The sequence below is a fragment of the Sesamum indicum genome, linkage group LG10 (genome assembly GCF_026168435.1).
Source record: "Sesamum indicum cultivar Baizhima isolate 11 linkage group LG10, ASM2616843v1, whole genome shotgun sequence".
Lineage (NCBI taxonomy): Eukaryota > Viridiplantae > Streptophyta > Magnoliopsida > Lamiales > Pedaliaceae > Sesamum > Sesamum indicum.
Genome location: NC_142666.1, coordinates 16,515,110 through 16,658,198, shown reverse-complemented (window position 1 = coordinate 16,658,198; position 143,089 = coordinate 16,515,110). Strand labels below are relative to the sequence as shown.

At 32.7% G+C, this 143,089-nt stretch overlaps 7 protein-coding genes and 2 pseudogenes across 11 annotated transcripts; 3 read left to right on the top strand and 6 right to left on the bottom strand.

The window, feature by feature from the left end:
• The first annotated feature begins 5,613 nt into the window (after positions 1-5,613).
• Positions 5,614-8,215, top strand: LOC105171927 (ABC transporter G family member 1). Its single transcript, XM_088885609.1, has one exon. The coding sequence runs from the start codon at positions 5,826-5,828 to the stop codon at positions 7,995-7,997; it is 2,172 nt and encodes a 723-aa protein (XP_088741735.1). The 5' UTR covers positions 5,614-5,825; the 3' UTR covers positions 7,998-8,215.
• A 20,610-nt stretch (positions 8,216-28,825) lies between these two features.
• MAKR4 (membrane-associated kinase regulator) lies at positions 28,826-29,985 on the top strand. Its single transcript, XM_011093412.3, has one exon. It carries the CDS (start codon positions 28,879-28,881, stop codon positions 29,866-29,868), a length of 990 nt encoding a protein of 329 aa, XP_011091714.3. The 5' UTR covers positions 28,826-28,878; the 3' UTR covers positions 29,869-29,985.
• A 4,156-nt stretch (positions 29,986-34,141) lies between these two features.
• Positions 34,142-55,348, bottom strand: LOC105171928 (uncharacterized). 2 transcript variants are annotated; one of them, XM_011093193.3, is made up of 18 exons: positions 54,850-55,348; positions 54,116-54,195; positions 53,788-53,838; positions 49,131-49,649; positions 48,788-49,045; positions 47,117-47,182; positions 46,537-46,713; positions 45,863-45,914; positions 45,504-45,785; positions 43,168-43,278; positions 41,513-41,704; positions 40,469-40,744; positions 38,805-39,425; positions 37,778-38,277; positions 37,639-37,699; positions 37,492-37,560; positions 34,914-35,421; positions 34,142-34,641 (listed from the first exon to the last, which is right to left on the bottom strand). In XM_011093193.3, the coding sequence occupies exons 1-17, from the start codon at positions 55,024-55,026 to the stop codon at positions 35,350-35,352; spliced, it is 3,564 nt and encodes a 1,187-aa protein (XP_011091495.1). In that variant the 5' UTR covers positions 55,027-55,348; the 3' UTR covers positions 34,142-34,641; positions 34,914-35,349. The 2 variants fall into 2 exon arrangements, with proteins under 2 accessions (XP_011091495.1, XP_011091496.1); XM_011093194.3 differs by having other exon boundaries at positions 34,142-34,635.
• Positions 55,349-60,442: 5,094 nt separating this feature from the next.
• LOC105171929 (exportin-4 protein) lies at positions 60,443-92,489 on the bottom strand. Of its 4 annotated transcripts, none has more exons than XM_011093197.3 (32): positions 92,280-92,489; positions 91,059-91,146; positions 90,149-90,257; positions 88,858-88,956; positions 87,040-87,082; positions 85,909-85,980; positions 85,731-85,826; positions 85,332-85,574; positions 84,243-84,426; positions 83,165-83,276; positions 83,007-83,093; positions 82,526-82,664; positions 81,618-81,714; positions 81,469-81,531; positions 81,239-81,348; positions 78,284-78,388; positions 77,394-77,467; positions 76,463-76,538; positions 73,545-73,781; positions 73,168-73,239; positions 71,553-71,624; positions 71,141-71,205; positions 70,967-71,069; positions 70,757-70,888; positions 68,385-68,528; positions 67,314-67,421; positions 66,468-66,518; positions 66,292-66,369; positions 66,102-66,215; positions 61,790-61,986; positions 61,520-61,589; positions 60,443-61,238 (listed from the first exon to the last, which is right to left on the bottom strand). In XM_011093197.3, exons 1-32 carry the CDS (start codon positions 92,373-92,375, stop codon positions 61,050-61,052), a joined length of 3,525 nt encoding a protein of 1,174 aa, XP_011091499.2. In that variant the 5' UTR covers positions 92,376-92,489; the 3' UTR covers positions 60,443-61,049. The 4 variants fall into 4 exon arrangements, with proteins under 4 accessions (XP_011091499.2, XP_020552912.1, XP_088741685.1 ...); XM_020697253.2 differs by having other exon boundaries at positions 90,149-90,347; positions 92,280-92,294; XM_088885559.1 differs by lacking the exon at positions 92,280-92,489 and having other exon boundaries at positions 88,858-88,895; positions 90,149-90,347.
• Positions 92,490-97,592: 5,103 nt separating this feature from the next.
• LOC105171930 (zinc finger protein ZAT12) lies at positions 97,593-98,251 on the top strand. Its single transcript, XM_011093199.3, has one exon. It carries the CDS (start codon positions 97,639-97,641, stop codon positions 98,161-98,163), a length of 525 nt encoding a protein of 174 aa, XP_011091501.1. The 5' UTR covers positions 97,593-97,638; the 3' UTR covers positions 98,164-98,251.
• Positions 98,252-101,721: 3,470 nt separating this feature from the next.
• On the bottom strand, positions 101,722-103,908 carry LOC105171931 (putative E3 ubiquitin-protein ligase ARI5 pseudogene; annotated as a pseudogene).
• Positions 103,909-105,171: 1,263 nt separating this feature from the next.
• LOC105171932 (hexose transporter) lies at positions 105,172-107,302 on the bottom strand. The gene is made up of 2 exons (XM_011093201.3): positions 107,073-107,302; positions 105,172-106,966 (listed from the first exon to the last, which is right to left on the bottom strand). The coding sequence occupies exons 1-2, from the start codon at positions 107,163-107,165 to the stop codon at positions 106,877-106,879; spliced, it is 183 nt and encodes a 60-aa protein (XP_011091503.2). The 5' UTR covers positions 107,166-107,302; the 3' UTR covers positions 105,172-106,876.
• An 8,509-nt stretch (positions 107,303-115,811) lies between these two features.
• LOC105171933 (uncharacterized) lies at positions 115,812-116,677 on the bottom strand. The gene has a single exon (XM_011093204.3). It carries the CDS (start codon positions 116,585-116,587, stop codon positions 115,940-115,942), a length of 648 nt encoding a protein of 215 aa, XP_011091506.1. The 5' UTR covers positions 116,588-116,677; the 3' UTR covers positions 115,812-115,939.
• An 8,245-nt stretch (positions 116,678-124,922) lies between these two features.
• Positions 124,923-128,951, bottom strand: LOC105171934 (ATP-dependent 6-phosphofructokinase 7-like; annotated as a pseudogene).
• Positions 128,952-143,089: the final 14,138 nt, after the last annotated feature.

Genomic DNA, 143,089 nt, shown 5'->3' with positions numbered 1-143,089 from the left:
GCCTATTCTGAAGGCCTTCAAAGCTAGCTTGTAGGAAGGAAGGCGTTCTCAAGAGGTTGAACTCTTTAACTTGAAAGAATTCCTCACCCGATAGGAGTCTGCATGAAGAAGGAGTTCCCCTTCATCTGGAGATTTGTTGCTTAAGGAATAGATAAGGAGGAACCTTATCCATGAATCCTGCCTTTCTCGCTGGCTATGCAGATTCCCCTCAATAGGACTCCTGTTATAGGGGAACTCCTCTATAAATAGGGAGGTACCCCTCGACATGCCTCCTCTTCCACACTCGAGAATTTCTCTTGTCGCTACTCTACTATTCTAATTTCGTGCTCTTGCATACAAACTTCTCATTTCTTTCACGATTTATCATCATAATTCATTTTTATATTTATCTATTTTTAAATCCAGGACTAATTTAAGTATTGGAGTGCTAACCCTTTGTTTTGCAGGTCCTCTTTCTCGAAAGTTTTCACTCGATTAGCCCAAATCTAACATCAAGATTCAAGAACTTTGCACCCATGCTAAAATTGCGCACATTAAGAGGAATTCTCTTTTGGAAGAGTCGTGATAATAATATATTAAGATGTGTGAAAAATCTGTGCACCCAGATAAATCATGTTTAGGTATGCCTACACATCATTCAGTTCACGTCATGAATTACTTTGTTCACTATGCAAAATCCCCTTTTTGGTTCATAAAATAATTAATTTGATCTAAGATGTGCTCAAGCTCTTAAAGTATAATAATAAGCACATAATTTATGTACATATGCAAATAAAGCTATAAATTAATTCGAAAGAAATATTCAAAATATTGTCTTAATTAAGAGTTTAAGCAGTGTGGGTTGGGCAATTTAGGTCATATTTTGGCCCAATTTGATGTTTGTGGTTTTTAGAAAATTTAGCCCAAGCCCAACCCAACAATCATAAAAATCATACTTTGCGGTCTAATTGAGCTGGAGGGTTTGGGCCGGTTTTTGCAGTCTTTAACATTGAGTCAATGACCCATACAATTATATTAGTATTCTGTGATAACTTATATTTTTGTTACAAATTATTTTGTCATAATAAATGATTTTTCTTGTATTATAATTTGCAAAATTATAAAAATGTGAGATATCCATACAATGTGTAAAAAATAAATCCTTATATATAGTTATATATTTATTATAGAAGAATACGAATAAATATAAAAAACTTACTAGTTTTTTGCGAATAAGATTGTGATAAAGTCCGTAATTTAAATTAAATTATATAAGAAACTGATTATATATCATAATCTATAAATATCAAACAAATATTATTTGAATTAAAATAAAATGATTATGAAAATAAATTATAACAAAATAATAATACCATCTACTTTCAAGTTCTTGCATTTATCAACGGAGTGAAGAATATAGAAAATTATCAATGATCAAGAATTAATTAATTAATATCATTTACATGTTCATGCCTATATATATATATATATATCACACAATGCCAATAAAACATATCTTAGTTGTTATTATTATCTCGAAGATTAGTTTATGTATTATCAAAACTTTTGTATAAACATATAAAGAATTCTAGCATATTATATTGTTGTTCTTCTTTTTTCTATGCGGTCTATATAAATATTAAATCAAACTCGATTGTTAAAATATGGTCTTTTCTTTACTAGCCCAAGGCCGACCCAACCCACCCTTAACCCATTAATTGGGGTGCTGTTCCGATTGGGCTAATCGGTTGGGGCGGTCCGACAGTATTGAAACGGCTATTTCTTCCTGCATCGTCTTCTCCACTTGTCTTCTTCTTCTCCTCCTCTTTTCTCCAACTTATGTTTACCGTTTTCCTCTACAAGATCAGCCAACCCCATTTCTAATTATTTTTCTACCAATATTCTAAAAGTAATTACAAGAAAATAATGTGGCGCCACATAAAAATTTAACAACAACAAACAAGCCGGATACTTTTCAATTTTCACCCCATCGCATATCTGAAAACCCATGAGCACGGATTAAACTCATTACTCTTCTTGCTAACGGATCACTGATAACCATTATCCAGAATATGGTCTACTAAATTTGTTTATTTTTTCTCACTTAAAACGCTTTTCTTTAAAAATTCTTATTCCTTCGTAAAAAAAACCTATAACACCACAAATATTATGAAAAACAACCACCATATCTACAAAACTTGAATTAATACCTAATCTTATTACTTGTTTTTCTCCTGTCAGTGTCATTAACTGGATTCTCATCCTTATAATTAATCTGAAAAAAACATGGCTCTAACAAAATAAAAATTTGAGGGAAACATAATAGGCATAAATTTAAATACGGCATTGATGTCACAAAATGATGGGCAGTCTCTTTTCAGCGGATTTGATTTCTATTTCAAATCACACTCTATTTTTTTAATCTATTCAATACATACATATTATATGTATGTAATTTTCTTGAAAATAAAATAAATAGCATAACTTTTTACTCAAATTACATAAATACATTATTGAAATAAAAGATGGAACAATATTTAAAATATAAACTCGACTCCCATCTCAAGTATTCTATATATCGAATTTCCTATCTCAAATTATATCGTATCTTCTATTTTAATCAATATATACGAATTATGTGTATAATTTTTTTTTCTCAAAATAAATAATATAATCATTATACAGATGAGGTTGGTATATTAATTGAAAAGAATCTACAGTAAAATTTAGAATAGTGGATTATTTATTGCATTCCAAACGTACAAACCTAATCAAGAGTTCCTATCCAATATCAAATGAGAGATGTCCACGTGTTCATGACTTCAATTTTTTCCCAAACGTGTTGTTAAGAGATTAGGAGGTGTAGGTGAGCTTTCACATCTATTCCTTTTGCACAAATTCAATTCCTATCTCCCAAATTAAGGAACACACAGCAGAGATCCAATTCACCCCCCATCCATACATTATTATAATTAATATTCACAATTTTCCCCCTATTTATTTCTTTCCAAATTTAGTAATTTCATTTCTTTTTTACAATATTTTGAATATGAATTTTCCCATCAAATTATTTTATTAGTACAATACTAGAGAAAATATAATTTTTCGTCGTGGCTAATTATCATGGTTAAAAGTGAAAAACTGTGGCAGATATTAATTAATTATGGCTGTGCGACGACTGTTAGCCATTATTTTTATAGACGATGTTAAAATATTAACCATAATTTGAAAGCAATAAAAAATATTTTCGCTATATCTAGGAATTATGACGAAATACTTTGAACATAGTCAAAATTATGATAAATTTGATTACATATCGTCGATAGTTTAATTTTTGTATTAATTTTGTTTGATCGTAATAGAAAGTACTAATTTATGATGAATAAAGTATAATAATTTATAATATCTAGAATCTTTAATAGTGAAATAAATTTGTGATGTGTATTAGCTTGTAACTATTACTCTAAAGGCCAAAATGTAATAGACAAAAAATAGAAAATTGTCAATTCATTTTTTGACAAATTAATTAAATAGTATATGAACATATTGATATATGATAAAGATTAAGTTTTAAAAATTTAATTACACTAGAAAAAAATATAATTTTTTGCTACAGTTAATTACTATAACCAAAAGAAGAAAATCATGATAAATACAAATCAACCACGACTCACAATGGTTATTAGCAATTGTTTCTGCAAGTGTGGCCAAAACATTAGCCATGGCTTAAAACATAACAAATATTTTGGCTGTGGTTAAAAATTATGATGAATATTGATTAATCATGATAAAAGATTAATTTTTTGCGGGAAAAGTATCATTTTAGTCAGCTAAGTATGTCTAATTTTAATTTTAGTTCGATAACTACGCCCATATTTGTTTAGGTCCAGTAACTTATGAAATTGTTTACTTTTAATCATTTGGCAGATTTTCGAACAATTTTATCCCTATGCAACTTTTGAATGGCAGTTTTAGTTCATATGCACTCATAGGGCTAAAATTATTCAAAAATCTGCCAGAGGACTAAAAGTAAGCAATTTCGTAAGTTACTGGATCTAAATAAAAATAGACATAGTTATCGAATTAAAATTAAAATTAGGCATACTTAACGGACTAAAAAATACTTTTTCCAATTTTTGCTTTGATTTTATTTAACCATGGTTAATAGTATCGATTTACCATAGTTTTAAGTCATTGATTATTTATAATGTTCATTTTTTTTTTGGTGTGTTAGTAATGTCAAAAAGTCAGGGACAGATTTAAAATTTTGATTTGGGTAAGTCATTATTTTTGAGGTAGATGTAGTTATCTAATTCTCGTCCAAAATTTCATATTACATTAAATTCAATAATCTTATTTATCATGTAATTAGTATATAATTAAAAAATATTAATTAATTATATATAATAAATACAATAGCAACATATACTATGATTACTGATGCACTCGTATATGACATACAATCTCTGTTTAATTATAACATAATTTAATTATATTTTGTAGGATAAATAACAACAAGTTCTCTTAAAAACTTGATATAATTATGAATAATCTCTCGTTGTTTGAAAATTTACTAATATCCCTTAATATTTGAGAGAATTATGTAATTTTTAAATGGATACTTGGGATTGTCAACGTTGCTTTTGCTATATTTATTTGAATTTTAAAAAAATATAAAAAAAATCATACTAGGGAGATGAAAAATTTTAAAAGAAAAATTGTTCACTTAGTTCACAAAAATTTTAATTTTTTATGAAACCAACAAAAATTATAATTCATAATTTATAAAAATATTTTGTTTAGTTTACCAGAAAAAATAGATGAAACCATAACAGAAACTAGCATATTGAGCTAGTTGTTGGACAATCCTTAAAAATAGGGGTATTGATAATTTATCAAACAAAAATTATAATTATGTCAAATTTTAGAAAAGCTCATTATAATTTACCTCATTTTTTAAGTTTAAAAAGAGCACTCGTCAATTATTTATGGGATAAGTACACTCCCTGGCCTTGAGATTTAGTGTAATTACATGTAGAGTTTCTGTAGTTTGAGAAATTATATTTAACACCCCCGAACTAATGTGCTCCCATCTAACAAATAAGTTTATTCATTAGTAAATATTAATTGAATTTGCTAATATTAACAAAAGAATTGAATAAAAATTGATATTTACCATCTATTGACTTATTACTGACTTATTGCAAGTCAAATAATTTATTTATGATTAAACTACCTTTATAATGATATATACCTTCTCACATGCATTAATGCGTGATGACGTATGAGGGTAATTTTGTTATAAAAAAAAATTATTTGACTTGTAATAAATCAATAATAAGTTAATTGAGGGCAAATATAGTTTTTTTTTTCCTTTTTTGTATTAACATTAACAAATTCGGTGAATTTTGACTAATAAAAAAACTTATTTGTTAGATAAAAATAAATTTTTGAAGTGCTAAATATAATTTTTCAAACAATAAATATTCTAAATGTTAATTATATCAAATATGAGGGAAAAAAAATGTAATTATCCCATTATTTATTAGTGGGACACAGAAAATGTGTTAAAAAAATCCACACAACTGTGTTTCCATATATTGCAGAAGAATCATTATTGAGTGATTAAGAAGGGCCGAGGGCGGGCCTTTTTGCTTTCTTAAACAAAACACAGATTCCCAGTTGGAATTTCGTTGTTTCTTTAATTACATTACAGATTTACAGTAGTCTGTCTATATATATTAATCCCTTTATCTTCCTCAACTCCCCACCTACTTCCAACCTGCTGCATTTCCTTCTATTATTAAAAGAGTGTTGGATATTTGCAGGAAGCATCGGTTTCATCCATGGCGAGAGTAGTAGCAGAGGATACATCGTTGCCCGTGTCACGCGCCGAAACATGCGCATCGCCAACTCTTGCCCAGCTTCTGAAATGTGTCAGCGACGTGCGGAAGGAAGTCACTGGGGACGAGACTCCAGTGCACCATGTCGTAGATGTTAGCAGCAGCAGCAGCATCGACACCAGGCCGCTTCCTTTCCTTCTTTCTTTCAGCCATCTCACTTACAGCGTGAGAGTTACCAGCAAAGTCGGTTTACCCAGCTTCTTCTGCCGACGGGCTGCTGATCCGGTTTCTGGAGAGACCCTTTCCTCAGGTACGAAAACTATACTCAGCGACATTTCCGGGGAGGCGCGTGATGGTGAAATCATGGCGGTGATGGGTGCCTCTGGCTCGGGAAAATCGACCCTCATTGATGCTCTGGCCAACCGCATGGCGAAAGGAAGCGTAAAGGGCTCCGTCAAACTCAACGGCGAGGAGTTAGAATCTCGATTACTCAAGGTTATATCTGCGTACGTAATGCAAGACGATCTTCTGTTCCCAATGCTTACTGTGGAAGAAACACTAATGTTCGCGGCGGAGTTCAGGTTGCCAAGAACCCTTTCCAAGTCCAAGAAGAAACTCAGAGTGCAAGCCCTGATCGACCAACTCGGGTTGAGAAACGCCACCAAGACTGTTATCGGGGACGAGGGCCACCGCGGTGTCTCCGGTGGAGAGAGGCGGCGGGTGTCGATCGGAATCGATATAATTCACGACCCCATCTTGTTGTTTCTGGACGAACCCACGTCGGGCCTGGATTCAACCAGTGCATACATGGTGGTGAAGGTACTGCAGAGGATTGCACAAAGTGGAAGTATAGTTATCATGTCCATACACCAACCTAGTTATCGAATTATGGGATTATTGGATCGCATGATCTTTCTGTCCCGTGGGAAGACTGTCTACAGTGGCCCTCCATCCAATTTGCCCCTCTTTTTCTCAGACTTTGGGCACCCTATCCCCGACAATGAGAATCGGACTGAGTTCACCCTGGATCTAATCCGTGAACTCGAAGGCTCATCAGGCGGGACTAAAAGCCTGGTGGAATTCAACAAATCTTGGCAGGCATTAGAGAGAGGCAATCAAATCAATTCCCCGGCAGCAAATGGCTCAAATTTGTCCCTGAAAGAAGCCATAAGTGCCAGCATTTCAAGAGGAAAGCTAGTATCGGGGGCTGCGCCCTCCAACAGCTCTACATCAATGATTCCCACATTCACAAACCCGTCATGGTTTGAATTTGCAGTATTGTCCAAAAGATCATTCACCAATTCCCGTCGGATGCCGGAGCTTTTCGGCGTGCGACTGGCCACAGTATTGGTGACTGGATTTATTTTAGCTACCATGTTTTGGAGGCTCGATAACTCGCCCAAAGGGATTCAAGAAAGGCTTGGATTCTTCGCCTTCGCTATGTCAACAACATTCTACACCTGTGCCGATGCGTTGCCAGTTTTCCTTCAAGAAAGGTACATTTTCATGAGGGAAACTGCTTATAATGCCTACAGAAGATCGTCCTATGTTTTGTCACACTCGCTAGTGTCTCTGCCAGCGCTCTTATTCCTGTCGTTGGCGTTTGCTGCCATCACCTTCTGGCCTGTGGGCCTCGATGGCAGCTTCCTCTTCTATTTCTTGATCATTTTGGCTTCTTTCTGGGCCGGGAGCTCCTTCGTGACCTTCCTCTCCGGTGTCGTGCCACACGTGATGCTTGGATACGTAATCGTGGTTGCGATTCTTGCTTACTTTTTGCTCTTCAGTGGCTTCTTTATCAACCGAGATCGTATCCCGCCGTATTGGATTTGGTTCCACTACATATCGCTGGTGAAATACCCTTACGAAGCAGTCCTGCAAAACGAGTTCACGGACCCGACAAAGTGCTTCGTGCGTGGAATTCAGATATTCGACGGGACGCCGTTGGGGGCGGTGCCGGATGCTTTGAAGCTGAAAATTCTAGAGAGCATGAGCAGCAGCTTGGGGATGAAGATAACGAGCGGAACATGCGTGATGACTGGAGCGGATATACTGAAGCAGCAGGTGGTCACTGATCTTAGCAAGTGGAGTTGTTTGTGGGTGACTCTGGCGTGGGGTTTCTTCTTCAGGTTTCTTTTCTACTTGTCACTGTTGATAGGCAGCAAGAACAAGAGATGACCAGGATTTGGCGGGAGACAGATCCTTTTCTTTTTGTCTTTTCCGAATCTACATATGATCATTGTTGATTTTTCAACTGCCATCTAAACGACTTGAACCCATGATCAAAGTCATAAGTCAAGATGCTCTTGTTAGGCCTCTTGTCGCGAAACAGTCCCTTGTGCTCTCTTTCTGTCTCTTTTTTATTTTTGGAATGAAGTGTTTTTTTTTTTTTTTTTGTCTTTTTTAGATTTTCATTTGTAGTGGTTATTCGCGACCCTTATATCAAAGCAAAAATTAAGTGGTTGTTTAATTTGTTTATACATGAAGGATCAAAGTTTTACGCTACAAAAAATTTATTTTATTGTGATGGGATGACAATAGTAAGTGTTGCATGGGTTTTTTCGTCAATTTGCAGCCGTCTTTTTGCTAATCTGCGATGGACATTTTGACAAACTTGTGTTGGATCAAATCAGTTTATGTTGGGAAAATTCCAAATTTGATAGATTTGTCGTCGCAAATACCATTGTAGTCAATGTTATCGGCTCTAGTCGGGAAACCCATCACGGTAAGTTTGCCATCCACAAATTTCGATGGGTTTTAGCCAAAGGAAGACGACTGTTGCGATTTTGGGACAATTTTTCGCACAGTATTAATACTTTTAATTTCAACGAAAAAGTGAATATTTTGTTTGGCCATCGATTAACCCTTGGTAATTTTGTTACTAAAGTAGGATAGATTTGCCAACATCTAGTAAGTCGGTCACAAATTGTAACACAAAGTCGTTGAAAGTAGTTGTAATGACTATTTGTTAATGGCTAGTGTTTTTCATAGCAAAATTATTAGAGTTCGACGGAATATAAAAAATACTGAAGGAAAATAAAATTCAAAATGCCTATCACAAAAACAATGGTAAAACCCATCTCAAAATCAAAAGTTTTGGAGGGAATCCAAAAAAATTTAAACATTTTTTACCGTGCATTTTGATGGGATTTGGGATGGAAATAAGAATTCCTGACACAAATTTTGTCTCAAATCTCATCTTTAAAATTAGAGTTATCTTTCATATATAATATCTCTATATCCGTCAACTGAATTTATAAGATGGTGTTAGTTTGCTTATGATTTTTACGTCTTTCCCACCTTTGAGGCGGATGAGTATTTGGATATCCAGAATTTGAGTTGGTCCACGATACTACTCTTTGTGTCTTTACTTGTCCTAGTCAAAGCTAAACATACGTATTTAAAATAAGATGGACTGACCACAGATGTCTGACAGACAAAAAATTTATAATCGATAACAATCTCAACAAAGCAAAACTACTTCGATGCAATCTAATATATGAGTGCAGGATTGTAGACGATAAAATAAAATTTTTCTAATAGTTGATTGTATTTTTTGATATGTAAATTAATATATTAATAATCATAACAGTTAAAATATTTAAATTATAATTATGAATTAGTTAATAATTATAAATATTAATAAATAAAATTTTAAAACTTGAAAAAGAAAATTAAGAAAAGTGGATGCCATCCACTTCATTGAAGTCAAGATGTAGATGGTATCTGCGATTTATATAATTTTTTTTGTGTAAGAAAGATATTGCATGGTGTCGATGGTATTAAATATGTTACTAATTTTAAAATTATATTTTTTTAAATTATTTAAATAAATGATTTTAAATAATTTTGGACATAGAATTACTATTAAGATTGTGGAGAGCTTGAGGGATGATATGTACTCAATCAAACTCAAATCATGAAGTGAAATCAAAGTAATTATTCAGAAGTGATCTGTTTCTCATCTTTGATTTTTTTTTTTTAATTATCAATGTATTCTTGAGTTACTCAACATAGGGTTTAAGCTAATGCAACTTGTGGTGCTTTAAAGAGAAGTGTATTGAATTTGCTAACAGTAAAGGGATTAACAACTAGATTTCAAGTCAGACTAGTTCAAAGAACCTTTCTGTGCATGTATATACTTTTTTTTTGGGGGGGATTTGTTCTAGATGCTGCTCGAGTAACAAAACTTCTTTGGCCATCCCACGAGTACCCTAGCTGCCCCACCCTCCATCCCACGATGCCGGACAAGATCTATCATAAGATCGTTTAGTTACAACAGAATGGCATACAAAGTCAACATATCTCAATGAATACACAAACTGTTGAGAACAGTTCTAAATCGGGCCCAAGACGAATTACTGTAGGGAGTTTATTGAAACCATTGAATTCGGAATATGGGAAAGTAGCTCCGAACCTATCCAATTTTTACAGTACAATGGTTGGTTGTTCGCTTCCCCATTACTTAGAAAAAATGAACCACCGATTCAGATACTAGATACTATAATTACTGCGTGGACAATTAGACATCCAACCCACGACACCGATGAGGGCAACCAGATGGGCGAAGATGAGGATCATGAGGTTGCCGCATTAAATTAGGAATTTTTATTATTATTAATATATTTCTTAATTTATTTTTTATAAATTTAATTGCATTCAATGTTAATCAAGTTAATATTATTATTAAGAAACATTAAAATTTATCTTACAAAAAAATTAAAGATTTTTGCAATGGGACTTTTGACGCATTATCCATCGCAAATTCAAAATAAAAAAATTAAAGTCTTGTCGAAATCAACTGTTATAATCTGGTCGTAAAATTGTGTCAAAGGAGACGGTCCCAAATTCGTTACACTGATGAAGGTCATTGCAATATTTTTGCCATTGCAAACTCCTTCCCAAAAGTTTCATATAAAGTAGTTGTTCTCCAGTCCTAAAATCGTTGGAAAGTCCGTCACAAATGACTTCAAAATATAGTCCCTGTAAATGACAAAACTTGCAACGGAAGTTTTAAAATTGTCCCAAATTTTTCGTCAGTTTTTTCTTTCCGTCACAAATATCCCAAATACAGTCGCAAAAATTGAACACATGTTTAGAAATTTATAAAGTCTCGCAGGTAACACTTTTTGCTTTGTAGTGTTAAGGGGTAAAAGAAAGTTTGGTTTCATATAAATTAAGAGTGTTTTAATGGAAAAAGTGCAATTTTCGTCCAGTAATTGAGAGAGCGACATTTCTAATCCTTTACAAATTGATTTTCTTGAATTAGTTCTGTAACCTTAAGATTTTCGTACTTTTAGCCATTTTTTCAGCCAATTTGATTGAAAAATTGCATGTGACTCGCATATGATCCAATTAAATTAGATATTCAAGTCGAAAAAGACTAAAATTACCAAAATTTAATATGACAGGAATAAATGCGAAAAGCAATTTGTGCAGTACCAAAAATGCCACCACTAACTTAAAAAAAAAATATTGCGTTATTTATAAAATATTTTTAGAAACCATTACAATATGTTTTATATAAAATATCAAATTTTATTTCAAAGATAAGTTAATTAGGAACTCCTTACTTTTTAAAATGAATTTACAAACTCCTAACCCTTATTTTGGAATTTAGAAGTTCTTCTCCAAAAAAGGCTCACTGAATACTTTATATTATCTTATAAAATTAATCATTCTGTGTATGTTGATTGATCCATTTATGTTCAATCTCACAATAATCAAGATAAAATTTTGACTTTTCAGTATACAGAGAATTAATTTGTGAAGGTAGTTGGGAAATTTCTAAGTTTAACAGTGAAAGTTTCCACGACTATCTCTAGACAGATATGGGGCTGATCAAATTGATATTCCCAAAGAGATAAATATGTTGGTTATTTGGAAAAAAATATAATTTTAGTCTCGTATAATTTTAATTAATCATATAAAATTATTTAGTAATTTGATCTTGCAATTAAAAAAAAAAGACGATTTGAAAACAATTGTAGCAAAAATTCATAAATTGATTGAAAATACCCAAGTTAGCGTGTTACGTGAACAATAAATATACGTCTTTGGCCAATTTATAAATACAGTCAAAATTATTCTCATATTGTCGTTTTCTTAATCGCAGGATCAAATTACCAAAATTGGATTCAGTAGGACTATAATTGTCACCCGTATGCTTATAAGACTCAAAATTTTTCGGATAGTAGGATACATATGTTTTTTTGAAAACAATAAAGGTGGCTACCCTTGACGTATCCCTTGGCCTGTCGAGGAAGACGCCACTCATTGAACACTGTTGTACTGTACGATTGTACTATTTATTTAATAAAAATTATATTTACCTAAAAGGTGGTTATACTACAACATGAATATATTCTAAGAAGTAATTAGTACGAATTAATATATACAAAAAAGTAATTGATTAAAAGTAATGAAAATAAAAAGAAATTAATAATAGATATGTATGTAAGAAATTATTACAGGAGGTATTTTTAGTAAGTATATTATGTTATGAATATATTGTAAAAAGTAATTAGTTAAAATAAAAGTGATTAATAGGGGGTTATGAATATTAAAATAATTAATTGGGCTAATGAATGTGAAAAGTAATTATAAGAGGTAATAAATGTGAAAAGTAATTATAAGAGGTAATAAATATGAAAGTAATTAGTAAAAGAGGATATTGCTTTGCATTCTTATCCTTAAAATTAATATACTCAAAAAATTAATTTATATTTAAAACCAAAAAATAAAAAAAATGTTAAGAGTTATTAATATTTTCATATATAATATAAATAATCTGCAATAGTATTGACAGATTATTATAAATGATTTTCCATTTTCTTTTTTTTTTTTTGACAAAATATAACATAAATAGATATAGTTGATTATTGATAAAAATCTCACAAACAACTACAGGCATAATAGGCATCTCACTCGTGCATCGGCTAAGCAGTGTTGGGCTACTACACGTACCTATGGTCCCCTTACAAAGACATCCTAATTTCTAGAGAAACTTTTGATTTGATGAGCTTAAGGTATATAGTACTCAGCTTTCCTCGTAGTTAAATTTAAAATTATATTTTATTTATATTGGTCATCTAACCATTCCAATTGTTTCTTGTCCTGCAGCAATATACAAGTGGGATTGCTCAGATGAAACGGTAAGACACTTCTTTGACTTTTGTTCCGTCAAATGGCATCGTAAATTATTCAATTGATAAGGAAAGTTATATAATTACCAAAATACCCCTATATTTTTCAGCACCTTTTTATGTATTCTATGACTGCGTGCGTGGGGCCCAGTGTGCAGGTACAACAGTGGTGGCAGCAGGCTTTTACAGAGGATGATGTGGCTCGCTTTTATTGGGGCCACGTGTCGCATACATAGAAGGTACCGTACAATTATAAATAGCCTCATTTATGATTATTCAAATACGTTTTCACCACTTCATTTTACCACCACATTTGTAATCTCACTCGATCTCATCACCATATTTTCGACCCCACTTTTCTAACTTAAGCATCGGAGGGCCATCGTCGAGGGCTACTCGGCTAGTCTCACGTTTGCTTTGTTCTCAGGATCCACTACAGGTAGTTCGAAAGAGGGATTTAGCGATCAAAAAAAATATCGACTCGACCCAGCGATCCGACCCGGAGATCCTAATTTCGCGCGATCTACATCATCAATGAAGTTAGGAAAGCGAATAGGAAGCCCAAAATGGCTGGCCGACGACGTTTGGGCTGCCTTCCTAGTGTGCTGGGCATCAAATGATTACAAAAAGATGTCAACCGAGAACATAGCCAATCGGCTGGCCAACCTTGCATCGGGTAACACCATCTACCTTAGGGGTCCTTTTAATGTCCAAACACAAGATAAAACTAATAACTAAAATTGATTTATTACAAATTTAATTATTTTAAATATTAAAATTTACGAATTTGTACCCTTTTTAAATATCAATACATGAGGCTCAGCTCAGCAGGCCGTCTCAATGAATGAAGGTATTGACTGACTGCTATAAGAAAATAATGGAAGGTGACTGGAGTGATCTGCTGATGGAGGAGGTGGCGGTAAGTTACACTTCGTTTTTTTTTTCTTAAAAGAAAAAAAAATATTTATCAACACATCATATCTTACTTATTTTCAAGAGATATATTAGAAGATGCTCGAGGAGGATGCCTCACAATCGATGCCATAGGAGGAGGGTTCCTCATTAGCTGTGGGTCGCCTCACTGGTGAAGGAAAAAACTTTGAACCGAGGCAGCCGGAGGGAGGAAGCGGGATCGAGTCTTTGGCATGGGATTTGAGGTACACACATTAGATGCCACCCACCCGTGGACCACAAACCATAGACCAGGGCGACCACTGTCTCCTTGTCGCTGCCGCTACCAGACCCTCACTTCTCAACACAAGTAGAGGAAATCAAGCTTTTGTTGGACATGATTTGAGGAGAAATAGGGATCTTGCAGCTGTTCCCTGACCTGCTAACGGTAGTCCTAACCCCACCCTCAGCTGCCGAAGCCTCAGCCTAGGAATCCACGTAGCAGGTGATGAGGATGCTACAGAACTTGAGCCCAATGACAATCGTTAGATTAAGATTTGTTTTTTTTTTAAATTAAGATTGTAAACAATACTATGTGTTTAAGTTAACTTTAATTAATTAGAATTTCTTTCGTACAAAAAAATAGTGTTTTCAGTTATAAATTTTAATATAATACAAACAAAAAAAATGTTGAACAAAATATGTATATTTTTAAAATTAGTGATGAACTCAAGATGACCTGGATTCCTCAATAGGCATCCCAAATTTATACAACTTATCAAGAATTTGGGATGACAATTTATTTTTTGAATAAAAAAAATTATGTCCCAAATATCATCTCAAAAATCATTCCAAAATATTAATATGTCCGGTTTAAAAAGTGATGACCCAACGTCGATATCAGAGGATTAAATTTTGGATGGGTTTTGTTATCTAGTCCTAGATTCTATTCCTAAATTTGGGACGGTTATAGGACGCCGTCTCAAACCGTCCAAATTATTTTTTGATAGGTCTTTTTGAGGTAGATATTTTTTCATTCCAAATTCCATCTCAATAGAAAAATGGGACAATAGACGGTCCTAAGATCCGTCCCAATAAGCCATTTTTTTTGTAGTGGTTAAATTGAAAATTTGTTATTGGTCTCATATAGCTTGCCAATATTTGTACATGTTACCCTAAAATATCTCCAAGTGGTTCCAAGTAAATCGGTGGCAAATGAGTTGGAAAATCTGCAAATAACTAATTCCCAAAATTATAGGCAGATTTGACAGGGTTTAGTCTAACTCACGTATCTCAGCCAATACTTATCAGAATCATGAACTGTTTGTTGCGATGACAGCTGACTCAAATGGCTTTCTAATGGTGTATAAAACTCAATAATTGACCTCGTATCCAACTCTTTATAAGCCTATAAATAGAGGTCTTGTGCAAGCTTCTGGTAGCATCATTCTTAACACTCATTTTCCCTCATTATTTTTTCTTGATTCTTAAGCTATTTTTAGCTTATATTTTGCACTCCACACGAATATTCATCATCCTTAATATATCTCATCATTATTCTCACTTGTTTTTCCTTTTATTTCTTCTTAAACCGATACTAATTTAAGCATCAGAGTGCTAATATTTATTTTGTAGGGTTCTTTGATAATTTTAGATTTTCTTGAAGATCCTTCGACCCTTATGGTGTGCCAAAATTTTTGGTACGCATCAGGTTTATAAATTAGAGATAATTGTATCGCTCTTTTTGAGTCTTTGTGTAATTACATATAGATCCCATGTGGTTTGAGAATTTATATTTAGTAACCCTGATGTTTGTTTTGTCTAACAAATAAATCATTCTATTGATCAAAATCCACCAAATTTGCTGACATTAGTAAAAAAGTTGAATGAAAATAGATATTTACCACAATTGATTTATTATTTATTTATTACAGGTCAATTTTTTGACCAAAATACCCTTGTAAAAAGTTAGAAAAAGATTTCTTTGACATGTAATAGGTCAGTAATAAGTCAATCGTGGATAAATATAATTTTTCATTCATTGTGTTTAAATATAAGAAAATTTAGTGAATTTTAATTAATAAAAAAATTTATTTATTAAATAAAAATAAATATCAAGAATACTAAATGTATTTATCCAAACCAATGAAAGTCTACGTATACTTATAACAAATCTCAAAAAAAAGCTGAGTAACTATCCTATATGTTACTGCCAAATCTAATGTTGCCATTTGTTATTATTTGTCACTAATGTAATATATATATTTTTCTAGTATTGAAAAAGTTTGAGTGAAAACAAAAAGGCATAAATAAATAAATAAATATATATAGCATAGATGTAACAGAAAATGATGGGCAGCAGCTTCTTAGGTAGACTATGCATGCATTGAATTGATTAATTATTTCTTTCCAGACATGCTGGACCTAATTAAGAATATGTAGCCATCCTCAAATGAGAGCTCCCCACGTGTCATGCCCTAAATTTTCTTCCAAACGTGTGGGTAAGAGATGAGAACCTCACATCACAAATTCAATCCTATCTCCCAAATTAGGCTAAACACACCCAAAGTTAGGGATAGTTGGCATCTCCCCCCATGGGGCCGGGAACAGCCTTCCGGCTTTACCTGTTACCGAACACATCCGGTTAAGGCTACCCACTTTGGTGGATCTCTTACCCAATTTTTATTTGATGATATATATCTATATCGAAAAATGGTCAAAATTTTATTAAAAAATGATCAAAGTTAGGGATGGCAATAAGTCGAGTAGGGATGTATTTTGTCAAAAATTGAAATTCCAACCACTATGAAACTTGTAGATTCGAATTTGATAAGTTTAACCCGATGAATCCGTTAGATTTGATTTAAAATTTTTTAAAATATTTCATAGATATTTTTTATATAGTAATACTATCGTACTTTTATAAATATAAAAAAAATAATATTGTTGAAAGGTTACTTTTGTAATAAATTTACGGGTAATATTTTAGATTTTAAAATATTAAAAATCTTAAAATATGTATTACTTATATAGACATGAAAATGTTTATAAACTATGTTATATCATTATTTTTAGTATATAAAATATAAATTTTATGTATTATATGTAAATATAAATAAATATTCATATATGTATAGATATACTTTATATTAATATATATAAAATATGTAAGAAATATTAAAGAATCGAGTTTTAATTGTATCCGAATCCAAAACCCCAATACCCGAAACTCACTCCCAAACTTTTTTTATACATGGGTTCAGAAACCCGTCCCAAACAAAGTGGTCCAGGTTAGGTTATCCCTAGGTAAAGCTTCAACCCCCTTGAATAATAAACACCACTTTGTTGTAATTTTGTCCACATATTTTGAGGAAAAATCTCATTTTTTGTCTCATATGTTAAGTTCGATCCAATTTTGATCGTATTCGTTACAATAGTTTTGGCTAAGAGAATCTCTTAAAGGGGAGGGACTATAAACATGTATAATGCATAAAACAAAAACCGACAACAAAGTCAATCACTATATTAAACAAGAAAAACAATACGAAATCACGTCATTTAACATAAACCCCAAATCTCAGCAGCCATAAACTAAATTTTTGAAAAAAGAACATATGGTAATGGGGTGGGGGAATTATTTGGGAGAAAAAAAAAGGGGCTTAGTATTTCCGCAAGAGGTATTTCACAGAGAAAAGAAAAATGGGAAAGAAATTAGGGCTGAATTTGTTTAATTTTTTTTACCAAATACACGGTTTGTAAGAGCATGTGAGAGGCGTGTGCCTCCTTAATTGGCAATTAACGTTTTCGTTAATTATTTGACGTAGGGACCAAAATTGAGACAAATTAAAAATATTATCTTGAAATTACGATTTTTATAGTAAATGGGACTAAAATTGAATAGGGCCGAACATATGAGACCAAAATAAAACTTTTTCTATTTTTAACATTTTGATCCTTTAAGAACTAAAACTTGTAATTTGGTACATTGTTCTTGTAAATTTTGAGATGTAAGTAGACATTTTGTCGGGAAAGTTCTAAACCAGCTGAAAATGGCATGTGCAAGCTTAAATTTGAGAACACACGTGGCTTGAATGTATTTGCTGGCCAATTTTCAAAATTCCAACAAATTGTCCTTAAATCATGAAATTTACAAAAATAAAGGACCAAATCACATTTTTCATTTTTTGAAAGATCAAAATTCCAAACACTTACAATTAAAAGATTAAAATTGATAAAGGCGAATAAACACAACACACTCTTCCCATATTTATCCGTCTTGCTGGAGACTAGCAGGGTCTTGCCTGTTGATTCCTTACTTACCAGGTCTTCAGCTTTTTTGCTGTCGGGAAAATTGTCATGCTCCATTGGCTTGAGAACCTTGAAGAGTTGTATTCACAATCTCCACTATGAACTACGAAGCTGCCCACGTAGTAGCAGATTGATGGAAGTAGGTGTAGCCACTGGGTCGAAAGCTGGATCGAGGGCATTGTCCCTGCTACGACTTGCTCTTGCAAATGGAATGGTAGAACTTGCTGCAGCAAGTAGGGAAGTATTTCCTTAAAAAGATATATTATCACCTCTGTTGTCAGAACTCGTCCTTTCTCACATCAAATCTCAAGTGCTCCCACAGACAACGTCAATGATGCGTACCGATCTTCAACCGCACCACAAGGACAGAAGGATCTTCAAGAAAATTCTAAAATTAAAGAGAGACTAACCTACAAAACAGAGGTTAACACTCCGATACTTAAGTTAGTAAGAGTGTATTGATAAGAATAAGTCGAAAACTTGAATCAAAGTGAGAAATGTAAATATAATAATAAGAGTGATATAATTCGCGTGAAGTGCAAAATGTGAACCAAAAGTAGTTTTAAATCCGAGAGAGAAATAAGAGTTTAAGTATGAGAGTAGATGTCACCAGATGACTGCATGAAATCTCTATTTGTAGGCCTTGGTGGAGCATAATCCAGAGAGTGGTTGAAGTGAATCTGGTGCCAATGGATAGATAAATGAGTGAGATTCATAACAGAAAAAGAATATTAGGATTCAGGCTAATCTTGAAAGAGTTTGAGTCTTGCCCAGCCTGTTCCAGTCTTCCGGTATTCAATTACTTGTTTGCTATCAACAAGTTTGCCACAAACGGCTAGGAGTTTGCTTGAAATATTTCAGAGTGATGGGTCCCAATGAGTTGACAATTCATATAACGCGTCTGCCTAGCCATACGATTATGTGGTTTGTTGATATTAGCTTGCCAGTTTAGTATAATGACAAATTTGTTATTAATTAATTGAGTTAGTTAAAATTTTAAAAATAAATTAAGAATTAATTATTTTGTAAATGAGTTTACAAGCTCTCCCAAAATCTTATTTTTTAAGTTCAACACTCTTTTTTCGAAAAAACTTACTGAACACTTGGAAATATCTTGTAAACGTAAATCCAATCCTAAACAATGAGAACATTTTCTACGAGACGAGAGACTTTAATATAGACTGAATAGATCCCAATGGGTAATTTTTGTTAGGAATATTATTGAAATGATTCGATAATGAAATAATGAAGTTAGTGAAAATTTTGCTGCAGCCCATTTGTGAGAGTTGGTTGGGCTCCTTTGTGTGGCATGCTTCGGATATATATGGATTTTGAGGTTAGGAGAATGTTTTTTCGTTTCTTTTATTTATTTTTTTGAAATGTTTGCTGAGTTTGAGGTTCAATCTTTGGTTTAAATTAGGGGTGGCAACATGCATGAAAATCCATGATTACAACCCAATCCATCTAGTTTTGTGTTGGGTTGAGTTTAATATTTTTTAATATGGATCCAATATAATTTTATTTAAATAAATTTAAATAGATTATGAGTAATGGGTCTTAAATTAATGAGTTCTTCATGATTAATTTTTTATTAGGTTTTTAAAGTTATTTTAGTAATATAATATAATTGATGAAAGATTTTAGTAATTATAATGATGAGTTCATTAGGGATCCTATATGGGTTGGTGACGAGTTTTAAGTAAGTTGATGATGGGTGGGTTGGCGATGGATTTTTAAGTGAATTGGTTGTGTGTCCTATATGAGTTGATAATGGGTCTTAAAGAAGTCTAACCCCATGATTTAATTAAGAAAAAATTATAACAATATTCCCCGAGGTTTGGTATAATCACGAACACCCTTCGTTGTTAAAAAAATTACTAATACCCTTGCAACTTCTATTTCCGCCCGCTGATTATCCATCCCAAATTCCAGATTGAAATTGATCCACAAGGATCCCACTTGTTACCCCTCCTAGTTAGATGTGCTGATACGTTCGTGAATCTTTACGAAACATTCAAAATTCTACCTGCAAAAATTCTGACAAAAGATGTGTTTGGGATGTCTGGAGCAAGACCATAATCTTGTAATATGATGCTTGCATGTGTTTTACTGATTAAAACAAAGAGACGTGGATCGGTTCATGAGTTTTTAACCATTTGTATATGCATCATTATTACGCTAATAATTAAGGCTCAAATGATTTTGAGACGGGACGTCGCAAAAAATTGGTGGAGTGGAGGGGATTGTGAGGTCCGTTTCCGCAGTATATGTGGTGCTGCGCAGGTATGGATTCCCGGGCAACGATCGACATAAAATCAGAAGGGGTCTACATGTTAGCTATTGAACTCAACACAAAGGTTGTAGCAGTCCCAGTTTTGTGGAATGGTGGGTCTATATGTGTGCATTGTGGCCAGCTATATATCTAGTTGTGGTATCCCTTGACGATCACTTCTTTCCATAGTTGGAAGAGATTTTGGCCCCTGGCCCTTGGGTTTTCTCAAAGCCAAAATTGATTTCTGAAAGATTTATGATATTGGAATTAAAATAAAGAATGTTTGTGTCACCAACTCTTGATATTTTGGTTGTTTATAGTGTATATACTAGCATGTATGTAGGGAAACTTTAGCCCAGATTCGACTCGGCCGAATGTGCATGAATCATATGGTAAGTGTATTATACTTATTGTATGAATTGATATATAGTCCAGAAAATTGACCAATTATCTCGATAATTGATTTGGTTCATGTGAAGATTAAAGTTCTCCAAGTACATTTTACAGATAACAAGGGTATCAGGTTAATTGCTCCGGTCTTATCGTTTTTCTGACGAGGCAATGCCCAAAAAGTTGGGCTTCGTACTAGCAGGTCCAATACAGAACAACCCGGTCACCATGTCAGCCATATCTACAGATTATAGGCCATGTCACCATAAAAGGGCGCCAGTAGAAAGGTTGTAACTAATTGGATCTGACAGATGGAAGAGATACTTAACTAGCTGCCTATATTTTAGATTGACTTGGCAAAATCTTTTGTTGGGTAACTCCAATAGCTGGATAAGTCCCATTATTAAAAAATAGTTATCCCAACCGCCTTCAACGTTTCTTGAACTCTCAAAACCTGTTCCTATAAATAGAGAATTAGGTGAATCAACACAGTAACTAAACTTACTCATACAATAAGGCTGCTAGGTTTTCTCTCCACATTTCCAACATTTTTTTTTGTTTTCACACTTTTCTACATTTGCTCACTCCATATTCGATTTGCATAGTTTATCCCATCTCAATCTCATGTTTCTACTTAAATTCCTCATTTTATTTCATCGATCTCTTACTAACTTAAGTATCAGAGTGTTTATCCCTCATTTTATAAGTTAGTCCTTTAATAATTTTAGGATTTTTCGAAAGATCATTCAATCCTAATGGTGCTACTTAGGGGTGTTCAGTTCGATTAAACCGATCGAACCAAAAAATTTGGTTCGTTTTTTTTTTAAATAAAAAATAAAAAATTAATTTTCGATTCAATTTTTTCCATCCCTATTTGGTGATTGAACCGAATTGAAAATTAAATTTATGTATGTGTGTTTATATATATATATATATATATTATTTTATTAGTCACACACGTTACACATTGTCCTATTTTGATGGTAGAACTCCAATTCAATTATCTATATGTATTATTTGGATATTAAATATTATAGGTGTACTATTAAATATGAATTTAAATTAAATGAATGGATTGTTATTGTGTTCTTTTCTTTTGATTTGAAACTTTGAATTGTATTTGAAAATATTCTTTTTATTATACATTTTATTTTTTTAGATTTTGATATTTTGGTACATGTATTTTTGAATAAAATTAAGAAAATAATATATATATATATATATATATATATATTAAAAGAATCGGGTTTTTTGATTAAAATATATAAAAAAAAACTGAACATGGTTTTTTGATTAAAATATAAAAAAAAATACATCTTACACTAAATTTTCGAAATCAAAAGTTTTTAATCTCTTGTGGAATATCTTTGAAGCAAGGTCATGCCCCTAAACAGCAGCCTGTGATTATGGGATTAATAATAGTCATTATGTATGAATTCCTACAAAGTAACAAATAATTAATCATTAATAACAAATATAATGCAATAATTATAAAATAAAATTATAAACAATCCAGAATTTAAATTATCTTACAAGATAAACTTCGGTGTAATGAAATGTGGAGTAGTTATTGAAGGGACATTATTCGATGCAGCTTCAGGTATGGATGCAGATGGTGGTGGTGGTGGTGTTGCTGATGAGTATACTACCGATAATGATGATGGTGATGGTGATGGAGCTATATGCGCATTTCTCATCCCAACATGAGAAGGGGGTAGAGTATGGGATAAAGAGAGTGTCTCTCGAGCTATAGGAGAAGGTGGAATATGTGGTGGAGTAGATGATAGTGCAACCGTATGACCCTTACCTCCCTTAGATCCTCCACGTACCATATCTATACGAACATAGTAAATAAGAAAAGATAACTTAGTTGTATTAGTTGTAACATTTATTAGTTTGATTAAAACTTTAAAATTCATAATTTCCTAAATTTAATGTTCATAGTTTGTTTAGTTCATAACTTTTAGTTAATAGTTGATGGCTTTTAAGTTGTTAGTTCATCCATTTCACCAACACATTCATCCCTTTCATCTCATCAACACAATCATCCCATTCACCTCATTAACAAACTAAACAGTATACATCCCTGTCGGCCTCCCTCCCCTTCCCCGGAAACCCTTCCATAATGTTTGGTTTTGTTTTTAACTTGTTTTTTGGTATTTTGTGGAGATAGAGAGAGAAAAACAAAGATAAATAAAAACAAGTTAGAGATAGTGTGTATGTTTGGATTTGTTTTTGGAGATAATATAAAATAAGTTGGGTATATTTGATGTTGGGTAGTGAGGAGACAAAAAGTACTGTTTATTGTCAAATCATGTCTTTTTTATATGTATTTATATATATATGTATAAAAATATATATAATTTATTCATAAATGAAGAGAGAGAAATTTTAGTTTTGTCCCTCACTCACTATTACAAAATACCTAGAAACGAGACAAAAATTGACAAAATATTGAATGCCAAACATTGCTTCGAGTTTGGGCCATCTCGGGGATGGACCAAAAACGAAGCCAAACATAATGTTCGCCTTCCCCTTCCCCTGAAACCCTCCCCTTCCCTTTTCCCATTACCGCCACTACCTTCCCCAGAAACCCTTTCGCGTCGCCACCCCCTACCCCAAAAAACCCTTTCCCATTGCCGCCCCCTTCCCTCATTGCTGCCCCCTTCACTCGACGCCGTCCATCCATCACCGTCACTGTTGTTGCCCTCCGCCTCCATCGATCGCCATTCTCCTTTCTTTCTCTCTCTTTGTGTATATCTATAATTATAATTGTAATTGTAATATATTACATATAATATATTTTGTTAAAATTTATATAAGTATATTGATATAAAAATATAATTTTAAATTCACACCATTGATCTAAATTTAAATAAAATTTGAATTATTAATCTACTAGTTAAATTTGAACTTTAGATTCAAATCAGATCCCATAGTTCTTGAATAATGTTACAAATATAATTTTATTAATTTAAAATTTAAAAAAAATAAAAAATTAAAGATAAAGCGCGTACAATTCACAAAATCGCACAAGAGGTGTAATTTATTTATTTAAATAACATAAAAAAATAAATTGATATTCATTTTTTTACATGAAGCAATTTACTCATTTAAATATCACCAACAGTGGTATGTATTTTTCCCAATTTAAAGCCATAGGTAGATATTATATAAAGGACCCACGTACACATAATCTACGGCACTCTGAGATAGTTAATTAATAGGACAGGGAAAAAAAAAACAGACAAACGTACGTGTGGACAATCAATTGAAAGTGAAAAGGGAAAATGAGGAGTAAAAGGTGTGGAAGTTCACTTCACAGTCATCCCTCCACCACCACTTGTCGGATTCTTTGATCATATTTAATATATAGAAGGGAAACGTTAACAAATCAAGATTGATTGTTGTCTTATTGTGTTAATAATTAAAAGTTTATTGAAAAAGCAATCTTGATAAAGATGGCACACGAACTCTACTACTTTTGCACAGCAAACACACAGTTGCAAAAGGAAGACAGAGACAAGACAAGACAAACTTCTCCTGAAATCCAGTAAAAGTAGGTAGGTAAAGCCTCAACTTCAGTTCTCTCTCTCTCTCTCTTTTTGGGTTTTAGTTTCCATTGTTTTTGTCTCAATATTTTTGTCTTAATTGAAGGATATAATCACAGCCCAAATTGAGCTATCAACCAAGACATAAGGGTTCTAATTTCTACGTTGGAGAGTGTATCTAAAAATAGAGAGGTGGAAGCAACTATTTTGTAGACAAATTAAGATGAGTTACCCCTTCTTGCCCCCTCCCCCAACCCAACTTCCAACCTTTCTTAAATTATAAGGGCAAAAATTAAGATGCATAGTTGATCGGGTTAGGTTAATACGATTCAGAATCATTGAACCAATAAAAAAATAGACTGGTTGTGCCCAAGTCCACTTGGGATTGGGTTGATCGTAGAAATCAATACCCGGACTAGCCCAACCTAGGTGGTCCTAGGCCAAGCTTGTTGAGCGATTTTTTTTTTTAAAGTTCATTATATATTTTTAACTATTATTTTTTTATATATAAATTTTTGTGCGATTTAAATTATTATTTATTTATTTCAAAAAATAATTATAAATTTAAGTAATTATTTATAAAAAATTTTAATATCATAAAAAAAAATTAAACAAGCACATCTGGACCTGATGCGGGCTTGGTCCGGACCTCAATAGGGCCGATCCACAGGTTGGGCCTGAGTTTAAAAATAGTTTCAATTGGGGCCAGCTTAGAGGCCTAGGATCACCCTAAAATCGGCTATAAACTGTAGTGGTTGGTTCTGGGACGAACCTTTTTGAGTTGGTCTGTGCCGGTTCTGGGCAGACCCAACCCACTGTGCACCTTGAGTCGAAGAGATTTGGTAGGCCAAGTCCAAGCGATGTCAGCCGCTAGGACTTGACTGTGCTTGTTTTCGCCTTTGCATGCGCCTTTACTTCATTAATGAAATATTTGAAAAAGGAATAATAAAACAAATATGTATAATTTCTTCAATTCTTTTATGATTTTTTCTCCCCTAAATTGATGCTTTTTAGCTGAAACAGAAAATAGGGGCAATTTCTTCTTCCAACAAGTCGTCAAATTCATGGATTCATTCAAGGGAATTATTAGGAATAATCCCTAATTTTGATTATTTAATGACCATTTGATTGTCTCTTGAATTGTATGATTTTGTAGACTTGAATTCTACTCCTTTGATATGTGTTCTTGAAGAGGAGAGTCATAGTGCAATTAAACATCTTTGATGTATCTCTTAATTATAAATTTTTAAGGGATGTTTACATCATCTATTTTTCACAACTTTATTGACTTAATTAAAAAATGTAACTCAATTAGATAGATATGATGAGTTAATATTTAGTGTCTAATCATACTCTAATTAACCATATTTTCAAACTAATTAATATGATTGCCTAATGATTTGAAAACTTTTACCTATGTGATAAAATTAAAAGCCACTTCACATTCAATAGCACAAACAAAATTTTAAATCCCACACCGTTACTTTATAAAAAAGAGTAAACTTGAAATATATATAAATCACATTTGAAGAAAGTAAAATATCAATTTCATAATAATTTGATCGATGAGGGACTAAAGTGATACGAAACGCATAGTTGAAAGGGGTAAACTTGAATTTACCCTAAAAACAATATTATTGTATGTGATATACATTTTGGTTATTTTGTTTTTTTTTATAGAAATTATCTATTATAAAATACATTAAATACTAATTCAGTCAAATATATCAATAAGTTTAGATACTTAAACTCTACCAAACACATCAACAATTTCATAAAAACAAAAAGTATAAACTACAAACCGATTAAAATAATTAAAATTGCAAAAATTATAAAGATATAAAATTAAAATACTAAAGTTAACGGACAAAAAAATTGATAAAAATGAGCCTATAAAGATAGTGCCCAATTTTAAAAGGTCAAAATACACATGCATTTTTTCAACTAAAAGGGTGAATTTGGATGGTAAAAATGATTGAAATAGCAAAAGTTATTAAAATCATGATCCAACGCTATTTTAGAAAGTTGAAGGATAAAAATGCCAAATAATCTAAATTATTGGACCAAAAATATATTTAATCCAATTACAAGCACTAAAAAAGTATATATCTTTTTTACATTATAAATAACTACAAATTAAAAAATATAATATTTATACTTACAATGATAAAAAATATAATATTTATATCTATAACGATCAAATAAAACAAAAAAAAATTAAGTTTTTAGTTTTTACCATAAATATTAATTAATATTTATTGTAATTTTAACTATGATCAAAACAAAAGTCGAAGTCGAGCTGAAAAGACAAAGAAAAAGGACTCAAAAGTCAAGATAATAAGAAAGGAGGGGGGGAGAGAGAAAGTGAGTGAAACTGTATTTTAATTGTGATTTGGGCAGAAAAGCAGGGGTGGTGATGCAAATTTGGCGACAAATAATAAGAAAAAAAGGTAAAGGTGGTGATTTTAATTTGTTTGCTTTTTCCTTTTCTAAAATGTGTATAATAAAACAGCCAAAGCAGTGGTTTCCAAAAAAGTTAGCCAAACACCAATTTTGTATATGTTTATGAATGCTTTAAGTTCTTGCCTTAATAATAATATGTTTAGTGACAAAATGGAGATTCTAACATTATTTATTTAATACAAGATTTTGGATTTGGATTCATTTTATTTTTTTGTTGGGCTGTTCTGATATATGTGTTGACATAGACTACCTCAATATTTTTAATATTTAATAAATTGAATTATATAGTTAAGGATCAATTACAGCCACCTCCACGAGGCCTGATATAATTACAAATATCTTCTCGTTGTTTGAGAAATTATGAATATCATAATAATTCTGATGACTGTCTAATACCGAGCCCATTCCGTCAACCTCTGTTAGGTTTTTGTTTCAATTTTTATGGTGAACTGACCAAAATGTTCTTCTGAATTATGAACTATAATTTTATATAACATTTTGAATTTTTTAAAATATTTTTACTAATAGTCCTTATGGATGATTTATTTTACCTACCCTCAATTTTTTCTATATTTTTTAAATATATTTTTTATTTTTTAAAAAGTTTCAATAAAGGTAGAATAGTAATTCCCACTTCACCATGTAGGTTTTTTATTTGGGAGGAGAATCCATAATTTTTTCAAACAATAAGAAGACATTCGCAATTATGCCAAATCTCAAAAGGAGGTAGCTGTAATTCATTTTATAATTAATTACTTTTAGTAAATAAAATAATTCCAAAATGTGGGATTAGTAAGTTTTTATGAAATTAAAACATTTCAAAATTCAATTAAATATTACAAAATCAATTCGTGGATGCAGACATAATATACATACATATATATATAATTAAATATTAATAAACATCCCAATTAAAGTGATTTGATTTTGCTTCCTGAAATCCTGGTTTCTTGCTGCAAAGTGTGTGATGCTACTCATCAAGTGGGGGTCACCCTCTAAACATTATTAGAATAAATACTATAATATAAGATTCAAATTGTCAACGAACAACATTACAATGGGAATATATTAACAATGATGATGCTAATAATGATAATATAAATAATACCATTTAGCATAGGTAATTAAAGAAATATCATTCAAATATATATGACCTCCCCCCCCCCCACAAAAAAAAAGTGAATTGGTTATATTAATTTAATTAATAATCCTAAAAAGTTTATGATTTTTGAGTCGGATTTTGCTTACGCTATCTTAAAAATAAGAATTTTTAATTTATGGTATAAGAAATACTTTCTTGGGATTGATCATTATTTTTCATCTATCTATAAATGCTTTAAACTAATAATCCTGAATGAACTTTTTTATGCGTTTTAAATATAATGACTAAATTGGAATTATATATGCCAAAGGATAATGTCAAGTTTATATTATTTTTTTGCTCATTATAAATTTAATATATAGAAAGGTTTTAAATTCTTATTTACATAGAAACTTTACTAAATATTTTATTTTTTTATTTTTTAAATTCAAGCACACGCATTCGTTGGCCAAAAATGCCAATGTAATATTAAGTATATATATATATATATATTAAGTAGTGTAATTTCATTTAAAGATAGCAACTAACAACATCTAATTTCTATTACTTTTTCTTAACATATTTGTATATACAATTTATTTCTTGATGTTATTATGATTAGAAAAAGGGTATTTTGCACTAATACTTTTCTTTCCACAAGTATATAGATATAATATTTTTTAATTCTGCGTATAAATTGAGTGCATTCGATTGTTAGTTCTAGACGAAGCAACAAAAAAATCTATCCTCGAAGAATTCTAACTCAAATTGAATTTGGTCGAATTTGAATCAATTATATGACAAATACACTATATTTGTCGTGTAATTATTGTACAATTTCAAAGAAAGTGATGAAACAACTTGTGGAAAAATGTTGCCCACCCCTCTTCATATAAATAATAGAGTAAACTCCTTGATACACTAGAGACACAAACCAACCAACAAAGGAGTGAGAGCAATGGATGCAAATCCCCACAGCTCTTACACAGAACCGGTGGAAGAAGAAGATTACATCAACATGGAAGTGGATTCATCACTCTCCAGCAGCATCTTCCGCCGTCACTCCTCCACCAAAGAGTTCGAGTTCCAAAGCTTTTCAAGCTCTTCCGAGAAAGACCACACCACCACTTCCCCCGCCGACGAGCTCTTCTACATGGGCAAACTCCTTCCTCTCCACCTTCCTCCCCGTCTCGAAATGGTCCACAACATACTGCAAAACTCCGCCTCTTTCCACTCCAAATCCAAACCTTTCGAAGACGACGAACCCTTCACCACTCCACTCTTCATGACTCCCACAGCCAACACCCCTTTCGAGTCCTGCAACGTCTCGCCGTCCGAATCTTGCCATGTTAGCAGAGAGCTGAGCCCGGATGAGTATTTTCTTGACTACCAGGAGAAGAAGTCCTGGACCAAGAAACTCAAGCTGATCAAACAGTCGTCGAGTTCCAGTATTGGCTCTAAGCTCAAATGGACTTATCTCAAATCATTGTTTACTAAGTCTTCTGGCTGCTCAGATGACTGCTGTGCTGCGGGCGAAAGGCCGCTTCCAAAAGCCAAGCAACATGGGAATGGCTATTCAAAAAGTGTTGAGCCTTTCGGGAAAATTAAGTACAACAAAGGCAGCAATTTCGTGGAGGAGCATCGTAGAGGAGGAAGTCATAGAAGATCGTTTTCCGGGGCCTTCAAGAGGCTTTCAAAGCCCAAGACGTCGGCCATTTCGCCCTCGAATTCCAGCTCTGAGAATTGCAATCGGCAAGCTTTTAACAGCAATAGCAGCTCCAGCTCGGAGCTTGACAACCCGATTCAGGCAGCTATTGCTCATTGTAAGAGGTCTCAGCAACAGCTTTACTCGAGACAAATTGCGAATGAACTCGGATTTTGCTCGGTTTCTGCTTCTTCCAGGGTGATTTACGATGAGCAAGAAAGACCAGGGCTTTGCAGGGGCTGAAAGATCATTGCGGATGGTCAAGTTCTTTTTCTTGTGTTTTAATGGACACCTCAGGTCGAGATTAATGTTAATGGAATGCTGATATTGAAGATAGTAATAGAAATAATTTGTTCTGCACTTGAGAAGTTTAACTATCTCTTGAAAGTATATTCTTTCTCGAGTTACATATTACCTCTCCCACTATCTGTCTCTTGTTTAATCTTTTTTTCTCTTTTTTTTTTTTTAAAAGTTAATATGAACATAAAAATTGGACCAAGTAGTCTCAATTCAGTTCCAATGGATATTCAAATTCAACAAGTTTTCATGATGTTGGAAATGGGATCAAACTTTGGAGTTATTAGGAATGTTTAATTTGCAATAACTTTTATTTTATGGTGGAAATATGTTATAGAAAACAAAGTTGAAAAGTGGTAAAAAGTTGTCGTTAAAGTGTTTGAAAAAACAACTTATATTTACAAATTTACCGTTAAATTGTAAAAGTTGATAGGAAGGTTTATAATTTTTGCCTTAAGTCAGCTTAATTTAAATGGATTAAAAACATTCTTTTCAGCAATAAGCTGATAAGTTCCAATATATTCTGGATGTCGTCGCCCCCTTTCTTGGTGTGAGCTGACACCGCGATGGTCGCCTCACCTTTTCTGGGGCATACGACACCGTCACCCCCCTTTCCAGGGATGAGGGACCGTTGTCGCCTCAAATGTTCTGGGCGCAGCCCTTGCCCCTTCTTGGTGCCGATTTTGGACTGCGAGGCTAGGGTGGTTATGCAATTTGTCCATCTTTTGTGCATGATTTAGTTCCATCATACAACTTCTGAGAAGACGATCAAAATGATAATATTTATCAAAAATAGACGAGAAATGAAAAAATAAAAAAACAATTATATGATTTTGTGAAATTTGGTAAATAGTATGCGATAGATGGCGCTGACTGCTTGCACATCTGTTTAGCTCGTGCAACCTACACACCACAAGGCACATAGACAATGCACACCGAGTTGTTCACCCCTTAAAAATTCTACTTTTTGGGGGGAAAGAAAAATAATCAAAGAGCCAACCAACCCTTTGATTCCGGTTAAATTATTATTTTCGTAAAAAAATAATTTATTTTCTCTATATTGTGTTTTAAGGAGTTAAAAATGACTTAGCAAAGAGAATGTCTCAATTTTTATTGCATTTCCACTACCAAGAGAGGGGGGGGGGGGGAGGGCGAGCTTAGAATTTTTGCGACCAATGTTGTAAAATACTGTTGCAAATTGATTTGCGATGTATGACAAAAAAAAATTTCATTGCTATAAGTAGCACTGCTATATAGCTACAATTTCATTTCTAAATTGTTTTTCATTGTTGTGCTATCAAAGTTGTTTCAATTTTGCAATGACATTCTGTTGTAAATTTTACAACAAAATATTTTACTAAAATTCGTTGCAAAATCATTTTTCGGTTACAACGACATTTGCAACGAAAGTCATTGCAACACATTTTTTTGCAATGAAATATTTCAGCTACAACCCGTTGCAAAGTTTTTACTTGCAACAATATTTGTAATTTAATTGTTCCCAAAAAAAAATCCATAATTTTGATATTAAATATTTAATAATAAAATTATATTTAAATTGCCGTTAATAATTTATAAATTCAAATATGACAACACTTAAGCAGAAATACATTTAATAAAGATAATTTAATATAATCCACAAAATAAGTGTAAAATTTTAAAGTATCTGTATTTAGAAGGGGGCATTATAACCATTTTCACAATCCTATGGCGGTGTTTGGTCGGATAGGGATATCGAATTATTATTATCGATATCCTTGCCTTTGAGCCTAGACCCAAACCCACACCTATATATGAAAATAGCATATAGAGACCCAATAATACCCATACCAAAGTTTTACCAAAATTTGTTGAATCTCTCCCTTGGTAAAAATCAGAAAACTGCCCCACGCCATCACTGGCGACCCCCGCCAGCATCGTCCTCCTTCCTTGTCACCGACGGCAGCAAACAGCGCTGGAACACGCTCCCACCTGTCCTTGAACCTTTGTGAAATAAGGCCATAGCCCTATAGTAGTCTGCAATAATATTCTTAGTGACCTTCTGAATATGAGTAAATGGCATAGGGTGTCAATGTATATGGTCTGTTATTTTATCTTTTTAGGATGACTAATGGAAATGATGATAATGTGATATCCTAATTTATATTTTTCTTTAATAGATTGATGTAGTTGGTCAAATGAATTGTAATTGTATTTTATTGGGCATCTATGTTTGGGATCCATTTTTAGGACCATGTATTTTGGGAATATGGTTTGTTACTTATTACCATATTATAAAATTATCTCAACATGATACACTCAAATACACGACTCATTTTTATATGTTGATGGAATGCGCTTAATATGGATTTGATGTAATTTTTGTTCTTGATTTTTTGAAGATGATTATTAGCTCAAATGCAAAATTCTCCATCTCATTGAAATAAAGAAAATAAAAAAAATTATTTGGATCCAAATTAAAATCGTAGAACAATACCTAACATTACCCTTATCGATGAAATAATATTGAGATTTTGAAATTAATTTTTCTTTTTATCATTTGTCTTTCTTTCTTCTTCTTTTTTCCCTTTTAATTGTTTTTTTATAACTCATTCAAAGTAATTAATTTCTATTTTTGCTTTATATTTTATTTTTTGTAATAAGTAAGATCATTTTTAATTTATCTACTTTAATTTATTTTTTGATGGAAGATGAATTATATAATACAAATAATACATTTAAGTGATTCTTTATTTTTATAATTATATACAGTTGGATATAGGTAAAAAGTGATTTATATATTTAATAAAATGTCATAATAATTTGAAAGCTATCCTCATAAATACAAAGCTTGGTAAGTAGTTGTATGTGTATAGAAAAATACCATTTTCAATGATAATCAATATAGGACGAAAAATAAAAGTTGTATTTTACGTAAAAGATTCCTTTATAATATAAAATATTTTATTTAGTTTAATATACATATACCGTGCTTGTCAAGTAACTTTTAAGCCAGCAGATTTGGGGATTCGTGCTAACATATAGGGAGCATTCGACAGTTTTGCCAGTCATCTCAAACTTAAGGCTAAACGTAAAAAGTTTGAATATGCTCAACACCCTTACACGCCACTCAGTCTAAGTCCAACTAAGGTAGAAGCTTTCATAAAAGAACTGGTGTTACACAAAGACAAAGCAAGAAATTAACAAGACTCTGAAATATTACCAATGAAAGGAGAGTGGAAAGAACCTTAGTTAAGTGCTATAATTGTCAAAACATGTGTTGCTATACCTGTGACTACACTAAACCGAGAAGATAAGGCATATTCCTAACTTCATGTTCTTTTGCTTGTTCACATGTTTTTATTGTTAATTCTCTCATTCGTTGTATTATAGACACACGTGCAACGAAGACATTGGGATTGAACACATGTAAAATTTTCATCAAGGGAAATGACGAACTGCGAGGTGGTCCTTAGAATCAGTTCATACAAGCAGTCTGACTTACAGAACGGGTAGGGTGAATGAGCCTCTCACTGAGTGCATGTGCCGTCAGCAAACTAGGAAGTGGAGTGGCTGATTTTGGCTATAACACTGATTATCCAACCAATTCTAAAGTGGCTCCCGTGTGTTGCTCTCCCAGTTCTCCATCAATTCACACACTTTCTTCACTCACATTGACGCTGGAGATGTATTAGGAGAAAGAATAAAAATTGTGGCCGCTTGAGCAGAAAAGAATTTTGGCACATGCTCGACAGCTGATGCTGACAAGCATAGGATGGAGAGAAGTGTTAGATAATAGATCATGCTAGTTTGAGATTAAAGCCCCATAGACAAAGTTCATTGGCATTAATGAAGAACCCCAAGTCGGCTCCTAGGTAGTATGGGTCGAATCACACTCAAAAGTTGCCTTTACCAACAAATTGCACAAGTTTCCAGTAGTTTGGCATATCTCAGCTCAAGGAAGCAGCTGTAATATATACCACATATCCATGTTTGATTGGAGAATCATTCGCAGAAACCAATTGGTGAACCGAGGGGAACGACGACCCAGCAGCGGCCATAAGCCAATCCCAGGTGATGTTTTTGCCAACAAGCCTAAGATTCTGAGTGTTGCCAACGCGACTCATGGATTTATCCATGCACACGGAACAAGAGCCGCCTCTCTAGCAAGAAGCTGTACACCAAATTACATGGCTCTCTCAAACTTATGATGCAATTCCAATTTCATCCACATCGTCTGTGATATAAACACAACTAGATTATAATTAATGAGCACCAACGGGAAAACCCAATTTCTTCTTTTCCTTCTCACTCATTTCTACTTCTTCACCTATTCCAACTTGTACATAACAAGGCATGACTAAAACCGCGACAAATGAAGCTAAAACCTATCACAGAAGAAACAGACCAATGCGTGTTTACGTAATGAAAGGAGAAACAAAATCTATACAGATTTGAAAAAGAAACTCTACTTGAGCACCAGTAAACACATCACCAAGACCGTCAGTAAAATATATGTACACACGGTGCTCCTATCTGAGATTCAAGCTGGGTGACCATGTTATGCATAATCTACTCTTGTGGCCAGACTGCAAATCCTGTTGACATGCACCACTAAGAGTGAGATCAAACTTTCTCTGAAGATTTTGCACTTCGGATGAATTAGGATGTCAAACCATAAATTCTCTCCAGTTCAAAGACTTATTGGTGTTCCTCACATGTAATTCCCAAAAACTGCAACTACAAGAAACAAAAAGATCAGAAGTGATCGTCAGATGAAAGAACGGTAATCTAAAACCCTCTCCAACCAATCTTTACTTCTTGCTAAATAACAATAAGTTATTTGATGTGTAAGATGTTAAGAGCTCCAGACAGGAAAACATATCCAATCATTTTGAACATGAAACTTCTTATGATGGCAACTAAACAGCGTTTATAAACAAGGGATTATATCATCAATGAACAAGCATAGAAGATTTTATGGGATTACATTGAAAAAGAAGGCAAAATACCTGAAGATGGCTTAAAAGCCGATCTTTAACGCATTTCAACATACAGAAGCAACTTTGGCTGTTCACATATGCTGCAATTTCATAGTATTCGGCAAAAGGCAAAGCTTGACTTCATTTCCATGTGGACTTTCTCAGCATTTCCTTGTAGATTGAATGTCACTCAATGCGGCCTCCACCACAATATAAGAAAGCTTAGCACAGATAGAAGACAAAATATCGCTCCAATGGTATTTTCAAGAATATCATCTCGATATTCCAATTTTGCTTAAAAGAACTAAAGATGCACTTCAGATTTCGACCAACGATATAACAGAGCATCAGCTATTCCACAGCTTAACCATTTGCCACCATAGCAAGACGTTGAACATCAGGAGTAATGAACGGAATTCTCCAATCGGCCATCAAGAAGATGGTAGCTGTTTGTGTGACAAGTGTATTATTCATTCGAGAGCTGAAGCAACCCACGCATCTGGAGGTACGGATTTTCCAATAGCTTCTCGTTGTTGCTCTATAAAAGAAGTATAAAGTATCTTAAGCACTAGATAAAAAATCATGATCATAAAATGCGCACATGGAATGCTACTGATGCTTGGTGCACAATAACACCAAAATCCCCCCCATCCCACCCCCACAAGTTTATGAATAGGCAAAATGTAGGTTTTCCAAATTTGATTTCCTTTATTACGTTCATGTTTCTAGTGTGCATACAATCCGTTTGTTCATTCTTGTTACTATATATTCAATTAATTATGATGTGATTTCCTCCTGCAATGCTTAGGGGTGACTATGTAAAGTTTATATTGTTACTGATAGGAATATGTTGTGATATCTGAAAATGTCGATACATATATGTATAGTAATTATAATTTTGATAAGAATAATATATATTGACTTTTGTATAGAACATAATTCAATTAGTTACCTCTTACTTGATTATCATACTAAATACACTATTTTAGAAACAATCCTACAAGTTAGTGCTAGTACAAGAATGCAATATCATTAGGTCTATTATCAATAACTTAGTACAGCTATATAATAGTCTTTCTGGATTAGGAATTTGGGATTGATTGTCGTCTTAAAAATCATCACAGTTGTTCTCTTTTTCATATTCCTTTCTTAGACATTTTCTTTTTTTATATTCTATCTTATAGCACGAAGTAGAAGTGCTTGAATAAGAAATTCTTATAGGATAGATGCGGGGATGATTATATCCTCACCTTATATATATCAAAAGATAAAAACCAATAAAACTACTAATATTTTCATCTTCAACTACTCTAATTCAACAACTTTACCAGAGGTATCTTGAATAGTAAAATACAAGGACCCCGCCTTCTACTGAGGGGCAAAATTAAAAATCCACTTAATTGTTTTACTGAAATCAACATTTTCCATCTAGAGGCCTAATGGCAGGGGCATCATTGTAAATGGAACAGAAGGAGTCTAAGTCTCATTTTTCAAAATTAGAGAAGGTAAGTATAATTGTGCCATTAAATTGGGGTCTAAGTGGAACTAATCCTAAATAAAACTTGTGGTAAGAAGGAAACAAAGTAGTGCTTTCAAGGAAAGAAGGAAACAAAGTAGTTCTTTCAAGGAAAGAAGGAAACCTTTCATAAGCATTCACAATGTTAAAGCATCCTATTTATTTCAACATATTCCTTCTTGCAAGGGACACAAAAGAGAGAGCAGGCCCCAATGTTTGGGAACTTGTTACTGCACTAGAGTAGAAATATCTTTGGCAAGTCTGATAGAAAAATTGACTAAATCATGATTCAGGAAACTACTTTTGCCTGGCACTAGTTGCATAAACAATTGTTGCCTGAAATTGGGCAAAACTCTGACATGTAACCTATGTTTCTTCTCTGGGATAATTACAACTACTTCCCCTTAACTCTGGTCTAATTACAGGTAGACCACCTCACATTTGGCAAGTTAACCCATCTTTCCAGACAGTAATGACCATTACGAAACCTGTTAGAGAACCTAACATTTTTCCTTTAATCTTCATAAAAATTACAACTCTCCATAAGAACCTCCTCTAAGATTTGTCAGCCCTTGTAATCTTGTCATTCCACAGTAAGACCCTACAGTTTAATGTTTCTCTAAATAATAAAGCATACGAAAAATATAGAGGTACTTAAGCCAAGCCATTGTCTCTCTTAGTTGAACATTAAGCCAAAATTAGAATGTGAAGCAAAGAAATCAAAAACTTGCTGACTGTTACTGATCAGCTGTAAAATAAATTGGTTCACCAATAGTCCAGTTAGCATGGCTCATGAGGTGAGGTCTACCTCTACTTTATACTCAGTCTGAGTCATCAAAATGGACAATAAAAGAGGAAGCATGAAACCAAGTTTTCTGTTCAGGATAATCTTTCATTCTATGTTTTGCAGCATACTCTTCAAAGCACGCTCTTATCCAAGATCCTGGAGGTGGTAAATAATGTTTTTTTCTTTTTTTTACTTTCTGGTGACAGATATATGGTTGTTTTAAACAAAAGAATTACTCACTAGCTAAAACAACATAGCCCTCGAAAAGAAACATTTATTTGATTAAACATTAAACAAGAATTCACCTGCTGAGCTCTTGAAACTAGATTATGAAGCATGCGTTGATAACTTTCCGGGTCGTCTGTCATCATTCTCTGCAAAATATAAATTTAATTAAATTTAATATATTCACATTTCACAGTTCACGTCAGTAGAAGAGATCTAATACTTGCCTTCAAAAGAAAGGTTGAAGAGTAATATGCCACTCTTGCATCTGTGTCATCCAACAATTCCCTGCCAAATATACATACAAAGTTTTAGACAACAATTGAAAATGAGCCCCTTCAACAATTGGTTTCAGCTGAAAGATACCTGAAGAATTCTTCCCCTCCAACCTCGATGAAAGCAGAAGGATCTGCTGTACATTTACCAATCAAAAGTAGAAGAAGTGTAGCTCTTATATCTGATGTGCCACCTGGAAGATTTCCTCTTCCTTTGCTACCTACAGAAACGCCCAACGCAATATTATCCGTTGCAGCCCCAGCAAGCTGGATCAAAGGCCAATAAAATAATGCAGCAGGAACACGAGCAACCAATTGCATGGGAACAATGGCTTGTCCATGAAGAAGCAACGCTGCCATGGATGCTGTATCACGAATCGGAATATGTACATTTTGCCCAAGTTTGGTGTTGGCATCTCCAGTAAAATCACCCTGGGGAACAGTCTCTGTTCGGGAGAAACTTTCTGCTCCATCTGCCTTACTCTTCCTTTCTGAATTACTAGAATCTTTTATGTGCATCGTATCTCCAAATGGTGTCACACCCGTATGCGCAACTTTCAAGCACAGTTGAGACAATAGAATATCACACATCTGCTCATGGACATCCAAGGAAAGATAAAGCATAAGAAAAATAAGTAGAGGGCATCATTTGTAATTGAAAGATCCACTCAAAGAGATGTAACTGAGGCAAGCAGCTAAGAAGAGTTCATCTCGTAGGTAATCATCTTTATCTCTTTAGTATTAGGAAATAGGAAGAGAAGCAGATCAAATCTCTTTGGCTGCTACTCCCGTCCTAACAAAAGTAAGGCCAGGATGAAGACAAAGTCGGACTGTAATGGCTAGTAGCAAAATAACAGCAGTGTTGGAATCTTCACTAGAGAGGGAACAAGAACGTAGTGTGAAAAAATATAATTGGTCTATGGTCGTGAAAAAACAAATATTAATGTTGGAATGTCCTGCCATCTCCTTCAGTTTTAGAAATCCAGATAAGGATGCATCATTAAGTAACACCAGATTGTTTCACATCCTTCATATCAACACTAAACTTTTAAATCAACAGCAACTCAAGAAGAGCAAGAACTTTAACAAATATCACAGATAATATCCAAAATGATTACCTTCAAAATATTCATCCGATCAGTTTCATTTATTTGAGCCATCAAGGATAAGGCACGGCTCATGATATCTATCACTGCATTTGCTTTCTCGAGACGACTCTTGTCATGTATTTGTGCTGCAGATTGACCACGCATTACATGCTGGACTTCATTCTCATCTAGCAAAAATTTGCACCGCATCAGCAGCCTCTCCAGAACAAACAAAAAGCCCCATCTGATACGGTTGTTTTTCGACTTGAGAAGCCCACACATTAGCCAAATTGGTAAAGGAATATCCAGAGAAGCTAAATAATCATTAACACCAGCAAGCGAAATTTTCTCCTCCAAGTTCTTAATGCTCGAGCAGAGACTCTGATCTCCTTCCCCACTGATTTCTGCAATCAGCAGATCTCCCAACCATAAATGCCCATTGTGGCGATAAGCATGTCGTTCAGAATGAAGAAGAGAATGTAAAGTGGTCCAGCATAGCTTTGCGTTCATGGCAGCAATATTTCCAGGAACTTCAATGCTTTCAATAGATTTAAATGATTTCGTCATCTGAATCATTTCAGCAAACTCTTTGTCCACATGAGTAAATGATCCTATGAGTGTGTCAAACTTCTCTACTATCTTCTCCAATAGCTGCAAGAGGACCATAATTCAAAATACAATTAAATTATGTGGGTGCACAAAATTCTTCTCCTTCATCTATGCCAGTTTGTGAGCCAATCGAGCAATAGGCCACATCACCTCTACTAGATATTATACAGGAAGGAGATCACAGAGTACATTTACCTAGAACACCGAATATCAGGTTCTAAAAGAAAGGTGCATAACTCCAAAATCCATAGAGACTATTAAAGAGCATAACTTTTGTTTTTCTAACCCAGGCTATCCCTTTAGTTAAATAACAATGTAAATCCACCTCAACAAGATATAATGTAGAGTGGAAATAAGATTTAAACAACTATGGATTTAACAAAAGCAAAGTTTGACTTAATGAAAGCACAAATGACCAACTGAAGTTGAAGATCCACAACTTTTGGACAAAACTAGCCTCTTGATCCAGTTTATGCATTAGATCAGTAAAGATGGATGTTGAAAACATGTGAGCAGTCAAACTAAATGACGTAATGAATCAAGTAAAGAACAATGTGTGTTTGCTGAAGATAAAAATTGAGAATTTGATCGCAGAAATAGGTAGAGTAAGGATTTTATAGTCCAAACTGCAAATTCCCGTGAAGGTTTTAGATGTGTTCTTGTGAGTGGTATGTGACATTTGTTGAGATGTATATTTATGCATTTCAGGAAGCCACAACATAGGAACCGCAAGGACAAACTACACAGTAAATGACTACAACAACAAACTGATATAGCAAGTGAAGTATGTAATCTCGAAATGAAATCTTGTATCTCACATGGTAATTTAATGTATCTAAATAGCCAAGATGTGAACTTTCAAACCATACACACTATAGAGGTATTGTTTCCGGACATCGTATTCTTGTTTCTCCTTTCTTTATGTTGAATTATTCCTTACCACCCATTTTGAAGGCATATCTATAACAATCAGAATATTTTCATATAAAGCTGATTATAATTGCAATCTAACCTAGTCTTTGCACACAGCAAAACAAGTCAAGCTAGAATTGTGTAGAGAAAACCAAGAATATTTGGAAATTTACCATTAAAAGCCGATCATTATTAGGATATGTGGACAATGATGTAGAAATTGATCTCCTCAATAGTTCCACGACACCTTCAACGCCCAACTTAACAGAAATATGAAGTGCTTCAGGTGCATCTGCAAGCACAAGCAAGGTAGCAATAGGTCGAACCTCATCATCACTGTACTCAGAAACTCCAGCAGCTAGACATGTCTCATTTATTTTATGCAATACATAGTCGAAAATCACCAGATATAGATTTCTCCTTTCTTCCCTTGAATTCGAAAGCACCAACTGCATTATCAAAACAAACATGCCAATTAACAATATTTTAGAGTGTACTTTGAAGGGAAAAATATTCTACATAAGACTTTTCTTGCATTTATACAAGATCACTAAATTCATCTGAAAATGCACATCCTACATCACTGTCAGGAGTTCAAACATTACGCAAGGAGATACAACTCAGATGAGTAAAGTATTGGAGCATTTTAATTTATGTCAGTTCTGAAAACACATTCCCAAAGTAATAATGAAAATCGCGATTATTTGGTAAAAGAAATCATTATCCTCATCTTAAACCATGAGCCATTATTTTCTTATTCTGAAATGTCAATTAGACCAAAAGTCAGGAGAAAGCCCTAGGTAACAATATGCGCATTATGTAAAGCCTCCTTTCAGAAGCTGTTCCACGTAAGCAAACATTTAACAATGAGAAATGAAATGAAGGCTTCTGTCTTCAGATGCATAAACTATAATTACTAAACAGATATAGCTATTCAGCCAAACTCTAAAGGATGACAAAATATCAGAATCCTTTCCAGCAGCAATTTACTGCATCATTTATGGATTTGACTTTTATGAGTGCATGCAAAGGGTAATTTCTTTGGAATAATGAAACCAAAAGAGCATAGCTAACATACCCCTAGGTGAAGGATGAAATCTTAGCTAATTATGTCAGGGAAAGTTTCAGAAGGCTGCAAATGCAGCCCATTTAATTTCTGCATCTATTGGCATAGATCTTTCTAAACACAATCTAGCTTACAGTTGATAGATCAATACCTCTCCAAATATAAAGTCAATTCCTCCGATCAGATCAACTTGTTTAATAAGAAAGAAAGGGGCAGCTGAAACAACTTTGTCAGGTCCTTCCGGCACTTGATAAAACATGTTTGTCATCATGCAGATAAGCTTGCAATGAACTATTTCTGCCCAAGAGTTTCTTCTACTAATTTGCATGAGTGCCTTAATAACCTGCGAACAAAGGAAAAGCAAGGATAAATGCTTGCCTAGAAACATTTCAAGAAAAAGAAAGTAAAGAAGAGCAAAAGGAAGTATCAGAAAACAGGTAATGGTTAGAACTAGAGAGACGATCCTGTTTTATAGTTAATAATTTTGGAAGAGAAAGACTTTATGAATGATGAAAGATATCATTATACAGATTTATAGTACTGTAATTGATCGTATTTTTAGATTTAATACTGACAAAGCATCAGCAATTTTGGGAACTTTAGCTTGGATCCCAGTATTAGCATCATGACAGTAGAGGAATAACAAGAATATTTCATAAGGATCATGTGGAAGAAAACTTTCCATTTTAGACAGTTAGCCTTTGTTTAGTATTTTGAAATTCAATAATAAATGTTATATAAACTACAAACTTATAGTAATTCAAGTACATGCATATGTATGTAATAGCTGATTTAAGTATGGGGCACCGGGCAGTTTTTCCCCAAAACCCAGATTATACTTGAGACTAGGTTAGGCCCAAAAAAATTGAATAACTAGAGCTGCATCCTCCAAACTGGATAAATTACACCCACCAGTCCCCTTGAGTTTTGACTTGATATAAATAACCTTGTTATTCATAAATTACATCTACAACCATGAGCATATTGTTTAACAAAACACAAATGGAATCAACAAAATGACAAATTCAGAGTTAGGCATCAAGTGATTCTCAGAAATAAAAGTAGTCTATAAGACAATTGACCCTTTTACCCTAACCATGTAGGACGATCTGTGTAATATTTTCAGATTACAAGGGACATTAATGAAATGTACTAAAAAGAATCTCATTTGGCACTTTTCCAGGCGTTTTTTGCATCTGAAATATATGCATACATGTACAGTATTTACATATTATAAGGGATGTAATGTGATACATAGACTTCAAAGATTGTTGGGTAAGTAATTTTTATATCATAAAAGGGGTATTCTTGCAATTGGCTAATAAGATTTTTCGATGCACCTCAACACAGATTGGTACTTTCAGGAAATCTATACATTTTTTACTCCAAATCACATAGTCTTTGCTTACCCTTTTTATTCTTTTCCCTATACCAAAATAAAATTCCTATCCAAGAACGTGTCATCATCATAGCAAGAGAACCAGTCCTTGTTTTTTTCATTTGGGTCACATCTTTTAGTTCCTAGACTAACTTATACCCTAATATTAAAGGACAAGGTGTGCTCTTGATTCCTAGAACTCTGACCTTTATTCTGTCATAGTGACCAATCTTAAATCCATCTCATCCATAAGTGTTATACGCAATTTACACATAATGGGTTTCAGCACTAACTAGAAGTAAAATTTTAGGCAGATCTGCCTCAAGCAAGGTACGGCAATCGACAGATACAGAATTCAAGTTGCATGAAGAGAACATTTGCTCAGAAACCAGCAGATGAAAACAACGCTAGGTTGTAGAAATACTCACACTTATATCAAGACCTTCTAATCTGCTACGTCGAATTTTGCCTCTATCGCAGATGAAATATAGTAAACAGCTTAAGGCAGAAGCCCAGACAGCTTCCTCTTTCTCTTCTATCTGTGAGGTAATTGTGAATTAAAGAGGAACTCTGATATAATAAAGATGAAACCAACTTACAGACATCAATCATTGACAATTAACAAGAAAAATGCCATAACCAAGCAGACAAACATTAAACTGTAACTGCACTAAACATACCATTTAGCTAAATGATGTGAACATGTTTTATTACTTTGGCGCTAAATTTGAATTGTGAATTCACTGTAACAAAACCATGAGCACACTTGCTACAAGAGCTGGAAAATCCAAAAGTTTACTGAAGGTGTTAACCAAGGATAAATGGTCGCTATCAACATAATGATGCAACATCAAATCCAAGTGGGGAAGATATATTAATAGAACATCAATTGCGACATTTTCAAGTTACAAGCTCAGTTCAAATTGATTTCAAGCCTAGAAACCTCATGTTGGAACATGAATAATTAGTATTTAGTTGTTTTCCTAGAATTTTAATTTTGGATTTGCTTATGTCATTTCAGGAATCTAGTCCAGTCGGGGGTATATTGTTGATTTGTTACATAATATTTTCAGTAATTAGGTTGAAAAGCCATATTTCTATTCCTAACAAAAGTTTAGTCCTCACTATAGTAGGAGACATCTTGACGCCTGTAAGTAAGAATGTATCTTTAAGTTTTGATATGGTAGGAAGTTTTGGCTGTGATGCCCAACAGATACTAGGAGTGTTTCTACATTTCCTTCTTGATCTTGATAGTTTCCCATTTGATTTTCTTCAAGATCTGTGTCTGCCGATAGCCAGTACTTCTACAAGATCTTTACTTTCAACCCCTATAAGGCCTTTCTTATCATTACAGGGCATTGGCCTAATTTGCCAACATTAAGAACAAGCCTTCAAGTATTCTATTCTACCTAAACCTGGGTTGGTACTTTATCAATTTGGGTGCAGAACCTAAAAACCCTACGTGTTTGGTCTTTCTTCATATGGAAGCGTAAAAATCGTCATTAAATCTCAGCTACTATGAGATTTGGACCCATGATACATCACCACTTATGGCCTTTTATATCATCCCACTTTTCCCAACCAAACCTCTCTCTCACTTTTCCCATCCATAAAATGACTTCAAATATTTCATCGCCGAGAGCCCAATGGTATATCCAGTTGTCACTAGTGAAGGATGCCTTTGGATCATAGTCCCATAAACTTAGTCTAAACTTAAGTAAACAATTTCTCAAGCAGAAGCAAAAACATGATTGATTTAGAAAATATATATGGTTGAAAACAACCCTCAACACAAGTCAATAACTATAGATTTATTTTTCCTATGTTTAATTCTTGTATTCTTTTCACATTTGTAATTAAAGAACAAATGTCTATACATCATTCTCTCAAAAACAAGTTATTGTTTTGAACAAATTAAGAAAATCTCAAAAGAATGATCATCAGAAAGGGGAAAAAACACAGCATATCAAATCGGTTGCATTTGAAAAGTTAAAACATTCTTGCTAGTTTTCTTACACAAGCCAAAAATGTGATTGGAGCAGATTCTTCCCCCCTTAAAAGAAATTGGAACACCACGGCTTACCATATCCTATGGTAATTATTCATCTAAAGGAATAGTGCCCTCCACTTAATCCACTTGTAGCATCGAGGTCCATCATATTCACAATTTCATCCTAATTTTTAACAACTGGAACCAGCAGATGTTTAGAAGTGGAACAAGAATCATTCCTGATATCTTAACACCAGTGTCTACCAAAAATCCTTGGACTACATCAGAGACTACTTCCTTGGTCCATATCTGAATCCTCCCACATCCTTTCTGAAATGCCCTCTGGAGTTCAATTTACCATCCAAGAGTCTAGTGGTTTCCAAGTGCATGGTTTGACGTCTGATTGTTAACATTATTTTCTAAGATAAAACTATAAAATGCAGATAGGGCACTCCATCAACTCATATAAATCTTCTGCCAATTCAAATTAGGACTCCCAAATACGGGTAGAGGAAATTATATTTTTTTAATACTAATAAACTGAACTATGATTGTCGGTTATAACTTCTGTTGATCCTCTGTATCTGACATCAACATAAAGTACATATAGACGTACCACCATCACCACCACCACACCGGGCCCCGAAGAAGAAAAGCCAATGAAAAGGAGACAAAACAAATATTAACCAGAAAGTCAGAAACCAAAAAACAAAATGGGAACAAAAGACTTATTCATCCAATGCTCATCTTTCCAGTCATTGACAGGATATATACCTGAACAAGATGAAGAAGAACCTCAAAAAGCATGGCCAAAATCCAGCTCTCAAACTTGTCAATAGCTGCGGAATTATCTGTTTTCTTGATTTCAGACTTTATCTTTCCATGTGAAGAAACTTGAGTTCCATTGTCAATATATGATTCCTGGGAGTACTGTTCCTCAATTGTAGTGGAGTCATCAGGTGCTGGAGGCTCCAAAAGATGTGCATGCACTCCAAGGTTAATAATTAAATCAAAAGCTCGAGCCTTTGACATCACGCTAGGAGAATTTAGCATGTCCTACAGTGTTACAGACAAAATAATAATTAGATTTAACTACATGTTTGACATAAAACCATGGGAGAAGCATGCAGCACCTCTAGCAAGGACAGAGCGAGAGGAGCAGCAATCTTTGCATCCAAAACATACCTACAAAACATATCAAAGATGATCAGTTGAAAGTTGAAAAGATCAAGTCAGACAGCTTTGCAATGCAGCCAGCTTTTGTTATGCCCTCCCCATCAGAGATTTTAAGAACCAGATTTGGTGAAGTGAATTCAGATCATTGGTGGCAAGTCAAATTGACTTCTTGTGCCAAATGAAACGAATTCAGGCGTATTATTTGGCCATGAGAAATCAAAGACTTCAAACTAAGAAAGTTGCCAACCCATCCACTAACAAAAGTACCCATCATTGGCACGAAAGAGGATTAGTGGACTAATCTTATTTAAAACAAAGTTGCAATAATTAATACTACAGCATTCACATGTAAAGCTATCTTCATCCACTTATTACCCTATTCACACCAGTCAATACTCATGACTGAATACTTGCCCTCGCTCACTCTGTCATCCCTCGTGACTGAATGCATGGGGCACCCACTCTATCAGTAGCCATGACTCAATACATGTCCTTACCCACTCTTCCTCACAAACACATGTCTGCACGTATGTATACTCCATATATTTAGACACACATATGGAGGAGTGTCGGTGTGCTGGTGTGTGATTGTAAATTCAGAAGATATAAAAAAAAATACGTCAGACCATACATGTCAATTACAAGTTTGACAAGAACGCTCACAGCCACATCCATTGATGGTCTTCCACTGTGTCTTAATTTAGACGAGACAGTCAAGTGATTGGAATTGGCAGAAGATGTTTCGGAGCAAACTGCCGCAATAACCTCGCATACCTCCACAGGGTTTAATCGCAGTGGTTGCTGTTCACTGGCACAAATCAAAAGTATTGAGGGGAAAAAGAGATTGAAACCAACTAATCCAAACAAATATACAGGGTCATTGGATGCATATGAATTAGAAGAGGATGCTGAATGTAATCATAACTCTCAAAGCAATAATAATGCAATAAGTAAGGTATTGGGCATACAAACATACAAATGACTGCAAGTGAACTCAGAGAGGAGACATAATATACAAGATCATTGGATCATATGAATTAGAAGAGGATACTGAATGTAATCATAGCTCTCAATTCTCAAACCAATAATAATGAAATCAATGAGGTATTGGCCACACAAACATACAAATGACTGCAAGTGAACTCACAGAGAGGATATATAATTATCAACAGGTAGTTGATGAATAAAGACACCTGATGAAACGTCTTTACCTGTAATGACGGTATTGAAAAAGCGGTCTTGCGCGTGGGCGAAAGGTGTTCACCGGGGAATCCTCCCTAACAAAAAAGCAGCAGCATCACACTCAGATCAATATTAATTTCTGACCAAATTCAGATAGCATATCAAGGAAAGGAGCAAAATATCTGTTAGCTGATAAGACCTATAGTAAACTTTACTTCCATGGTAAATAGATCATGGATGGACTGTAATAGACATGGTAATCTTGACAACCATAAGGAACATCTCGACCACATAAAGAAAGCTAAAAAAACATTTTGATACTACAATACATGCAAAGTTGGAAAAAGTGCAGAAATTCATTGAGGAGAGCATGCCCCCAAGCCATGGCTATAGGTTATAACAAATACAGAATTGTATTCTTACCTCCTCCAACATCAACAACTTATAATTTCAACTCCACCTGGTCCCCTCAGAAAACATGAAGTATCTACTCCATTATCAACCACCAAGCATCTTAGTATTCCATTATTTAGAGAGAGAAAAAAAAAATACAAGTGCCTTAGAACTTTAAAATTTGGTTTCCCTGTGTCATGTGTGGGGGTTGGACAATGAAGGAAATTGCCAAGTGTAGAAACCCTGGCCACAAGCCCTCCAAATCAACGGGAGAAAGCTTCTATCAGATGACCATCAAAGAGAGAGCGGGAAAACAAAAGAAAGAAAAGGACGCAGAAGATCTATGTTTGTGCATGTGGGTCGGTGGGGGGAAGCAAATTGCTTATGTCAATTGGCCAGAGAGGTTATACAAACACCATGACATTTCTCACATTTGTGAAACACCTTCATGAAGAATTAACAGAACCGTGTTCCAATTCCTTTCAGAATTGCCATCTGAAGTACTACTCAGTTCAGTTAAACAAAACATTATGATGTGCTCATAAAGTTCGGCTATATGGATTGTCTTCCCCCACTTTATTTATCATGGCTTACCTCTGAAACCATAGCAAAAATTTAAAATCCCTTCTAATTATTCACCCATGTTTTGCATTAAATTTGAACTAAAAGTTCAAACTGAACAGGAACTCCAATCATTATTGTATTAAATACATCTGACTTCCACATGTTCATATTTGCATGTACAATACATATTTATGTAGTGGCAAGTGAACGTAGGAGGACCTCAAATTTTTGAAAAGTTTGCAACAAGCATCTTGAGTTTACAGCAAAACTAAAGCCATAAACTATTTCCAGGGATCATTAAACAAGTATAGCTTTTTCCAGACAATAGCCAATCTATGAATTAAACCTTCAATAGCTTATATATGAAACAAATAGTTTTACAACTTAAGATCTAAATTCAAGAGTTCACAAATATTGACCTCACTAACATACAATAAGTGCCTCAGTTTATAATTTGTAAACTGCTTGAGCGTTAGAAGGCGAATTAACTCATATGACACTCCATAATGTTTAAAAAGATATAAATTGAGTATGAGGAAACCTAATAAAATTCACATAAGCAAATCATCATTCTGTCATTGCTTTATTAGCTAATTACTTTGGTACAAGTTTGTTATACACATCACAAGTTAAGAAGAATGCCATGCAGATTTCACAAATAAAATGTGGAAACATGTAATGTAAGTGACAAGAAAATACTTTCAAGCCACATTTGGATAAAGAAAGGATTAAGCAAGACAAACCAGATCTGATTAGCCCCTGGTTTTGAGCGTTTTAGTGCTGTTATTGCTCTCAAATGGGCAAAAGCTGAAGCTGAATTGGTAACTGTCGTCAGTAATGATGGCTGCAACAGCTGATCCAGATAAGGCATGTCTGCACTTCCAAAAACTTTCCAAGTTTCACCCTTCATTTTGGCATCCATGTCCCCAACAAGAAGAGCTGCTGCACCTACTTCTAGGAAATTATGAGCACGCATGTCTTGGATATTCAGAATGTGGTCACTGTAAGTGAGTATTTCCAGAAAGTAAGGTCAAAACACTTAAAGTGATTAATGAATAACAGTAGCTTGAAATAGAAGAATAAGACCTTTTGGGTAAGAGAAGTGATGACTGCTGGTCCCCAGACCAGCGCCATCTGAAAACATCAAGTGCTATAAACTCTAGGTTTCCGAGTTCATCAACTTCTTCAGCAATCGGAGAGTCAGAAACTGATGCAGTAGATGTGTCCTTGCTCTCCAAAGATTCTTTGCCATTTGCAGGACTTAGTTGGGAATTGAATGATTTGCTTAATAAAGATGACAATGATGGCAGCACCTGTCTTGACGCAGGTGCAGCTCCAGCAAAGGCAGCTGGTTGGAATGAGCGCTTTGGGATATATTGAGCCACTAAAGAGCGAACATAATTTAAGGATTTCACAAGTGCCCCAGATGCAAAACTTGATACAGGCAAAGGATTTACATTTTTGGATGGTACTGGATTCCCAGGTTGTTGACTTAAGGAACGTGACCATGGTGCCAATCTCCGATAAAGGCTCACATCACACTCAACAATTATACTTATGCAGAACCGATCAATCTGTAGTAATGTCTCCTCACTGGGCTTATATCTGCAACATATAAAGAGGGCTTGTAAATGAGATCATTAACCAAAGTAGATTCATTAGCACCATTCTCAAGGCTTACTTAAATTGGTCTAAAGATAGAAAATTCTATTTATCACCCTTCTGTTAGCACCATGTTAACCTTCTACTTCATTAATCATATGGGTTAACGGCATTATATGTGATGCTATCAAATCATTTATCCTCCTTTCTTCTTGGGTGCACAGGGCAAATATTATTGATTAAGAGCGAAAGAGAGAGTAGACAAATTAGGGCAAGGTAATGCCAAAACTGGGAAGATTACGAAGGTTCAAGGGATAAAGGCATAGCCCCTAAATATTGTTTTATATCCATCAAAGTAAGCCCAAAACACCCACCTTAATACAATAAAGGTAGCTATACAACCTATCACTGCTTGGATTTGATATTCAAACTATTTGCAGAACTACCACTTGTCTTCATTACATCGTCCACCCAGGTTCCACCATGGTCAATGCTTTCCACTTTCATATAATTCTGTTAACACCCATTCTAGTATCTATATCAAACCATTGTGGAACCTGCTTGGGCATTCAATTAGAAACATGAACCTAATCTCTCAAGGTCAATTCACTTTCCAATTGTGATTTCAAATATACTGTACAAAATCCTGAAACTCAGCTCATGCAGTTATTTGGACACATTCCACACCCAGACATGTGCTTAATGCACTGCGTTGTACATGGTACTAACAAAAGATATGGAGCACGGGAAAGAGAGAGTGTTCTGCAGGTGTTTTCATGACTTCCCTTGGAGTATTTCAGATAACTTTTCTTTTTTAATACTTTCAAACTCATATGCACATTATACAAGCACAAACCACCTAAATGTTTGCCAAACTGCCACTTGGGAATGGAGGGAGGCATTTCACGTTTGGGTGTGCGCACATGGCGTGGGGCATATGCCCAATAATCCCATATTTAAAATGTGCTCTTTTGGACTTGATTTCATCTGTTTTTGAAAAAAGTATGGTCCACACAACAACATTACTTTATGGATTTTAAAATGAAAGAAATTAAGCTTAAAAGAAGTTCTTACAAATCAAACGAGATTAAAGAAACCAGACACCTGGTCCCACATAACCAAAAAAAATCATGCTTCCCCTGTGTGGCAGCTACCGCCTTGCTTCCAATGATTATAAACATCAATTTATATGCTCAGCCCCAAGTTCAGTATTAACATGCCCATTAATTTCCTTATTCTTTTATAGAATCATTATGGTGTAGAATGAATGTTGATTTCACTCCTTTTTAATAAATCAGATTTTCTTTTTGCTTTAAGGAAAAGTGATCTTATTTCTGGTGGCTTTGCCATTACCATACAGTAATGGTTGAATATTTATCTTATTATGTTTGGCGCAAGGCGCACAATGGCGCCAAGGGCTCCTGGAGCCATGGCGCGCGCCTTTCGAAGGTTGGCGCAAATATAACAAATAATCTATATATTTATATAATTAGTTAAATAAGACATATAAAACAACAAATTCAACATAACAAAACTTCATATAAGTAAAAATACAGATTACAGATTTAAAAAAAATACAGATTACATAATTAAATAAATATTTTAAGAACTTTAAGTATGCTGCATGCAGTTTTGACTTTTGAGTTTCATGATTTTTGGCAAAAATCTACAATAGATATCAACATAAACATACAATAAAAAGTAATTACTTTAGAACAAAGTCATACCATTATGGTGAAGTGTGAACAGCAGCGGCAGGAGAGAAGATGCTTATAAGTTATATGGAAGAGAAGAAGAGAACTAGACAAGAACTAAGAAGATGTGTTGGCACTGGCAAAGGAAGAACCGTAGAAGAGAAGAAGAGAGAACTGAAGAGTCATGAATAATATTTCCATGCATGCAGTACTTATAATTTGCAAATTCCTTTTTTAAAATAGGGTTTACTTTTTTTTTTTTAATTTCATGGGCCTGGGCGGGCTGCAGCCCAGCCAACAGCCCGCTGCCCATGCCCCTTCACTATGGCGTGCCTGGGCAATACTGAAATAGCGCCCAGGTGCGCGCTACGGCGACGCCATGGTGAAGGCGCTCGCCATGCGCCATGGCGCGCGCCTTAGCGCGCCATTAACTACCATGACTCATCCTTGCCTTTGCTTTTCAAAACACACAAATACATATATATATATATAAATGCAGGTTTCCTCATGAGACTTTCCATATACAATATCTCGAATCTTCATCTTTATTTAATCTTAAAACACATATACACATTAAAAAAGTAGAATCACACACGTGTATGAATCATACTTTGGACATGTGTACATTTATGTATTGTGGTATATATATGTATACATCATCCAAATTGACACGTGTATCACAGTGCAAATTATCACGAACATACTGTTTCAATTTGTAAATTTTTGCTATCACTATGTTGTTTTGAATCTTCCTCATAAATAGGTGGGAATAATTATTGTTTGAAGAGGAAAAGGCATGGACTAGTGGATTTTTTTAATAAAATTCTTTCTCCATTCACCTGTTATTTCCTCTCTAATCCTCTATTTTCCTATTAAAGGCTTTTACAAAGTTGAATGACAAGCGCATCCTGGCATCACAGTTAAGCACAGATAGATAAAAGTTAACATATGATAAAGCAAAATCATATAGATTAGCAATAACTAAAAACAGCTGATCCTTGTTTGTCTGTTACTAACTAGTTCTGAATCCTCAGTCAAGCAGCTTAATCAGTCAATAGGATAGAGATTATTGAATATGGGACAAAGGCCAGCCATATGATAAATAGCTAAATAATGATCTCACATTTTGACGGTTACACTAAGAGCTAGAAGCCTACACTCTTGGCACTCTTTTACATCCATATACATCTTTGAAGGCTTGAAGAAATGGAAGCAAGGGAGGAGAAGAAATTTGAGGAATCACGACATGTGGAGCTGCAGAAATAAAAGAAGTGGAAAGGAGAGAGAGGAGGAAATGAAAGGGAGACTTTTGCAGTAGTAGAGAAAGTATGGAACAAGGAAGAAAGAAAGACCCAAAAACCAGTATGGAACAAAATAAATGAAGTATCTAGAATATTGGAAAGCAGAGAAGATAATGAGAAAAGAAAGGAAGAAATCCCACAAAAGGATCTGAAAAAGGAAAGAAATAAAAAGGAAATGAAGACCAACAGAATCTTTGATTGCATCAAAAGAGAACAGAAGCCAAAAATTAGTGGACAATGTCCAAAAATTAGATCCAACACGGTTCAATGTTCTAGCTCTTCTGTTGACTTAAAAGAGATACATGTTCTGGATATTACTTGAATTACACAAGCAGATAGGAAATACAAATAGTTATTATGCTGCAAAAGAACCTCCACTGCCTTTTCTTTTTTCCCCGAATACACCCCTGTTTTTACCCTTATATTTCCAAGAGTCCAATTTTGGTCGTTACAAAATGTAGCGGTTTTTTGCTTTTGGTATTCAAGCTTGACTCTATCTAGTAATCTGATCTGGATACAAGGAGTTCTATTGGTTATTTCGAACAATTATCTTGTCATATTTTTTTGTCCTAGTTATGGCTCTTCTTTAGGCACCGTGTTTGATAAGTGCAGGAAACTCTCTTTCCTTTCCCTTCAACTTGTAATCCTGGCTTTTTACTTTTTTCCTCTCGATTCAGAGAGTATAGTAGTGAGAACTATATTAAGGGTTTTGAAATGAAGAATAATCTTAAATGGTCTATAATTGCACAACTATTCTAAATAGAACTAAAAATAACTGCAGTCATGCCCCAGACATGTGATCGAACTTTTCAATGGTGTGTAAGCCAATATGGAATAGTCTTGGAAAACCGATAAACATTCAGATAGGCTACGAGATGTCTTTTGAACAAAGATGCCCATCCATCAACTTTTCAAATTTCATGTGTCTAATAGTGACAATTTTCACCTATTAATTTGTCCCAACAATTGTCGTAACCCAACAGTCCATATTATTGAGTACCTCTGCCCCAGTATGTAACAGATCAAGACTGCTGCCTATATACATTTTGAATGTGAAGAAACTTTTGGGTGTTGTTCAACATCATATATGCTTAATTTTGGTGCATAAAGTCTCAATCGAAAGATCTGATGATAGGAAAAGATCACCTTAAAAGATACCGCTTCAGAAGTGCCACACACCTAGCAACCACAGCAGGACTGTTTATACAACCAGATATGTCAGTTTTACATTAATAAACAAAAAAAAAGCAAACATAAAGAAAAATCATTGAGCAGAAAAGAAATAGGAAAAGAAATGCACTCTATAACACGTATAATAATACAAAGATAAATCATGGAGCAGAATAACATTAAAAAGATGGAAGAGCATCATATATGAACAACTTAACCATTTCATAACCATAGAAACCAAAATACAAGAAGAACAACATTGACACAATAAGTAGCAACACATCACCAACATGTAATAAAGTACCTCCGTTCCCTCTCTGCAAGTGTGTGTTCTAGAATCATCCCATACGCTAAGTCAATTGTAGCATGTGCTGCGAGGTAATCCTGCCATTGGGAAACAGATTTATATCATACAAGATACCCATCTTTCTCTCTCACGCTTCTGGAAAAAGATATATCAAAGGATGAATCTGAAATGTTAAAATCAAACTAAATTCATCCACTCTACTGCATAGAGGCCTCGGAAAATCAAAATTACATACTTATCGTTTATAAATCAGATTCAGCATTGGAAGAAATTAGTTATCTTCAGGCTATACTTGTTGTCATAAAGAAATGTTTATTATATCAGGTATTCAGTCAAAAATGTTCATGGAACTCCCACAAAAAAATGCCATCAGAAAAGACAAACAGAAATTAAAAAAAAATAAATTAAGTTAGAAATATGAGCAAGCTAAAAACTGAATCCAACATCTTGATCATTCAGCATTCTGTAAACCATAGGTTCCCAGGTCAAGAATTGTATCCGCAGAATCACTCACCAACTCAATTTACCTAATAAAACCCGTATAAAATTAAATACACCCGACAGAAACCCAGAAATCAGATTTAAAAATTTAAAAAAAAAAAAATAGAAAAACAAACCAAAAAAAAAAAAAAAAAAAACAGCTTAACGAGACAATAAATGCCTAGAGCCGATAATAACCAAAAGATATAAATAAAACAACAAAAATCCTAAACAATGCTGCAAATTCAAACCCGCAACGTCCTCGAAGCTTCGAGGTGCGACGGCGCTGCGGCGGACAAACAATCAGCAACAGCTCGGCGGAGCGGCTCCGGCGGCTTCTTCATAGAGGAAGATCTCAACCGGGACGCCGAGGGGGCCCCCAATTGCAACCTCGAGATCCCCGGGCTTCTGGATGGACTATACATCATGCAAAAGTACAAAATCTGTGTTTATGTGTTGTTATTTCCCTCTTTTTATATCCGTCTGTCCAATTTGTATAGCATTCGGCTTTGGATCCAAAGAGAGAGAGAGAGAAAGAGAAAGCTATTGAGTAGTGGTGGTCATACAGTTGAACGGAGGAGTTACCATTTGCGCTCGTAAGAAAGAGGGGTTGAAGATATACAGCTGGGCAGGGGCCAAAGTGAATTCGAGACAGTGTGTAATTTGTGTGTGTACATGCATTCCAATTTCCACTTCATCCCTCCTCTATTAACTCCACGCCTTGTCCCTACTTTACTCATTTTAAATCCAACTTCATTTCTATATTTTAATTGCACTTAGCATTTGGGAAAGGAACTTTGATATTTTTTTGGCATTGATCTATCCTGTTGTAATATCCAAAAATCATAGAATATTCTTAATGCTTTGTACTTAATATATGTCATTTTATTTTAATAGAAAGTTCGTTATTTTGTCTTATGATCTCATTGCTTATGTTTTGTTTTTTTTTTTTTCCTATTTAAAATGTATGAGGATTTGAACATTTAGGAAGTGGGATTTGAAAACTTTGTCAAATTAAATGATGCCTTGTTATATTATAGGACGCAGTCTAATTTACAATTTAAAAATCCATTATTTAGTCCATATTCCATCTACAAATTTGGCAACTTGTGTGGAAAAGAAAACACGTAACATTCCTTAATCCCTCACTTAGAGTTGATGATATGATCAGTATGTCAATTACGCAAGGCTCTTAATTGTCAATTGATTCAAAGTGAGTGACATATCTATTGGCCTGTCTCTAAGAACATCACTTGGGCAATAAAGATGCAAACAAGGTCTTGTTGGTCTCGATTTGTTGAATGATTTTAAAATGAAAATATTATCGTATATTGTTAGTAGAAATTTTAGCTTTTATTCTTTTATGTTTTTATTAAAGTTTCTTAATGCCTATTCAGTTGTGCTATTTGCTTTTTTTGATGTTATAGATTTTTCGTTGATTAAAATATTTAAGTTGAATGCATAATTTTGATCACGCTATATAGCAAATATGTTAATTTAAGTAAATTCGTTAATTTTTCATTTTATATTTATAAGAAAATTAGTAGCATACACTTCTCTTTTTATTATAGGGATATAGCAATTCCATGTGAACTTATGTGTTTATCTAAATTCAAATTATACTAAGTATATAGTATCCTTCATCATTCCAAGCTGCTTTTGTAGTTTTTATGTTAGGTTCGTCAGGCCTTGAGCTACATTGTGAAGTATCGAATTGGTACAAGTTAAAAAGGTAAATAAGCATATAAGTGATAAATAAATTATGAAAAGTATCAAATTCCATATCAATTGGGCTACTTATGCACCTGCACACCAACTAGTTTATGTAATGTCAGAGAATAAACTATCTTCATAATATTCAATATTACATCGAATAAGATCATTTACTATAGATTAGGAGCGACTAACTAGGCTTTTTGATCACCTATTAACTATCTTCCACTTGGCCTTAAAGTCAATTTCCCATATACTTCAAATCCATCTTCTCAAGATGTTGTGTAGCACCCCCTCCATAATTATATTTTATTTTGTAATAAATTCACATTTAACCCAATAAAATAAACTCTATCTTAACCAATATATTACATATGGATATATATACTTATGTTGTATAATTGATCATGATTTGTTGGTTATTTATTTGGATTATCTTGTTGTTTGGTGAATTTATTGTTATATGCTTGTTTGTGGTTATGGTGTAAGAAAGACAGATGAGTGATTGCATGTTGCAATACTATTTTACTATGGATTGAAATTGAATGATGAAATTGTAAATGGAATATTGTAAATTTATATAAAGACATGGTTTACTTAATTGGGGATATATTCAATAGTTTGTGCGTTGTAAATGATGAGAATGTGATTGATGTCGATGTGGTTGATGATGTGATATCTCATGAGTTGTGTGTTGTGTGATATAGAAAAAAATAGTACAAAATTAAGTACCATGATGCATAGGGTACCAAATTGTTATGGATAGCGAAAAATATCCTGTGTTGATAGCTATGCACTGTGCGGTGTATCTGTCATATTTGAAATTATATCCTGTGTTGATATTGCTACATATTGGGATGATGTGGGGATATCATGTTCAATGGGTATGTAATGTTGTATATCATATAACATTAATTGAGATGATGATAGCCAAGAAAATCATTTACTGATGTACTCCAGTTAGGGTTAGCAGGATCTTAGAAAAATAAACAATGATTTTGGATCTATTGTACTGTAAATTGATGTATGGTTGTTGTTTGGATGACTTCGTGATTTTATGGTAATTACAAGACGAATATTTGTTGGTTGATTTCATTGCATGAAGTTGGTCTTACTGCACATATGTATGTGTATATATAAGCTAATTAACTATATTTATTGAGTAGACAGTTCATTCCTTATCACATACTTTTCAGGAAATATGTCACAGTGACTAGCCGAATGGATCATAAGTTGATCATCAGTAATATTAGGTGGGTCAACAGTGATATCTTAAGTTAAGAGCTCTGGCTTTGATGTGAATTTTTTTATAAGACACGTTATAATTGAGAAGAATGTATACTAATAGTAGTATTAAAGCATAATGGCGTAAGGGGGTGCTACACTTTTCCTATCTCTCTAGTTTTCTTCCCCCAGTGTAGTGAGTTGGTAATGAATCTGATATCAAAGTCAAGTTGATTCCTTATGGATCAATCTGGCATATAGGGGAATGAACTTGTGTGGTGGAACTCAAGAAGAATGTGGAATGATTAAAGGAGGAAGTGCGTGTGAGTTTCGAGCGAGCTGAGAAATCTATTGAGGAGCAACGAGGAATGACCAATACTGACATCAAAATTTTGGACTAAATACTAATTAGTACCCAAAATAAATTAGCTAATACTTGCGTTCCAAATAAAAATCCATAATAAGTTTGGGTTTAAATGTATTTAAGACAAGTTCACATAAGTATTCATACTAAATTTGGGTTTTATGAACTTTAACAGATTGATTTAAGATAAAAGTACAAGATATTCTTTTATTTTGGATTGACTAAATTTAGCTAAAAACATATTGAAATGGGACTCGTCAATAGACTGATCCAACCAAAGCTTATAGTATTCAAGCCCAATAAAAATAAGCCCAAGTTACAAGTCAAAGTTTGCTAATACCTATAGTAAGTGGTCTTTACCTCTCAATAACTCATTCCATTTCATACAACACAAGACATAAGTAGCAATGAATCAAAAGGACTCAAGCCCAAAACCCTTTGCCACGAGAAGCTCTGTTACGGCATATGTTCCATGTCTTCATCGACATTATGTCCTTCAAGTTTTGATACCAAATTTCAAATTGACATATATTTTGTTTTACAAAAAGAAGGAGATATATATCCACATCCAAAAATACGCTTCAAGCCATTAGATCAAAGATCAGAGCAAAGTATCATGGGATTATATTTTTATGGGAATTGTATCAGTTTTTCATTTAAATCAATAAAATTCATTTTGTCCATAATTTCATTGTATCATAATTTATCTTTGCAAACCCAAATTTTTTCGTGAACAATCATAAGAATAGGGGCAACAATTCCTCAAATTGAACCCCACTGCTAACTGTGTAGGTTAATCAGGTGAAGCTGGAGATGGAATCTCATACACATCGAGCTTAGCAGATATCGCGCGCAGGTTATCAAGTGCAAATGAAATATTCATAGATTAAGTTTCCTAAGTTCTGTGCAGACTTTTGAGGTTGGGTGCATCGTGTGAACAATTCTTCAAGATTGATGATAGGGTCATTTCTCTATGAGAACCTGATGTCTGAGCTAGTGAATTTTTGAAGCAGACTAGAACTATATAAGAGTACATGAATATCAATTTGATGAGTTGCTTTATGTCAGTTGTTTCGGTGGAAGACTGAAGAATTAGAGGGCAATACTTATGAGAATGTTTAAACCTAAAGGCATGCAGGAAGCTATAAATTTTGTGTGATAACATGAACAAGCTCAAGAGCGCCACCATCATGTAGATCGTTTCATTTTGATAAACGATCTAGGAATTACAATTCTAGTAAAAAACTTAGTTTTTATATCCGACTTGGATCAATATATGTATATTTCTATCTTCAATCTGATATGAGAATCAATCAACTGCACCTTCATTCTTGGTTATTTTAGACCTTCAAACATCTCCACCATTCATGATGAAAGCATTCTTGGTTATTTTAGACCTTCAAACATCTCCACCATTCATGATGAAAACTTGTGCACTGTGAATATCCATATGAAATTTTCAGCTTTATCAGACCATGAATTGACATTAATCAGGATACTTGATAAAAACCACCACATAATGAACAATAAAAAACATATATGGAAGAGTTTTTTTTTTTTTTTGTTCATAAATCTATTTTGTTGCTTTCTTAAAAATCTCTACAATAACAAGCAAATATTTGACTAAGGTAAAAGGCTAACAAGAAATAAATATATGAGCATTTAAGAGGAAACTAAATGTGCAACAAGGGGAGAAAATCGACATTTTTCCTTCCATCCCCCTTTGTTTTTCTTTTTCTTGTCTATTTTAATGACTAAAATGAATGAATAATTCCACTCACTCCATATAATAACTGAAATTTTTAAATTTAGAATTTAAAATTTTCAATTCATAAAATTGGTGAGGAGAGGGTAAAAATACGGTTCGGGTTTGCATTAAAAAAATCTTAAATGCACGTGCATTCTATTTCTGCCTATCTTGTTTTCCAACCCTCAAGGTAAACAGTAGGCCGATTAACCCAAAATTGACACAAATCAGTCCGAAAATGTCCCGCCCAGGACCGACCCACTACTATTTATACTGAACCTTTAAGTGAACCCTAATTGGGTCCATTTTTAAGCCTGGGTTGATTGAAGCCCGAACCAAGCCCACATCAAACCCAGATTTTCTTGTTGTTTTTTTTTTAAAATGATATTGAAGTTTCTTAGAGCAATTACTTAAATTTATAAGTGTCTTATGAAATAAATAAATAATAGATTAAACCACACAAAATCTATATATAAAAAATTATATATAATGAATTTAAATAAAAAAAAAACCCAATAGACCCAATCTAAGACCAAGTGGCCCTAGCCCCTAGGCCATTAGGCTCGTCCTATCCAAGATACTGATTCCTAGGACTAGCCCGATCCGAGGCTGGCTTGGCTTGAACTAGCTCATTTTTTTTATTGATTCAATTCAGTGAGTTAAATTGGCCGAACTCGTCCTATTGTGCACCTCGCTCCCCCTCCATTGCAGTGAGTTGGTATGACTTTAGTATGTGAACTACTTTCCAGAAATAGAAAATTTTTAAAATGAACAATCTGAGAAACAAAAAGAGAGATGAAATTCAATTTTACGTTATTCCTAGAGATAAAATACTGAATTTACCGTCTAGTTTGAGGACACTATACATCATATTCAAATTTATAGATCCCATCAATAGTGTCAATATATACTTCCCTCTTAAACTTCTGCCCGAATACCAACGATTTAAATGGGAAGCAGTGACCATAAAAATGTTCCGAAACAAATAATACCTACTAAGTCCAAGAAAACAGAAAACCCTTCCCCAAAAAAGAAAAGAAATGGCATATAACTATTCTCGCACTGACGTCCGACCAGAAGCAAAAGGCTCAGGACAGCAATAGTTCCTTCATGCTAACAAGAGTTATCCTGCGTCCCGCCAACATTACATGAAGCAACCAGCCATAAAAAGGTTTTGCAGAAAACTACTTCCACATCTTGAGGTCATAGCTCTTTGTGGCCCTATAGATTTTCATCTGCTAGACGATGATATATGCAAGTTTCAGGATGAGGTTTCTAAGAACTGAACCTCCAGCTACAAGTAGGGGTTGGGAACTGGGCAGCATGAACCAACGGAGCACAGGACACTTGACTGCGAGGCAAAAAGTAACCCCCAACGAATATGCAGTTGCTGTCTGGATGTATTATACGGTGCGGAGAAATCCACGAACCTCAATGAGAAAACTAAGTAAGTTTTTTCTGAATCTCTGGTAATTCATGCGATCGAGTGTTGAAGAAAGATTATTTGAAGTTATGAGAGACTGGAATGCATTTGTTAACCGAGATCTGAAGGTTTGGTTCACCTGCCTTTCTATCAATTCATTTGCCAGGTTCTGCAAGACATGTTTATGTCAGAACTATAGAGACGAGCAGAAGAAGCACATTTTGTCAAGCATCAAGCATAGCTTAATGACAAATTTGTGTAATTATGCCAAATAGTCTACATGCAAAGTTGAGGGCAATACGAGCACAGATTATTCCTAGATGAAGAAGGGAAGCTGGAAAACTACATAAAAGTTTGCATAAGAGGGAAAGATCAACATGCTCAAGTCTGACTCCTTTCCCAAGTATAATCAAACTCTAAACTAAAGAAACACGGGATACTGTGAGCTACCTGATAAACACTCTGTTCACAAAGTATCAACGGGAGGAGTGCATCTGCTCCAGAGCTAACAAGATCAGTGCTGTAACATAAGGCAAGGCCAATATCACTTGTTGCTTCTGAGCACTAAAACAACAGTTCTATGATGTGTGTGCAATAAGACGATTCATGGAAATATCACTACTCTAGCATTAAACCAATATTATATACTTGGCTTAGCTTGATTGTATTGTGCGCACAAAGAGTTTTTATAGTTTTCTGCAAAATTTTCTTTGCATTCACCTGTAATCCTCAAAAAGTAGAAGTCGCAGTAATGAGCGAAGGAATTGGCCGAGAATGCCTTCATGAAATTTTCCATCAGCGTCCTTGTAACTGGTGGCATGTGATCCTAAACCAACTTTACCATCACCTCTATCCTTGTAGTGGTGGGATGCAAGAGCTCTTAGAGCTCTTAGGCACAAATCAACAACTTCAATGTCCTAATCAGAAGCAAGGGAAATAAAACATCTTTTCAGACATTTTAGACTGACAATTCCTTAACATCTGAAACTTGCAGTATAAAAATTTATAGTGAAAAAAAGAAAAAAGACAAGACGATGAGGTTCACACTTGTAACCCCAAAAAATTACGTAAAAACACATACAAATTAAACTTGATCTCCCACTGACATTTAAGTAACATAAGTAACAAAAGAACCAATAAACTATTGGCTTTTGAATTATTTCTTTCATTTATGCAAAATTTAAATATATTTCTTATAATGCCAATATGAAATATGCAACCTTTCAATACATCACATGTAATTCAAAAATGAATTATTATAAGTTTAAATAAATATTTAAATCTAAAATAATTAACTTAAAGTCACTTAAATATATTATCTCAGTAATATCAATTATATAATCTAAGTCTGTTGTAAGTTTTATTTTTCATTACATGTAGAGCAACTAATTTAAATTTATTTAATATATCAATTTTAATTTTTGTATATGAAACTTAATTGATATTTAAATATATATTTCAATTTGCATTCTACACGTATGATTATCTCTTGTATATATTTAAATTATTTAAATATACTATATTAACTTTTTCATTTAACTTGAAATTTAAATATATCCCACAAAATTTAAATTAAATCCTATTGAAAATTATATTTACTTAAATTCATGATTAATTATTTAAATTATATAATTCTACTAGTTTAAGTTGGTATAAGTTCCTTCTTTACTGCTATAGTTTTAGGCAGAATTCAGGTTTACGGAAAGTTTAATTCATATTTTATAAAGCCAATAATACTTAAATCTTTTACTTTCTGATTTAAGAAAGGTATTAGCATTTTTTTTTTAAAAAGTAAACCTATAGTAAATTACACTAAGCCCCTGTGTGTAACAATTGTATCCCAATCATAGAGGCATCCCACGGGGCCTCAGGCCTTGGCCCCTCTAATACAAGTTATATGTTTTTGGTAATATTTCCCCCCAACCCATAAAATACAAGTTAATCTCCATCAATAAACTAGTAGTTTACTTATTTTATTGAATTCAATACTTATACATATATATATATATATAATTTTACACATACACACACACACAGAGATATTTGTGTACACTAATTGATATCTTTATATTTCAACTTCATGTGAGCTCCAAAAATTAGTGAAATATATATATCATTAACTTTTTACATTACAAACTTCATGTTCAACCTAATCAAATTATAAATCATGTACTAATTTATTTTCTTACAAGACTAATGACAATCCCAAAAAGATTGCTCTATCAGTAATACGAATCATTAAATTTAAAAGAAGAATTATAAAAAAAAATTAAAGGCTTCCTTATTTATAAAATTTATGTTATAAATTGCACCATTCGGCCTTATTGTTATACTAGAAAGTATCATGTACAATGCACATGTAAAAACATATGTTTAGAAGTGAATATAGAATTTATTAGTTACTAAAAATATTAACTCATAATTTTATTACTATTTCTATTATTGAATCATTAGTACATAAGTATTATAAAAAAATTGATAATATTATTTTAATTGATGAGAAAACTATTTAATTGGTTATTTATAACTCACTTCTAAATTTAGTTGATAACATTAAATAAAAGATTTATTCCTTAAAATTGAAGTTTTACATTTCGTGTTTAATATTATGTTTAGTAATTTGTATTAGAACAAATTAATACATAAATAAGATATAATATATGAAAGAACCAATATAAAAATAAAATCAACGAAGTCCCATATTTTTGAATTTTTTATAAGAAATTTCAATTTAATAAAATTAATCATGTTATATTTCTAATGTCTATTTTCTATTTTTTTAATTTTATTTTGTATTTGTTATATTATTTTTGTGAATCGTTATATTTTTAATTTTACTACCATAGCTTGAATTCTTTTTTGTAAATTTATTTATGTGAAATAACTTTAAACTAATTATTTATTAAATATTTTTTTATAAAAAAATAAGCTAATTAGACATATCCATAGTGTCCATATTAATTTGTGTTGAAATGTCCTATAATTATTCTAATTATATATTACTATCAATTTCTAAAGTTTGTCAAAACATTATTTACATTCTTCACTAACTTCTAAATTTAAAATATTATTGCATAAGAAATGTTATTCTGTCCATTTTTAACTTGATGTTTTTAGTGTGATTTCTTGATCTACTAATTCGTATAAATTTAATTGGCATTATATATTTCTTATTTAATAGTATTTTATGTTTTTAAAAACTTAATCTTTCATGTGCATACAAAATTACCTAATACTGGAAATTATATAGTGAGAGATTTCATACAGATTTCAACTTAATATATAAAAATTAGTGCTTTTACTTGCGGATATTTTTTATTATTAATACTTAATTTATTTTTGTTAATCATGAGATCCTATAATTCTTTTCTGTTTTTTTGGTTATTTTGTTTTTTTTTTGGAAATGAGGCGATGATTTTGCCGACAAAATGAGTCTGATTACAGAATAAATGTAAAAACTCAAACAAACGTAAAGTAAGGCACGACTCAACAATGCCCACAGAATCAGCCAGCAGACATGAGACCTATCAACACAACAAGTAGACCACCATCCCAGGCCACCACCAACACTGATAAGCCATCCTCAACGCAGCAGCCCCATCTTCATTTTAGTTCGAATATCCGTATCATAACAACTACCACTATCCTTTGACTGTTAGGGGTGGTTATTATAAATATGCAAAAGGCAAGGAAGGTTTCTATAAACATACCCTAAATCAGGAGGTATAAATGTAATTATCCCTCTAATTTATTATTGAAAAGAGAACCACAGTAAAGATACAAAAGTTTTCTCACAATAGTAATAAACACTCAAGAGATTCTTACTATTATATATTTAATTATAAGTTGCACTTAGTAGTATTATTTTATCTCCCGTATACTATGGTAAAAATCAAAAGTACATGAAAGTATAATCTTAAAACAATTTTCTGCTACTAATATTAAAATATAATCAATTAGTAAGAAATCACCCATGTTAAATTTTTGGAAAGCATTTCCAATTTAATAAAGTTGATAATTTTTATTTAAAATTTCATGATATTTATTCTTTTCATATATATAAATAGTTTTTTAAGTTTATTATTTTATGTATTATTCCGATGCTGTCATCTCAAGTTATATTTTGTCCTAGTAAAATAAGTTCAAGTATTTAAAATATATTCTAACAAATTAATTGGGTAGACATGATTAGTCTATTTTTTTAATAGAATAAATGTATCATTATCTAAGTAGTTAAGAGGTATTAGAACTCTTAAATATTCTTCTTTTAACAGAATATTATAATTTTATAACTAATTTTTATTTATTATTATAAAGATTACTTATGTAAGGGTATGAATGTCTTTTCAGAATAAGGAACAAGCACATGAAAGATTCACACTTTTATATATAGTATAGATAGATATAGATACAGATATATAATTCATATATACAAAACTCGGCCCTTATTTAATATCTATTATTTATTATATGTCCAAATTTATTAAAGTTTAATATTTAAATATATCAAAACTAAAATTTATTGAAGTTTATAATTATCAAAACTACTGAGGCCTTTTTATTGATAAGCAAAATTAAGCCCCTCCGTCCCTGATCCAGGTTGGCTCCAAGGGCATTTACATGCTTCCTCAACATCAGTGACAGAATAGGAAAATCCTTATGTATTTTTTCCTAACGTTTGCATTTTTTATTGTTAACGGTAGGTATACTGTTGGGTGGAGGAAAATACTAAGGGAGGCCTTCGTAAGTTTGACGTTAATTGGTTATTTTCTAAAATACCCAAATATCAATGGGTTTAATGGTCAGCATGCAGGGAGATTCTGTTGCCAAAAGTGTACAACACCCCCCCCCCCCCCCGCGAAACCCAGTTTATGCCTTTATCTATATAAGCTAGTGAAGTACAATTACACATTCTGTGATACACAAATGCAATCCTATTACCTGTTATTTATATAAGTTAGTGAAGCAGAATTGATGCATTCGGATTAGGTTACACACGAATGCTTTAAATAGTTACAGGATTATTATTTACCTGATGATGAAGACCAAAATCAAGAGTTCCAAGTATGTGACTACAGGCTTCGACATTTAGCTGTGCAATTATTTCAGGATAAACCTCCAGCATATGTGACAATAGTGAGAAATACTGGCCAACAAAAAAGAAGATGATAAGTTACCATGAAAATATTAGCTCCCTCTACCCAATAAGATAAGAGCCTTACACTGTGACAAAGTTTAGGGTACTTCAGCAGGTCCATAGTTATCAGAGGTGTGACAATGTGAAGACCCGTGTATACTACCTGCAAAAGAAATGTGGCAAGAACCAATACGAAAAACGTTTGTAGAGGAGCAAAAGTAATCTTTTCCATTCTCTATACGAAATCTTGCATGAAGATACCTGAGAAATATTCGTTCCATAAGTCTCAATGGGTTCAGATGCAAAGTCAACCTGCGAAAACATCCCAATTTCAGGCTTGCAAGCATCAGAGCAAAACCAGGCACAACTATTGTACAAATGCAAGATACCATAATAATTTAGTCGAATATAAACCCCTAGTGTGCACGGCAGAAGACATATAACAATCTTAGTACTAGGTCTTTAGAGGTCTAGTGGTTGCCAAAAGACACAAGTAGGCCTTTACATGTACAAACGTAAAGAGTAGTGAAGCTACACAAGGACAATGCATTTCCAGCATATAATCCATATTTGCATGAAACAGATGCTATTGGTGATGCTACTGGATAACAAATCTCAGTGAACTGTAGAAGGAACTGGTAAGATATTGTCAACTCGTCTGGCCAGGAATCTTAATTTTATATGTAAGCACATATAACTAGTCACATTTGTAATACATCAAACCAAAATGTAACCATTAGCTAGTACTTCATTATGCATTAGTTCCCCTGTCAGGTTTACATCGAGATTGACTTGCATAACTGTAACATACTAGGCACCAATTAGATCAAATTATCACTTTTTACATGCATTAAGAAGAATCTAACACCTCACTAAATTTTCATTCCATTACATTCGATTCTTTTCAGTAGATCCCTTTCATGTTATGCAATTGGCAATGGATCTCAATACAACCACACATACTAGAGGAGAAGGCTTAAGAAAATAGAATTTAGAGAAACAGGACTTCTTAGTTGTTTCCTTAAGAAAAAGTTTAGATTTATACATTTTTGGTTAAGTTGTGTCACAGATTTGAGAGTGAACAAAAATCAGTTTTCGTTAAGTTACCAGATCCTTCGAACATAGATTCGAGAGAAGTTGTAGAAGAGCCCGTAAATCCTTATATTTCTCGGCATCTGCTTCAGAACGTAAACTATTTGAAAGGCTAACAGAAATCTGGGGAAGCAGTTAAACAGTAAGAGTTAATTCCAACGGTTATAGCAGTAAGAATAACAATCACCATAATATTAGGAGCTGCTTCTCCCCATTTGAGAGCATAATGTTTCTCTAAGATATAATGAAATAACAATTAATCAAAGCCAAGACATCACTGGTGAACCACAAGTTATATAAGATAATTTGTTTGGAAATGGTCATCATCACCAGGTGGATCCCATCAAATGCATTACAACCTCCTCAACCATTTGATCAGCAATTAGCAATTGCTTAATTGTCTGACATCATTAGTTGTCGTTCATTATCATATTGTTGTTAGTACAGTTCCCTTATGAATGAACGAACTACTATCTTATCAATAACAAAATGAACTATGGTAGGTTCTGCTGACATATTACATATGAATATTAATTTGTGATCCTATTCATTTGATATTTATTGCTTTTTAATTCCATGATACACAGAAAACAGGAACTTATCTAAGGGAAAAATTCATGGTTCCTTGGAGACAATAATTAAAGGATAACGGTAAAGGTTTCAAGCCCCAACAGATGAAACTTGAAATCACCGTTAAAGAATGCTCAGAAGAATTTGGCTAGGATTTAAATCCATAAGATCCCTCAAAACAACCATAAAAGAGTTAGTGAGTATAAATGTCTTGATATAAGTTCTCAAATCCAAATAAAACAATTGCTTATGCTTTCCATATTGCAGCTTATTAAGACCAGCGATTCCAACAATTCACTTGGCATTCATAGATAACAGTTGTATATAAACTTTAGACAAAAACTGATCATGCTGCTTCCATATGTTGCTAAAACAACCTGGCTGTATAATATGAATCTCTATGCATGATATATGAGTAGGACATCTGTTTTTGTGCACATATGCATAAAGGAATACAGACAAACATTACCATTAGTCAAGATGAAACTATAAACCTGAACTTGAGAAAAACTTTACCTTCCCAATGTTGTTAGATGAGTAAAGCTGGAGCAATCGCATACTGAAGTCAACAACAGCAGCAGTTTCTTGAGCCTCTAAGTAGATAATTTGGCCATCCACCCAATCGGTGACAAATTTGAGTAGAAGATAGACTACTACAGACTAGAACAGGGTAAAAGTTGCAGAAGAATAAGTTACTAAATTCTGACAAAAATAGATAGTGAAAGTAAAAACTTGATCAAGTATTAAAAACAATCATAACATGCCAAAAGAATTGAAGAATTAACTCCATGCACATGTTATACAACTATATATATGCATTATTCACAAGAAAAACAAAATGGGGCACCTTACTATTGGCTGTTCTAATTATTGTAACTGCATATACTTAATTATGGGTTTGATTTGTAATTATAGAAAGATCTTTGAATAGCATGGTTGTAGGAGTTTGAGATATAATAGCTTGTTTCTAGGGATTGATTATTTGGACCTAGACTTGTATAACCAAAAGTAATTTAATTATTGTTAACTGATTTCCATTTCTTATGAAAATACATTAAGTATCTCGTATTGTTATCAATCATAATGGTGCAACCAAAGTGAGCATTACAAGGCGCCCTTACAGTCCACCTCAGCTTCTCCCTCATCCCAGAAGACCCAACAAGCACACTGATAGATTCTAACTTCAAAAAGCTTATGCTAGAAGAAGCCAACACCATTTCGGTATATAGGTTTCATTATACTTTCTGAGTGATCAGGAAATTTCCAGATAATGCATCATGTTCATTCAATAGGTAGATTAACTATAATGTCTATAATTCTGGGGTTTGGTAAATCGTTGATATATACTCAATTACCTCAGGAAATGGAAAACATAAAGGCTTTGCACCCTCTCTAGACAATTTTATATATGCAACTCTCTTAAATAATATTTTTATTTTTCTAGCCAGACATCACAGCCACCAAAACTTGCACCTTCAAGTTTTTCCTGGCCTCATCATTGATTATATTTTTCTGGCCAAACCTTAAGAGATGATGCTTGTCAACATAAAGCCCCGAGACTTACACGATTGTCCATAGTCCAGCCATCAACATCAAGTGCCTAAAGTTATTTTGGATTCAGCCTTATTGCAATCTATGGAGAAGGACAAGTAAATGACACAAAGTTTGCTACCTTTGACCAAAAGAAACTCATGAGCATCTCTGGAGAAGGACATGTATCTTTGTTTTACAAGTAGTATGTGAACCACATTATAAATTAACTAGTAGGAAATAAGTGTCATGCATATCGACTAACCAAGAAGGTGATAATTTCAATTGTAAAATACATATAATTTACTAGTGCTAGACAACCATGAAAGAATCTGTTTTTTTTTTCCAAATTTTTGAATAAAAGCTGAATTCGAACTATATGTTTCCAATAAATGTATAAAAATAATTGATTGAGAAATATGAAAACAAAGAAAAAAAACAAGAAACAGATTAATAGAGCCAACGAAACAGGCCTTTTGAAGCAATTATTCATAAAAAAGAATAGAGAATACAACAAGTGAAAATCCCATATGAACAAATATATATTGGAAACATGCTAACAAAACTATTTTGAGCTAACTTATTTATAAGCCATATAGTAATGATTTTATTCATTTTTTTTTTCTAGAATAGCTCAAACTTTTTAATATGTTTATAATCATTATACATAAAAAATTAAATCAAATTTAACTATCATGCACAAATGCCCGAACACCTTACCAGAATACAAATATATATGTATACATACATATCCATATAGGATATAGCATTAAACATACTAAAATTTCAAAATTTAAAAAGCATCCAAGCGTAACAAAGAGCATCAGGTAGGCGTAAGTTCTATCTAAATTTATTCTTTTGTTTTTTAAATTTCAAACACTTCGATTGTCATGTGGAGGCCTATGAATAGATAGGGTACAAACCCCATTGAGGCCCGTCGAAATATCAAAGTATCATGGCCCCACCCATGGGTAGTCTGCTAGTAAGCAGCCCATGTCCCATGAAAATTGTATGGTATAGGGATGAGTAAGGTCCACCACCTAGAACATGTAAAAACATTGGATCTCACAGGATTTACAAGATTAGATGGTTAAGATTTAAATCTTAAGTATAAAACCTTCTTCTTCCCCCAAACTTGGAGCCTGTCTTTCCACTAGAAACACAATCTCTCTATGTTCTCTCTCCTCATTGTCCAAGATGTGTCCGATAATGCACTATGCAGTTTGCAGTGTTTTGGAATCTACATGCATAATTGGCATCAATCTTTACCATAGAATACAGTGATTGGCATGACTTTTGACTATGCTCCTAATGCCGATAGCCATAAGATTCAGGAGAAGACAATGTATTATTTTTACCTCATCTTTGTATGCTTGAAGAAAGATCAGAACAGGGTTCATAACCAAGAATCCCATCTCATAAATTGCCTTCTGTGTACGAGGTTCTGAGGCTCTGGCAACTCCACGAAGTCGCTCCAACAAGCAACTAACCTATCGGATGTCATGATAACATCAATTGTACTGTTCTGAGTATATACTACTACATTGAACGAATGCCACAAACTTTACCAACAAAATGATATCAGGCTGTTGTGCAATGGCTTTGAGATCATTCTTGCTTGAGAGTTCTACCAAAGCGGATGTCATATGGCTTGTCAGACTTTTTATATACCTACAGAAAGTTACGAAGAAAGATCAGGTCACTTTAAATCACCCTTAGAACAAAAAAAGATGTGAACTCACTGATTTGATGCCTCAGAAGTTTTCATGCCAGAAGCTGAGACAGCAAGCGTCTGAGCCAGTGAACGCTGAAACAAAAGAAAGACGTATTATAGTCTTGCAATAAGCACAAAATAAAGATGGTGGCTTGTACAACTGACAGTGAAGAAGGAAAGAGATTACCGACAAATAGAAAAAGCAAGTAAATGAAGAAAGCATAAATAACTGGGAATGAGATTTGTAGAAAATGTGAACAAAATTCTTGTGTCCATGTTCACCAATAACGCAGCAGGAAAAAAAACTAGTGCTCAGATTTTCTCTTAGTTTTCCATCTACATAACTATTGGTAAGCCATGAAAGTTAGACATAACAAATTTTCTCCGCCAATAGCTCATTTCTTATGTCACACTAAGAACATAAAACTAGAATTCAGTACCTGGTGTGCAGCATTTAAAGAGAACAAAACTCTTTCATTAGTGAAAGCAGTCGCTAAGTCACGCCATGAGTCCTGCATGGATAAAATCAGAAACTTCAATTGCCAAAATAGGAATATTTAATATGATAAGATAAAAAGTAGGCTGTAAGTATCAAAATCTGTAGTAAATTAAGTGAATATAATCGGAGCGTATTTTGTGTATGTGCATATATTTCATTGGAATACCGACCTAAGATATATAAAGATCGGATTAAGAGAAAAATACAAATCTATGATTTATCTACCAAACATAACTATATCCCTAATCAATAAAAATACAAAAACCTAAGCATCTTCTAATAAATCTTCTAGCACTTTCTCGCAAATAGGAAAAAATACATACCAACCATGCCATCTTGCTGGCAAAATCTTAGGCTGCATTTGGAACGGTGGATTTGGCTATAATTTCTTTGATTTCAAATCCACAAGTTTGACATCTCTTACTTGGATTTGAAAAGAATTTGTGCAATGATTCCAAATTCATTTGGCTAACGCTTTTAGAGCATTTCAAGAGGATTTAAAATAAGTAGATTATAGGGTCGATTCTAAATCCGTCATGATTGGACTTAAATCTATTGCATTCAATGAAGGATTTCCATTGATTTATTTTATAAATCAAATAAGTGAGGTGGATTTCAACTATGGATTTTAAATCCAAAATACACAACCAACCATCCAATGCACCCTTAAACAAATATTTGGACTCATGTTCACAAATGACATGAAAATAAACTTCAATAAGTCTCTTCCTCTCATGAAAAACTAAATTACTTATAATGGAAATAGCTGTTTGATTCTCACAATACATAGGTACAGGTTGACTGTATGCCAACCAAGTTCTCCCTACAAATATTTTAGCCACAATATTTAACTAAAATGCATCATGGCCTTGTACTTGGCTTCAGTACTTGATTTGGAAACTCTACTTCGTTTCTTCCTTTAGCAAGCACCAATTTCCCCAACATAAGTGCAACACCCAGAACTAGGATTTCCTGTCATCCTTGAATCAAATATAGTTTACATCAGAATAATCTTCTATCTTCACACTGCCATGTCGTTTGAATAGTGACTCTTTACTGGGAGTGCCCTTTATGTATTTCAAGATCCTAGGAATTGCTACCTAAAGAACAAATTATGGTTTATCCAGAGGAACAATGTGTTTCAATAATTTTCCAGCATCTTAACCCAAACAGGGACCCTTAGGTTTAACCATTTAGAATGAAAGAATGACCAGAACCCTTTTCAGTAGACCTTTGTGCCAAACTAGACTCTTCATCACTTGCACTTCTTAGAATACCTAAGCAATGTAAATGAAGCCCAAGCATAAAACGAAAAACACTAACATACTAGGAGTCTTTTGCAACTTATAGCGCCTCCTTCACTTGTGCCCTCACCATGAAACATAAAAAGAAAAAGTGACTGGTACATAAAATCTCAACTATGTCCCCTTTAAAAGAAAGTTCCAGCCTAGTCCTACAGTTTCTATACCTTTCCTTGAACCTTTGCAAAAAAAGCAAAAACATACAGCATGAGATAGCATGATTATAGTAACACGTTGCAAGGAGATGTTACTGACCAGGGTAACAAGGTGGCAAATAATATTCTTTTGTTTAACAAGTCCATGAAGCAACTGGCAACATGTGAGCGCCTGTCATGGAACAAAAAGTCATGAGGACTATAATGCGGCTTTCAACATATGATAGTTTTCTTAATTGTGCACAATAAGTCCTTAGGTCGCACTCGAACACTTTCAGACGAAAACATTCAGTGAATGCTGAAATCAAATCTCATTCAGACAGATATATCAGGCATCAATTTAAACCAGAACATTAAATACGAATGCATGTATAATTCTTCATAAACCTGAAAAGTGAATAGACAACTACAGCAGAAGCGACTACAAAGAATAAATAAATAATCTTAAAATCCAAAAACAAGCTGCAGATTTCTTACCTGCAAGTCCTTCTCCCCGGGGTAAGAAACAAGCGTACTCAAAGAGATGCGAATAATAACATCAAGCACTGCTTTTCCTTGATCATTCTCTCCAAAGAAACTAACCAATGCATTTGTGGTTTGTCCCCGAAGATGTTGGGTATTATTATAATTTTCATAACCACCTTTATTTTCCCCACTTTCTCCAGGTGGCATCAGGTAGGTAGAAGACCATCTTGCAAGGAACCACACAACTGCCTGGAATATTAAATCATATATGTTGTAATAACCATAAGAAAATTTAAAGGAGAAGTTCAAGGATGATCCTTTTGTCAAAGTAATATAATGAAAATCCAAAAAATTGTTGTCACAAGGACCGCATGTTGCATCAAATATCTTGTATATCGAAGTATTAAGTTGGACCATTGACACCTTCAACAGGCCAGGACTCTTCAATACACTGGATTGTTAAAAGGAGCAATTTGCATACAATTTACCACTATTAGCACCATTCAACAGAAGTTGAAAACATGTAAAATATCTACAAACAATTGAGATTTTGAGATATATACCAGCACCAAATCCTCACAGGGCATATAGCCTAGCCAAGTAACAAAGTTCCAACAGAAAATAATTTTCATACAAGATATACAACTACACCCCAAATTGCAGGCATATAAACATTTTATGCAAATTAAAATTTAAACATGGACACATATCAGGGGAAAAAGAAATCTCTGGTGTTGCCCTCACCGACTAAGGTGTATAACATGGTCTTGGAATTTCTTGCCATAAGTAGAAGGAATATGTTGGAGTTATCCTGTTGCATAAAATTCGTGGTCTAGTACTTGAACACATGATAGCTAATTCAAAGAGTAATCATGGAAAGAAAGTATGCAGAGAGAATCAGAAAATAAAAGGTAATGGCTGTCCTCCAAATTAATTTTAATTCATTTTTTTTGGTTTTTAGGAAATAGGTGGAGAAAAATAAAGATTGGTGTGTTTTTGGATGATATTGTATGTTTGATTTTGCTTTTTGTAGTACTAAAGGTTATATAAAGGTAGGTTGAGATATGTTTGTTTTTAATGAAACACAAGATTAATTGTAAATGCCAAATCATGTTAATAATTTTTTTATTTTTTTAATGCATTTGAAAATAGTCAGATGAATGTAGTTATATATAATAATTTAATCATATATAATTTATAATATAGCATAATTAGATCATATGCATTACTGGTTATTTTGAGCCTTAACCTTGTAACTAGCAACAAACTAAATTTGAGTATGTTACCGTGGGGGAAAAGTTTTTTCCTATTCTAATATACAATGAGGTCAGTTTTTTTGGTAAGTCACCTGTAATATGAAGAATGTGCATTTCCTACTTCTCAGAACAATATAGAAAAGCAAAATCTAAAGAAAAAGTTTTTTCATTTACCAAAAGATTCAAAATGGCTTTGTTAAGACAATAAAATAAGGTCAAGGAATTGAACAAGAGCAATTTCCACTTTGAATTGTGTGTTTTCCAAGATATGTTCCAAGAAGACATTTTTCTACAAGAAAAGATTCCAGTGACCTCATTATCCCACACTCTTCTCATTAATATACTTTACTTCAGTAATAAACTGTTCCTCCACCACCCCCCTTGAAAAGTATCCAAAATCCATTAACATGTTTTCAGATCAATAAGTTGAAGAGCCCCAAATGACTTGTTTTATTTAGAAATGGGAAAATAATTAAAATTTAGTCAATTAAGAGTCTTCTAAATTAATTAGAAAGGACTCTCCTACATCGTACAAGATAGAGCAGTCAATTCTTGTAGCCACAATCCAAGTACATGAAACTGACACAATAACATCTCCAGTAGAGAGGGCAAGTCTTGCTTTTCAAAGAATCGAAGTCATTAGTGACCCTGTCGTATGTCTTAGTAGCAATCGCCTAGACCCACAGAACTCTTTGAAGAGCCAATAAGAGAGCAGCCTGACAACAGTGTTAGTTCTTCCCACATGACGGAAACCTATAGGTTTATTTTGACTATTGACAGAAGCAAACCAGCAAAGCCATTCCCAATGACATTTAAAAGAATTGAAACATTACAAACAACAGACTCACATCTTATACAAGTTTTCAAATCCCATACATAAAAAATGCCATGTGAGATAACACAATGGCAAAACCAATTTTTTGGACTTCAGGCCCCAGTAACTCCTAATTACTTCCCTATCAACAGTGTCCGACATGGTTTCCTGTGTAATGCGCTTCACAGATCACTTCCACCAGTTGTGGCCCTACCTTAAATATCTAACATCCAACAGATCATTTTCATTCAAACACATGCTTTCCTTTGTTTTTGGTGCCTTTTCATAGTTAGCAAAAAAAGTTAGGTCCTTCAACTCGTCTTCTCCCTTGTCTGGTAACAATACATGGTGTCTCCCTACAGAAATGGTAAGCCTCAAGTAATTTTAGTTAACTCCTTATACAATAAAAGTTCCTTTCTCTCTTTGTTTCAATTTATCCTAAGCAAGCATCTAGTTTACTTGGGATAAATACCTGTAGAAAGAGGCATGACACTTGCAATCAAAATAGAATTGTCTCACATCCTATTTTTGTTATAGGACTAGCCTTCTTAATATATATGAGGGTAAAACTATAGAGATAGTAAATTCTACTGACATCTTTACACATGAAGAACTCCGATTAAGCAAACAAATAACTGCACTCCTTCAGAACCAAGTTTAAAGTTACGAGGTGCATCATGTGCAACTTTATTCGGTGATCAGAATGCTAATATACTCAGAAATCAGTTCAATAATAAGAACATGGATTGTGCCTACGTCAAAAAGAAGTTTGTAGGACTGGTGTTTTCCCTAGGACAATGGAACATATAATGCAACAAGATAATCAGGAAAGTCAACAATGAGAGAAAAATTAATAACACCTCCATGAGACGAGGACTGAAAAAATATCTTCTCAGTTCTGGATCTAAACTTTCCTCAGCAAACCTTATGATTGAACTGCACAAAAGTCCACAAGATGAGTAAATTCTATGGCGAACTGAGGAAGCACGAAACAACACATACATATATAGTTCAGAATTACCAAGGTTTCATCCTAATAGCTAATATAGAAGTTCTAAAGAGAAGACTTGAGTGTTGTTATAATTCCCAGAAAAGTAATGTATATCCCATGGTCAATTTCTTTTTTGCACTACTTTCTTCACATATTTAACTTTGATTTCAACAGATGCAACCAAGAAAGCAATTCAATTTGGAGGTGATATGGCCTCATTTTGTACACAAGAGTTCTACCATGTACCTCCTGATTTGATCAATCAAGTGATATCAGAAATCAAGGGCTATCATATCCCTCACTTCCCCATTATTTCTGAACTATGTGGATATAAATGAAAATTATTTCAGTTTACAGTTGGTGAAAATAGCTAAAAATTGGGTGAAAGACATTATTTGGTTCCATTTTGTGGTAAAAATAAATCAAAGTGACTAAGCATATTGTTGGATCTGACAAAATTATCCACAATGTTAGGCTTATGCCACGTTGACAACTCTATCTTTCTTATCTTACGATCATAAGTGAGCCAAGTGAACCAAGTTCACAAAATCTAAACAAGAAGCTTTAGTACAGGAGCCATAGTGATATATCAGAAAAATGAAAATTGAACCAGAGACATGCTTCCAGCAGCAATCTTTGGCATCATATCAAATAATGGTCAAGATTACTTGTTTGAACAATTCTCTAGTGAAATTTCACTTCTACATATCAGGGTGTTTAAAGAATGAACCAATGTCAAAATTCACAAACTCCAATCAAATAGAGTAACTTCAGTGTCAAAATTAAAGAAGGAACGGTACCCAGAAAGTACAATAACTGGGTGTTTATCCACCTCCGTAACATTACTATAATGGCTTTCAATCTCCTTTGGCACCTGCAAATATTATACCAAAGAGTAATCCTAGAAACCCAGAAATGCAGAAGCAACAGCAGGTATGCTTTAGAGAAATTGCCTATAATCCCCAGAGAGATCTGATACATTATCACGCATAAGACACTATTTTAAAAGGTGAACGCAAAGAGAAGATGTCTATAAAATGTTGAACAAAATTAAGATGATACTCAAAAGAAAAGCAAAAGAAAGGTCGAGCATTAATGTCAATAGTCAAAGAAAAATAAAATATAAATTAATAACAGGATACATGATTCTAAAGAGCAATGAGAAGAGAAAGGAAGAGAGGACAAAAAAATTCAAGAATAGAAATGATTATTGGAAAGAAATTAACCAAATAATTCCATGTGAAACTTTCAATGGATTAAAGAAAATGAGATTCCAATTTAAACATCACAGTAACCATAAACTTACGAAATGTCCTCATATAGTTCTTACAGATGATGGGTTTCAAATGGAAAAGAAATGCCAAAAAGATTTCATGCGATAGAACTTTACAAACATGGGTGCGAGGGTTTCCAAATTCTGTCATTCTGACTTTTGGATTTACGAAACTTACCTACTAATGTGCTAGTCCACAAGTGTCGCATTAAATGAAGATAAATCACGAAATGCTACATATGACTATGAGAAGATGCAACCAGAAATATACTGAAAGACAGGAGGAAGAAAAGGTCCTGTTTCATTGTTCACTACTGAAACAGCATCAAGGACTCTAATAAAATGACGAGTAGTCAACAGAATTGTTCAACATAAAGGCAACAGCAGGAGAAAGAATACAAAAGAAAATCCTATTACCAAAGGGGTTTCGCCCTGTCCTTCATCGGCCAAAACATGCCCAGTTATGAGTAAGAGAGAATAAAGTTCTTCCAAAGTTTCAGTTGGATCACTTGTGCCTCTGCCCTACATTTGCATGAAAATATGAAAGAAGAAAGCTAATAGAAGAAGTTGTTTATGGTGCACTTATTATAGTACATTAAGAAACCAGAAGTTGCAAGAGAATCACGGATCAACAAACAAGATAAATAATAATATAAAGGAAACCCATAATTGCATCTAACAAAACTAACATGGACTAGCAATGCCTTAAATCCGTCTAATAAAAACCAGCCAAGCATATATCTAAAGCCGCTATAAGATTCCAAACACGAAGGCTCTCTTTAATCAGTAATTCCTGATCATTGTCAAAAATAGGGAAAATGGCAAACTATTGAAAGAGAGTCATACGCACAAAATCACCAGAAAAGCAGGCAAACTATACAATAAGAGTCACACAACAATTTCTGGGAAAAAAGGTAGGAAACCGAAAAGAAGACTTGAGTTCTGAGGAAGGTTCTAAACATTCTATACTGCCCACTTATTCCCCTCTCTCTCTATTTAAAAAACCAGCATCAATCAACAGGAGAGAAGTTTTCTAAAGCTATTGCATCTGGCCCAAAGCTAGTTACATACCAGAACCAAGACCTCTCAGTTAAGCCACCACTCACTTCAGTCATTAATGCAAACAAGAACAGATGATTACCCTCTTTTAATATATATGAAAATAGATTAACCACAAACTTCTAACCACCTATGATTCTGTAGCTAGAACTTCAATTCCGTAAATTCAAAATCAACTCAAGTTATTGATACATGGTTATCTAGCGCACTATCCTCCACTATACACACAGCTAAATTAACCTAATCAACAAAGCTTTCAGTCAAAATTGCATCTAGCACCAAATGCTTCAAGGCATACTTTTTGGACCTTTTCTGTTTGAAGTATAGGGCTTAAAGACCAACATTTCTTGCACTTCCAGATCTATAGCACAAAAGCATAAGCACACTTCATGTTCTCATTTGATTATATGTAATTCTTCTTGAAGTTCATATCTTTTATGCTTTTTCACCACTTTTCTCTTCCAAAAATGGGTCATTAATTAGAATTTTGGAGTGACATGTTAATTTTTTTTTATTATCCTTCAGTTGATGTTCCATACATGTAAGCATTCTTATAGCCGAATTTAAAAAGTTTAAGCGTGGTGCTTTCGTCAACCCAGTGCAGCATCCTGCCTTAGTTTACAAGTTAACAATAAAATATTTTGGCAAAGATTTCTTCCTTTCTTTCCTTCCCTTTCTCCTATATGCAGGGTGTATTGCGACTAAGAAGAATTGGGGCCAAAGAGGGACGGCGAGATGTGCCAGGAATTAGTACATCAGTGCTTTACCAAGTTGGATTAGTAAGCATCAAGTCCTTCATAAAGCAATGAGAGAATAACCTGAATCAAATCAATCATCTGCAGTACATGATTAAAAGAAAAGAATACAAGTCAGAAAGGAAAAAAGATCAGAAACTTTATGACTACGAACAATTTGTTTCTCTTATGGTTTAGAGGATTTAGCTAGAGTAAGAAGAGAAAGAATCTGTTGTTCAAGGAGGAGAAGCAGCATTTGGAGCAAAGGAAAATTATTCAGCCATGGAAGATAGCAGGAGTGCTTGCATCAGAAATAGGAAATTAACAATTTCTCAAGCATTAGTTTGTTTGATGTCACCGAGATTTATTTGGAAAAAGAAGAATACAAGATTCCCAAGGACAGTGTCTATCTTAGCACTTCATTATGTGATAAAAGTGGTTCTCTAGATTGCAGCTTATACTCCTTCCAAATGGCAATGGTTATGAACATCAATTATTGCGAGGAATGCATTACTATTATTTACTTTCCCAAGATGGACGACATCCTTGTCAAGTAGACCAACTCAGATTTCGATTTAAAAAAGTCTTCAGTTTAAGGGAGTTTTTGCAAGGCTTTTGCTCTTCAAGAAGTGCTAATTATAGAGAAAGTTGGAAATTGTAGTAGAATCAAAAGTTAAAAGAGTGATTGTAAATAGTGAAAAATAGATAAAAGCTAAACTGCGAGTATTTTGGGGAAAAAAAATATTTTTAAAAAGAATTTAATCGATAAAACACTATTATCCCTATGTCTTAACATGATACAATTTTTGCTCAACATTTGTACTTGTCATTTGTCAATATAATTGTTTTTCTTCAAAAGAAATGCTTTAATTAGTAAATTTCATATTTAACAAGAACAAAACATGTCATTCATATTATTAAATAAATATCAAATATTAATAGAGAAACTCAATATTTAATTAAATAACACTTCCACTAACTAATATGATTGTTCATGATGCACTATAATTAAATTTGCATGGCTATACCACAAAATTTACTTTCTCATTAATTAATCACAAATTCGTTCATCTTTTTCCATGATGTAGGAATAATACAAATGATCTATCACATAATATATACAAATTCCAAAGTACTAAAATTATTTAAATCTTAGTAGTGTTAAGTAATTCAAATTATTTGAAGAACTCAATGTCAACTTTAGATATATACAAAGAATAACTTAAAAAATGGTACATTTGGATTAAGATTATTATAATAAGGGTAAATTGAATTTATTTAGAAAAAAAAGTCAAAACAACTAGAAGCACCCTTTAAGATGCATTTAGCTTTTAGCTCAAAAGTATTCTTTTCTTTAGAAGTAATAGCAGTCTCCCATACCCTCAAGACTGAATTTCTAAAGTTAAAAGCTGCCAAGTGCTTCTATAAGCTATCGCAAACACTTCCTGAACAGAGATGTATATAACTGGAAATTTAGAGGAACAAGTCATGAACAGTGATCAAAGCAAGATGGAACTGTGAAGTTAATCGCATCGATCACATAGCAAAAATGACGAGCTAATATAAAGTAATAAGTTACCTGATGAAGCCTCATGATACGCTCTGAGAAAAGTTCCTTGAGAAGAGGGATTGTGGCCCCTACAGCTGCCCGAGCAATAAGGGCATAAGAACTCAACCTCTCATCCATGGCTACAAAGGAACACCGAGTATAACAAAAAGACAGATAAGCAATTCCAGAAAAGATTGAAGTCGCAATATCTATTATGTTAATATGAAAACTTCATCAAATTGACTCGATCAGCGAGATACCAGCAATGGAAGCCTGAAGGTAATCATATTCATCCTCATCATTGAAGGCTGATGCAGATGCAGCTATTCAGAAAACAATGCTAAATATAAGCACAGTATATAGCTGAAAGTGAGAAATAATATGAGTGACATAGGGAACGTAAAAGTACCCCTTAATTCTGATTCTACAATCAATGCAAAGAGATTGGCTGCAGCACTAATCCCTTCAGGAGGAAGTGAATGTTTATGTCCACTAGCATCCAACTGCTGCAGTTAATTAAACAAAAGCACCAGAGACAATTCAATTCAAGACAAACAAGCTATATATATGTGTATATATATATATCCTCAAACCTAGATACAACAACAATAGACCCGAGTCCACACCTCAAGAAGGGAAAATAACCCAAAGGTATATAAAGGGCAACAGGCTAAGTCAAAGTTTGGGTGACAACACCATTGGGATTGGTGATACATGACAGGCAGCGAGCAGCTTTAAGAATTAGTAACCAAAAGAGTGCAACAATGTCTAAACTTTGAAACAGTTATGATCTTCCCTCCACCAGGTTATAGGAACATCATTGCCGGTTGCCACCATGAACCATTAACAAATAGGAAGAAGATATATAAAAAGATATACTCTAAACCGAATCTTACAACATCAACATATTACTCAGACACCAAACGACATCATTCGAAGCCTTCCACACATCGATGTTCACATTGAATAGGAGAGTTTGGGGGTTCAATCACTCTCACAACAATATATAATTAATACCATAACAGTAGTTCCATTGTTCCTCCTTTCTTTCATAGCCCATCAACAAGCAAGGTCCCTTCTCTGTTTGCAGCTAAATAACAGTAAAGAGATTTGACTACGAGTTTCCATATATTGCTTTAAGTCCTAAACAAAAAGCACTTCAATCTTCTCTATACAAGCGATGGCCAGAGCCAGTTTTCTTGAAAAATAAAGTAATATAGATTATGTTTTTGTACATATCTGGATCCACAACAAAGCCACAAATCCACAAAGGATATAAGGTGGGTATAAATGATCCCAAGCACTAACAATATATACCATGAGAAGGGTTGTCCAAGTATCTAGAAGAATATCACGTGCCACCCAGCTCCATGTCTCTTCTTCTGTGCGATTTTCCATAAGATCTTTAATAACTTCACACATCAGAGCAGATAACAGAGTAATTGTTCCGTAAGGCCTGCAAGTCAAGTCAAAAACTTAGTTCAAGATAAAATAACACAAAATAATACTGAAAATCTATTTTCAGGTAAGCACACAAGATGTTATTGCCATGGACTTTGAAGTCCCATTAATTATTTATTAGGTAACATAACAAGGTGCTTCCTCTCTTTAACTCTCATTTGAAACTCTTCGGCAATCATGAGTGACTCGGTCACCATGGTTGAAGTATTGACGGATACTTGAGAATGACACATGACTAAAGAACAATAAGGTGGTTTGCCCCTCTCACCCAGTGGGAAATAGATGCTACTCTTCCTCCTCCACCACCCCTTCCCCCATCAACTAGGGTATGACTGACCTGAGTGATTTCAATAGCTCATCAAACACGAGTGGCGTAGTCACAGTTGCCATAGACATAAGCGCACGGCAGCCATCCAGCAGTTCACTGAGAATATCAAATAAGTGATATCTCAAACATGTTATCGCACAAGAGAAACATAGTCATTGAGTTATTACCTTTCACTTTTTCCAGATTTTATTGCTTTTGAAACAGCATCAGGAGGTTCTATCCACTGTACAATTCCAGCTAGCATTTGCAGAAGGTGCTGTCTTTGCATTTCGCCACTATCTAAATCCCAAAGCAATCAGTAGTAAACACATACTAGCTAATAATTGGTCATAAAAAAGAGAGCAAGAGATGAAAACAGAAAACGCTGAAAAAGCAAAGCCAGGATGAAATAAAGATGATGCAAGCAAAAACTGAATGGCTTATAATCATCACACAAGATATATTCATATCCTCATTAACTGCCGCAGCAAACATGAAAATGGAATGCAGCTAGGTTCAATGTACAATCAACCAGCACAGAAGCATGGCATGGAAAAAAGTAACCAATGAACTATAGTAATTGGAAGAAACAGTTTGGTTCATCTCCTAAGAAGAAACTACTTGGTATTGTCGAATGCACAGAAGTTAAGAGCATCTAAAAAACCTTCTTGAATCATCAAAAACCAGCAAGGTGACAGCATGCACAGGTGTGCAATGGTATTTTCACTTAATAAAAGCATGCACAAAGTTGAAACAGTGAAGACCTTTCACTTGATTCTCTTTCTGAAGATTAGACTACTAGAACAATGTCCTCATTTATGGGACAGGACGAATTCTTTTCACCAACCAAATGGTGCAACACAATTTCTGAAAACAACCATTGGCCACATGATTTTGCCTGCTTAACCTAAACGGAGGGGGTAAGAGTGGTTTCAATCGCTTAAGGAGAAAACTTCTATCAATATTCACATGAAAGCATTATTCCAACTTATGGACCTCTCTTACACATTCTTTTTCCTGTGCCAGACTGCAGAACAGACTAGCCTACATTCTTAATAGCACCAACGACATCGGTTTTCCTACAGTAAAGTATTGATAAAGATAATAAGTACCAAACAACACAAAATAATTCAAATCAACCAATAAGTGGATTAGCAAATTGCAATCATCACATGTCACTTTAAGGTGAAAATGTCAAGATGTTTGATCGAATGGAATGTGAGAAACATAACCATCTCATCAAGAGGTAAAAGGAATAAGCCATACCAGATGGAAAGATGGTTCCTGTTAGGGAGCAAAACTGTACTATAAGTTTCCGAGCAGAAACTGCAAGAGGGCAGTCAAGCCAGTAACCTTCACAGGAAAACTTTTGCCTCAGTGCAGTATAAAAGTTCAAAAGCCACCCAACATGACCACTTGAAATCAATACATCGCGCCAGGCAGGACCAGGCTATAAGCATCACAAAAGGAGAAACAAGTAAAAAGATCAAATTTCCAAGGTGCTAATGACTAAAAAGAAAAAAGGAAGCCAACAATTTACTGGAAATGTAAATAGTACATTTTATACGTAGAATGTTAAGAAGTAACAATATTGATTTTAGACAATAATAATAATCTCTTGCCCTAACAATTGAAAGAAGTTGATAAAAACACATCCATAAAATTGTATTTCAAGAGGAGAGGAAAAGCACACACAACCAAACAGCAGCTGCTATATGCGGATCACTCTGGTTCGCAAATAATTAAGTCTACTCAGCTTCAGTTCAACTATTATGTTGCCCCCTCAAGCATGGAGATGACAGGTGAATGCTATAGTTAAGACATACAGATATTCTCCAAGAGCTTCTACTTAATCTTTTGATTATAGAGTAATTAAAAGTTAATTGTTTGTATTTATTGAACTCTCTAAATATAATCAAATGAGTTGATTGGACTTTCACAGTCAAAAATATCATATTTTGACATCTGATTTCTTGTCAATTTAGTCGATCTCCAAGGAGAATTAACATTTTAGGAAAATCTAATAGCACATATTTGAAACTTTTACTAAACCATAATAAATCATCAATAAAGGTGGTTCACAAAGAACTATTAATTTGACCACAAAACTCAAGCCAATCATCCAACTCATTCTCAAACTGTATAATTTATCCTTTTAAATTTGGAACAGTTTTAGTTTTTCTATTCGTCGACTCAAGCTTCATTTTTAATGATCAAGACTTAAAATGTCAGTTATAACTGAACACAAGCCCCAGAATACTTCAGCCTAATCGAGTTCAACTCCACAAAGTCCCTACAGCTTAGCTCATCTATCCGTGCTTCGAGCACTATTGACCTTGCAATTTTACCACTAACCTGCACTAAGATACATTCAGACCTTCTAAGAGAGTCATTCTCTTGCTTCATCCCATCATAGAAAATATCCATTCCTCTTTTTGAATTCTCAATGCTGTTCTTGCCTCTGAAGTCCCAATTCAAGATTTGAAGCATCAAACGCAGTGCTGCTGAACAGACTTTTACTTCAGGGATTTCAGAGTTGGCTCCAATTATTCTATCAGACACATTAAAAGCAGCATATTGCACCCAACAGTAGAATGCCTGTGGAGCATCAAAGCAAAGGAATAATACTCATGAGCAGAAGTAAAAATCAGAAAAGATTTTGCAAAACAAAATGCCATATGTGGCAACAAAAGATAGGCAAATGGAAAACCCTAGAGTTAGACAGCAACGGATTAGTTTTGGGTAAAGATAAACCTTCATATAGTCTTGCTCCAGTGATATTCGGCACTGTTCATGGAATTCTCTGGGAAGGCCCATAGCAGTCGAAGTAGAGGGTGAGAATTCAGATACCTATTTGGGAATACCATGCATGTTTTATGAATGAGAAATTTTTCAACTGTGCTTTTCCGGGATACCATTAATAAGAACATACCAAAGATTCCAGAAAACTAATTCCAGCAAACTGCACATCTAAACCATGGCTTCCCTGAACAGCCTGTTCAACCTGCAACATAAAGCATAAGGCTTGTAAGTGTGAAACAACGGTCGAACAGAAACCATAATGACCATGTTTATTTAGGCAACAGCTGGAATTCTAGAACTGCCTATACAAGACAAGTGTATCTTGCAAAAATTTTATTAAATTCTTTGACCAAATACTACTAGGGAAGTTTTGCCAAAGTTCCAGAACCCAAAGGGAGGTGGATGCAAATATCCATGTATAGAGCTAGCCACTAAAATTCTTACTTCGCAACAAACGATTACCAAAGCATTGATGAAAATAAAGTACTGCTCCAATCTACAGCCCACATGAGAATGAGGAAAGGTTACACCAGTTGGGATCCAATGAGATGAAAAAGTGGCACAGGAGAAGAGCCAATATAACAATTTTCTGATCCTAGATCTAGCATTAAACTAAAGCACACTTCACTAAAATATGGGTTTGAAAAGCCATATGGCATTGGGTGAGTAAACAAGTCTAATATCATATCTTCACTGTCCATCACCCTCATGATTTTGCATCCCCACTTGGACCCCTCCTAATTTTTGAAAAGTACCTTCAACAGAACATATCCTGTCTGAAGTTGGATTACTCGAGAGGCTACAAATTCAGAGAAATGGGCAACAGGGTGGCTGGAGGGATTACAAAACCGGAAAAAATGATCAGGAAGAATGGCACTTGCATGATTTAGCTGGTAAGCTCACATCCGGCAGTTTTGTGACTTTGTTCATTAAGAATGGGGTTAATCAAAATTCGTAGTATGTTATCCTTTATGCTCTTTGGTATAAATTAACTTCTCCATTAAGACCAACTACCCACCCCTGCATGCCCGTCCCAACCCAAAAAAACAGAGCACAACAAAACAAAAGAGAAGCTCCAAAATATTGTTAAGACTAAATAACTGCTTCCCCTTTGATAATTATGCATGCAGGGAAGGGCATCATCTCACCTAAAGAGGTCTTCTAATGAGAAAAGTACGTGAACCAAATACTCATAAAAAACCAAAGACTTTTGTATTGCCTGAAAAGCACACAGAAAAATTAGAAAGAAACTTGCAATTACCTCATGAAAGAATGCCTCCTTCTCTGCAGCTGTAAAATCTAGCCTGCACGAAGAGCATAAAAAAGTAGACAATTAAAAATCTTCCCATTGCACCCATGGCTAAGAAAAGATGTCAACCCAAAAACCACCAAGAGATGCATCCCCAGGCAAGAAAACCAGAAAATGATAGAAAACATAATACACATACTTCTGATACAAACTAGATATATCTAAAAGGGAACAAGAGGGAAAGCTTATATATATTTTAACTATATTTAACCACAAAACCACAGCAATCACTTTCTGAGCCAAATACTGCAGCGAATAGTCCAGGAAGAGAAAAGAAAACAAAAAGGCAAAAGACAAACTATCCAAAAAACTGAGTTGAACATAGAACACCTCACTTAAAAAACCAAGCTCTTCTAGAGTTTCAACTCATATCTTAGTTGCAGAATATAGACTTTTAAGTCGTGTGCACTATATTTAAAGAGCTTCTGCATGGAGAGATCCCTTAGACACCCTAAACTATTCCAAAGTGCAACTTATTATGGTGAAAAAGGAACTATACAAGGTCATCCTGTGAAGCTTTCCATCTCAGATCTGGTAGCAAATTAGAAATTTTGGAAATCTAACATGAAGCTAAATTAGGAGATGTAAGGGCTAATTACACCGGCATCACTATTGCTTCGCCCAATTGAAATAGGGAAACAGAAAATACTCTAATTTTCAAAATTAGAAAGGTCTCCTGCAATTAACTGTTGTCAAGAACCTAATGGAAGTAATTACATGTCTCTTTTGCCCTTAATTTAAGTTTGATAGAAAGTGTTAAAGCAGAGATAATCATTTAGAAACTGAAATGACGTATTCACCCTGTATTATATAAGTGAAATAGCCTGACCCACATATATAATGGTTTAACCCATTGGCGAAACAAGATGTCATAATTTTTTGGATGATATCAACATTTTCCATGACAGCTACGTACAACAGTCTGTATGACAGAAACAAACATCAAGAGAGATGGAGTCAATTTTGAAAGTCATATGGTGTCTGGTAATTAGCCCAAAACCTCAATGCAGCTAGATATAATTAATTAAACCCAAAAGTAGAATCATAGACACTTCGCAAGATACCACAAGAGAGCTACTTGAAGACTTTCCAGTTTCATCGACAAGAATCAGTTGCTGGGAATGCAAAGAAATTTTTATTCCTTTTTCATACTTTAGGTCCAAAGTAGCTAAACTTTACAAAGAACTCAAACATCAGACATCTAGTAAGATAATGAGGCACAACCCTCTGAATTGAATTGATTTTTCCATAAATGTGTGTTCACAAATATTGTTCGTTCTTTATATTTATAAGATGTTTCATTCATCTGAATTCAAGAATCAACAAATAATTTAATGTATTCATGCTTCATGGCCACCAACACAGACATTATATCTCAGTTTGATGAATTCAATTTATATAAAGAATTATACTTAATCATTTTACACATAATTTTTTTATGGAAAAGCCATATGCTAAGTCAAGGATTAAATTATTTATTAATCATGACTGTGAATCTGTGATTAGACCTAAACCTCGGGGGTTCAATAAGTTTATCTTTACTTTAAAGACCCCCTTCCCTACTTGTCTTACTTGAGTGTATCATGAATTGTCTTTGGACTTCACAATAGCACTTGTTGAAAGAATTATGTAAGGACCTAATTCTTACTTTCCACAGTAAATCTACACGCTTTTCCTACCACATATACAATAGAATTATTCATTCCCTGTTAGTAAATTGAGGATGTCCTACATATTTGGCCCTTGGGTTTAAGATGAACTGAAACTTACCAGCCCCTTTTCAGCAATTGAGCAGCCACTGATGCAACCTTCACTAGGACATAACCCTCAGGTGAATTAGCATTTTTCATGATAAAGCATAAACAGAAACTGCATGAATAAACCAATGGTCAGTGAAGACTATAGTTCAATATGCCAGCAAAGGAAGAATTCTTCTGAAAACTGAATATTCATTATCTATGAATTCTTAGAAAGCACTCTAAATGCACAAACTGTGGCATGAAGGTCTTAAGCACAAAGAAAGTCATGCACTCTATCAACGTGCACAATTGGTCAAGACTGTAGAATTATTTGGCGGTTCAGCAAAATAACTAGTAGTTTCAGACAGCTAACTATTATAACATAATGAACACACATAGGAGAATTAAATAGAATAAAAAGTTCCAGATGAGATCATGCAAATGAGCTGGTTGTCCATATGCAGCGAGAAAGTAAAAGTGAACATTTGCTCCAGAAATGTCATAGACAATTAGAATAAAAGTCCATACTCCACGCTTTGACATGCATTCTAATACTTTACATGAAATCCACTGGATCCTACTTCTTGTGGATGGCAGTGCAGTTGAACAGTAACTGTTCCAAAATGAGCAAGTGCCATGGATAGCAGAACAGCTAAAAGTACAGAGCAGTCCGTAACGATTGGGCTCCAGAATTTTGTCATTGTAAAATTATTGCCTACATTGAGTTGATCTAGCTTTTCTAATAAGTGTATTCCTAAGTCTTTAAACAAAGAACATCTATGCCAAAACACTTATTGGTTATTATAAAAGGAAAAGATCAAGAGCAACTATTAAAGAAAAAAAAATGAAAGTGAATGTGAAGTCTATTGAAGGAGAAGTCTTTCTACATTCTGTGATTTGAGCTTTTAGCATCAAGCCCAGAACGAACCGGAAAAGAGTCACAGAAATGGTCCTCGCTCAAACTGCACTTTTCTAGCTATGCCCATGCCTAATCATGTTCTTGAGAACTGATGAAGCAACAAATATAGAGCCATCACAACATAAAATATCAGGCTACACAATCGCTCCATTCTTATAACTACAGTAAAAAGTGATAGTCATTATACCACTCTTTTGTATTTGAATAATTTCTACGCACATGAGCTATCTCACATAACCATATGCATAGTAATCTTAACCAAAATACATATACATTTCACAAAGGTGAAGAATTTATCAGCCAATAGTTGCTGCACTGATAGACAAATATATCATCAGATATGGTTTCAGAACGTTGTAATAGTTACTCATGCAAGTAAATCAAACTGAACTTGAGAAATTACCTAATCAATCCTCTCCTGTCATTCGGCTCGAGAAATCCCCATTCTCGTATAGCTGCATCTCTAATTGCTCCAGCAGCCTGAAATCTTGCATTTGGCAACTGAGAATTTTCTGAAAGATAAAGTTACTCCCAGTAAGTCCCTTTCTTGCTTTGTTTTCAGTTAGTAGAAAGAGACTACGAGTCTCAGAAATCTGTATTTCCTAAAGAGAAAATTTAGATTAGCGTTTCCAGATGACAGAAAAAGCAACAGATAAATCATTCTCAAGACATCATAGAAGTAATTTTCTACTCTAACATTATTTAGCATCTGTGCATATAGACATTTATTTTGTGTGTGCAAAGTGTTCTCATTACATGCATAGTGGTCATCTAGCCAGAATTATACTTATACCCATCACAGCTAATAGAAAGACTTCCAGCATTTTACACTAGCATGGATATAGTCCAGCATTTACAGGTAAACAGTCCCACAATCTTCTAATATAGGTTAGGCAGATTAACAATCTGGAAGCTGCACGGCCTCAAACAGGAAAATGTTCCAAACTGAGACCAAAAAACCAGACAGAAGAAGGGGTAGTGCTCCTTAAAATTTGCCAGCTAAGTGTCCCAGAAAGAAAAGCCAAATAGAGTCTTCCAGTCACCAAAATCAGACAAGTAAACACATGATAAATGGCATCTCTCCCTAGCACAAATTTATTACAAGTAAAATCAATTCGCTTGAGCAAGTTATAACAAAATACCCTATTTAGTCAAAGCAAAAGTAGTAAGTAGCAAAAAGTCATATAAATGAATTGTTGTAGAATCTATAATCTAAGTAATTCCATAGACTAATTGGCATTGCACATAGGCATACTAAGTTTTACAAAAGAATATGTTACATGAGGGAAAATATGCATATTGGACGAACGTACCTAAAATAAATTGACATGCTTGGTATGGCCGAGGCGACTGGCTTAATGATAATAAGGTAGCTTCAGCCGCAGTTGGATTGGTATGCATCTGCTTAGTTTCACCCACGCATATCCATAGGTCAATGTAACCCAATGAATCAAAACAAATTATAAAATAAACAAGGCTAAAGACTTCATAACTTACAAGCAACATATGAAAATAAAATGAACTAAGATCCTCACAACCTTTCCTCAGTTTGTCATCCATTTACTGGTGAAGGATGACTTGTGACATTGTTAACCATACCTATTGTCAATCTACTTCTGGACTGACATGATCCTAATTCTACATTAAATCTGAGTCTCCGACAGCATATTATAGTGCCATTTGATACAATGTTCTCCTATTTTTAACAAGCTTAGCCTTTTTCAGTTTCATCAAGACTTTGTGGTCAGTTAGAATAGTGAGGTTATCGCACAACAGATTATGGTCAGGTAGAAATTTATCTAGGTTTGACAATCATCAGAGCATGCTTCCCAGGAAGGTAGATGAAAGTAGGTGACTGGGCTGAACTCTGAACTTAAAAGATGATAGTGTGAAAAATTAACCAGTAGCCACAATACAGAGATTGGTGAGTACTTATTTTTCAAGTAACCCAAAGATACAATAGATGATACCAGCCTGCTGACAACTTGAGTGCAAGAAAGTAGCCACACGGCACCTCAACATTTACATGTCACATCAAATTAATCACAGACACCAATCGAACAAGTAACTATTGTTAAATTAACTCAGAGATACAATAGATAGACATCTGATATCAGTTTCCGCAGAGAACATAGGAAGTAGCGATAATTCCACAGTCCTTTACATTATAAATAAAACTATTGATTCACAAAGATGGGACAAGGAATTTCCTAATGAATCTCACAAAAACCTTTTGCTATCAATTACACACAAGCTATGGTATTCAGCCCGAGTTGCATCGATTATGGAAGCTGATGAAATACGCTTCATCATCACTTATGTAACCCGAGGAAAACCGAATCTCACTCGAGCCAAACTCACAAAGCAGAGACATATAAATAGAAATAATGGTTTTCCGCTTCTCTAGGGCGCCCTATCTAATCGTTCAAGAATCAAGTACAAGTTCTGAAAACTCATTGAAAATTATTAGCATATTTCACTGAACAAGGGTTTGGGGAATACATACATATATATACATAAATTGATTAGAGAACCTGAATAGAATTGCAGGCAAGTTCAATTGCTTGCATGGTGGCTTGAAGCTGAGCCATATCGGCTGCCCCCATGTTTTGATAATACCCCTGATGCATTCTCGTCACTCGGGCAGTCGGCAGTGCTGTGCTTGAAAGAGAGCGAGGAAGCCAAAGAGCTCACTTTGATATCACTTTTTTCCTTTTAAGTGAGGGTGAGTTTTAAGTACTCATCCCTTTTTTCTAAGTCTTTGATTCAATCTCAAAGTAACTTTATATTTTCCAGTTCCCAAATAAAAATTGAAATTTTGAGTCAACTCCTTGAGTACTTAGTTTTGCCAAAACATGCTTAATTCTTGGCATTTTCTTCTCTTTTTGTTGGAAAAAATAAATTAATAATTATATTCAAGTTTCTTTTAATTTATTCTCGATCGGATTTAAAATAAATTTTAAATATGTAGTCATATCTTACAAAGATAGAGTTGATTTTCTACATAAAAAAAATACACAACAGAGTATAAAGACAGTTCGAGATCTTCCTTTCTATTTTTCTCTTTGTCTCCCTCTCCCTAATTCTCTTCTTTAGCTATGCTTCCTTGGTCTAGTAGGAATCGTATATCCTTATTGTCAATAACGGTGATGTTGGGAAGTCTATCCAAACAGAATAACTATTTCCGCAATCAACCTTATTTTACCTTTCACGATAAATATTATACCAAGTAAAACTTAGATTTAACCTTTAGATTAGACATGTTTGCTATCACTTTGCAATATTTGTAGCAAATTTGCACGTTCCTTTTTTTCCCCTTTAATTTTGATACTAACTTGAGTATTTGAGTTTTGTAGGTGCCTCTTGTTCAAATTTGTTCTAGCCAAAGCCAAGAACATGATCCATTATATTTAGCATTTCAAACGGATCGTTTATGCCATCTATGGGAATTTTGAGTTAAAGCGCAAGGAATATTAACAATAGGAACACTGGAACTAAACAAGAGAAGCGGGCGAGGTCATCCCAGCTTCTTTTCGGAGCCTGCTCCCATAGATGGAGGCAGCAGGAAGCATCTCACGCTCCAACTCGCATTAGCGCCTCATTTGGTACCTTGTGTAGGAGATGATATGTGTTTCAATAGACCAACTGCAAAGATGATCACGAAAATCGTCCTAGATCAGATGCGACACCCTATACTCCCAAATGGCACCGGTGTTGCTACCTAGTGTAAAATCAATGTCAACCACTACAAATGTGCAAGGGAGTATTAGGCAAGAGGCTTGACCAGAAGATCATGAACTAAAAAGATAGCATATGCCCCCATAGGAAAGGAACCCAAGTGCTCAGATGAAAGGTTTGGAAAATGACTTTCTGGATGACGAAAGCCTAGCTTGAGAGTTCCTCTTGAAGGCCAAGAAAGTATTTCTTTCGGTCGTGAGGTCATGGCAAATGAGTTGACCATTACACGCTATACTCCAATCTAGTGGAGTATGATGAGCTATTGGTCAGTAGGAATACCTGTATCAATTAAAAAATATTGCCTTCTCCATTGATACTCCAATAGAGTTAAGTGTTACGTGTTCTTGATTACTTTCATCCAGACTACCCAACAATGTTTAATTAGCTACCTTCGTAATCCCCTAGTCTTTTAAGGACTTTAGTTCATTCTTCTTGCATTAGTTTGAACTCTCTAACTAAATAAAATTATGGTAACATTTCACAATCCACTGATACTCACCAATTCCACCTTATGAAAGCAAATGGTGATTTATGGGTAATAAAGCAAGCATTTGTCTCTATGTCCAAAGGGTCACCCTTAGGACTTAGCTCATGGTCTCTTGTTATCTTGGACAACTCTTTGGAGAGATTGGTCACTACACCCAATACCTCAAAAAAAATTAGTCAACACCTTTGTTGACTTCAACAAAGTATTATATTAAAATATTTTTAATTTGAATAAGCCTATTCTTGTATTTCCACTTTCATATCATAACTTAATTAATACTTCAACCTATTTAGATATTTTTTTTCTAACCTAACCTCATTAATTTTACCTCTTTGAAAACTCCTTTCCAAACCCTTTTTTCAGACCTCCCACTTGGATAAAAAAGCCTCACATTTCTATCCATTAAGTTTTGACTTAATCTGATCAGGTCATCAACTAATTATTTGATATTAGTTTTATAATAGAAGGTATCAAAGTAATCCTAGCATGGATATACCACTTGAAATTTAGCAACATGATGAGATATCTTCAAGGTAATTTATCTCATCATAGCTACAGTGATCCATTCACTTCGTTCTGCTGATTGGATCTTCTATATTCCAAATCGTATTATATTTTTTATTTCAATTAATATATACATATCATGTGTATAAATATACGTCATTTATTTTATTACAAAAAAAATTGTATACACACAATATGTATATATATATGTTAAATAAAATAAAATAAATTTGGAAATAGGAAATCCAATTCGATAACTGGAGACTCAAATTTGGACTTTATGGGATGTGTTGATAGTATGAAATTAACTTATTGATAATATTCTCCACTCTAACTAGTGGTCCTATATTTTATAAAAGAAAATATAGAGATAATTAACACCTACACCCGTTGATTCTTTAAAAAATTACACCTATAATTACCATAAATATCAATACAATTTACACAAGACCACCCCGTTCTTTAAAAAATTACGCATATATCCCCAAGAAATATCTACATCACATAAATTATCTCTATTTTTTGATTGACATGGGCGATTTCTATAATCACACAGGGTATAAATTTATATAAAAAAACTATAAGTCGTGATATGCATGTGAACTACTGGAAAGGGGTTTGCTGAATTTTAAGAAAAGGAATTATCTGTTGGGTGCAACACTTGAGAAATATCTAAAGAGTGAGATCAGATTACATGCATTGGTGGTTGACTAAGTACTGCATGTCTAAATACCTGATTAATTAACTAAATACGCGTATACGTACGTAGGCTGTGGCTTACCAGTCCAGTCAAGATAAAGAAGCTATTGTATTTTCTTCTGCATAATTATTATCTTTGAATATGTGCTAACTCATATATAGCTGTATGCATGTGTTCATACTTAGCAATATACGTAGACTAATCTAATTACAATGGAGAGCATGAATTTTTGTGATTTTTTTTTTTTTTTTTTTTGCAATTCTTGACGAGCAAGAGAGTGATGTCAACTCAATCAATTGATTGATGGCTGACGAAAATCATCTTACACACACTATTGTGCTTCGTGATTCAATGAATTGTGTCAATGGAACTGACTTCGTTTTGAGAAATTGAAATCCGATGATTATAAGAGGCATGTTACAGGTGTGATCAGGTAAGATTGGTGGGTTGTTGCCGCTAGTAATTCATCATGCCCTGAATTAAGTTTCGATATATAATTTATCCAGTCTTGGGGGATGTGATAATAATATTCGACCCTATGAAATATTTTATTACCAACAAAAATTATTAATGTATCGTATCTCATATTTTATTTAATCGGATCATACCAATCATTTATTCCACACATGAAAGCAAACGGCCCCTAACGTCCTTTGTTCGTATCTCACCAATGTATGGATTGTTATTCTAATAGTAAATATATGATATTTGCTAATTAGTGTATCAATTAATATAATTGTAAGCGATTTACTCAAAATAAATCGAACACATTGCTTAATTCAAATAAATGAGCAATTTTGATTATTTAATCACTAGAGAAATTATGATAATATAACACTATACTATGCATATATGCAATTAATTAGCACTCCAATTATTGAAATATACATATATATATATACACATTCATTTAATTATAATAAATACTCTCTAAGCTACCAACTAATAATTAACCAAAAATGCCCAACTCTGTTTGACTCTTGACTGGGTTTATATATAATATTTGTGTGAAATTGAATGGTAAAACGCTAATGCTTCTAGATAAAACGTGTACGTCTGTACGACAACTCTTACTAGTCCAGTAATCCACTTTTTCTTTCCTTTGACAAATTTAAAAATATAGTTAGATACTTTGAAAAATATTGGCTGCGGAGTCGCATTTTAGCTTGCTTTAATTATTAAGCTTGAAATGCATGAAATATTCTAGAACAAAATAAAAACGTTTTTTTGGTCTTAGCTCGCCAATCACGACTCTTATAATCAGCCAACTGGTCATGCTTACGAGCTCAATGACGGCTCACTGCCATCCGATGCCTTCCACACTTCATTTTTTGTTGCATCACTGATCGAGTTTGATTATTATTTTATTATTACTATTTTAAACATTGAAAAATAAATTAAATTATTTATACTTTATATAAATTAAGAGTTTGTTGAGTTTGGTTATTGAATATAATAAATTAAATTTGAACATGATATTTTTATTGGGTATTAATTGATTGTACGTAGAATTGATGTATTATATTTTTCTTACATCCTGCTCTTAATTATAACTAAATTTTAGATAAAAATTAAAATAAATTGTAGAAGTATTGATTATATCACGTTATTATTTCAAATGAGAGGGATATTTTAGAAAAAAAATCGTAGTTCTTGTTCTGGAAAAATGGAACCGTATCTACAACATTTAACAATAACGTCTCATATTTGATTGCAGACAAGAAAATTGATGAATAGTTTATAAGTCCCTAATGCTTTATCTCTCTAGCACTGTGCCTTTTTCAGGACAAAATTATAAATTTAGAGCAGACAATACTTTATGCAAAGGAGCACCGAAATATAAAAATGTGACCTACTTGAATATGCCGAGAAATTGCAAGTCATCAACCTATTTCTTTTTAAATTTTTTTAGGAAATGACTCCTACAAAATTTTGCCAAATCATTTCCTAAAAAAAGAAAAAGTAATATGTTAAACATCGAATTCATCGAATGCCGAAACTTAAGTCTTGACATTGCTATAATGTGGAATTTTTCAATCAAATTAATCGAAAATAATTAAAATTACCACAATTTTTGAAGTTACATGACCAAATTAAAAGTTTTTATTTGAATAAAATTAAAATTACCATCCATAATTCACATAGCTAAAATCATATTTTTACCTTTTTAAATGTGTGAATTATAATATTCATAAAATAAATAAATGGGAAGAATTAAACTTCCATGGATCATAATAACAAAACCATGCAAATATATATATATATATTAGTTTGTATTTCCTTTCCAAACAAGTAAGCTTAACCCAATTTGATTGACTCTCTCCTGCCCAAATGTCAACAATATCAAGTCAAACTCCCCAACTACCAAAACAAACCTAAATTTTCCTATATATACATCTCATCCTCTTTCACTCCTCTTTCCCATTTCACACATTCACAAACTGCTACAACTACGATCACCACTATGACGATGATGAAGAGGACGAGAGACGACCAGGTTCGTGACGACAACATAACTGCCCTCGCCAACTGCTTGATGTTACTATCAAGCAGATCAGGACGAGGAGCAGGAGGAGGAGGAGAATTCTCGACACGTGTGTTCACGTGCAAGACATGCAACAGGCAGTTCCCGTCGTTCCAGGCGCTGGGCGGCCACCGTGCCAGCCACAAGAAGCCGAGGCTGATGGCCGGAGATGAGTCGTTGCAGCGGCCGTTGTCCCCGCCCAAGCCGAAAACTCATGAGTGCTCTATATGCGGCCTGGAGTTTCCGATAGGGCAAGCGCTGGGCGGACACATGAGGAGACACAGAGCAGGTGCCGTTGCTGATGATCAAAATCTGCGGGCGGCGCCGGCGGTTTCCGAGGCTCCTATTGTGAAGAGAGCGAATAGCAGGAGGGTTTTGTGCATGGATCTGAACTTGACGCCGTTGGAGAACAAGTTTGTGTTTGGCGATGGTATTATTAATCCTGCTGTTGACTGCTTTTTCTGATTGTTTTCTCTGTAAATTAGACTGTGATTTGTTCATTCGTTTATTGGCCATGAGAATGGAATTAATACATCATCTAGCATATTAGTAATTAAGGAGTTTTACGTAGTGCTTTAGTTTATAATTTAGCATCTTTTTATTTTTGATCCTATTAATTACGAAATCCTCACTTTTGGTTGGATAACTTATAAAAAATAACACTTTTAGCACCATGATCATTTCCATTATATATTTTAACAGAAAATAGCACTTGGTTGTTAGAGTCTTTACACTTTTGGTCCCATGTGTTACGAATTCTCACTTTTGATTCCTTAACTTTAAAAAATTAGCATTTTTGGTCTCATACACTTAAGGCTATGTGACTTTTCCGTTAAATATCTAACGAGAAGATGTAATGGGACAAAAAATACTACTTTTTTAAAGTTATGGGACAAAAAATGAGAATCTCGTAACGAAAATAATCAAAAGTGAAAGACCCCAAGTTACAAGACGAAATATGCTATTTTCCCTTAAAACAGTAATAAACATAAACATTCACTGAGCAAAAGAAAACATCAAAGCGATCTCTTAATTTTGAAAAAAGTTCACTACCTGCCATTAATTCAATTAAGCCTGTTAATGGGTGGGTATTATTTTATTTAGAATCAAACACAATAAATATTCGTAATTGTTACTTATATACCCTATTGTTCCTAGGCACAGACTACTCGTTGGATTGTACTCATATTATAAACAGAAGAATTGAGTCCGATTTGAGTCTTACTCGTTGGATCTTATCTATGTTAAAATAAATAGAGCAAGTATATATCTTTTTATAATGATATCGTGAGAATATAATACTATATTAATTTATTAAAAAGATTTAAGAAATTTGTTATCTATAAGCTATTTGAATTTTTAACATATGCAATTTAAACATTATTGAAATATAACCCTTATTAATCAATTAGATAATCAATATAGATTTGAGATAAGAACTAAAGTTGAAGAAGCGGTAGAAAAAGAGAATATGGAAGTCATATTTTAACTTTACAATACCTTTTTCTGGCCATCTAAAATTGTGTTCGATTTTCATTAATTGATGAGTTCTTCACATATCAAACTCAAAAAAATTTTATCAGTTTCATATGTTAGTTGAATTTAACTAATTTAAATTTCATAACTATTTTTTCATTTTCTAAACTATAACGCTGCGTTCAAATTAGTCTTATTAGAAACTACTTAATATTTGAAGTTTCACTATGAAAATAATTAGATGAAAAATTTTAGTATTTTTTTTCCAAAATATTGATACATAAAAAAAATTAATAAACTATATACAATATTTAAGAATTTTTAGAAAAAAAGTAAATCTAGTAAATTAATTTATAAAATAAATTACAAACTCGATGATTTTATTTAGAGTATTATATTTTACCCATTCAATATTAATATATACGGATACGTATGTTAAGGTCTAGACCCTACATATACTGAAAATTCTTATTTCAATAAATATAGATTCGGATTTCAGTCTAATTTAAATATTGGTCGGAATTTGAGTGTTAACTATTATGATAAATTGGGATCTACTAAATCCGAAAAAAAATATATATATATTGGCTGCTCATATATTGACAGATCCATATCATACTTGTTATATGATTGATTATGTTTTTTAATTATATAATAATCACATGATAAGTATATTGCATTTGTCATATCATTAATTTAAATTCGATCGAGTCGGGTTCAAGCTAGATTTTGCTCTTATTTTTTAAAAATTCTTGCAAAATTTTTAATTGGATGGAGTTACAAAACGATGATCATTTGATTGTGTCGATATTGCATTCTACAATTCAAACTTTTGTTTCGTCAATAATTTATTTTCTTAGATGGGATTAAATTTATTTTGGTATTGGAGTTTTGTCATTACCGCTATTTTCATATAAATACGAATAATTACCAATGATTCAATTAGTACTGGAGTTTCACAATTTGAATTGTTCATGAAAAAAAACAATAATATTGTAATCAAAGTCAATTCATGGAATTTGATTAGGTCAATTTGGAACTTTCGAGAATCAAAATAGTTTAATTAGCTTTAATTTACTCTAATTTTAATAGTAGTCTTAAAATAATACCTATGTTAATGTGCTAAATAGTTGGGTTAATTATAATTATGTTCTATCTAAAAATATGAAATAACTATTTTTTCTAAAAGAAATCTTGAAATTACACCAACACTTCTTCCAAAAAAATTTTGTTTACATCTGACCTCCCATCTGTTAGAATTTGGACGAAAAATGCTGACATTAACAAAAAATAATACATGAATTTTCAATTTTGCCCCTCATTTAATATTTTTATATATATTTTTGTGCTTACAAAAGGATAAACGTAAACTATATATAAAGTGAGGTTAAGATTATTATATATTTTTCTTATAAATATAAAATTATTACATGAAAATATTAAACGAAAGGTAAAATTAAAAAATTATATAAATTTTTTATTAAAATTAATTAGCATTTTTCGTCCAAACTGTAGCAAAATGGGTCAGGTGTAAACAGTGAATTTTTTAAGGAGTATAAATGTAATTTTTAAACTAGTTTAAAAGAAAGTGTTACGTAATTCAGCATTTTTAAAAGGAATCTAAATATAATTAATCGTAAATATTTTTATTAATTTATTTAGGTCAAATGAAGCTCTCCCACCATACATAACTATAGAATATCATAGCACATACAAATGATTGACATTTTACCCCAATAAGTGATATAATTAAAGGATAATTAAATTTATAATCCTAATCTATAGTATGTATAGTTACACAAATTATTTTTTATTTTTGTATAATTATAAAAATCATATTTAATAGTCGAAAAATATGAATAGTTTGTGTAATGATATCGACATTTTTAAAAAGTATATGTATAATTATTTAAAAAACAAGAGATAATCGTATCGATAAACATAAACTATATGTTAAAAGACGTAATTATAATTATCTTTATAATTAATAGTATAAAACATGATATAACAACCTACTTGAACTTGAACTCAAGATTATCGAAACTGCCAATTATGATGGGCTTTATCCTTAATTAACTAAGAACTGTTATATATAATTAAACTTATAATGAATATTAATTGAAGAAATAAATAAAATTAAAATTTTTATATTAATTTATTTAATCATATGAATGATAATATAAATTTATACCATAATCATTTGTGATAATATATATATATATATAACACTATAAAAATACGACTAACAATTTTTATTCAAAATAAAGAAATATGTTAAATTGATATATATGAAACTGTCGACAATAAAATATTACGATGACATTTTATAATTCAAATATATTTTCACTCGTCGATAAAAAATAAAAAATTGATCTTTCTACTTAAAAAAATGAAAATGAGAATGAAAATTATAGAGTCAAATATTGCTTGAATTTTCCTATAGTTATGTTAATATTTAGGTAATTAGGGATCCTAAAAGGTACTGTTTTCCTTTCTATGGGAAACCTTCTGATATAGTTCCGTACTTGTGTTCTAAATCATCCCAGAAATTGGACCTAATTTTGTGCCGAGACAACAGAAGCTAATGCCTAGCCAAATTTCTTGCTCACTAAATGTTGTTTTCTACGTACATAAAATAATATTAAATTAGTCACTTTAATGTTTAATTAATACACTATATATCAAAAAATAAATAAATCTCTACATTATAAATGATGATTATCAATTAAATATGCGGTAAATCAATGCTATTTATCAAGATCCACAAACTAATGTACCATATTTTCAATAGTTCAAAAAAAATTTAATTATTCATTTACCCCTGTTAATCAAAATACAATCAAAATTCCCATTAATTACTTTAAATGAAAGATGAGTATATAGCATTACAGAAAAACTAAAAAACTAAACAAGAATCCAGAATTCAAGAACTGAAGATGTTTATAGAAACTGATATTAATGCTATATATATACACACAAGGATTCTTGTGCTAGTTCTTGGTACCAGAAGTCTCATCATCAACTTCAGAAAGATCATTCTCCAATGCTAACACCAAATTCTGGAAGTAGTTCCCTGTGACAGCAGTCAGTTGCAAAAGCTTGGATTTAAAATCCTTGAAATCCTCCAATGGCCGATCTGCTATGAGATATTTACTCATCTCCTTCTCTGCACAATAGTGAAGTCTCTCCAGGGCAGCCTCTGCCTCCCCTTGCAAGTACCCGAAGAAATCCAGCTTCCCCGGTTTCTCCTTCGACGTGTGATAGTATCCATATGCGTATGACCATTTCAGTACACGCCTGCACTCAACGATCTGGGTCCAGGCGTCGATCACGAATTGGACTCCAGCCATGTTTTCTCCCTGCGTTTGAGCGAGCGTGTCGATGTGCTGGTTTCTGGCTTGATTTAGGTCAGTTAGAGCCCTCTTCCTGGATTTGTCATTGGAGTCCCATCTTTCATAGTAATGTGTGTATCTTGCCAAGAAGTGCTTGACTCTCTCTCTACTCTCCTCATTTATGTTAGAACCCTGATTCCTGTACGTGTTGCATGTGGAATTAGATGTGTGCTTCTCCCAGGGTCCCAGGCATACCCAGCAAAATTGATGCTTACAGGGACTCCGACAGGTCATGTGGTTGCAGCCCTGGTTTTTCTCGATTGCCCGATGACACTTGGGACAGGGCTTGGTGTACGCCAATATCCAATTAGTGTTCTCCGCCTCCGAACTGTTCTTCTTGATCCACTTTTCCACGGTTTTGCAATCGACGGGACGGTGGCTCTCCTCTATGCAGTTCCAGCAAAACTTATAATAACAATCACAAGTCACGTCGTAGCTTTCACACCCGCCGGCATCCTTGAATTCAACAGCGAATTCACATCCAGAAGCCGGACACCATTTCCGATTCCTGTTACACTCGACGTACGACCGGTAAAGATATCCATAGTATTTCTGTTTCTCTTCTACCGACGCCATCGACTCGACCATGTCTACTCCTGCAACAGCTCTGCACTTGGGCTCCGGGCATTGCAGTCTTAGGCATCCCGGGCCGTCATTGATCGAGAAAGAGATGTAAGTCTTCCAACAACCCGCGCAAAAAGAATGCACACATGAAGCAGAAACCATGTCTTCAATCTCAAAGGGCTCGAAGCAAATCCCGCAGAGTTGTTCCCCTGATTCTTGTTGCCGCGGTAATTCGTCGGATCGCTCTGCGTCGGCGAACCACTGATCGTATACGGCGTTCAGGCACCAATTGTTCCGGCACAAGAGATGGCAGGCCAGGCCCCTGGAAACGGAGAGAAGGGTGGAGACTTGTGCGATATCATTCTCTGCACGTTTCTTCACGTCTTCCTCTCGTAGGATTGTGTAAGTAGTCTCCTGTGTGAAGGTGGTGCGGTCAGGCTCGTCGTCTCCCGCCGCATCGCCGTTGTTGCAGTAGTAGCCATCTTCTTCTTCAGAAACCACATCGCCGCCGCTACCGTAGTATAAATCTTGCTCATCAGAATCCATGGAATTGTCAGAAAAAAAGCATCAAGGAGGAGAGATTTTAAGCAGGGTTTTGGAGGTGAGGGAGGCAAATTTGTATGTGTGATTTTCTTGATTAATAACAAGGTTGATTATATAGGAGAAATCATAGGAACCAAAACCTAACACAAATTGATTAGTGGTTTCCGAGTGTATTAGGACTCTAATTCTTCACCCTTTACCCTTTACTTTAAGGAAACACAAACTTAATATAAATTCTTTGGTTTATTCTTAATTATAGTATGAGTTGGGTAAGCTTTGGGCGTTCACTAATATAGTAATGGGATAATTACGTATATATTCCCTAATTTATGATCTTATTTACACACAGATGATATATTAAATAATGTATATGTAAATTTTTTAAAAAAATAAGAATAATTTATATATGTTAACCTAAAATTATTGAATTTGTAAATTTTTTTTATAGACCAATCGGTTAATAAATTTACTTGACATCTAAATTTTTTTATATACTTTATTAAATTTTTTTTATGTACAACTCTGACAAAATTTAGAGTTTTTCATCTATATTTTTATAGTGGCAATTTCAAATTAAGTTTTTAATAAATTAATTTCAGCGTGACCGATAGTTTAGAAAGTGGAAAATACATAAAAATTTTAAATTAGTTAAACTTGACTGATATATCAAATAGATAAATTTGTTTGAATTCAAATCTTAAAAGTGTCATCAAATGAAAGTTGAGCGCAAATTTAAATGGGGAAAAAAAAATTTATGCCAATTTTTTTTCCCCATGCTTAACTTATCTTTTCTCACAGATTTTTAAATTTTCATGTAAATTTAAACTTGGAGAAATTTTATTTTTGCTAATTTACTATGAAAAATACAACACAAGATTTTCATTTGAAATGTTAATAAATTTGGATTAGTTTATAGGATTGTATTTTATATTAAAGTGTCCTATTAAATCAATATATTTTCAATAAGATTACGGATAAACAAGTATATTTTCACTTTAATTACCTTCAAAAATTAAAAATTGATATTGAAAACACAAAGAAGTATTCTATGAGTAAAATTCGGATAGGACTTGTAAATAATTATCACGTGTATTTACTGAGTATGAGTCTAAGTAGGATAATTGACAATCCTACTCCCATTAGTTTCTGGAAATACATTCTTTTGGGCTTTAAAATTAGGTACTTCATCAATTGTTTTTTTGGTAAGAAAAGTTTTATCAATATTTGTTATTGGACCATGAAAATTGCTGTATATAGGTCTTTAAAAGCATTAACATGAATAATACTTTCAAGAGTTACTATAATAAAGTAATCATGTGGTAATATCCACACGGAGAAATCATTGTATATTACCACAGTATTTTGTACTGAAAGTGACAACCAAACCAATATTATCACAATATTTACATGATATTTTAATTTTTCGATGGTATTTTTAATTAGGAAAATACAAAGAATGCAGCTTTTGATCAATGGCAGCGGAGGTGCACAAGTGAAGTGTGCTGCTCTTGGGCAGCTAAAATCAGGCTCCATCAACCTTTATACAGGATTTGATTGGACTACATAAGAAGCCATGATATTAGTTCAAATGTAAAAATAAAACATAAAACAACAAATTTCACTAATTTTCCTTGGCCACTCCCTACGAAATTAAACAATCTCCTAAGACCAAATGATTTTATCTTGAAAATGCAACTAGTCATGACGAGAGGGGAGCCTTGAGGCTTATATTAAGCTCAAGTCCAATTTCCGGTCGATGTGGAATGATAATGACACACCTGGTATCTTAACCTCCCAAACAATTGGCTCAGGAATTGCGCACGCCATGGCCACACACAACGGCTCACGCCCATGATGTTACCAGCAAAATCAAGTATATAAATTTCACCAAGATCAGGCAAAGCAGCCCTCATACTCTTCAAGTCCTGAGACTAGAACTCGTTAAGGCCACTGGTTTTCTGAAACGAAAAATCTCAGATACTTTCAGCTTTATCAACGACTAAAATCATAGGCGGGCAAGAATCAGAAGGAAGAGAGCACAAAACAAGTAGTACAATATTTTATTTTCTAACACAGTTATTTCCTTCCACTCCACTCACCTCGACTTCTGTCCCAATTACACATCGATGTAATCTTAGCAACTGATTCTATCCATATTTAGCAGAGAAATTCAAACTTATGCATAAATCATGATAGAGGATTTTGGCAAACTGGTTTGAACTCAGCAGTCTACTTTCTCTGATACCACAGTAGGTGACAAAGAGCAAGAGAGTACATAAATTTAGAGGTAACAAACATCATTAGATTATGTGTTGACCAACATGGGGTACAATATTTTGTGGTTTAGAATTGTAATCAATAACTGAAACCAAAGACCAACAAAGAGCATCATATTCTACCAGCTTTATTGGTTAGAAAAGCTTTTCATCCTCACAGACATTTCTTTACTAACCAATTATACAACGAACAAAAGCTTCAGGCATACTTTTGCCACCATAAAATTAAGACTAACCCTGGATCTATACTCTTTTCTAGCTCAAATTCTCAAAGGTATTCACCTCCAGAGAACATTAATTCTCAGGTCATCTTGTGCTTATATCTGAATCTTTCCTAAGCTGCCATAGGAATATTTCAATATGCTGAAAAAAATGCACAATTAACAACACTAAGCTGGGATTTCTAGCACAGAGATGAATGCCAAGTTCTACTTTTTCCAAGCAAACTATTCAAAGTCAGACCAACAACTTAATCATGGAACATTTTCATGTTCAACTTGCATGTCTACTGAACTTGAATAAGTCGATGATCAATCAAACTATACACAAATTATTGATTGTTCTCCAGGGCTTCCCTATTTAAATCATCAACAATCACAGCACCTTACAGTAGTATCTAACAACAAATGCAACCAAATCTCTGCACGCAACAGGACACATTAAACCCAAATTTCAATGGAAAAACCAACACTCCAGGCTTCAGACATAAATTTTTAGAAATTATGCAAAAGCTTAAGCTAAGTTCAGAAAAGGGTTAGTAAAAAGAACAGCAAAAGTGGGAATTTGGGATTTCCGACTCATCAAAATGTTTTGACTTAGCATTGAAGACACACCAAATAACAAAAAGTGTTGGATGAAATTGCGCTATCCTAATTCATTACTGTAGTCTTTTTACAAGGAGACTAATGACCAGAACTACTATTGATTTTAAACAGCCTTCTCGGAATCCATTTCCGGGTTAATATTCCCAAACTTCTGCTTGAAGGAATCTTGCCTCTGTATCCACATCATATGCCCCTGCAATTTGAATAGAGAAATGGAATCAGATCAAAACAGCAAAACAATTTTCACACACACACACACAAAAACATATATGTATAGGTATGTAATTTGATGGGAAAACCTGGAGACCAGCAGCCCAAACAATGAGGAAAGAGGCGAACCAGAATCTTTTGTCCCTGAGAAGCTGCCGGATTTCTGGTTTTCTCGTTTCCATTTGGTTATCTCAAATCCTCAGACGCATAAGCGACTCCGGCGCTGCTTTTACAGTTTGCGCTTGCTTCCAGAGTTGGGCTCCCACTACCTAAAACCAGAATCAGCCCAAAACCGCTTGGTGGAACTTTCGACTTGGATTTGGGTTTGGGTTGTGGATTGTCGGGCTACATCCGAATTCATGAATTTAAATTTTTATAAAAGAAAAAAAAATTGAAAAATGAATTTCATATAAAATAAAATTTAATTCAAATTAGAATCGAAGTATTCAAAATTCATAACTTTAAATCTATTCACAAAAATTCTTAGGAAATAAAAAAATCTATATATATAACACGACCCCTTAAATTTTTAAATTATGAAGCCAATATCGTAAATGCACTAGTTGTACAGAGTGACAACTTTATACGTAATTTTTACAGCTAATAATTATACTACTACAACATTAGATCCATTGTTACTCAACATATACTTAATTATTCGTAATTATACCGAACCTCAAGAGAGGCAATTTACCCAATTATTAAATTGTAAGCACCTTTATAACTTCGTTATGATTTTTGAAGTTTGAAGTCACTCAAAATTTTCATAACATTAAAAAAAAGATTATATATTTTTTAACCCGTGGTCTATTTTTACAAATCATTTCTATTTTTTAAAAAATTATGCATACACCCACAAAAAATATTAATATTATTTATACAAATCACTTATACTTTTTCAAAAATTACACATGTACACCCTAGAAACATCATTACTACACAAACTACCTATAATTTTCACTGTTAGAGGCGATTTTTGTAATTATGCAAAAGATAGAAGTGAATTATGTAAATAAATTATAAATTAGGGGATGTAAATATAATTATCTAAAAGTAATAATAAAAGGGAAAAGGAGAGCTGAAGTGAGAGGATCCATGTGAAGGGGGGACAAGGGAGGGTACAATATCATGATTAAATCCAATGCAAGGGAAACAAAAGCAAAAAGTCATAAGCTGCAGCTTCTGCTTTTCTTCTCTTATCTCTCTTTTTTACTTATATTTGCATTTGTAGATTGTAGATTGTAGACCACACCCCCCCCCCCCCCCAAAGATATGGAAGTTGTGGGATTGATCATTGAATGCAATGCCTCACCTTTTCCTTTCCATTTCATCACATCATTACCCCCATCCACCACTCAACTGTTTTTTTTAGGTTTTATCATTAATTTCATTACCCCATCCTCACCCCTTTTCTTTTCTTTTCATATTTATTATCATTTTTATTTTTTGGAATAAGTATATTTATACCCGTCACATATAGTCCGTTCACATAAATTATTTATGCGTTTTGAATAATTATATATACGTTTGGTAGAGTCGGCAACACTATTTACACAAATAATCTGCGTACACTCATAAAAAATATCAATATTATTACACAAATTATCCCGATAGTTTGTGTAATTATGAAAAATACAAGGATGATTCGTATAAATAAACCATAAATCATGGGGTTTAAATGTAATTATCCCCTATTTGTATACACATGCATCCATCCTCGCTCAGCACACATTCAGAATTCAAGATATCCAAATCATTGAATTGTCTTCTAAAGGACACATTTACACTGAGCTGTTTGTTTGTGCTTTTATTTTCAATTTTTAGTTTTAAGTGGAAAATATATATTTTTAATTTTGTACAGATTATTGTTTGAAATGAGAATATATTTAAATTAATTTATAAAATTGTATTTTCATATTAAATTATACTATTAAATAAATATATTTTTATTTTAAAAATTAAAAAATTCAAAACAACAAAAACAAACAAATATGCCAAAATGATTGCTCATTCTTGCCATTAGCTTGTCATACTAATGATTTGACAATTTGTTTGACACTGTTGAAATTTTCAGATCCCAATAGGCATGGAATTTTTTTTTTCTTTTTAATAAAATGTGGGATATTGAATTTTAGTGGTTTGAAATTATTTGAAATATAAAGGACTGTTATGGTATTAGGAAATTATTTTGACAGATTGTATCTATATAATTAAATATGTTATTATTTCTAAAAGATTAGAAATTTAAATATACTTTACAATAATCATACCAAAAACTTTTTTATATTAAAAACTTAATTCTAGTTTATTTGGATTAAATATATTTTTTCCCCGTAATTTAAGTTATTTAACATTTTTCATCCTTTACCTTTTCAGTCCTTTTGTTCGTCGGAGTTCACCTCCACCAGCCAAAAAATACTGAAATCGCGAAAATTAAAAAGATGTAAGACCAAATTAAAATGCTATCCTATAAAGTTAGGGACAAAAATGCTGGCAGAAAATAAGCCAATAGGAATAAAAACCACAATTTTAAAATATCACGTGAGAAATACATGTATTTTTCTTTGCTAGAACAGTGAACTCTAGCAAAAAAATTGACTAAAATCATGATAATTAAAAAAATATAGGACCAAAATCCTACCCTAAAAAGTTAAAAAATAAAAAACATCAAGTAACCTGAGTTACGGGATCGAAAATACATTTAAACCAGTTTATTTAGTCACTTATCACAAAAATTAAATAAATGTTTGAATAAATTTTTTAATGTTTTCTAGTAATATGAAAAACAAATAAAAATATTGAAAAAAAAGTAATAATAATTTGTTTAGCAATTTATTTTCATTTTTTTTATTTTGACAATTGTACCCCACAATTTTTGTAATTTCCATCTATCTTCATAGCCAAATATTACATCTCTTAATTTTTTTCTTGTCATTCCATAGTTACTATCTATATATATTTGGACTATTATCATCTTAGTAAAATAATAACATACTCTGAACATTTAAAGAATATTTTTTTTACCATAAACTAAGAAAAATATCAAAATTAAAAAATTCAAACTCGTAACATTGCTCGTAGCGGATCAGTTCTAAATTAAATATGGTACAATTAATTTTCTAATTTTGATTAATAGTAATGCACTTATTTAGGAAAGTTACTATGTATTTGATAAGATGACATACTTGGTGGGATATTTTGTAGCCAACAAAGTTATTTTAATAGTAGCTACTTTAATAATTACACTCGTCTCGTTTTAGATTTGGTGTGATTACACGTAAATCACCTGTGATTTTAAAAATTATACCTAACATCCCTGAAAAATTACACGTACAGATCATTTAAATAAAAGAAACAAACAAAAACAAAAGTACAGCATTACTTTTGAATAAATTGATTATAATTACATTACAATTTTCAATAATTAACAATTATAACAATCCGTATATTAATAATTGATTTTAATTGTTTATAACTAATTAAAAATTACTATTAAAACAGAACAACAATCCTTAGTGAGATTTTGTGAGCTTATAATGACGGGCCCTCAATTTCACAAGTGTTATAGAGTACAAATTGACTTTTTTTTTTTTTTTTTGGAGGTGATAAGTACATACGTGATTACATCAACATCTCGATAAGTTAAGTAATACACCAATTCAACCAATTGATCAATGAATATCAATATGATTGAAGACAGTAAACAAATTATAATAACTTGTATAAAGTATAAGTACTTACACATCCGGTGAGACTCGAACTCATGACCTCAAACCTGTTCATAAAAATTAGTTTCAAATTGACTTATTCTGCTCCTGAATATGAAACCAAAGATACTAATATCTTAGCAGCATTTTGAGTAACTCCTCAACCTGAAATTTTGAACTACTGAATCTTTACTAGTACGTGAACAACTACGCGCATCAATGGGTTTATCAAACTTGATCGTTCACAAGGCGATGCTACCATATCAAGCCAATTCATGAAAAAATGATCAATAATACTATTTTTTAAATTAGACCTCGTTGCCAATTGAACCTTAAATAAAAGGAGTTAAATTCATTTTGACCCTTCATGATATGGAAAAATATCAATAAACCCTTTGTGAAAATTTAAATATAAAATATTACCCATATATTATGAACAATGACACACACAGCTTCCTGATCAACTTAAACTTATTTTTTAAAATTAATGACTAAAATGCCCCCACATAGTCAATCTGGTCAACCTAGGTCTATTAAAATATACCTATAATATATAAAAAAAATTATACAGAAAAAATGTATCTATTAAAATATACCTATAAAATTATTTACATCAAAATTTTATATAGAAAAAAAATATTTTTTTTAGTTCCTTAAATATGCTTAATATTAATTTTAGTTTGATAAATAGCATATTTTTTTATGAATCTATTGAGTTTTAAATTTGATGAAATTTAGTTCTTCAGTGGCCGAAATCTTAATTTTTGAAAAAAAAAAAAAACATGACATGCCAAGCGGAAATTTTTTTAGGGGTTTTAGTCCTACGTGGCTTTTTTAGAAAATGTATTAGATCACATGTTGAATAAAATTATATTATTTGAATCATTATAATTTATAAAAAAATAAAATTGTTATGATTTATAAAAATAAAATTATTATTTTAAAAAATAATAATCAAACCCCCCATCCCACCCCACCGCACGACTGGCTTCCCCTTCGACCACCAACCGCCACCAACTAGGCCTCGGCTCCAGCCCTGCCCCTCGTGCCCCACCACTGCCCCCAGCCTAGGCGATGCCGATCGCACTTGCTTGCGATGGGTGATGACGAGTGCCTTTGCTAGGTTGGGCGACCGTCATCTCCCACGGTGAGGAGGGCTCGGCCGCGTCCAAAGCCACCATCGTTGCTTTGTTTTAAAAAAAAATAATTTAATTAAAAGAATATTAGATTTAAAGTATTAATATAATTATATATTTACATATAAAATCATATTTTATTATTAATAAATATTTATTTATTATTTTAAGATTTATTATATAATATATATAACATTAGATATGAGAGATGAACAAAAATGTCAAAAGAAAAAGGCACTTTCCAGACTAATTTTGCAGTCAAAGCACGCGCCCTACCAACATTGGTCTCAAGTATTTTTTGAACTTTGTACTATATCATAGGTACTTTTTTTGAACATTTCTGAAATCATAAGGGGGATCCTTGGATTTTTTCCTAAATAAAAGGGTAAATTGCAACTACCTCCCATGAGGCTTGGCATAATTGCGAATATTTTTTCGTTATTTGAAAAATTATAAATACCCCTCTTCAAATGAAAAATAATTATGTAGTCTACATAGTGGAGTGGACATTACTATTTCACCCTTGTTGTTTTTTTTAAAAAATATAAAAAAAATCGAAGGTGGGTAAAATAAATAATCTATAGAAAATATTAGTTCATAAAAAATATTTTAAATATAATAAAATTATAATTTATAAATCAAAATGACAGTTCACCAAAAAAATTGGATGAAAACCTAACAGAATATGCTCATTGCTAGATGGACGTTAAAATTAAAAAAATATATTTATAATTTTTAAATAATAAAAAAATACTTATAATGTTACCTAACATGAAGCAAGATAATTATAAGTTGTCCTAAGTAAAATATAAGTGAGAAAGTAAAAGGTAATTGAGAAAAAGGAGTTTGGAGGAGAGTGAAATTGGGGTAGTTGTTGTTGTTGTAGTATTATGGTCTGACAGTTCACGGGGACGGTGGGCTACAAATCCAATCTCCGCTCATTTCACGATATCAACTTATTCCCCCACCCTTCTCTATTTTATTGCTTCCATTCCCAACTACATAAACTACTTTTCCCTAAATTACCTCTTCACATTAAACTCAACCAAAAAATTTTACTCAATTTCTCAACTTTGGTGTAATTATATATGATTTTAAAAATATATATAATACTTTTGTAAGTTTATTTTTTTTAATAAATAAATTTATATATTAGTCAACATTCATCGAATTTGATGATATTAACAAAAAAAAATAAATTTTTTTTTTCAATCCATCTTTATCTCAATTGATTTATCACATGCTAAATAATTTTCTTATGGCTAAATTAATCTTATATATTTTCACGTGTTGATGCATGTGAGGAGGTATAATTTTATCGTTACAAGAGTAGTTTAGTCACGAAATATTTATTTGACCTACAATAAGTCAGTAATAAGTCAATAGAGGGTAAATGTTGATTTTTATTCAATTTATTTTATTAATATTGACAAATTTAGTGAATTTTGTCTAACAGAAGAACCTATTTGTTAGACGAAAATAAATTTCAGGTGTACAAGATGTAATTTTTTCAACCAAAGGGGATTTACGTGTAATTATACCAAATCTTAAGGGAAGATAGTGTAACTATCCCTAAGTTCAATTACACAAACGCCGTCTATATTTAATATAAGGGTAAATTATAATATGTTGTCTGGAAGTTTACAATAATTACAAATACTTTTTCGTTATTTGTAAAAATACAAATAGGCTCCTACAATTAATGGTCTCTCACAAATACTTCTTATAATGGACTGTCGTGAGGAGATATTTGTTAAACGAAAGTTAATTTTGAGAATAATAAATATATATATATATATAAACAAAAGAATCTGATCCAGACTAAAATAAGATCACATGTACTTAAATACATAAACTATTAGGATTAAGCAAAATAAACAAAAATACCACCATATATTAGGATTCAGATTCCCAAAATTTCTGGTTAAATGTTTCCAACTTTAGTAATATGCTTTCTTCTCAAATTTGAGATAATTAATATTACCAAATAAAATCTCTATGGGTTAAAATGCGTATGTACGTAATTTTTTTTTAAAAAATATTTGACGTTTCAATTTCAATAATACAAAGAAAAAAAATGCAATTCGTTGGCATTTTTTTCATCCGCATAAAATACGTGATTAGGAAAAAAAAAAAAAAACACTTATTGCTCCTGATTCAAGGAGCAGCGATGCCCTCTTTTTGGGTACGTTACAAGGAGTTCCTCTGAAATTTATTTTAATTATAAATACCTCTCATGGTTGAAAAATTATACTTTCGACAATGAGTTGTTATAGGAGAATATTTATTAGAGTACTTATAATTTTTTAAATAATAATAAAATATTTGTAATATGACAAATTTCAGAAAAAACTGTATAAAGTTTTTTCCCCCAATTCAAGGATGTGTTGCATTTAACCTCTTTATAAAAATAAAAAAATACAAAATGCATATTTTATGGTAAAGTATTTTTCTCATTAGAAGAACCAAAATTGAGGGGGTTGAAGACAGATTGCCACTTTTCAAATGGTTCTTGCTGCCACTCAATATACAATCAATTACAAAGGAATAATTTTTTTTTTTAGAAAAAAAGAAAAGAACAAAGAATTTAGCTTTGAAGGACACATCATTAGTTGGGGGGCTCATCCACCAAATTGAAATTCATGATCAGAAGAAATGCTCCATGTTTTAATTTAGTAGTTTAAATTTAAATTTAAATTTTATGGGAAAAAGAAAGTTTGAGAATATAAATCAAAATTCCATCGAATGTGTAAATATTTATTTTTATTTTATATAAATTAATGTAATTTATTTATCGGTGTTAGTTATATTACGGTATTGGTTGATTTATTATATTGCCCAAAGTATCGAGATGAGTTATTATAGTTTAGGAATAATTACACTCCGCTCTTTTAGGGTTTGGTGTAATCACACAAAAAAACCCTATAATTTGAAAATTGACATTTAACACCCTTGAGATTTTTTTTTTTATCTAACAAATAAATCATTTCATTGGTCAAAATTCGTCAAATTTGTTTATATTAAAAAAAAACTGAGTAGAAATTGACATTTACCTTAAATTGACTTATTACTAACTTATTGTGGGTAAAATAATATTTTCCGACTAAATTGGTGAAAATATACCTCCTTATGCATTACCGTGTGAAAACGTATGATTATAATTTGATCTTAAAAATATTTATTTAACCTGTAATAAGTCAATCGAATGTAAATATATATTTTTTTCCTAATATTTTAGTTCATACTAGCAAATTCGATGATTTTTTATTAAAAAATATACTTATTTATCAAAAAGAATATAATTTTTCAAATTATAGAAAATTTATACCAAACGAAGGAGTGTAATTATTCCTAAAATTTATTTACCACTACTAGTAAAAAAAAAAAAATAGAAGAAATGAAAAAAAAAAAAAGAGGTCAATTAGCAGCTACAGTTCCATTTCCAATCTTCTTTTTTGATGCCAACTCTTCTCCAATTATTTTGGTTCCCATGTCTCAATATTTCTCACCACACTCATGAAAATGACATCTTTAAAAAAAATCACTTCCTTTACAAAAATACAATATTTTATATACCAATAACCATTAATTTATGATCATCTATCTTTTTCTTGAAAATGATATCATATATTAAATGCCATTTAATTAATTTTACATATAGTTCTCAAAGATACTACCCTCCATATTTAATTCGCATTATATAGTTATATCATTGACATATATTAATTTTCAAGAATATAAAATGTACGATTATCTTTTCTTATATTTTAAGCACTGAATGCAGTATGAATTTATAAATATGATCTTAAAGATTTAGTCCAAAATTATGAGATCATATCTAAAATGAAATAAAAAAAATCGAGTTATAAAATGCCAACAAATATATATATATATATATATTAAATTCACCCCACCAATTCTCCAATTATTCATTCATTCTTCGTAGAATACAAAGTTGGGAAATCAAAATTTTTACAAAAAAAAATACCTAAAAATAAAAATTCATTCCACCATTTCCATACCCCATCAAGAAGGAAAAAGCAAAAGAAAAATACTGTATTTTAAGTCAAATCCTTGGGAAGAAAAGAAACAGAAAATTAGAACATGCCTAATTTAATGAGCGACGGCAAGCGGTGGCGCGTAGCTGATGCTTTTCTGGTTGGGCATGGCGAGCATCGCCGTGTGGTCAATGAAATCCTTGAGCGCCGCCACCGACTGCAATATGGTCCTCAGATCGTCGGCGCAGATGAACCCGGAATTCCCACTTCTTCTGACGGCGTAAACATAGAACGTGATGCACCCTTTCCGGAACTTGAACCGCGCCATTTCGCATCCGGTCAGCCCCCTAATCAGCTTCTTGTTCACTTCTCCGAGGGGTATCTCCGACGGCCACAGTCGGTCCACCGCCGCCCTCATATTCTCCGACTCGAACACGAACACCACCACTTTCGATTTCCTCGTGCCCAGGCCAAGCGTGAGCGTGTGCCACGCGTGGTGGGCCAGGATCGTGAAATTCGTTGGGAGGTAGGCGGATGTGGAAGGGAATCCGGGTTTTGTGGGTGGAAGAGAGAGGAGACGGAGGAGCTCCAGAGGCCGCGCCCGGCGGATTGTAAAGGATTTGACGATGAATTGGCCGCCGAATCGGAGGCCCTTAACGTCGGAGGAAGGCTTGAAGGAGAAATCAGAGGTGGTTTTGGCGGTTTGATCGTTGGGGTGCTGGTGCTTCTGCTTCTTGTTCTTGTTCTTGGGTTTTTCTTCCATGGAGATGGTGTGATAGTGGGGAGGGAGCTTTTCTGTTTTGGTGGTGTGACTGACAGTGATGATTGATGAGCGATAACAGATCTTTGGAAATAAATTCTGCCCACCCTATATTTTTTAATTTTAAATTATATCAATATTTTCCCAATGTCCCTTTTTATAATTATACCATCAATTTTAATTTTAATTTTAATTTATACTAGTGTATATGAAATTATGAATTAAAATTTTAGCATATAACTTTAACTCCCAGGCAATCAGGCCTAATTCAATTGGCGAAATTGAGACCCCATAATCTTAGAGGTCAAGGGTGGGATATTGTGTCTACTGAATGGTAAACTTATTTGTTTCTACTCTAATAGTAAGTATTGATATTATAGATCAGAATGTGATTATTATAATAGTTTTTGTTAGATATGATATTCGATATGAATGATTGTAATTAATTTATTTTAATTAATAATAATTGATCGCTTTTACTTTAAAAAAAACTCGTAACTCCCTAAATTCATAAAAAAGTGATGTTTGCAATAATTTTTATTTTTGTGGGGGAGATAAATAGTAAAAAAAAGGGGTAAGGTGCATTGACATTTCATGGGTTTAGTTTCAAATACGTAAATATTTCTTATTTATTTATTTTTTATAAAATTATAATTATACTATTTGAGGTTGTACTTGCAATTACAATCTTATTAAGTGTCGATAATTTACACAAACACCCTTATGATACATGTTCGTTTACTTCTAGGAACTGATTAAATGAGTGATATGATTACCTTTAATTAAATGAACAATAAGAAAACCCTGAATTAATTATAAGTTGTTTATTTAGATTTATTATTGTAACATAATAAAATTTAGTCATGGAAGATATTTTTTTGCAATGGTCATGAGCAATGCTAAATATTTATGCCTAGCCATGATAAATATTTTAGTCACACTTATAAAAATCATAACTAACAATCATTGCACGATCATAATTAATAATTATTTATTTTTAATCATGACAGTTCAAAAGCAAAAGCTATAAAATAAAAATATTTTTTTAATTTATTTTCAGCAACAAATAAAAGTGTTTATTTTAAACCATTGTACATGCCTCCTTTACTAAACACCCACTTTGGTATAATGGTAGAAACATCTTCCATCACCTATGATGCATGAACACGGACACGATAGGATATGAACATGGTAATATGAAAAATCTAAGAAAATTATGATAGGACTTGGCACTGACGCGGCTATATATTATATACATATAATTTCTCAATATCTCATAAAATTAAAGGATGCAATATGAAAAATATCAAGATAAAATACAAATAAGCATATTTTACATCTACATTTTTAACCAAATGTGGCTTAAAAAATATACATAGTCAGTTTATTCAAAAAATTACGCAATGAAAATTTCTGATATTCAAATTAATTAAATCATCATGATTATCTCTAGAAATTTTAGTAATTTTCTCCCGAGACTTTGAGTTTGAGAGGAGGAAATTAATTTTTTTTATTAAACCTATTTTTTTTAAAAAAAAGCCCAATTTTTTTTAAAATTATTAAAAAAATAATTTTAAACCTGTCGAAAGCGTGTTGGACACGCCTTCAAAATGTGCAATATTGTGTCCTTTTATTTTATTTTATTTATAATTTCTAATACACGAATATTGTACTGGCACATGTCCAAGTCTAATTTGTAACTGACACATATTTAATATTGCATCGAGTAATTTTTTAAAGTATCCATGCATTATAGTCCATCATAGTACTTTGCAATCATACATTAATGTCATATTTACACATTTAATGATGCAATTCTATTTTTAAATTATAATCTAATTTAATTATAATTTTTTATTATAAAAAACAGACATATAATTTTAAAATACGATTAAAAAAATTCAAAAAAAGGCATGGTCGGTTGTTTGGATGATTTTAAAGTAAAATAATAATGGATTAACAACAAAATTCTAAAATTATTTAATTATCCTTTAAATTGAGGGGTCTGGGTTGATTGGAATTGGTGGCTCAGTACATTTGAAGTCATTTTCTTATATTTTAAATATATTTTTATTGCAAATATATAATAATGATTAAAAAAACAGATTATTGGTAATTGGAAAATATATCAATAAGTAGTGATCAAATTTTGGGGCAAAATTACATTTTTCTAAAATTAGGTTTAAATACATAAATATTTTAGGGGTGTTAGTATAATATACTTCTGGGGTTATATGTGCAGACTTTTTTTCACCGTGTAAAATGTGTATGTATAATTACAATTACACCCGTAAAGAAGTGTACTTGTAATTTTACAAATGACAAAACGAACTTGTGCATTCGAACCTAATTTCAGAAAGTGTCAATACAATTTACCAAATTTAGGTAAAATGATTCAGTTGATGGTCCTGCAATAGTTAAATCAACAGAAGAAACGTAATTTTTTACCATAATTAGTTATCATACGCAGAAAGTAAGAAAATCCTGATCAGAACTATTAAATGTGGTTCAGCGGTGGCTCTTGTTTCTACAGACGGTATCAAAATATTAGTCATACCTAAAAATCGTAACAGATTCTTTGATCAGAGTTAAAATCATAGCAAAAGTTGATTAATTACGGTCAGAACTTGAAATTTTCACATTATTTTGTTTGATCAATCATATTATTTTGTGCAAGTCTGGAGAAAAGAAAAATCACCTTTCTTCCCTTCAAAAGATGGCCAATTTGTCTTCCACATTATAATTTTAGCCACATAGGATTATAAATCAACAAAAACGCATCTAGGTGTCATGTCATGTCACCTTTTTGGCGCAAATTATAAATCCAATCGACCAGAGAACTAAAACTAATCAATTTTGCAAGTTGCTGGAGTTAATAAAAAATGAGCATACTTATAGGACTAAAATTAAAATTGAGCATACTTAACGGACTAAAAACATATTTTTCCCAATAATTTATTTATAATGTGGGGAATAATTGATTGTGGTTTGGTGTGAACATAAAAGAATTTAATGAAAGGGTTGCAGTTATTAAGATGTTGGGCTGCAAACATCTGAACTCAAATTTATTAAAAACACTTGCAATTAAAGGATATATCATGTGGTATAAATCCATGATCTATATATTCACACCTACTTAGCTATATCTGTCCTTTACATTCTTTTTTATCTTATGTGAAATGACCAACATACCCTTGAAAATTATGACAGGCTCACATCATATATCCCCCACCCTTCAATCGTTTGTTTGTAAAGAATTCATCCATGGTTATAAAGAAGTGTGCCCTAGACTTTGGTCCGGCTAAGGGCGATCATGATGCAGTTTCGATTATTTTCTTGATAATATATAAAATGTACTATTCGGTTTGCGATCGAATTAAAAAAATTAAATTTTTTTTGATAATTTTAGTGTTTGGTTTGATTTTTCATTTTTTAACATTGTTGACCTTTTGAATTTGAATTTGTATTTCTAAGTATTTTGTATTGTTGATTGTTGCATTTTTTTTTACTTCTACTTGAATTTGATTTTGGTGGTTCATTTTGTTTTATAAGTTTTTATATTTAAACTAGGGTAAATTACAACGATTTTCTCTGAAATTCGGCATAATTATGAATGTTTTTACGTTGTTCGAAAAATTATAAATATGTGCTTAAAATGAAAAACAATTATGTAGCTCCTATACGGTGAAGTGGACATTACTACTTCCCTCTTGATGAATTTTTGTAAAAAATAAAAATAAAATATTTGTAAAATAACAAAATTGAGAATTGGTAAAATAAATAATCTAGAGAATATTAGTAAAAAAAAATAATTTAGAAAATTATAAAATATAATTCTAACTTATAATAAAAAAAGGGCATTTTGGTCAGTTGACCAGAAAAGTTGGATGAAAAACTAATGGATGCTGACAGAATGGACTCATTGTTAGATAAATATTAAAATAAGAGGTATTTGTAACTTCTAAAATAATAATTATTTATTTATAATTATGTCAAATCTCAAGAAATATGGTTGTAATATACCTTTAAATTATTTTGGACAGATAATTTTGGATCTTTGAATTGTACACTTTTTCTTTATACTTTTCGGTTAATTCAGTATAACTAAAAATGAATTGAGATAAGTTCGACTTTTAAATTAATTTTTAGAGAGCATAAATAATTTGACCATTACGAGGAATAATCCATTAAATGGATAGTTCAAAGAATTTTGAACTTAGATTTTAAATTAATTGAGTTAATTTAAATAAGGCTTGCAGTAATTAATTAATTGGACTAGCTAAAGCTTTGGAGTTAATTAATTAAGTGGATTTAATCCATTAATTAATTAAAGTGCTTGAGCTAGTGAAATATTTAATTGGATTAAATATTTACTTGAATTTTTTTTTTCCTGTTGGATATTTTATTTGATTAGATTGAATAATAAGTCCAACAAAACAAGTCGTTCGGCTCAATTTAATTTATTGAACAAATTAAACGAGCCTAGTTCGAATGCATTGATACCCTAACCCACGATTGAAATCCTGCTAATTCTTCATACAATTTTGAAAATTAGTTATTAACATATTTCCCAGCTTGTTTTTATCACCGATTTACCTAGAATCACCTGGAGATATTTTAGGATGATGTGAATAAATGTATTGACAAGCTATATGACGTATCATCCTAGCTTTATAATGATGTGTTTGGTTAAAATGAGCTTATTTCTTAGGCATGCCAACTTAGTAAAGTAGCTGGTACGCCTATGAGCTTTACCTCCCTGCTGATGAGCTTTATGCATTTTGCTGGTGAGCCCTTATCCGTCCTATTGATGAGCCAATTGAGCTCTTAGCTGGTTGGAATAGTATGTCTAGCTTGTGGGCTTGACCCAATAACTTTAGGGAGCATTAATACTATTTCCGTAACTACTCAAAACTAATTTTACGATCAACTTAAGCAATATTTAACTTGACATTTAGGAAATAAATAAATATGGATGAAAATTAATTTAGTTAAATTCGAATAATATATGGAATAAATAAAATTTATTTGAACTTAAATTATTAAAAATTCATCAAATTAAAGTTGAATACAAATGCAAATTCTAATGATACTTAAAAAATCTAAATGAAAGTCAAGCATATTGTACTTAATTTTATTTATATTTACCAACTCGGACATCTATATTCTTATTTTGAACCTGCCTCGATTTCACAATCAATTAATATATCTATTATTTGGATAAGTTTGAGATTCTTATTTAAAATTTTGTAAATATTAGTTCGTCATTTGAACAAAACCAAGTTCATTATTTAAATTTCAACGATGATGAATTTGCACCTATTGAAATGTAAGTAATTAGTTTTATTTTATAGACCAACGAATCATAAAAATCCACTAATTAGTTAATTTAGTAATGTACATTGCTTGACTTGAATGTAAATCTAAAATTTGGGAACTTTTATTTTTATTGTAAAGAAAAAAATGAGTAAAAAATGAGTAAGATTCAAACTGTACCCAATTTTTTTTGGATATAATTTGAGTAAGATCTTTTGAGTATTTTACAGGATGAGTATGAACAGGGTATGAAAAAATTACCATGAATATTTATTTAACTCGTACTCGAATAGAACAATACCTACTCATTGATGGGCATAAAAGAAAGAGTCTTTCCTTGTTGACAAAGAGAGAGAGAGAGGCCGAGCCAAGAGCCCCTACACTAACACATCATACGTTTTTCTCTCTATCTCCCTAAGGAGAATTGGCTCTTCCTCTCTCATGACCTAGCCGAATTTTTCCCTTTTTCAAGTTTGAGTTCTCTTGGTTTGTGACCAAGTGTGGTTTTTCATTCTTCTTCCCGGATGAGCACGTATATCATGATTTCGATGTGGTGTGGGCACCTTAAAAGGGCTTCTGCATTGAGGCGCCGCGCGCGAAGACGAACGTTGGAAATGAGATCAACGTGTGTAGCCGATTAAAGGAGAAAATGAAATGGTAACTTTTATTTATGTTCATGCATCGTTTTCCTTTTCATCCGTAACCATCAATGTTATATATGTTTCAGACGTTTAGACATCGATAGCCCAAAATCCTCAAGGCCACACTAAAAATAGTCTTCATTTTTTTTTTGTCAAAACTAATAATATAAAGTCAAACATTATAATGACAAGTAATATGAAATCAAATATAATGCGTAGCCGAGTCCAATAATACTATATATGAAATATCGAAAGACCAGTTGAAATCCTAAAATTTTTGGGGGGACTAATTAATATGAAAAACAAAGATTAACTTTTTGATCATAATAGTTAGCCATAATAAAATCTTATTTCATCCAATAACCCAAACATCTTTTTATAAATCGATTTTATTAAATCACTATATAAATTTGAACCAAAAACAAATTGGGTTTTCAACTCTTTTTGGAATTTACTTGTGGTTTAAGAGATATTGATTAATTTGCAAGTGACAATTAGGGTTCTGCATGTATGATTATGGACACAATTATAGAGGATTAGGACCACATTAATTCTTGAAGCCTAATTAAGGAAAGGTCCTCCCTCATAGAGCCATTCATTTGTAGCAACAAGTTAGAACTATACAAATTTCAATGTGTCCAATTGATAGAGATTAGGGTAAATTTCTATGTGGGATCGGATTTATAGCACGCAGCTCTAGCCTCTAGGCAACACAACTTGTCAAATTATTACAACTTCAAAGCTCTTGCTTGCAGTGTTATTTATGGATTTTTTTTTTTTTTTGTAATGGATTAGGACTAAAATGCATCTAAGCCTGATAACTAATATTATCAATTAAAAAATGAAGAAAAATGACATTTTTTATCCCGTAATCTAAAATTTATATACTTTTGATCTCATTAGTGATGAGATTTTCACTTTAGACCTCATAAATTTAAAAACAAAGTTTGACTTTTGGCCTCTGGCAACCTTCTTCTAGTCCAAAAAGTTAGCAACCATGTGGATAATACGGACACCAACTGGTTTTATAAGTACATCCCTTTCTTCCATTTGCACCAAATTGAATAAGAATCCTAGAACACCCATTTGTACGAACAACCCACAAAATTGAAAAGCAATATCAACGGTAACGAGCGCGACAGAATGCAACTGTGGAATGGCAACCGTGATGCGTACGTCATGGACGACGAAAATTGGAAAAGGTCTTTCATGTCGAAATTACAAGATAAAATTTTTTCTAATTTAATTTAAAATTCAAGAGGTAAATAAGAATTTGGATAATCTTTTTATTATCAAGGATATTGGTGATGCACCTTACTTCCTTGGTTTAGAGATCGCTTGCAATTCTGATGGGTTATATATGGCGCAGACGAAATATATCATGGATATTGTCCAAGATGTTGGTCTCTCCAATGCAAAAGGAGCGAGCACTCCTTTACTGAAGGGTTTGAAATTAGCTACTGATGATGGGGCGTTATTGATCAATCCAGATGCTTATAGGCGCCTTGTGGGGAGACTATTATACCTCAGTTTTGCAGGCCAGATATTTCTTATTCTGTTAAGCAATTGAGCCAGTTTCTGATGCACTCTTGTGAGATTCACTAGTCAGCTGCTCTGCATGTGGTTAATTCCTTAAAGGCATATTTTTCCCTTCCACGAATTCACTCGAGCTCAAGGCTTTTGTGATGCTGATTGGGCTTCCTGTACAGACTCCCATCGGTCAATAACTAAGTTTTGTATTTTCTTGGGGATGCTCATATCTCTTAGAAGACAAAAAAGCAAACCACTATGTCCCGGCCAATGGACAAGGTTGAGTATCGCAGCATGGCGGCTACAGTGTGTGAATGGGTGTCTTTCTTGCTGATAGATTTTGGTATTTCGGCTCCATTTCCCATTGCTTTATATTGTGACAATAAGGCAACGGTTCACATTATGGCCAACCCCATATTCCGTGAACGCACTAAGCATATTGAGATCGACTGCCATATCGTTCGGGATTAGTATAAGTCTAGTTTTATTTCCCCTTCCTATGTCAGGAGTCACGATCAACTCACTGATGTTAGCAAGGTCCTAGGCCTTCGACTCTAATGTCCAAGCTCGGATTGGTGTCTCTCGACCCCAATCTTGCTTGTAGGGGTGTTGTTGGCGCTGGCACAAAAGCAAACTTAATGGACGAAGGTTGAAGCAGAGATAAAAGATAACAGAGCCATTCTTTCATAGAAGCGTCTTCTCTTTTACGCTTAAAATACCCTGGAATTGGACGCAAAAATTTATTTTTATTGAGGAAATGAATCGTATTATTTGTTTTTCTCTTCTCTTTTATTTTTCATTGGTTTCAGCATCCCAAGTAGCAATGAATGGAGATGAAGATCTCTAATTCCTCTTGTTCCTCCATACAATCTAAAAATCATCGATGCAAGAAATACATACAGAAGAACCAGTTTGGATGTACACATCTCTAATTCAAATGACTTAATTTCAACTTGGCAGCTCAGGCATCCTAACACATCCGTAAACTTGAAATTCTTGCATCATCCAGCAATGGGGTCTGAGGTCCTTCTTCTTTCCTCAACTGGGCCCAGGAAGCTCGGTTGATTAGTTGAAGAGAGAAGCCTTGCCCACATCCGGTCAGTTGTCACAACCTTGTTTTGCGATTCAGTAATACGCTGCATACAGACCACGACTTTTGTCAACTTCATATTACATGCAGTCCAGAGAATAAAACACATCCAATATCAAAGAGCATAAAACCCCAGAAAATGTGAAATCCGCATCATTGTTAATGTAAACTTACATTGAAAGGAATATATGTCTGGCTGCCATTGACAAGTCCACTGGTGAAGCCCGTGTAGCCTGCCATTGCTCCATGAACAGCACTTTGAGCAAGGAGTGTGCAGTAGACGTTGTCCGCTGCATTGCTGGGAATAGCACGGATCATGTAAGTTGGATCTGCAAAGTACTGAGTTAGTTTCTTGTTTGCAATGATTCGGATGAATACATAATTTCCTAATTTGTGTACAGACAGACCTATGTATTTTAGAGTAATTGGAGGTTTAGCTCGCTTTGCAAAGTGTTCCTGTAAAGAGAGAAGTGATGAACGAGGTACGCCGTCAATATAATAAACTCCCACTTCTTTTAAGTCCTAATCCGTGTAAGAGAGGAGAGAAACATAGTAACATGATTAGCCCTCGGACTCTCCCTATCACGTACCTTTATTTTTTGTGAAATCCACAACCCCACGTCTTGAAGTAGCTTGTTCCCGGAAGCATCTTGTTCGTTTTTTTCAGCAAGAAGCTCCTGCCCTGCTCCTTCCGCTATAACAATCACCATGTGACCATTTTGTTTTAGCCTTTTGTTAATATATTCAAAGAGTCCACCTTCTCCTTCTAGATAAAATGGTGATTCGGGAATCAAACAACAATCAACATCTCGGCTGGCCAGAGTAGCATACATTGCAATAAATCCTGCACCAGAAATCACAACAAGGTGAGAGAAAGATATTGAAAGATATGCCAGCACGAGAGAGACTGCCCTGCAAGAATAATTGTAATGGTTCTTGTTAAGACGTTTATCATCTCTAATAGTTTAAATTTTTAGATGAAGTGGTCGTTTGACATGGTAGCCAAACAAATCTCGTTTCCGGCCATTAATAAAAGAAAGGTCTCATGAGGGTTTGCACATGAGGGGGTCGTTTAACATATGAAATATTAAATGGTCTTCCTGTGTAATAGTTTAAGCTGTTAGACGACATGGTCATTTAACATTCATGAAGGCGGAAACTCTTGCTTTCTTAGGTACTTGAAAATTGCATTACCGGCAAAATATTGAATCCTACTAGTATGCATGTTATTGATCTAAATGCTTTGAAGACGACAGAAAAGCAATAGTTTCTTGGACGCATCAAGTTACAATTCATGCAGATGTGCAGCAAATCACGTGACAAATACTTGGAGAGTAAGTGCAGGAAAATTCTAACCCGGATCAAGTTTGGCCGAACCAAATTATGTGATTGGACACTTTCCATTAACTGTACATCAATCACATGACAAGTGTATTGCACTTGCTGTATGATTTGATTCAGGTTTAACCGAACCACGTCCGGGCTAGAATTTCCCATAAGTCCATTGCATAATGATGGTTCAGAATTGCTTCTCACTACCATTGAAACTGGGTAGATTCATCTTACCGCTGTAGCGACCCATGAGTTTCACTACACCAATGCCGTTCTCTGCACTCTCCGCTTCAACATGTGCAGCGTTAATGGCTCGTTGCGCCTCCTCCACAGCCGTATCAAAACCAAACGACCTATCAATAACCTGATACCAGAAATCAGTCCAATAGTTGCGCTGATCAGAAATGGCAGCTACAGAGATAACATCAACAGAATGGAAAGGCTCTATAAACTCTGAATTTTGAACTTAAGAAAAAGTTTCACAAGTTGTAATCAACACCATGAGCACATGGCTTTTACGGCACATGGTAGGTCGTCCACTCATCAGAAAATTTGAAATCGACAGTTTGATTTACCAGGCACAACCTCATACGTGGTCATAAAAGAAAAAGTTAGTCCTGTAATCAGTGAAGGCCGGCAGGTACATACCGGAATGTCATTGTCGATCGTCTTGGGGATTCCGGCAACAACAACTTTCAGACCCCGCTTTCGGACTTCCTGCAGAATGAAAAATAAGGTAATATATATGGACATCTCATGAAAATCCTAGCAGATGTTACCATACATCTGAATATCAAATCCATGTTTCAGCTGGAAAATTGCAACTTAACTACGATTACCTCGTAGATTACAGCTGCTCCTTTCTGAGTCCCATCTCCTCCGATGATATAAACCTGAGACAGGGATACTGTCATCATTTACATGACAAACACAAGTGTAATGCTAAGTAGAAAGTTGCACCCCAGAATCAATAGTACAGATGTTCTTGTAATAAAAAAGTACAGCCTCACACTTGCCTGATTAATTCCACATTCCTGAATGCTGTCAACAATCTTCATGGTATCATGACCACCGCGAGAAGTTCCCAGGACGGTTCCACCACGCTTATGTATGTGATCCACGCCCTTCGCTGTCAAAGTAACAGTATTCTTTGCAATGAAACCCCTATAGCCTCCCTAAGAAGAGATAATTTCACTCTTAGGAATGAAAAATGTTTAAGAGATAAGAACTTGACTTATCAAAGCCACGATGTTAGGAGAAGCTACAGGAAAAGTTACAAGTCTTAAACGTCAATGAACATGAATAATCGGAAGACTTACATCAATGCCGAGGACTTTGGTGGCCCCATACATATAATTCAGGCTATGTACAATTTCCCTGATTACAGTGTTTAGCCCAGGACACAAGCCTCCACAAGTCACAATACAAGCATGCACTTCCTCCGGAGCAAAATAGACCTGTGTAACACAATGCATTTCAACAACTGGAAAGTTGCTGAATCTCCTAACTCTTACGGCTTCAACACACACCAAAAGGAAGAAGAACGTGTACCCTTTGACGGGGTCCAGCTCGACGAAAATGTACCCCTCTTTGACTGTCCTTGTGAACAACAATCTGTAAAGACATTACCCGACGTAGATAGTTGGTCAAGAAATCAGATAAACTATACCACAATGGAAAAATGACACCCTATTTACAACAAAGATTATACAGAACAAGTTAAATAGTCCGATTCACCTTTTGAGGAACACTATCATCCATGTGTACGAAGTACTGCCTGAAACCATAATAAACATAATTAGAATATTATATGATCGTGAACGAGTAATAAGACAAGGCAGATAAGCACGCGAAACACATATCCAAGACAGAGAAATGCAAGTTAAACTCACTTGACGACTGAATATGCAGGATTAAAACGCAGCGGATTGGGATAGGCCTGCGCAAAATACAAAGCACCAAGTTCAAAATCACTATTTTTGTACTACTTCATTTCATGGGATCTTATGCAGCACTTCTCAACTGTCCTAGCTTTAGAAACCATGAGCCATACTCAAACCACAATGCACATGGGAGAATGGATCCCTGGAACTTTCACTACAGTTATGAAAATCCAATCCTCCTCCATTCCTCACAGTTTCCCTTATTGCATATATGAAATCTAATCGCCATACAAAAATCCATCAAAACAGAAATCACCATCACGCAACGATGAAATCACACCGTAGGATACAGATGTGCAGTAAAAATGATGACACTAGACCACCACAACATCACGGAAGAATAGATACAGATGCATGCATGCATGTATATATATATATATGTATAGATGAAGATGAAGCGGGCAACAACGAACGGGGAGATTGGGGATGTAGTCGGTGAGATGGGGCACATCCTGGAGAACGTATCCGGAGTCTCCTGTCACCACCTTCATCTCATAATTGCTCTTCCAAGCCATGCATACACGCTCTCTCAATACCTACTCCAATTTGTTCTCCTCACCCTTTACTAAAGCTTCATTCATTGTAATATTTTCCTAATACGTACTTTGACCCGGACAACCTTAATTTGTACTATACTATATTTGTCGGGCTAAATTACAAATTACTTTTCTGTATTATTTAAAATGTTCATATAAGTCTATATAAAATAAATTTTTTACCTCTACGTGTTTTTTAAAAAAAAACCAAAAAGAAGCAAATTAGCCCTTCGCCTAAGGCAGTATGCTCCTCTTTTAAAATTACAGGAGTAAACGTATTTTATTTTTTACGAATTTATGTTAATATTTTGAGTAACACATGAGTATTAATCTTGTTCCACTGCATTCCATTATTTTTTATTTATTAATCTTGTTCCCATCTTCCTTCTGTTTATAGAATTTAATTTTTTTTCTCTAATCATATAATATTCTTATAATTATTACTTTAGTGAGTAATTCACTGTGCGTGGAGTGGAGTGCAAAATTCTATTTACATATAATAATGCATTGTGTCAAATTTTCATTTGTTTTACTTTTTAAATCCTTTTTAATTTTCTTTATTTAAGTTCAATCTAAAATAAAAACATTACGGCAACAAAGTTTAATAATTAGATATAAAAAATAAAAAATTTGAAATTGAGTTTGTTCATATTTATAATGGTCAACTATTTTTATTGATATTTCTTACGAATTAATTTTCTATAATAAGTACCAAATATCACGTGAGGAGGAAGTATATATATGAAGGGGAATTTTAGTTTGAATTCGGCTCGATTGAATTTGAACCAATCATATGGCAAGTGCAAAATACTTGTTGTGTGATTTGTGTACAGTTTAGGAAAAGTGACCAATCACTAAACAAGTGTATTTGTGATTGGTTTAATTCAACCAGACCTGGTCCGGACATAATTTTTTTAATAAATAAATACAATTTAACTTCACCGCTACTAAAATTTAATTTTAAATTTCATATTTTACTTTAAATTATAATAAATGAAATTAAAATATACACTATTATAAAGTGAAGAACGTTTATAGACTCAAAATGGTAGTTTTCATAACACTACATCAAATTATTATAATACCAAAAAGACCCTTCAACTTTTGGACTCACATTAAATAACTACTTAATCAAGTTCTTTTTACCAATTACATGCTCAAAAATTAAATTTTACTTATGTTTAGGCTTATTGTTACTTGAAATTGAAAATAGTATTTATTTTTGAGTATATACTGTTCACACAAAATTGTGTTTGAAAAATAATTACGAGATAAGAAAAATATGAATAAATAAATTTTATTTGATTTAAAAGAAAACTGGATACAATCTCTAATTTGAAAATAATCTCTTGATTCTTCGCTCCAAAAGTGGATCCAAGGGCCTAAAGCTTATTCTTGGATGTGGCTACGTAATCTCCTCCGAATTTGTGGAGCAACTATATGTTACTTTAAAATTTGCTATCATGACTTGAAAATTTGATGCTAAGGAAAACGTAGATTCTTCACAGTTGCAGTGCTTCGTTGTGGTAGAGAGGTTTTGAACTTGAATCCCCATTTGATTTATTATGACTTATGTGTATGTCTATATGTAATCACTTGTGCTATGTGAAGGCCCTTTTTTATAGGCGTGAGTAAGCTTTTAGGCAACTTGGACTTACTTTTTTGGGCTTGTAACCATGAGCTTTGATATGAGTTAATTCCCTGATGAACTCCATTTGAATATGTATCCTGCCCAACTTAATCAATCCAAATTAAAGAATAACTTTATATTTATTTGGAATTGACACATAAAAACATACGTGATCCAAATTGGTATAAGCTTATGAAATCTTTGTCTTGAAAATATAAAAATCCAAATTTATTATGAATTTTTATTTTGGAACACAATCATTAGCCAATTTACTTGGTCTTTTAATTGATAATTTATTCCCAAGTTTTAATGTCAACATATATAACCATCAATCTTAATATAACATATAGCGCCGCAAAGTGTCAGTTTTTAATTTAATTTGCATAAATATGTAATGATAACTAATGCATCAAAAAAAAAAAAAAGTTATCAAATAATTTTTGTATGTGAGGTTGTATTACAAACTTTAATATTAAGAAATAATTATGAACTTTAATAAAATAAAATTATTACTAAAAACTATGTATGTGGATATTAGGTGCCACTATGTCTAATGTTTATAGCAGGAGGAGGGTCTTGGAAGTTTCGGTAATTTTTAATTAGAAAAGAGGAAAAGAAAAAAGCTTCAGTTCCCCATTTCTAACTCACATCTTTTTCACTTGTCCCGTTCGATCCCCGTTCTTCATTGCCGATGCCAGCACCGCCGTCCACCACAGGGGCGCCGTTGTTACACCTCTCTTGTTGCCATTCTCCCATCTCTTCTCAACCCTTTGTCTCAGTGTCTCTCGTCAATCGACTAAACACACCGAGATGGAGAAAGAAAACTCAAGTAAGAGAAAGGGGCTAAATAATTTTCCGTACAAAGTTTCTCGAGTTCAAGAATATTTAAAAGCATTGAAAGTAGAGATCGAATTGTTCGTCAAAGGTGTGCTGCAAATTATGACATTTAATTCGAAATTACATGTGATAAACTCTAGAATTAACATTATAAATATCGAGATTTATTCTCAAGAAGATCCAATGGCAAATCGACATTCAATTCCTCAAATCTCAAGTTGGGATTTGTGAGGAAACTATCTAATACTTATGATTTTATTAATAAATTATAGAAGCTTGTAGACTGTAACTGTTTATAACTTTTAGTTTAAATCAAACTAATTCAAACTTTCGGAAATCAAGAAATAGAAATGAAAAACATGGCCCATCACCCATGAGCCTGGTGGCCCACCTAGCTAAACTCCTTGTCTGAGCTCGCCCAGCCCACTTGACTAGTCCAACCCACGACTTTAAGTCTGAACTCACAATCGAATATGCGCTCCAAATTTAATAATTCACTAACCCTATAAAGTTAAAAAAATGGAATTAGAATAAACCAAAGTCGTGGTTAGTAGATTGACGATACATGGAATCTGATGCTGTAAATTGGTAAAAGTCAAATGATTATATATTCTACAGAAGTGGAACGTGTAAGCCGTAAATACCAATGCTTTTTGTCACCCAGAATAATAGTAACTTTTGTTTTGTATATATACATTTGTTCCATTCAAATATTGTGTGCTTTTAGGGATGGTTTGTTAAGTGTTTGAGAACCTCATTCTTATTCTCTATTCATACCCATGAAATTAATTGCAATTTTGTTGACTATTGCGTCGTAATCTCCTGAAATTTGATGAAATTATATATAAATTTCATATAATTTAAAAAATTGCATTTAATATATCTAGTTGTTATACAAAATTAAATTTTAAAGGTATTAGATATAATTTTCAATCAATGAGGGTTTGAGTTTAATTATACCAAATCTTAGGCGAGAACGATGTAATTATCCTATATATATGTGGTGAGGCTAATGTTAAATCAATCATTTCCACACCCATGATGTGGGTTTGAATTCTTGTCAAAGTGTTCAGTGAGACTAAACGTATGTCATGACTTGTACTTTAATTTTCATGTGGTTAGGCGCTTGTTCTTGGTAATATAAGATAGGTAACAACCCCTAACCGACACATATATGGTGCAAGTACGATTTTTCGGGACGGATAAGTGGAGTTACCACTCCTACCTTCTTATTTTTATAATTGATATATGTGAGGCACAACTTTTTAGTGATATTTTTGTAAACAGACAAAGATCCAACATATCAAAATCTTTTATTAACTGAAGATAAAGTTTTGCTTCTCATTTTTCTTTTTTTCAATTCACTTAATCTTACATTTTAGCATTGTCCCAAGATGAATGACTTTTTGGTTTGTGAGGTGAATAAACTACTTTTTAATGTTGTAAGTTTTTCTCAATGCATCAATTTTGATTTTTTTTTTACTATTTTTTGTTTTCACTATAAGTTTATTTTAACCTCAAACTGCTATGAAAGCATGAATTTTTTTATTTTTTATTTTTTTGGCATTCTTAGTGTTCAATTAGAAATTACTTGGATGTATCAAGATACTGCATGAAGTGTACTTGATCTGGATCAAAATCGTGTCCAGTTAGATAATAATTTAAATAATTTTAAAGTACACGTGGAAGGTAATTATATTGCATAAAGCAATGGTTGATGATCGTTGCGTAGTTCCCAGCAAGGATCTTTTAATACTTAAGTCAATTTAAATAATAGAAAGGATAAATTACATTTTGTTATTTGAATTATGCCCGTTTTTATATTTTAGCATCCAAACATATTTGTGTTAACTTACCATCTTAACTTTGCGAAATTTGCACTTTACCATATACAATCATTGTTTTGCTGATTTTTTTGTGGAAAAAACATCATATGTTGTGCATATGTGAAAAATATCACGTCACATAACTCTCAAATATCACATGTGGACTGCACGTTATTTGATTTTTGTTTGACGAAAAACTTGGTGAAAAATAGTTATAAATGAAAAACTGCAAAATTTTATAAAGTTGAAATGGTAAGTTGATACAAAAAAAAAAATAGACACCAAAGTATAAAAATAATTATCATTCGAATAACAAAATATAATTAACCCTAATAGAAATTTGGATTCAAAAAATTAAAATTCATTAAATGCAGTTGATCATGTATTTTTTCATATTAGTGATTATAAAGTAAAATAATAATTGGACACATGACCTTATAGTCATGGGTTAGGCATCATTAGTACATACTCAATTTTAAAGCATTTGATAACTATGGTATTTAATTACAAAAAGAAAAAATTAGATGACTTTGACTGTATTATTACAGAAAGTCCGCAATAAAAAGATCAAGTGACAAATGAGTTTCATAGTTTTAATAGTGACAATTATATCGTAAAAGTTTTCACTAGCAATAATTAGTGATAAAAATGAAAAGTTATATAAAATTATCATTAAAAATAATTAATGACATGTATAGTGACGGCCGAGTGCTAACAAATAATCTTTATCAATTGTATTGTAGGCGTCACTAATTATCTCTAACGACCATTTTATGCATGATTGTTGTAATTAATAATTAAAATATTGAACAATACCAAAAATTATTGTCGCATAATATATATTATAGTGATAATTTTAAAATTATCATTTGATATTTTGTTACAAATATTAATTTTATGGTAGCATATAGTATTTATTTATTTTTAGCCATCCCATCTTTATTTTTAGGGTAAATTACGAGGGACTTCTCTTAAGTTTGTCATAATGACAAATACTCCTCAATAATTATTTAAAAAATTACAAATAAATCCCCCCTTCCTAAAGTTGATAACTGTATAGGAAATACTCTTGTGACAGCCCATTAAGAGTATTTGTTAGACGTCTATTTATTTAAAAAAATATTTATAATTTTTTTAAATAACAAAAAAAGAATATTGAAGGTCTAACTCGCGTGTTATTAGTAGATCTTGTCCATTTATTTTTATAAATTATTAAAAAATAATTATTTATTTGATGTAACATTAATCATGTAATCAACTTTTAAAGTGACCCTTTTTTGACGCAGATGAACTCATTTTTTAATTACTTTGAAAGAGAGGTTTGCTTCTCCTTTACGATGATGATGAGGAGGAGGAGGAGGAAGAGGATACGTGAAAATTTGAAGCCAGCTACAATTTTTTAATATTTAATTGAAAGGAATAATTACATCAATTTTTTTTTAGATTTAGAATATGTTTGGTTGGATGAAAATTGAGAGATAAGAGAAGTAAAAGTAAAAATGAATGTATAAGAGATAATTTGGTGTTTGGTTAAGAGGAAGAGATGGAGGTAAAGTAAAACTCGATGTATATGAAACTCCTTCCGAGTCTAATTTTGTTTCTATCCAAAATTGGGCAGAATAGTAAAAGTATAAGCCAAAAAGACAAAAAAGTACAATTTTTATTTTATTTACCATATTAACAATTTATATCTACATATATAATTCCCCCCCCCCCCCTAGAGCTGTTTTTGGTACTAACAAAGGCACTGATATTTAAACTCCGATTTGTTATTTGGAAACATTGTCAGTAAATTTTATATTATTCAAACTAAACTCACTTTGATGAATACTTTTATTAATAAAACATATTCTTATTCTTATTTGATAAATATTTTTACTAGTAAGATTCTTAAATTTTTTATATACTAAAATTATATCAGCATAATATAAGTTTATTTATTTTCTAATACAAAATAAAGAGAATGATCATTCAGTAAAATTACAAAAATCATTTTTTTCTTCTTAATTTGTTTGCCTCGTACCCTTGTAATCATAACAAACAGCTTAAAAAAAATATTTTTTTTCCTTCCTCTCCCTCTTTTACTTCTATTTTCTTCTCACTTGAACCAAACGAATCCTTAGTATAAGTATATATAAACCCCTTATTGTTTGAAAAATTACATTTAATATTCTTCATATTTATTTTCGTTTAATAAATAAATCCCTCTATTTTGTCGATATTCTTACAGACATTAGTAACATAATTTGAACGATAATTCATAGTTATTTTAAATTAACTTTTTACTTATTAATTGGCAATTAAACGCATCTTCTAAACCAATACTTACAGAGTACATGAGCTATACAATTTTGCACTACACTAATCACACTTTGACCAAATCTATAATATTGATTGATAACGTGATCATCATCATCATCATCATCTCAAAGTAGTACGTGGCAATCTCGTGGGCGCGCACCTCACCCAATAACTCCACCAAATGTGCACACAACCAAGTGGTACACGTATGCATACATACGTATGTACCATTACCATGACTATCACTACGACCACGACCATGTCCACGACGTACTTCGAGATAGTAAATAACTTACCACGTAATTATAAATTTTATGCTATAATTTTTGAGAATTGATCCATAATTATTTTTAAAAATTAATTTTAATAAATAGTACAGAGCATACACTAGAATACATTAATCGTATGATGTTTACGATCAATACGATGTTTAGATGAGATGCAGTGCACAATAATTGATTTTTTTTAGCAGAAAATTTGATTAAAAAAAGGTCATATATGATTAATTTATAGAATTTGTAAAAATTGATATAAAAAATTAAATAATAAAATATAAAAATAGACATAATTGAAATAATAAAATATAATATACCTTAATATTAAATAAAAGGGCAGGTTGATTTCGTCTGTCCCAATCCCATCAACTCATATATTTTTCTATAAGAGGTGCCAAAATGCTCTTTTTTATCACCTAAGAATCTATGGTACTCTTTCCAAATTAAGTATATATCACACGTGTCAAAGATCCAACCCCATAGCTTGCTTACACCCCCACCCTCAAAATTCTTTATTTTCAATCATTGTTTAAATTTGTTGGGTTTTTTATATTTTAATTTAATTTTAAATTTATTATTAGAAGACATGTCATATATATTTAATATGTTCACACAAATTTTGAATTTGCAAAAAATTATAAAGCTATAAAGATATGGACTCATAAATTTATGATTTAGATGAAATGAGTTACAATATCCGACGATAATCATTCAAAATAAAAATTATTTTTCCGACTCTTTTCTAAGACTTATAATTCAAGAGTTTGAGACTTATTTTCAGATGTAACAATGTAATTCATTTTGGATTTATGGGAGCAAATTACTGATTATCTTAAAATTTAGCATCAAGATCTTAGAATTTGATGCCATGGAAGATGTCGAGCCCCGGCTCCACAGTTGCAAGACTTCGTCGTTGCTTTTAGTTGTGTATTGAGCTTCGGGTTTCACACTTTCACTTATGTTGTTTGTAATGTATGTGTATATATCACGTTACGTCGTGGAGGCTCTTTTATATAGCATAAGTTAGAGTTATATAATATGTCACATCAGTAAGCCACAACACGCCAAGCCAAATCAGAGAAGGATTATCTCCAGCCTGTTGACGAAACCGAACCTAGTCCAAACTCAATTTCAACCCACACATGGCCCAACCAACCAAGCTAACAACCTAACATGTCAGTACCATTCCATCTGCAGATAGTTCGTTTTGTTGATCAGTCTGTCTCTCTCATCTCACAAATCTATCTTTCGACTAAAATCGTACAGGGCAAGACAAAACATAAGGACAAGTTTGGTTGGCAAGGAATCGTATCCTTTCAAAAATTTAATAGGGCATCGTATTTCTTTAGTTGATAGGTTATTTAAAGTATGAGACGGAGAACATATTCTTAAAAGAAGGAAATCTCTCACCCTTCGCCACCAGAAATTATATCGAATTAATTAAAAGAATTATCTACTTTTTAATGTAACACTTAAATCAAACATATAAAATTCAGGATTAATATTTATAAACCACACCACTAACTCTTTATTATTAAATATTTATTTTTTCAAGCCAGCTAATATCATCTACATCAAATAATTTAAAATTGAAGTATGATTGTATAAAAAAATAAAATAAAAAATAAAATAATGTGGTACAATATTAGGTGTTTGCAAAGCCAAAGATGATCCAGTTTGTTTATCCAATGAGGGGGGGAAAATGAGGATGTGGCGCAGCCTAATGAGCCAGCCATGTTGTTGGCGACTTGTTTTAGGATTTGTTTGGTTTGATGTGATCGAATTGTCGCTGTCTCGTAAAGCAGAAAAAGGGATTCGTATCAAAGTGGAGCCCCCAAATATCTTCCCACTCCCCCCCACCACATATCAACCATTATTATCATGGAGAATTTATATTTTCATGCTCTTCTGAAATTTGGTATAATTTCATATAAATTTTATTTGATTTAAAAAATTATATTTAATATTTTTAAAGTTTGTTTCTATCTAATAAATAAATTTTTATACTAGTCAAAATTCATCAAATTTACAGTTATTAACAAAAAAACAAAAAATATATATTTATTCTCGATTTACTTATTACTGACTTATTGCATGTCAAAAAAAATTTATTTATGATCAAATTACCCTCATACATCTTCACAATAATTGTAGTTTAATTCAAAATAAATTATTTTGAGTTGCAATAAGTCAGTAACAAGTCAATCAAAGGTAAATATCAATATTCATTCAGTTCTTTTTGTTAATGTCAGTAAATTCAATTAATTTTAATTCATCAAGATGACTTATTTGTTAGATGAAGACAAATCTCACTGGTGCTAAATGTAATTTTTCAAACCACAAGGAGTTTACATGTAATTATACCAAACTTCAGAAAAGGAGAATGTAAGTATCCCTTATTATTATTATTACTAGTTATTTTTTTTACATGTATATAATAAATAACATTTTATATTTGTAAATAAATTACATTGAAAAAAAGGAAGGAAAAAAAAAAGAAAATTAGTTTATCAATTAATGTAAATTTTGAAAAATTGAATAAATTAGTTATCTTACAAGTTGAAAAGCATTTTCGACTTTACAAAATTGGAAAAGTGTATCATTAGTCGTCGTTTGTGAGTGTGGCGAGCTTTTTCTTTTTATATTAGTATAAATTATTTATTTATCTTGGATAAATATATCGACACTCCTGATATTAGGCTTAATTACACAAACATTCTATACTTTTTACAAAATTACAATACATTCATTAGGTGTTTGTGTAAAATTTTATCATTGAACAGAAGTATAATTGTAATTACAACTACAATTTTAAGGGATGTATTTATAATTTTACAAAGGATGGGGGTGTTTATATAATTAAACCTAATCTTAGAGAAGCCAATCTTAGTTTCGGAGAAATTATTTAAATAATTCAAAACAATATTTTTTATAAAATTGGTGTTGTTTTTAGAAAATTTATGAAAGTTGGCGGGAAAATTGCATAATGCCCCCTGTGTTATGCTAAATTTGCACAAAACTTATCTCTGTTTAATAAATAGCCATAAATCTTCTTTTTAATCTATATATCTATACTAATATGAAAATTCAACTCACAAATAGCAATTTGTAAAATAACGATACCAAATTTTTTTATGTCGATAATAACGCTAAATTAGTTTATTTTTATTTACGTATTTATTATTTAAAATATAATGTGTTGTTTATATATCTTACTCTTATTTATAACTGATCATTATTGCACGTCGTGCAGAGTCAACGTACCATAAATTGCTAGTTATAAATAAGAATAAAATATATAAATTGATGCATTATATTTAAAATAAATAAATAAAATAAATAAATTTAGGGATATTATCAACACAAAAAGATTTTAGTGTGAATGAAATTTTCATATTAGTACAAAGAGATAGTATAGTTCATATAGATGAGAAGAAGAATTTGAGTAGGGATGGTTGAAAAAATATAAGGACATTTTTGGTAATCTAAAAAATTAATATCGCGGTGTAAATAACCGCTGTTTGTGAATGAAAATGAGATTTTCTTTTTTATATAATATAGATAGTGTAGAAGTATAGATATAGATATATTTTAAATCATAAACAATCATTTATTAAATGCACGTACGAACAGTGTGCCATAACGACTAGTCTACATATATTTATAAATAAGAATAAAATATATAAATCATCACATCATATTTTTAAAAAATAAATAAATACAAACTAATTTTAATGATATTATTTGGTATCGTTATTTTAGAAATCACTGTTTGTGAGTGAAAATTTCATATAATATATATATATATATATATATATATATATATAGACTGAAAAGAAGAATTTGAGTAGCAGAGATTAAAAATATATAAAAATATTTTTGATAATTTAAAAAATTGGTAGTACGGTATAAATAAATATTATTTATAAATAAAAATAAAGATATATATATTCTACTTATGTCGGAACTGCTATTTCAAATAGCAGTTGTGAATCAGCCGTTCAAGAAACTTAAAAAAATAATAAAAAAAATGATAGATCTGCTATTTCAAATTGCAGATTTGCATACTTTTTAAAACTTTTTTAAATAACACCAATTTCATAATTTTCTTTTTATTTTGTATTATTTAAATAATTTCTGCTTTATTTTGCCCATTTATCTATCTATCCATACCTAGACTAATATAAAAAAGGAAAGAAATAATTACATCATCCTCCCCTGAAATTTTGTGTAAATTATACATAGACCCTTATGGTTTGAAAATTTTTATTTATTATATCTGACGTTTATTTTCGTTTAACAAATAAATTTATTATTTAATCAGAATTCACAAAATTTTTTAATATTAGCAAAACAATTGAACAAAATTCTTATTTTTCTAACTTACTATGTATGTCAAATGAACTTTTCTTACCGAATTACCTTTATATATTTTGACATGCTAATGCATGTAAGAAAGTACATCTTCACCTTATAAAGATAGTTTGGACAAAAAAATAATTATTTGACCAACAACTTGTAAGATAATTATAGGTAAATATGAATTTTCATTCAATATTTTATTGATTTTAACTTCTGTGAATTTTACTAATAAATAAATCTATTTGTTGGACAGAAACAAATATTATGGATACTAGATATAAATTCTCAACCATAAATGGTTTACATGTAATTACATTCAATCTAAGGAAGGCGGTGTAATTATCCAAAAGGAGAAGCATTTTCTACTTACAAATGACGATTTGTAATTACTATATTAAATTTATTAATATGACGATCATACTTTCAAATTGATTTTCTTTTCCTTTCCTTTTCTTTTTTAAAGTTGTTGGTTTACATTTTTTATTTTTATTTACAATATATTTTTAAGTCTAAAATATTATTTATTATATACACGGAAAAACAATGCACATTCTTTAATTAAATTAGTTATGCCAATTACCTTTTATTAATGTAAATTCAAGTTTAATTTTATTTTTCCAATTTATCCGCTATTCATTTCATTTTTCTCCTATTTTGTTTAATCAAACATATATTTCAAAATTTTAAATTAAGCACGTATATCGAGTGTTCTTCTATCACTAATACTATTTATTAAATGTGAGCCCTCAATAGTAACTACCAACGTGGCAAAATACAAATCTACTAAAACGTCAAGAAGGGTATTTTAGTCAATTTCAATAGAAAAAATGGATCAAAATCCGTCAAAAACCAGTTCACTTCGCACTAAGGCTGCGTGAAATCCATCTTCCTTTAGTTTCTAACGGAATAAAGGTTTTGCGCATAAATTTTTAAATTGCAGGTGGGCTTTAGCCTATTTTCAAAATACAGATGGAATGTTTAGCAATTTTAAAGAAACAATAACGATAAATTAGTTTTTAATTGAAAAAATTCACAAGCAACTTCTATGTGATATTGCAAATGAGCAAATTATCCTCATATTAAAAAAAAAGTTAGCAATTTATTCCCCTGTGTTTTTTAAAATGCAATAATTTATTCTTTTGTGTTTTTAAAGATGAAGAAATACAGGGAGGTAAATTGCATTATGTTAAAAAATACAGTAGGGATAAGTTGTTATATCATAGGGTAAATTGCATTAAATCCGATTTTAATTAGTATATAGTATTTACTTATTATCCATCCACAGAAAACTTAGGTTTGATTGAAGATAAGAAATAATGATAATATATCCGGACAAATTAAGCTGATGATATCATTTGAAATCATTAGTAAAGTCGTGTTTCCACGTACGTGTCGAGTTTTTGTTATACCAAACTACTAAATAATTGCTACCATATCTTACACGACTACAATACTTGTCAACAAGTTGCTTAATTAAATTCCTTTCTTAAGATTCTAATTTTTGTTTATAATATATTAGTGATTACAATTAGATATTAAAATGTACCATAAAATTTATGTGTGCTAGATTAAATAATTATTTTAAAAAGATTAAATGTATAAATAAAAGTACCATAATTTATTATTATCTAAAATAAAATGTATAAATATTGATTAGTTAATATATGATCAATTTTAAATATAAAATCGATAAAGTATTGAATATGGAAATAAATATGTAAAAAAATTTTAAATAAAAAATTAAAAAAAGAGAAAAAGCTCGCAAGCTATGAATAGAGCACATGGAGCTCGAGCCCAAGCTCGTTAGGAGCGAACAGAGCCAACTTGTTTGATCTGCCACCACTAGTCATGGGCCGAACCGCTCTGTATGAATGGAATGTTGTTATAGTGTAATAATAGGTGTCGTTTAAATTTATTTATCTAATATTGTTGACCAAGGTATGAATGTCGTAATTATTTTTCTTAAATATTTTATATTAAAATGAATGATTGTAATTGAATTATTTTAATTAATAATAGTTCATCACTCCATATCAAAAAAAAAAAAAATTCAAAAATCAAATCAAGCTATTAATAATGCAAATCAACAAATATGATCAAATGACAAGAAACAACGAATTAATTACTATAAAAAGTATGATCAAATAATACAAATATGATCAAATTCTTATTTCTTGAACTCAAATTTTTTTGTGTGGCTCGAACTCATAATTTTTGACTGTGAGGCCTCTGCTTTATCAATCGAGCAATAATAATAAGTACACATTATCTCTCTTTGGTGTTTCATCTCATCTCATTTAATTAAAAAGAAAATAAAATAATTTTTTAATGTGTGTTCAGTTTAGACAAAGTAAAAATATAATAACGATAGTTGATATTATTCCTATAAGAGTTCGGCAAGAAATAAAACATAACGTCGACTATATAGTTAATGTGAGATGTTTTTTCTTTATTCAAAGAGCTAAAAAATGTGAAATAACAAATAATGTATGATGTTTATAGTGTGTTTTTTCTTTCTTCAAAAACATTAAAATCCGTTTGATTCGGATCGGAGGTCGAAGTCGTCCCGATGATAATTTCTGATCGGATATATTTAAGAATTTTAGATAGAAAAGCATATTCATTATGCTCACTGGATGGTCCTATTCGATACCTAAATTGGTTGAAGTAAGATCTAACAAATTGAATAACGTCTTGGTGAAAGTAATAGTAACACAACGTGGCCAAAAATTGATATAATGTATTTTTAAAATCAAATATTTATATTTTTATACAGATCCACGTGGTATTATCTCAAGCTCCCAAACAGAAGACAATCGACAATCTTGATTTCCAGTCAACACGTCGTATCAGTTCAAATAATTAAAGTCAAAAACACGCTAATCT

Excerpts from the sequence above, each read along its gene's own strand:
- MAKR4 (XM_011093412.3), top strand. The coding sequence starts at position 28,879 with ATGGATGCAAATCCCCACAGCTCTTACACAGAACCGGTGGAAGAAGAA.
- LOC105171927 (XM_088885609.1), top strand. The coding sequence starts at position 5,826 with ATGGCGAGAGTAGTAGCAGAGGATACATCGTTGCCCGTGTCACGCGCC.
- LOC105171929 (XM_011093197.3), bottom strand. The coding sequence starts at position 92,375 with ATGCATCAGGGGTATTATCAAAACATGGGGGCAGCCGATATGGCTCAG. Across the intron at positions 77,468-78,283 it reads GACAGGGCGAAACCCCTTTG|GTGCCAAAGGAGATTGAAAG; the intron begins GTAATAGGATTT and ends TAATATTTGCAG. Across the intron at positions 71,625-73,167 it reads TTTGCCACCTTGTTACCCTG|GACTCATGGCGTGACTTAGC; the intron begins GTCAGTAACATC and ends TTATCCATGCAG.
- LOC105171932 (XM_011093201.3), bottom strand. The coding sequence starts at position 107,165 with ATGGAAACGAGAAAACCAGAAATCCGGCAGCTTCTCAGGGACAAAAGA. Across the intron at positions 106,967-107,072 it reads TTTGGGCTGCTGGTCTCCAG|GGGCATATGATGTGGATACA; the intron begins GTTTTCCCATCA and ends TTCAAATTGCAG.
- LOC105171928 (XM_011093193.3), bottom strand. The coding sequence starts at position 55,026 with ATGATGTATAGTCCATCCAGAAGCCCGGGGATCTCGAGGTTGCAATTG. Across the intron at positions 46,714-47,116 it reads TTTCAATACCGTCATTACAG|TGAACAGCAACCACTGCGAT; the intron begins GTAAAGACGTTT and ends GATTTGTGCCAG. Across the intron at positions 35,422-37,491 it reads TAGTTTCAAGAGCTCAGCAG|AGCAACAACGAGAAGCTATT; the intron begins GTGAATTCTTGT and ends CTTCTTTTATAG.
- LOC105171933 (XM_011093204.3), bottom strand. The coding sequence starts at position 116,587 with ATGGAAGAAAAACCCAAGAACAAGAACAAGAAGCAGAAGCACCAGCAC.
- LOC105171930 (XM_011093199.3), top strand. The coding sequence starts at position 97,639 with ATGACGATGATGAAGAGGACGAGAGACGACCAGGTTCGTGACGACAAC.